At 41.4% G+C, this 144,179-nt stretch overlaps 2 protein-coding genes across 7 annotated transcripts; both read right to left on the reverse strand.

The window, feature by feature from the left end:
- Positions 1-26,866: 26,866 nt before the first annotated feature.
- NXNL2 (nucleoredoxin like 2) lies at positions 26,867-37,653 on the reverse strand. Its single transcript, XM_048932231.1, has 2 exons — positions 37,110-37,653; positions 26,867-27,711 (listed from the first exon to the last, which is right to left on the reverse strand). Exons 1-2 carry the CDS (start codon positions 37,409-37,411, stop codon positions 27,543-27,545), a joined length of 471 nt encoding a protein of 156 aa, XP_048788188.1. The 5' UTR covers positions 37,412-37,653; the 3' UTR covers positions 26,867-27,542.
- A 14,861-nt stretch (positions 37,654-52,514) lies between these two features.
- On the reverse strand, positions 52,515-117,769 carry SPIN1 (spindlin 1). 6 transcript variants are annotated; one of them, XM_048932218.1, is made up of 7 exons: positions 117,423-117,661; positions 86,495-86,658; positions 78,004-78,209; positions 64,847-64,895; positions 59,538-59,791; positions 58,354-58,587; positions 52,515-56,366 (listed from the first exon to the last, which is right to left on the reverse strand). In XM_048932218.1, the coding sequence occupies exons 3-7, from the start codon at positions 78,053-78,055 to the stop codon at positions 56,167-56,169; spliced, it is 789 nt and encodes a 262-aa protein (XP_048788175.1). In that variant the 5' UTR covers positions 78,056-78,209; positions 86,495-86,658; positions 117,423-117,661; the 3' UTR covers positions 52,515-56,166. The 6 variants fall into 6 exon arrangements, with proteins under 6 accessions (XP_048788175.1, XP_048788174.1, XP_048788173.1 ...); XM_048932217.1 differs by lacking the exon at positions 117,423-117,661 and adding an exon at positions 116,839-117,314; XM_048932216.1 differs by lacking the exons at positions 86,495-86,658; positions 117,423-117,661 and adding an exon at positions 117,668-117,769.
- Positions 117,770-144,179: the final 26,410 nt, after the last annotated feature.

Here is a 144,179-nt window from a genome sequence, read left to right on the forward strand (position 1 = left end):
TTTATTTAATAAGTGTCTTAAATGTTAGACACTCCAAAGAAAATATTAGTTCAGTTCCAACGTCTACATACTGATATGCTTTCCAGTCTTACAGTCATCTTCATTTCATTGCTCTACTTCAGGTTGCAGTGACCTGTGAATACCTCTTAGCAAGACCAAATACTGTATCTGTGGACTATCACATAGATTCTTGGATTTATAGTACCAGACATGTAAAATCTGTGTGCCTGAAATTCTTCTATTTTAAAGTTGCTAGTGCAAAACATATCATGTGTTTCTTCAGGGGCATATTTATGTCTCACTGCCAACCACCAATTGTAGAACTGCTTTGGAGACTGTTTTGTTTTGTTTTGTTTTGTTTCCTCTTTCTTGTCACAGTTATGTTTTAAAACTTAAAGTCTGTTCCCAGTAAATTTTCTTTCCATTTACTTTTATGGCTGCTTGAAATCAACCACTGAAAATTACAAACATTTTTTTATTTTGCTTTGAGGACTCGCAGTATCAATTGCACCACAATTTTTTATCCGAAGCATTAAAAATGCTCTAGTAGATAAGTGTGTTCATGCTTCTGGCTCCTGGCTATGAAGAGAGCTGTTTGAACAGCTATAGCCAGCCTCATTGTGTTCACAGTAAACTCTGAAGTTCCTTTCAGCTACATGTCACTTCCAGTTTATGCTAGTTGAAGTTTCAACAATGGTTGGTGCTAATCTCTTTTCAAAATTCTTGTTCAAGCAAGGGCTGATACCAACCCTGGTTGCACATCATGTTTTAAGTTTAACATGCAAATTTTTCTGGCGTATCTATGACATACAGAAACCTTTACCTTGGTTACACTGTTTATGACAACAAAATCAAACTTTTTTTCCATAAAATGGAAATGCATGTTTAACAGTCCAGCTTCAGGTCATTTTATTTACTGAATTTCTGCAAAGTCTCACTGCCAGCAAGGGCTCTGAGCGTACTTAATGAAAGTCATCTTTGAAGTTCTGGTCAGAGACCATACTAATCCCTTGCTAATGCTGTCAACATTGTTTCTAGTCATAGACAAGTACTGGTAGTATGAACAATTTGGAGGGCACATACTGCCTGAAAGCTTTGCAGGACTACAGATGCTCCAAAATTTTATACTGTCACTATAGCTACAAAATTTCATGTAAAAAACTTATCAATACTAAAAAATAGTTACAAAGCAGCTTGATCATGCTAATTTTGATCACCTCTCTGCTTCTTAACTAGTGATAAAAAATGTAACCTAATTATCTGATGGGTCTTTTGAGAATAAACTTTAGTTTTGTCTTCATTTCAGCTAAGTTTAAAATCTAAGTCACTTATTTGACTGACAGATTACCAAAGTGTGAAAAATTATATCAAGTTTCTGATGCCAGATTGTATCACACAAGCATGTCATATACATGGACACTGCATTTAGCCTAGCATGAAGAGGAAAAGGGATTCTCCAGTCAACTTTCCTCTTTGAGCAATGTTGATTGAGCAGTAGGCTAGATGTAGACAGAAGTGAGGTCATTTTAAGGCTTGGTAAATAGAAATTTCCCCACATGTAGCTGCTTGATCTTCTGAAAACTTCTCCTTTTTCCAATCATGAAGAAAATTTTGAAAGAGCTGTTCTTGCATTTTTCTTTTTCCTTAAGCTTACTTTTTCTGGCAGCTAAGGTAAGCTAAGCAGTTTCTATCCTCCTTTCAGGTGGGTTAATCTGAAATCCAGTTTTGGAGGCAGAGTACACAATACTGAATCCAGTGCTTTTTAACATCTTGTTAATGATCTAGATGAGGAGGCTGAGTGAACCCCTCAGTTAATTCATACATGACATAACCTGTGGGAGTGGCTAATACTGCAGAGGGTTATGAAGCCATTAGAGGAACACCAAAAGGCTGAAGAGGTAAGCAAGCAAGAATCTCATGAAGTTTAACAAGGAAAGGTGCAAGGTCCTGCACTTGGGGAAGTAGCAATACCAGGCACCAGTAGATACTGGTGGTCATTCAGCTGGAACAGAATTCTGCAGAGAAGAAGCTAGGGGTTCACAGAATCACAGAATCACCCGGGTTGGAAGGGACCTCAAGGATCATGTAGTTCCAACCCCCCTGCCTAGCAGGGCCACCAAACATACACATTTAGATCAGGTTGCCCAGGACCCCGTCCAACCTGGCCTTAAACACATCCAAGGACGGGGCATCCACAACCTCCCTGGGCAGCCCGTTCCAGGGCCTAACCACTCTCCTTGTAAAGAACTTCCCCCTAACATCCAACTAAATCTTCCCATCTTCTGATGGAGCCCAGGATCCCATTTGCCTTTTGAGCTGCCAGAGCGCACTGCTGGCTCATGTTCAGTCTCTCGTCCATCAGGACCCCCAGGTCCTTCTCTGCCAAGCTGCTCTCAAGGACCGCTCCTCCCAGCCTGTACAGGTGCCTGGGGTTCTTCCGGCCCAAATGCAAAACCCTGCACTTTGCCGTGTTGAACCTCATTAGGTTCACCCGAGCCCAGCCCTCCAGCCTGTCGAGGTCCCTCTGAATGGCATCCCTTCCTTCCACCATATCAACCACACCACTCAGCTTGGTGTCAGCAAACTTGCTGAGGGTGCACTCAATTCCCTCATTGATGTCATTAATAAAGATGTTAAAGAGCACCGGTCCCAAGACAGACCCTTGGGGGACACCACTTGTTACCGGCCTCCACCTGGACATAGAGCCATTGACCACCACCCTCTGTCTGCGGCCTTTCAACCAATTGCTTATCCATCGGGTCGTCCACCCATCAAATTCACTTCCCTCCAATTTGGAGATGAGGATGTGGTGGGGGACCATGTCAAAGGCCTTGCTCAGGTCCAGGTAAATGACATCGGTCGCCTTCCCTTCATCCACCAATGCCGTCACTCCATCATAGAAGGCCACAAGATTAGTTAGGCATGACCTTCCTTTGGTGAAGCCGTGCTGGCTGTCTCGGATCACATGCTCATTCTTTATGTGATTGAGCATGTTGTCCAGGAGGATCTGTTCCATGATCTTCCCAGGCACGGAGGTGAGACTCACCGGCCTGTAGTTCCCCGGGTCCTCCCTGCTCCCCTTCTTGTATATGGGAGTGACGTGACCCTTCCTCCAGTCATCCAGGACCTCACCTGACAGCCACGACTTCTCAAATATGATGGAGAGCGGCTCGGCAACCACCTCAGCCAGCTCCTTCAGGACCCTGGGATACACGCCATCCGGCCCCATAGACTTGTATTCATTCAGTCTAAGGAGGCACTCTCGGACTTGCTCTGCCCTTACAGTGGGGAGGGATTTACCTCCTTGGTCCCCACATAGAGGTTTGGGGATGCAGGGCTCAGGGACATGAAAAAGACTAGAATCCTGGCCACCAGTGAAGACCGAGGTGAAGAACTCATTCAGCACCTCAGCTTTCTCTTCATCTGTTGAAGCCAGATCTCCTTTTAAATTTAGCAAAGTAGGTACGCCCGTTTTGGCCTGTCTCTTCTGGCCAATGTAGCTGTAGAAGGTTTTCTTATTGTTTTTCACATGAACACCATGCTGAATACGAGACTGCAATGTGCCCTTGCTATTAAAACTAATGGCTATATTCAACAAAATTTGTTGGAAGGCTGAGGAAGACAATTTCTACCCAGCATTGGTGAGGCCACAGCAGGAGTGCTGTGTCTTGTTCTGATGCCATCAGTAAAACAGAGAACTGAACACACTACAGTGAGTCCAGCAGAGGGCTACCAAAATGATGAAGGACCTCCTATTAGGAGAGGCTGAGAGAGCTGAAACTTTTCAGACCAAAGAGCGGACTTCTTGGGGATCTCATTAGTGCGTATAAATATCTAAAAGAAGAGTGCAAAGAACACAGGTTCTTTTCAGTGGTGCCCAAGAGACAATGGGCACAAACTGAAAGACAAGAGATTCCATCTGAATGTAATGAAGGACTTCTTTAATGTGAGCACTGGCACAAGCTACCCAGAGAAGTGATGGAATCTCCCTCCATGGACCTTTCCTTGGATAGCTTCAAAAGTTACTTGGACATGGTCCTGGGCAACCTGCTCTGGATGTCTCTGCTTGAGCAGGGGATTTGGACCAGGTGACCTCTAGACATCCTTTCCAATATCAATCATTCTGTAATAATGTGATTATGCAATCTGAGGATGTCCTGGGATCTCTATAGGCTAGACTGTGTTTTTTGTTTAGTGGTGATTGTTCTTTATTGTTGTATTCTGTTTGATTGTTTTGACGTGATTATAGGGCATATATGAATGTCACATATATCAACCTCTCATGCCCTTTGTCAAGGAAAGAAAACAAGACTCTTTGCTTCTCTGATCTAACAGGTTTTTGTTTTCTCTAATTGCCTAAACTCATACTTCAAATTTTCCCTTAGAGATGTCTGTATTATCTATTAGATATGCACAGTTTTTAATTAATGTTTGAATATATGCATTTTTATACGTTTCTATATCTGTTAATATAATTTTCCTAACTAAATTTTCAATATATAACCTTCCCAAAATGTACAGCTTCTTGTAAATAAATTTGACCCATTACTTGCTGAAGTGACCTGAATGATTTTTCATAAATGGTAAAATTAAAAACTTTTTAATTCTTAATGTTTTATTAAAATTTTCAGCCTCTCTGTTGAAAATCTTTTGACTTTATTCCAAAAGCATCAGCCTTCTGGATACAAAGTCAACATTTTCCAGCAAAAACAAAAACAAATCTGATTTTTCCAAATTAACAAAAGTTTTCCTAAATTAGGACCTATTAGGCCAGTCACATTGTTTTAAACACTGCACTCACAATTAAACCAACAATTTACATTATTTTTCTGATTTCTACATTATTTTTATTTCTACATTATATTTCTGATTTCTTTTTCTGGATCATAAAACAAAAAAGTTATTGGAAGCTTCTTGAAGCTTCCAATACCCAACAGCAACATGATCTTACTGATGTCAGCAGAGTTAACCATAACCAGAAGAAACAGTAGAATTTTACACTGTCAAAGAAATTGTGTCATTTTTTCCACTGACAGTGACTGAATTTTAAAATAGTTTTTTTACAAGTTCTTCAGAATAACAAACACTGAAAGGAACTGAAGTGCAAATAACAACCTGTATCACCCTATTGAAGTGAAGCAGAATAGATAAAATTCAGTAACTTGTTAATTATTTTGGGTAGGAATAGAAAATAAGTGGTGAGTGTCTTCGCTGAAAATCTGTATGCAAGAATTCAGAAAACTGTGTGTATCTGAGCACGAGGAACCAAAACATTACAGCTTCCCCACTTGCCTGTCCAGATCCTAATCAGTCAACAACAAACCCCACTAGCTGTGTTGAGACCAGTGGCAAAATGCAGAGCTGACTTCAGGGAGTGGGATTTCACTTGATGACAACAGCTGGAGTAGTGCTGATGCATTAACTTCAAAACGAGTTGCATGGCTCAGAAATCATTTGCTCTTCACTTAAAAGACAGTGATGTGTATTCGGTAAAAAATCCATTAAAAGGAGGCAAATTATCTCTTTAATATTGTTTAGTTATTCATACAGCTATGTCATCAGAAACGTTTTAGTCGTAGAATCATAGAATCACAGAATCAAAGAATCATAGAATGGCAGGGTCACCAACCATAGACCAGGCTGCACAGAGCCACATCCAGCCTGGCCTTGAATGTCTCCAGGGATGGGGCATCCACAACCTATCTGAGCAACCTGTTCCAGTGCATCACCACACTCTGTGGTGCATCAGTGCATCATCACACATTTTCACTCAGAGTGAAAAACTTCCCCCGGTGTTTAACTTCAGTCTCCCCTGTCTCAGTTTAAAACCATTCCCCCTTGTCCTATCACTATTCACCCATGTAAACAGTCATACCCCCTCTTGTTTATACATTACCTTCAAGTACTGGAAGACCACAATCAGGTCTCTCTGGAGTCTTCTCTTGTCCAAGCTAAACAAGCCCTCAACCTTACTCCATAGGAGAGGTGCTCCAGCCCTCTGATCATCTTATTGGCCCTCCTCTGGACCCATTCCAAGAGCTCTGCATCTTTCTTGGGCTGGGGGCCCCAGGCCTGGACACAGTGTATCAGATGAGGCCCACAAGAGCTGGGTAGAGGGGGACAAGCACCTCCCTCTCCCTGCTGGCCACCCCTCTTTTAATGCAGCCTAGGATATAGTCGCGCTTCCAGACTGCACGCTGCTGGTTCATGTCCAGCTTCTCATCCACCAGGACCCCCAAGTCCTTCTCCATGGGCTGGCCTCAAGGAGTTCTTCCCCCTGTCTATATAGATCGCCCCAGCCTAAGCGCAACACCTTGCACTTGGCCTTGTTAAACCTCATGAGTTTCACACGGAGCACTTGATTCCATCGTTTGTGTCAATGATAAAGATGTTGAAGAGCACCAATTCCAAGACTGAACCCTGGGGACACCACTTGTGACTGGCCTCCACCCAGATACAGAACCATTGATTACAACCCTGTGACTGTGACCAGCCAACCAGTTCTTAATCCATCAAACAGTCCAGCTTTGAAATGTTTATTAGGCTTTTTCAATATATTGATTAAAATAAATCTCCAATTTATATTGACGCTGATAATTACTTGTAAGGTTAATCCATTGATTTGATTTAAAAAGAAATGTTTTCCCTTTGAAAAACAATAGCGAAAGTACCTTTTGTGATCCAAATTGATATAAAAGGATGAAATACCTAATTGTCTGATATAACAGAACGGTAAATCAAGACTCAATATATTTTGTTTTTATTCCACTTGATCTCATTCTACTAAAAAGAACTCTGCTAAGCAGAAAATGAAGATCTCTCTTATTTTATCTCCATCCTTCCTCCCCCTTCTTTATGATATCATGCAAACTATTCACTAGAAACATCATTTCACTTGTGATAAAAAAGCCTCCCAGATATTTTTCATCATAGCTTCCTAGATAACATTTTAAGTTCATCAGTTAGATAATTACATACTGTACAATGTGTCAGCAGTAGTCAGTGACAATATCAGGAAAAGGTACCATCTTTGAGCTGGGTTAGATCCGTGCATATCTTGAATCTTTTTCTCCTTTGTATTTCTCAGCACTGCAGACTGACACAGTTATTGTCTTTCTCCTCTCCCTGAATAGTAGTACACCAATGTAGAAAACATTTTTAAGTGTTTTATTGATGACTGTGCCACTTAATGTATATGAGTCAGCTATAATTGCTCATGAGTTTGATAAATGAAGCAAAAAGAGAAAAAAGAGAAAAAAAATATTTGCGAAAAAAGTTATTTGTAAGTATTTTTCAGGTTTTTTGGTTGTTTTTGTTTTTTGATTCAGAAATGTGGATAAAAATTGCTTGTAACTGAAAACAGAGAGAAATCTGGGTGTCCAGGTTAATACCACATTTCATAAATACAGTACAAGTGATTCAGGTCGCAGCTTCTGACTTGTACATGGTTAATGTTCTGAGCTCAGTGATATTGCCCTAGTTACCAGCCAAACTCCAGTTTGAAAGAAAACTCCTTAAGACCAATGTGTATTAAGAAGCAGGCATTCTTTATTGCAGTGCTAGATGCACAGGGAATCACTTCACCTAAATGCACACACCTGGCAGAAAAGATCTTCACTTTATATACATGACTTACGTTACACAAGTAAAGATTTTCCTGCACAGTACAAATACATTCAATACTACCCCCAAAATCATTAACATGGGGTTCTGCTTTCCATCTTTTTGTATTGGTGGTCCTCTTAGTGTATCCTTTAGTTAAACTCTCTAGTCTTTTCACCTTATTTAGGATAGAAAGTTCCCTTTGTGGGATGCTTTGCTGACTATCGAATCAAGGACTAGTTCTTACTGGTTATCACTAGCAGGCTTATGAAGCTTTTTAGGCAGAAATGTTCCTCAATCTGTTAAATAAAGAGTCACAGTGCTCCACAGCATCCTCTCCTGTGAACATGGAACTCAGGAACTAGTCAGGCCTACTCATAAATGTGTAAAGGCAAATTCAGTAGCTCTTTATGATGCTGAATGTCACAGTGTCGATCCAAAATGTGTTTTTTATCGTGACACAAAAAGCCACTGTTAAATCTGTCATTTCTTATAAAACTGACACATTCACCCAGTGGAGCCAGCACATTTGTTATTTGGTAATTCTCTTCCCTGTCACTTCCCCACCTCTCCAGCATGTCGTAAGTGGGCAAGTCTTGCATTACTTTTGTTTATTACTGAAGGTCCTTCACTTTGGAAGTCTCTGACACAACCTTTTAGCAAAGGGTCAGCTCCATCTTCCAGCTTTTAAAGTGGTATACTCCTTCTCCAGCCTAAAAATACATGACATCTGGGGAAAAAGGAGATGGCCTGGGTTAAGTGAGCTCATGCTCATCTCACAGTTTGAAAATCAGCAGGTCTTCTGTGCTTTAATTGCTGCTCTTATGAGACAAGATGAGCAAGGTGATTGCAAGAAATTCCAGAGATCATTACTTGGAAAGGTGTGGGGTTTCAGGGATGTACTGCATTTAGGAAGAGCATCATAAAATGGAGTGAAAACAGAAGAAAGCTTGCTTGAGTTATGGGAAGAAGAATGATGTTGCTTTGATTTTATTTGTGTACATACCCTGGGCAGAGCAGATGCTTTAGATGCTGAACTGGTTTTTGCTTTGTTTTGTTTTTAATGAGCATCACTTGTCAACTGAATGTTTCTGGTATAGCAAAGCACACCAGGTGTGGAACTTTCCACATGGCATGAAATCATTCGTAGAATTGCCTAAATCATTGGTGTCCAACTTTTTGGCCTGCCTACGTGAAGAGTGTGGGACAAACAAAGACATTAAGAACAAAAGACACTGCAAATGAATAAACAAGCTTGGCAGCTTCTTGTGTCATATGTAAAGATGCACAAGGTGCCTGGCTGGTACGCGTGACCAAAGGGTTCTTACAGGGGGGATAAAAAAGTTGGAAGCACCTATGTTTGTAAAAGGTCTTCATTTTGCACCAGCAATGGAGTCAATGCCTCACTTGCCACAAAGGTGGCAGTGTATGCAGCAGTCTTGAGCTGCATACACTTTTGCTTTGAAAGTAATGCCTCCTATTTATTTTCACAGAAACTACAACAGATAAAAGAGCACAGTAACACTATTTGATAGCGCAGATTTTCAGCTACAAAACACTTTTTCAACATAGTCACTACCATTACCTATACATTTTCACGCACAATGAACAAGAGCCTGCTTGTAAGAATCTGCACAAGTGGAGGAAACCCACTACTGCTGTCACCACTGCTGCAACACACTGCCACCGCCTCACTGTGCCCACATCCACTGTTTGGTCACCATTAATGTTCAACAAGTGTTAATGAATGCCAGTGGGTGCCATTTTATTCCACATGGAGGAAATCAATGACACACCTTTGCTTCATTTAGATTTCCAAGTCAGATTCCATTTTGCCAGACTGCCCCTCTGTTGCCATCCATCACACTGCAACAACATGTAATAGAGTATGTGTGGGAAGGTTCCACATCTACTGTCATACCATCTTTTGACATCGTGGACCAAGGTAATAAAATAGCAGACATTACTTTTGGAGCTCAGAAAATATATAGTTCATGCATATAAGTAATAAAACTTATTTTTATATTTTATATTTTTTATTAAACCAGAGTGCAGCAACAACTCTGAACCAGTGGGATATTTGACCTCGTTTTTCTGAAATTAACATATCACCCTGGTTCAATAGCAATGGCTGCAATTCTCAGTGAGGCCTTGAGGTGTTCATCAGAGATTTTTTTATGACATTTTACTTCTTCTGTACTTCATTTTTGAAAACAGTTGTTCACAAATGTACATACTGCCGAGCAGTGATGACATAAATAAGCTGTGATTATGAAAAGAGGGATATTTTTCTCTGATAAGAAAGAGCTTATAAAAGTAAAGAGACATGGTCAGATTTTTGAATTGAATGTCTGACTCCATACACTCCATTTGAAAATTCCCAGGTATTGTATTTATGTAAACTGAAAATGGATTTGCAAATATACAAACAGAAAAAAAATTTTTTTTTTTTCAATCTTGAAGCTTGTTCTCAAATTCCTTTTCACAACAAATATGTTCCAAGACACTTTGGAACACCAAGATCAAAGCCTTAACTATAAAACAGTCATAATGATGGTGGCCTAGTTTTTTCAACAGTATTTCAGAGAGCAATTTACTTCTAATGTCACAGACTCATGATCTCAGACATGAAAGAACCTATCAATTCCCTTAATTTAAATGGGTTTTGGACACAGCCCAATGGAAGGAGAAAAAAAGTGACAACAGGAAAATAGGTACAATTCTAGCCATGCAATGGAAAATAATCCACAAGCCTGCAGAGAAGTAGGGAGGAAAGATAAAGAGGATGGGCAAGGAGACACAAAGTAGCTCCCACCCCACTGAGGCAGCTGATGCCATCCTGCCAAGAGCTTTGCCATGGGGAGCCCATAACTGGTTCATGGGGTAGACACAGGGGCAGCTGTTTGCCTGCCTTGGATGCTTATGCTGGGAGTTTCTGCTTGCAGAGACTTGTTCTTCAAGTGAAATTCCATGTTTTCTAGTGGAAGGAAACTACAGTGCAAATAATGGGCAAAAGTTAATGCACTTCTTGTTTTGGCACCAAGATTTTCTGGAGCTGCTTTGTGCTTGGGGGAAGACAGTGTACACTCCCATCCTGCTTTATCTGAATGCAGCCTGGATGGATTCAGAACGCTTGTGTGTGGTTTAACTATTCCCACTCACAGTAGGGTACGCCCTTTTATTTTCCTTCCAGAGTACTGCTTCATTATTATGCCAAACTGTGGAAACATCACTAATGTTTTGTCATCATCCTCAACAGCTGTTTAGAAGTTTAGTGCCCCAGGACACTTTGAGATCCCCCTCTGCCATTCAGCAAAGACACGCTCAGCCCAGTGGTGGCACTGGACTAGTCAGAATTTAAAACCAGATCCTGCACGTCAATTAGTCAATTTTGTAGCTATCCTAACTCTTGCCTTTCTGTTATTCCTGAGATCAATCTGACTCAAAAGTCATGGTATGAAGAATATGCCCAGTATACAAACTACATATTTGACAAATTTACACTTATAAAGAAGAAATTTACCAACTTCTGATATTCCGTTGCTCTTTTTATTATCATGTGCTACTGCTATGAATAATCAGTTCATAACATAGAACACGCAGAAGTATACTCAATTTTCATTCAGATAAATCTTGGGCACATTGTTTATGATCATTTTTTAAACAGAGCAACAACACAAGGCTTGCCTATAATTGAAATGATACATTAATTATCCAGGAATACCTCATTCTCATGCCTACAGCTGCTGTCATCTTTTATGCTACAGTATAAAATTGTTATTTTTAAATGTTTATTTGTTATTTTTGGGTTATTTTTAACCCAAAGTATAAAAAAACCAATTCACTGTGTGAATAGCTGTATTCTTTCTAAGAGCTTATTCTTCTTTCTAATAGTTCCTTCTTTGTTGCTTACCCAATTATTTTTAGGTAATATTCATGAAAAATGAAATGACTGAATGAAGTCTTCTGACTTTGCCAAAAGCCTCAAGCATTCCAGCAGACTGTGGCTTGACATATATGCAGTACTATTTGTTGTCGAAACAACTTCCTTATGAATATGGCCCGTATTTTGACATCTAGCTATAGAAAATAGACATGCCACAAAAAATGAAAAAAAAGAAGAAAAGAAAAAAAAGAAAAAAAAGAAAAAAAGAAGAAAAAAAGGAAAAAAGAAAAAAAAAAAGAAAAAAAAAGAAAAAAGGAAAAAAAGAAAAAAAAGAAAAAGAAAAAAAAAAAAGAACAACCCCCACCCCCACCCCCCCAGAAAACAACTAGCATTCAATTAAAATGCCTTGACAAGAAAAGAATGATGGTTATGATATCAAGCATTGCAATTGAGGTTATTACTTAGTTCTTCCTTGAGAAACAGCAGTAAATAGCATCCTACCCACTCCCAACCTCTTTTTTGATGTCAGCAGCACCTGGCCTGCATTGGAGGTATGGGGACAGGCTGAAAATGCACTTTCAGCCAGAATGCTGTCTTTGCAGTCCTTCTGGCACTTTGCAGGGCAGGCTGTCCTCATGTTTCAGTCCCCACTGTCTCTTATAGTGCAGAGTAGGCTGCACTCTGCAGTGAGAGGCTGTCTGGGGAAAGAGGGTAAAGCAACCTGGAGGGAAAGAGCTGCTCATACAGAATTCCCAGCAAGGCAAAAGAACTTCCCACCCTTTGCCCAACTAGAGAGAGAGAATGTGTAAATGTAGACAGCACCTAACGTGAGCCACAGTTTTCTTTGTAAAGGGTAACTGGTGCACACTCATATCTTTGCTGAGATTAAGAAATGAAGGAAATACTAGTTTTGAACAAAAGTCACATGAATAGCAGTGACGATATCAGTGCTTTAAGCAGGCGGGGAGCCTTACAGATCTTATGAACAGAAACAAGTTAGGCCATGGCCATGCTGGAGGTGTCTGCATTATCTATCTTTCATTATCCAGAAAAATCAGGCTCCTCCATGTTAGCATCTTTTTGGTTCTTCAGCATGAGCAGGAGTGATAATTTGACTCCATTCTTTTTAGCAGCCTTTAGAGAATTTTCTGGGAGTTTGTGCAATTAATGCCCATTGAAATGCAATATTTTTGAGAGAATTTGAGTGATTTAGTTTTGTTTTCTGAAAAGACAATGATACTAGGTCTGTGAAAAGGATAACTGAATGAACATGGACACTGTTGTGGGAATGAAGTCAGAGAGTAAAAAGAGAGTGTGCAGCAGAGAAGGAAAAGAAAAACACCCCAGTCAGATTTTGACAAGACAGAAAATACAGAGGCAGTAGGAATGCTGAAAGATATAATGACCACATTTGTCTGTTGTGAAATTATCATGTCCATGCAGCCTTATTTCTGCAGATCATCCCTTTATCTCAAAGGTTACAATAACAAGAACTATCTACTGCCTGAAGTTTGGAAAATAAAAATTTTTTACTTCAGCAGAGTTGCAAACAATTTTGCTGCTGTATGTAAGAAAATAACTTATTTATTTTGCATCTATTAGAAGTAAATATATTTTTGTCTGTGTGCATCTTTGTAACGCATTGGTATGGGTATAAAAAATATCCAACAGTGCTATTAGTGGTTATAAAAAAAGCTTTCTTAAAAAAATGCCAAGTCCCAGGCAGTTCTGCAGCTTGCCTTGCTCACAGCCTTCAGTGTACCTTTTGTGAGATGGGAGGATGGAGAAGGCCAGTTTCTTTGTCCTTTCTCTGTGGGTACACAAATCATTGACTTCCTCCCAATAGAAAATACTTTACAATGGAGATGCCCCATTTTACAAGTGTTGAGGTCACACACGGTGGTGGTGGCTGGACTGAGAATCCTCCCCTGAGGAAAGCAGCTGCAGTGGATCCAAGCCCCTGTGTGGAATCACAGAGAAGTTTGCTTGCTGTCCAGAAAGAGTGCCACCACTCATTACTCCTCTACAGCCCATGGGTGGCTTGTTGCATGCATTTGGAAAAGGGTGGCTGTTTGGGGCTTCATTTCATTTTGTGGTTTTGCACTTTGCTTTTAAAGCCCGATGCTGTGCCAGTGCTATACCATAAGTTTTGAAAAAAGGTCTGAGTAGGATGAGAGGAAAAAAAAAAAAGATCAAAATCTGGGAAACAAAAGAAACTATAAAATGTTACTACTATTATATTAAGCAAAAAGTGAAGGACTATTTCTACTGTAACTTTCCTGGGCAGAGCAGGTCATCTTTGTTTCTAAGAAAAATTTTAGATTTTAGTGTCCTCTGATTTCAAATAACTTTCAAGGTGAAAAAAACAACATCCATTTATTTCACAGCAAACAGCAGCTGGAGCAAGATCATATAGGCAAATGAGTTTCAGAAACTGGAAAGAAAATAAATCAGCGTACCAGTTCGATTTTCAGCATCTTTCTCTGGTCACTAGCTCATACTCACACAGCTTTCCCTTGGGAGACAGCTGCTTTTGTTGCCTGTTCAGTCTCAAGACAGGCTCATTTCTACCTCTGCATCACAAAATAGGAGGTAGAAGAGTCTCTTGTCTGTGCCCCTCTTCAATCATGGCTTTTAACCTTCACCAACTTTACCCAAGACCAATCATTGTTCCCTGAGAGTGCCACACAGTCTGCAGAATGTACAATAGAATGAGCTCAATGCTTTCTCTCCCCAAGAAAGGACAAGCAGTTTATTACTATAATAAAGGTCATGACACTGCTTTCTTGTATTAATGCTGTATTTCTAGAAAGATCATGCAGCTCAGATGATAAAAATAACAATTCTCTGTGAGAACACTGAGACTTCATCTTTCAGGCAGTTTACATAATTAAGCTATTCTCAGTCACCTTAAGATTTTGAAGGCTTAAACAACTGATGAGTTTAATTAAGTATAATTCATCTATTCCAAAACCCATAGGCTAGTAATGAAATTAGGTGATTGTTTGCTTTGCATTAACCGCTACAAGCTCTATGCAGCAAACTCATCCTTAGTACACAAAGCAAGCAGCAAAAAACTATCATCCCCTCAACAGTGATAGCATTTAAGAATTGTTTGACCCCTTGCAGAATGGTACTCCAGCATGCTAACCCAACTGTACTACAACAAAAATCCACGTGCTCCCCAAAGCACTGCAAGAGCCCGTAACTCTTTTACCATGGCTAATTCTGCTGGGCCTTTCTGTCTCCAGGACCCAGCCTCAGTTGTTGGCTGCTGTCACCTGTGGCTTGTCCAGTACTTACTATATCTGTAAGGAAATTGTTGTGCTGCACTTCATTGAGAGGAATTTTCTCCAGGTGGGGAGTGGAAGAATTGCCTCTGTCCATAATAGAGGCAAGCCTCCAAAAAACAATGGAAACTCAGTCCCCAAAACAGAACTTGGGAAGATGTAAACATTTCCTTATTACTATAGGTAAGTGTTTGGACATTTCTTTTTAATTTACACTCATGCTTAACCTACTCCAGAACTGTGCTGTAGTTGACCACTGGAGGAGCACATCTTCCACCTCTTCTATCTCAGGAGCTCAGCAGAGAAGGAATATTTCCACTGCAGAGTCACAGATCTAGGGGAATTTGAAGTCTATTGCTCTGCTTTCACATAACTTCTGCATAAATCCAGAAGTAGTCACTGATCAGGATATGGCTGATAAAGAGCACCCTGAACATATACACCAGTGAAGAAACACCCACTGGTTATAATGAGGGGAAGTGGGTGGTGCATGAGAGAAATAGGAAGGTCGGTGGTACTCCAGGAGCTGCATCAGGAAACAGACAGGGCTTGTAGCTGGCAAGGAGCATACTTGTTTCTCTTTCAAGTCATGATTCTTCTGTTTATCAACATAGGAAAATAATGAGTTGTAGCACTAGAACAAGGCTTTAAACCATGGTTGTCAAACCTTTTGGCCTATCTGAGCTGCACTGAGTGAAGAGGAATTGTTTTGGGCTGCATATATGTAAGAAACTCCAAAAATATTGACTGCTGTTTATTTCTACAAGTTATTTCTATTGGTAACTATAATTCATACAAAGAGAACAATAACACTATTTGATAGAGTGAATTCTCAACTAGGAAACACTTTTTTTTAACACAGTAATCACCATTAGCCATTTTCAGTGGCCATTATGTAGAGCCTGCATGCTGCACTCCTAAAAATTTGCACCAGTGAAGGTGACTCACTGTTGCACAGCTGCTATGACAGTGTTGTTGCTGAGATGGTGTCACCCACCACCTCACTGTGTTCACATCCACTGTTTTGTCTCCATAAATGTTCAGCAAGTGTTGATGAACATTGACAAGTGCAATTTTTTCCACATGGAGGAATTCAGTTCCACGCCTTTTCTTCGCTCCATGTCAGATTCCATTCTGTCAGACTGCCCTTCTACTGTCATCTGTCACACAACAATAAAGTGTAGTGGAATATTTGTGGGAATGTTCAGCCTCTACTGCTGCTGCCTCTACTGCCATATCACCAATCTGCCTCTGACGTTGTGGGTTGATGTAATAAAACAGAAGGCATATATAATATCGTAGTAGTAGTTAATATATATAAATAAACATTGTAATTTTAACATTTTTTATGAAAACATAAAGAAGAGAACAGCCAGCACATAAAATTAGTTGGTTATTCAATGTCTTTTTTGTGAAACCAATGCATCAGACTGATTGGATGGCAGTGGTTGCAATTCTTATTGAGTTCTCAAGGTGTTCATCAGAGATTTCTGACAAAATTTTACTCATCCTGTGCTTCAATCTTGACAACAACTGTTCACAAATATGCATACTGCCAAAAGTTGATGACATTTATAAGGCATGACTATGAAGCAAAGAATATATCTCTGCTACGACAGGTCTTATAAAAGTGCAGTAGAGAGACGTTCACATTTTGGGGTCAAATATGTGACTGCAACTCTATACATTCAATTTGAAAATTTGCAGATCATGTATTTACGTCGACTGAAATTCCTTCATCACAGTGGAAAGCATGGTTGCTTATTTGTTGATGCTCACAGGACTGTGTTTAGCCACTGTATCAAAATGAACACAATTCTTTGCCATCACTTGAGTTAGCAGTGCACTGCTCCCTCCCCATGCCCTTGTTAAAGCCCAGATAGGGTTCATAATGCAGCAGTGCTCAGTTGTTGCTAAGTGATGGCTATGTGCCCAGGGTGGGAAAATCCTCTAGCTTTAGAATAAGAGGCAAGGACAGGCTGCACTACTTGTTTTAAAACATCTTGCATGCTTGTTTTGAATGATGCCACTTGGCAATGTTTGTAGGGACTACTGCATCAATGATAACCAGCAGCCTATCACTAAGCAGAATGGTCAGTAAAGCCCTTTTACCTCTTTTTTATCTTTCATTACAAATATGTTTAAGAAAAAAACCATCATCCATAGGATTCTTTCTATGCACAGGATTTTTGCTGCTTACCTTCAGACAAATAGTAATGTAACTAAAATATACAAATAAAATTCAAAGTATTTGGGAATGTGTAACCATAAAAATAGCACTGGGTTTGAAGATATTCTGTCAAAATCACTTGATTTTTTTATTCAATATTTACCTTTCCTGATTAACTTCTTTATAAATGATATAGATTATGAGATTTAGTGCACTCTTAGTAAATTTGCAGAAGACACCAAGCTGAATGGTGTGGTTGATACAGCAGAAAGAAGGAATGCCATCCAGAGGGATGTTGATAAACTCAACATGCGGGTCCTTATGCACCTAATGAAGTCCAACAATGCAAACTGCAAGGTTTTGCTCTTGGGTTGAGGTAATCCCAGATTACAAACTGGGAGAAGAATGCAACAGTACCCTACTGATAAGGACTTAGGGGTCCTGACAGATAGAAAACTTAACATGAGCCAGCAGTGTGCACCAGAGTTCAATGACATCCTGGGTTCCATCAGAGGAGGAGTGGTTAGCAGGGTCAGGGTGGTGATTGTTCTCCTCTGCTCTGCCCTCATGAGGCTCCAGCTGGAGTGAGGCTTCCAACACAGAAAAGATGTATAACTTCTAGAAAGAGAACATAGGAGGGCAATGAAGAAGATCTAAGGGCTGGAGCACCTCTCCTAGCCTGAAGGATTTGGGTTTGTTTAGCCTGGAAAAGAGAAGACGGCAGGGGGACCTCACTGTGGACCAATATTTAAAGGGAGTTTAGAAACATGAGGGAAATCAACTTTATCACAGGTAGATAGTGATAGAACAAGGAGAATGGTTTTAAACTAAAGGAAGAGAGGTTTAGCTCGTATTTAGCTTCTTCACTTTAAGCAAGGCTCTTCACTGTACTCATTGTACTACTACTTTCTTCTGTTTTTTTAAGTCTGTATCTATACAAAATATGAAACTGACATGAAACTGAGCTGCACTTAGGTGTGTTGGCAGTCAAATGATATTTGCATTTTTAATAAGCAGAACAGTCCAACAACTAGAAAAAAAAGGCTGTGTCAGAAGGGAGGACCTAGAGCCCTGCTGCCAAAGTCTGGATGTGACACAGACTCCCTTGGGTAAGCCATGTGTGTGGAAGATCTGTAGTGTGGATGTTGCGACACTGTACTTGCATTGATTACATGCCAAGCTGTGAAACAGCCAGCAGCGCTGGTGTGGATGCTGTTAGCTTGCCCTCTCTGCGTATAGAGTCTGAAACAAGGAAAACTGCCTGTGAAGGCTGCACCCTTGAGACAGGTGGACCTGCGCTGTAGAGAGAGAAGGCACTGACAGACTCATCAGTGTCCAGTGTTTGCTCACAGTGTCCAGTGTTTGCTCAGTTGAGCAAACACGTATTGTTAACTGTTACATAAGAAGAGCTCTCATTGCAGATTAAATAAGCTCAAGGCTGGCATAAAGGACAATTTACATAAGTGTGTGCCAATGCACTGGTGGCTGTCACCAGGACCCTGAACAGTCTAATCATTTTCCTCTGCTCCACCTTCCCACAATAGCCCCCACAAGTCTCAAATACTGACTGGAATGGCATTAATTTACCATGTTCTGATAATTAAAGATTGCAAGCCAGCACTAAAGTCTGAGGCTGCTAACCTCTAATACTAAGAAAGCATCTCACAAGATTTCAACAGGGCTCACACACACTCGAGGCTCAAGTAACATCAATGAACCTTTGCCGTATGCAACTACTGCCAGCTATCAGCAGCGATCAGTTGCTGGTGTGCCAGATCCATCATCGACAAATGGTCGATGATGGTCGATGATGATGGTCAAATTACTGATAGCTGACAAGGATGTTGTTAAGTCGATCTATTTAGGCAAGAAGAGCTCAGAGTGTGGAGTTGCCAGAGAAGGGGCAATACGCAAACTGTCCAATGCTCCATGTTTCCTTCTCCTCAGCAGTGGAATACAGGAATAACATTGCCCTCTCGTGGGTAATCGATGAAATGAAAAACGTCAGCTCCAGTCCTAGTGTGGGCGTGGCCCCGTTGGTTCTGCTAGTCTCTCCCTGCAGCCTCTCGAAATTTTCATTTTGTGTACTCAGATCGTTCAGAGTAGAGAACTGTATTTTGCAGAGCCAGGACTTCCTTTTGAGTGGAAATCTGTGTGTGCTGACAAGGAGTAACTCTATGAGGCTGTGCCAGAGCTCTGTAAGTGCCAGGTATTTCAGATCCAGATTCTTTTTATTGTTGGAAGGCAGGAAGAAGCATCAATCTCAGTAATTTAGCCTAGGAGCTAAGACACAGAACTAGGCTTGTGACAGTCAAGTAGGTCTGATTTGCTTTCAGAACACCCTTTGTTTCTGTTAATAATGCTCAGCCTGAGCAGTTCAGATCGCAGTTCGTGAGAGAGTTGATGCAGTGCATTGTGAAGAGATGCAGCATAACTGAGATTCTTCTGAGAAAACATGTGAACTGTTCAGTACTGTTCAGTACTTTAAGTACAACAGTACTGAAAGTCTATGGTATAGAGGTGGTGACTAGCCTGCCATGATGGCTGTGGAATTTAAAAAGAGTCTGTCCTGAGAAGGTACACACTATGAAGAGAACTGATTTTGGTTTTTGTCTAGATCTCAGAGAACCTGACTGAAGAAGAATGAGTCAGCTGGTAAAAAGGGGAGGGAGGAGGAGGGGTAAAATCAAGTAGCAGAGTGAATGGTAGGGTGTGCAGCACTTAGTAAAACCTTAGTCCATGAAAGTTCTTGTTCAGTCTGTCTCCATTTCAATGTACTTGGAAGGAAGAATAAATGGAGAAAGAGCAAGCATCATCTTGTCTAGAGAACAGGTGCTTTGAAGATCCAGCTGACTGCTGAAATAGTATGGTGGGAGATAAAAGGACTGTCAAAAAGTTCAATGCACAAAAAATAAGCCACATTTAGATGGCATGTCTTTCAGAGCACTGGAGTGGAGGATAAAGAAAGCGCTTCTAAACAATGGCTGCTTTTATTATTTTGGGTTTTGCAGGTACACAACATTTAAAGAGAGGTAAATCAAGGTTAATAAAGTCTCTAATTGTATAAAATGACTCTAATTGTATAAAATAGTAATGCCAATTCTGTAGAAGTTATGAGTAAAGGGAAATACAGAATCATAGAATCATAGAATCATTAGGTTGCAAAAGACCTCTTGGTTCATCTAGTCCTACTGTCAGCCCATCACCACTCCACCATGCTCACTAACCACATCACTCAGTGCCACATCTACATGTTTCTTAACATCTCTGGAGACAGGAACCCACCACCTCCCTGGGAAGCATTTTCCAATGCACCACCATTCTTTTAGAGAATAAATCTTTCCTAATATCCAACCTGAACCTTCCTGGCATCACTTGAGGCTATCACATCCCATCACATAGATTTATTTTACAAATAGCTACCTTCAGTTTTGGTTCAGCTAGCCTTCAAGCCCTCTGTGGAAGGAGGAGGAAGTGCCCCACTTCAACCCCACTGCTTCCATACCTCCATGTAAAACAAAGCCTCTGTTGCTGTGCTCTAACCTCTTGTGTTCTGACATTGCTGCTCTGTCCCAGATCAGAATTATATTGCTGCCAGACCAAAATTCAGTTTCTCCCAGGACAACCTTTGCAGTGTCACCCTAAATTTCTCACCATGAACTGTCTTCTCTATTCTACCCATTCCAATCAGACCCAATGTTCAGCAGCCAGGCCCCTGCTGCTCTATGAGACCCAACACTGCTGCTCCCAGTCCCACACAGCCACTCTGGCTGAAAGCAGGAGCTTTCAGCAAGACAAAGCTACAGACACAAGCTGCTCCTACCGAAATTCTAGCTAGTCAAGATTCAGAGCAGGAGCAGACAATGCATCCTGTAAAGTTGTTGCAGTAGCCCCAGCACAAGTACATGGAGCTGTGTCATCAAGGTGACTTGCTGGTGCTCCCATCTCTTTGGAACAGTCAGGTCTCTGACAGCAGGGTCTCTGCATCTTTCCAATGTCCATGTCTTCGTGCTGTCATGAGCGTGCTGCTGCAGCTACATTGCTTTACGTAGGTAAATATTCTCTCCCTCCTCACTTTTTCTTTTTTATAAAGCTATATAAAAGTCTGGTGTAATGCATGAAAATATGCTTAACATATCTTGCTATTATATTAGATTTTTGTTCATGCATCTCTTTAGAGAAAAATACAGACATATGAAGGCACAAACTTGTTTAGCAATTGCAGTTGTGGGTCTTTTGGCAATGTTGTATTTCAGATTCATAGCAAAAGGTGGTGCTTTCCAAATTTTCAGCCCAAGAGAACATGACTTTTCACACTCCTTTACTATTAATTTCTCTAATGGAAACCTATATAAGGGCAATGCCTTTATCATCTATAGATAATTTACTATAATGTTGCAGTGAGTACACAGCTGTACAACTGGTTTAGGAATCAAATTATATCACAACTTGTGTTCTGACCCTGACACTGCCAAGCATTTTGCAGGCAACATTTCTAGACACTTGTATTACATTGACTTATCCATATCAGTAAAATGAATACACATAGTATCAGCTGCTTCCCAAGACTGTTGGGTTGAGTGATGTTTCAATGCTGGTGAAATCTGGATGGACTAAACATGCACAAACTGGTAGAATGTTTTTACCATCAAATAAGCCCTTTAGTTTAGAGTTAAGTCTTCAGCAGACTTCAAGGAAAGCAACTTATGAAATAAAAAAGAAAATAGCCACAGATCAAATGGCAGAAAGTGCTCACTACCTCTTGGTTTAATTATGTGTTTGAGAAAAAAATGTCTTGGTTTAACAGATTCATCTACAACAGAAGAAAATCAAAACAAATATAAACAGTCACACAGAAAAAAAATAGTAGTTCTGCCTTTATCCAGAAACCTTGAAAGCTCGCTTGACCTTGATTTTCAGTATGAATACAGACCATGAAATTGGGGCCTCACAATCCTTCTGACTTTTTGGAATTTAAGCAGGAGGTGTCAGAAAAGCTTTGCTTTCCCTAAATATGGGTAGTGGCACAATTTGGCACAAAGCTTTAAGAAAACAGAATGCTTTAGCCACAAAATAATGCTCATTTTTCTATTGCTAAAGACAACTTTCAGACAACTATTTCCCTGACTTGTTTACGGTTTTGCAGCTTCCAATGTTTGAAAACAAAGACTTCTCTACTGGACTTAACTGAAAAAGCAGTGCTGCATTTTTTCTCGTAACAGAGATCTTTTTTTCTACCATACAGATCATGTTGTTGAACTGAAGGCCAAGGAAAGAACTTAAAAACCTGCCCCAACATCTGCTTTTTTCTTGCACTTCCTTGTTTCCATTCATGAATCCACTTGCTTCCATTTGTGAATCATTTTTGTGAATCCATAGTTAGAACAATGCTCTGCTATTCACTATGCAGTTATATAAAAAAATACTCTGCTTTTTACCATTGTTCCATCCACTGATTTTCTTTGGCTGTTACTACAGCCTACAGCAGCCCAGCTGAACATTTCTACTTAGTGCATAGCAATACAGAAGTGCAGGTTGTCCACATACACAATATGCAGGCACAGAATCACAGAATCAGAGAATCAGAGAATCACGGAATCACAGAACCCCCCAAGTTGGAAGGGACCTCAAGGACCATGAATCTGCAACTCCCCTACCACACGCAGGGCCACCAACTTCCCCATTTAAAACTAGGCCAGTTTGCTCAGGGCCCCATCCAATGTGGCCTTGAACACCTCCAGGGATGGGGCATCCACAACCTCTCTGGGCAGCCTGTTCCAGCACCTTACCACTCTCTCTGTAAAGAATTTCCCCCTGACATCCAACTAAATCTTCCCTCCCTCAACTTATAACCATTTTCCCTCATCCTGCAGTTATTCAACCCTTTCAAAGAGTTGATTCCCCTCCTGTTTGTAGGCTCCCTTTAGGTACCGAAAGGCTGCAATGAGGTCACCCCGCAGCTTTCTTTTCTCCAGGCTGAACAAGCCCAGCTCCCTCAGCCTGTCCTCATAGGGGAGGTGCTCCAGCCCCCTCATCATCTTTCTGGCTCTCCTCTGGACCCTCTCCAACAGCTCCCTGTCTTTCTTGTGCTGGGGACTCCACACCTGGACAGTACTCCAGGTGGGGCCTCACAAGAGCAGAGCAGAGCAGGACAATCACGTCCCTGTCCCTGCTGGCCACCCCTCTTCTGATGGGGCGCAGGATATCATCTGCTTTTCGAGCTGCAAGAGCACACTTTTGGCTCATGTTAAGCTTTTCATCTATCACGACCCCCAGGTCCTTCTCTGCAGGGCTGCTCTCAAGGACTGCTCCTTCCAATCTGCATGGATGCCTGGGATTCCTCTGGCCCAAGTGCAAAACCTTGCACTTTGCCGTGTCAAACCTCATCAGGTTCACCCAGGCCCACCTTTCAAGCCTGTTGAGATCCCTCTGAATGGCATCCCTTCCTTCCACCATGTCAACCGCACCACTCAGCTTGGTGTCATCAGAAAAGTTGCTGAGGGTGCACTCGATTCCATCATCGATGCCACTGATAATGATGTTAAGCAGCACCAGTCCCAAGACAGACGCCCTGCGGGATGCTGGCCTTCATCTGGACATAGAACCATTGATGACCTCCCTGTGTCTGCGGCCTGTTGAACAATTTCTTATCCATTGAGTGGCCCACCCATCAAACCCACATCCTTCCAATTCAGAGATAAGGATGTGGTGGAGGACCGTGTCAAAGGCCTTGCTCAAGTCCAGGTAAATGACACTGGTTGCCTCTCCTTGTCCACCAATGCTGTCACTCCATCACAGAAGGCCACTAGATTGGTTAAGCATGACCTTCCCCTGGTGAAGCTGTGCTGGCTCTTGGATCACATTCCTCATGTGATCAAGCATGTCGTGCAGGAGGATCTGCTCCATGATGTTCCCAGGTAAAGAAATGTGATTGTCAGCCATAGGAATTGCCTCTAGCTGCCAAAAAAATACAGGTCACATAGTAGGCACATTTGAACCCTATGTAAAGCATCATCAGTTGGAACTTAACAAAAAAAAACCAACACTTCCCTTTTAGTCAAGACATACAAACCCTGTCTTAAACATAAAATCCATAAGATCTGAAAATAAAATGCAATGTTTTGTGAAATAAAGTAAAATAAACACACCATTTATAATCTAATGGCTACTTTCTTTGTTATTTTCATTATTTTTTTAATAAATTGAATAGGTTAGTCAAGCTTTTAGTGTCTAGATCCAATGAGAAATTATTATTTGCATTAACAGCTAAATGATATATTACTTAACAAAAGTGAAAAGCTTGATCAATGAACTGCATTTTACTCTAGTGCACAGAAAAGGGTGAACTTGGCATTTTCTACTTGGTTCACTACTACTATTTCACACAAACTGAAAACAAGTAGTTGTTAGAACTTAAGTGGATTATACTCACAGGCAAGCATAACTAATTTGGTGGTCATAAAGAATTCAATTATAACCTTCAGGTATGCATGTGTGACTCTGTTTCTATATAGAGAATATGAATATATTCTGAATATAGATGTTAGACAAACTCAGTAGTTCTACCTTAGTTTGCATTGGAGATATTCAAGACCTGCGTGGACACCTACCTGTGCAGTCTGACCAAGGGAGCCTGCTTTGGCAGAGGGTTAGACTGGATGATCTCTAGGGATCCCTTCCACCCTCTACAACACTGACTCTTCTTCAAGCCAGCTAGCAGCGTGGCAGGAGAGATGCTGTCAAACGGCATTCAAGTAATAATATATCATCAACAACATTTTTTGTTTACTTAGTGCTTGCTTAGAGCAATTTTCTGCAAACCACATAAGCACATAGCTAAATTCACATGGCAGCAAGATGAATACAAATACAGTTGAGCATAGTGCTCCCTCATTTTCATTGTTTCAGTTTTTGTTTTGAGTGTCTCTATTAATGTACAGGAAACTGCCCACAGAGCATAGTTTTACATCTTCTATGTGTAAGATGTTGGTTGACATTTTAACCAACAGTATTTACAGTAACAACACTGCAAGAAAAAGATGAGATCAAGAAAAATTAATTTGGTACAGCATAAATCAGCTTTCTAATTTGAAGATGTATATATACGTATTATACCTCTGTGAAAGCCAAGTGTTCAGCATTTGCAATACAAAAACACCCCTAAAGTCAGTAAATAGGTAACTTTGGTGATTAAGGCTAAATTAATTGCTGTGATGCTAAGAAAGAAATTAAAACCCAGAAGAATTAAAAATGAATTCATGTCTATAATGCCAATAGAGAAAATGCTTGAAGACTAGTATTTGAGATTATTAGTGGAAAGAATTATGCGTGGGATGCTTAGACCTTGAGCAGATAAATATTCTATCACAATGCACAGCTCTGGTAAGCAATCTTTTAATATTTATTGAATGGGACCATAACTACACATATATTTGTAGATTTTTTTTTTAAGGTTGACAACAGCAGCTCTTCAGAAAGAACACCAAGCAGATAGTAAGGCTGTACAAGATGGAGAATTATAGAAATAGAATTAGAACAAAGACGTCAGTTTCATCTGCTGTGATAACGCCTATTATCATCCCTGACATTACGCTTTGCCTGAACACACCAAATGGTATAATCAGTGGTAATGTAAGAGACCACAGCATTTACCCACGGCTAGTCACTGCAGTCAATAAAAATCACTGTATGGATCAATTTACAAAGAACCAACTCACAATGCTTGCCATTTTCCCTAACAAAATGCTTCTCCATCAATTCAACATTGTGGGCTCAATCTCAACACGTAGTGTTTCATAAAATGATTTACTAATAGAAACCCATATCTTGCCAGTTCAATGAAGGATCAACAGAATTGTCATGGTTTTATCTCTAGATCTGCATCCATGACAGGGGATCAGCTCAAAAGGGCAAAGAAAGGAAAGGAATGAAAGAAAAAAAAAAAAAAAAAACCAGCAGCAACTTACTCTAGTAATTACAGTAACAAAATACAAGTCAATTGAGATTGAAGCTAATAAATATCAAGTAAAAGGGAGTAAGTTTCTGAAAACCCAAATTCTTACTCTCATTTGCCAAGGAGAAAAAAAAAAAAAAAAAAAAAAAAAGTCTCTCGACACTTCCAGTCAGTTTTATCCTTCCCTCCTCCCTGGGACAGAATGAAAAGGCAAAGTCTTCTGGGAATCATGGTTCATTCTTCTCTTCCAAGACAGCAGCATTAACTCTTTATCTCCCAGTGCACTACATGATGTTATGATACTGATAATGAACCACAAAACCATGACAAGTGTGCAGCTTCCATCAGTATGACCATGCTAAGTCTATTGATATACAGATACACATAACAGTAAGATACATGTTATCTCAACTTGTTGAGAAGAAGTGTTTGATATTCATTATATTTTGTCAGTAGCAGTGAATAGTAGATTGTTGAAAGCTGCTAATGAATTTTACAGAAGCTATGGGAACACTTCAATGAATTCAGGTGTCAATAAACTGATAAGCTTGGTTTCCAATTGACACAGTCAAAACAGTAACAATCTTTACTGTGTCTCAGTAAGATCTGTTCCTCCTAACTCACAAAGTGCTGACAATATGCAATTTTCTAATACTCTGATTTTCCTCTACATTGGACATAAATTAATTTAATGCCAGAGAATCATAATTCTGATATTGCAAATACTGATGTGCAAAACTATCAAAACTGAAACAATGAAGTACATACAGAACAGCTTTATGTGGAAAGTGTGTGTGCAATTACAGAGCTTGACCTCTTTGGGATTACAGCAATGTGGTGAACAGCTTACACAATTTGAGTGTTGCAACAGTGGACACAGGCTCTTAGGAAGCAAAGGGTGGGGAAGCAAAGAGGAAATATCACACTCCACATGAGAGCAGATGAAGTTCTGGAAGCTTTATACATTCAGGAACAGGTCAAGAGACTACAAACCCAAATAGCAGGCAGACTAACATAAGTGGCTTTGTAGTGTGTACTGCTACAGATTATGTTACCAAGAACTGCCAAATTTAAAATTCCAGAGATAAAGAAAACCCAACAACTTACATAACCACCCCCCACAAAAAGTATGTTATCAGTGCTTGAACACTGAACAGGTGTATTTTAATCATGTCATTTATAGATTAGACTGATTAAAACAGGTTAAGACACCAGATTTGTATACTTCAAATATTTATTAAAGCAAACAACTTTGTTGATAAAACGTGTTTATCATTAGAAAAGATTGACAACAAAAATAGCTTTGTGGATATATTTTTTTACAGATTTTGCAGAATAAGATAATTGCATAGATTTCACAGTGCTTCTTTACTGTCTAAAATAGCTTAACTTCCTGAAGTACTTCAGTGTTATTAGGAACGCTTAGGTTTGTACCAACTACAGTAGATAAAACAATACAAATAAAATAGACATCGTATTTTATGACTTAATGGAATAAATAATCTTCAAGTCAAAAAAAAATTCTTTTTTCAGACAAAATTAAATAATGCAGCCTTACTCTTCTTGTTCTGAAGATCACAAAAATTGTTCAAAAGTTCTACAAAATCTCCATGATGGCCTGTCTTGCTTGTCAACTTCTATTTAGCTAGAAAAATTCTGAAATATATCCGCGCCCTCAAGCCAGTTCCGAAAACAGGACAGCCCTTTGTCTCTGATCTGTTTTCTTCCTTTGTCAGTAATGACTTCTCCACTTTGTTTCACAATCACCAGTTTAGGAATTGCTGTTATGTTGTATTTCTTCTTCAGATCGCTGAAAGAAAAAAGTTAAAGACAACATTAGGGATCATTCTAGGAAAACACCTAATTTCTTGTGAAAGGTACGCTAGTTAATTACACATGTCAGAGCAGAAGCAATGACCGTCCAGACTCTTCAGAGTTTGAGGCATAGTACTGGGTAGTGTGGAGAGATGGAGAAGGCCCAACCAGAACTGAGCAATTACCTGGTGAAACTTTAGCTAAGGGAGCAAGGAAAGATGAAGCAACCTTCCCATTGCTGCTCTTCATCACTGTCTGTAGCCTCCAGAGAAGTTGAAATTGAATCTTATGGACTATAAAGAGGTCAATTATAGTGTGACATATCCTTCCACTCTATTTTTATTAGTCAGAACCAGTTGTCTCTTTTTGCTGGCTAGGATAAAATACCTTACCTAAATTAGCATTAGCTATTTACTCCAGAATAGAGATGTTGTAATAAATCAAATTTGTAAAGGAGCATGGTACATAATACTTGAAGCAGGAAAAAAAAAAAAAAAAAAAAAAAAAAAAAAAAAAAGGGAAAAACACATTAAATTCCTTCAATAACACAAGCTGAAATCTCAATAGAAGAAAAACTGGCAAGAAAGGCCACATATTACCAACAGTGATCATTTCCTGAGATCAGGATATGGAAAAATCTGGACAGATTACAAATAACTATCTTGCAGTCAACAAAACAGTTAAACTGCAGGTGAAAAAATTAAAAAGCCATACAGCAGCAATGCTCCATACTGATAGAGCAAATAACTCAAAAACTAGAGATGACTTCTGAAAGACAGAAAGACACACAATCACAGAATTGTAGGGGCTGGAAGGGACCTCAAGAGATCATCTAGTCCAACTCCCCTGTCAAAGCAGGCTTCCTAGACCAGGCTGCACAGACAGACATCCAGGTGAGTCTTGAAAATCTCCAGAGGAGACTCCACAACCTCTCTGGCCAGCCTGTTCCAGTGCTCTATCACCCTTACTGTGAAGAAGTTCTTACACACATTTGTGCAGAACTTCCTATACTCCACTTTGTGGCCACTTCCCCTTGTTCTATCACCACACACCACTGAAAAGAGTATGGCCTCATCCCTTTGCCTCTCACAACCTAGATATTTTTAGACACTGATCAAACCCCCCCCCCCCCCCCCCCAGTCTTCTTTTCTCATGGCTGAACTGACCCAGGATGCTCAGCCTTTCCACATAAGAGAGGTACTCCAGGCCCTTTATCTTTGTGGCTCTCTGCTGAACTCTTTACAGGACACCCCTGTCTGTTTTGTACCGAAGAGACCAGAACTGGACACAGTACTCCAGGTGAGGCCTCACCAAGGCAGAACAGAGAGGGAGAATCACTTCTGTAACTTCCGTTCACCTGCTGGCCATGCTTTTTTTTTTTTTAAATATATGTGGCTCATGGCCAACCTTTCATCCACCATTCATCCAGGTCCCTCTCTGCAGAGCTCCTCTCCAGCAAATCATCCTCCAACCTGTACAGATGCATGCTTTATTCCTCTACACTTGCTTTTGTTAAAGCTCATCTGGGCCCACCTTGCCCAGCTCTCCAGCCTTTCCAGATCTCGCTGAATGGCAGCACAGCTTCCTGGTGTGTCAGCCATTCCTCCCAGCTTCTTATCACAGCATTCCCTCATCAAGGTCACTGATGAAGATGCTGAACAAGACTGGAGCCAGAACCAGCCGTTGGGGAACACAGGCCTCCAACTGGACTCTGCACCACCAATCACAACCCTCTGAGCTTGGCCAGTCAGACAGTTCTCAATCCACCCCACCATCCACTCATCTATCCCACACTTCCTCAGCTTCATTATAAAGATGTTGTGGGAGACATTATCAAATGCCTTGCTGAAATGCAGGTAGACTGCATCCACTGCTTTCTCCCCATCCACCCAGCCAGTGATGACACTGTAGAAGACTACCACGTTGGTCAAGTATGACCTCCCATGCTGACTACTCCTGATAACCTTCTTCTCCTCCAACTGCTTTGAGCTGATGTCCAGAACAAGCTACACCATCATGTTTCCACAGACAGAGGTGAAGTTGACAGGCCTGTACTTTCCTGGATCCTCCTTCTTGCCCTTTTTGAAGACTGGAGTAACACTGGCTATCCTCCAGTCTTCAGGCACCTCTCACATTCTCTAAGACCTCTCAAAGATAGTTCAGCAGTCACCTCTGCCAGCTCGTTCAGGCCATGTGGATGCATACCATCAGTGCCCAGGGATTTACGTACATTGATGTTGCCTAGACACTCTGACACCATCTCCTCCCTCAGGAAAGGGAAGCCTTCCATTCCCTAGACTCTCACTTACCTCCAGGGTCCATGATTCCCATGGGGGAGTCTTTTCAGTCTGTTTGGTTTGCTTCTTCCACTCAAGATGCTGAACTCTATAATCTCTTAATCACTACATCCAAGGTGCCCCTGACCTTCACTTCCTTATCAAGCCCATCCTTATTAGTAAGAACAACGTCCTGTAACACCCCCACCTCTCGTCTGTTCCTCCACCACCTGCATCAGAAAGTTCTCTTCAACAGTGCAGGAACTGTCTGAACCAAATGTGCCTGGCCATGTTGCTTATCCAACAAATATCTGGATAACTGAAGTCTCCTATAAGAACTAGCGCCTGGGATCACGAGGCTACTTCCAGCTGCTTGTAGAAGACCTCATCAATTTCCTTCTTCTGATCAGGGGGCCTATAACACTCACACACAACAGTGTAACCCATACTAGCCTGCCCCTTAATTCTCAGCCGCAAGCTCTCCACTGCTACATAACCCACCCCCAGGTGGAGTTCAATACATTCTAGCTGCTCTCTCACATAAAGAGTAACTCCACCAGCTCACCTAGCCAGCCTGTCTTTCCTAAAAAGCGCATAGCCCTCCATGACAGCATTCCAGTCACGTGAGCTGTCCCAGCGCATCTCCATGACTGCAATGAGATCCATGGCCTTGCAACCACTCAAAGATTTCTAACTCTTCCTGTTTATTTCTCATGCTGTGTGCATTAGTATACAGAAACATTAGGGAAGCAGCAGGTCCAAGTATCCCTAAAGGGATGCAAGAAAATTTCAGGTGTGGAATTTGCAACATATTCTTCTGAGGAGTTCTCACAAGATCCTACATGACATTCCAGAGATTTTTCCCTGCAATATCCTAGAACAACATCCCCTAGCCTAGCCCTTCTCTTTCCCACTGACTTCCACCCTCCTGGAGCAGGATCCCCTTTCAACCTGAAGACACGTGAGACCAATCCACAGCCATCAGGCCAAGTGCCAAGTAAACCACCCCACAGTCAAAGATCCCAAAGCTTCTGATGCAGCACCAGTCTTTCAGTCACTTACTCTCAGTTTTCCTAGCCCACTCTATCTCTCACCACATCCCAGAAGGGAGAAAAAAATACTACTTGCACTCCCACTCCCTCAACCAATGGCCCTAATGTCTTCTGATAAATTGCAGGCATCCCTGAGCAACTTCATAACTGCCTGCCTGAACTATCAACAACTATCTGCTTTACAGAAAATGACTGTTTTGCACTCTTTTCCAAAGTGGGCCGAAACTGAGCACCAGAAAAGCCAGACAATGGCGACACAGCAAGCAACACTGGAAAACAATCACAGAACCCGTCCATCACCACAGAACCCGTCCATCACCACAGAACCCGTCCATCACCACAGAACCCGTCCATCACCACAGAACCCGTCCATCACCACAGAACCCCCCAAGTTGGAAGGGACCTCAAGGACCATGAATCTGCAACTCCCCTACCACACGCAGGGCCACCAACTTCCCCATTTAAAACTAGGCCAGTTTGCTCAGGGCCCCATCCAATGTGGCCTTGAACACCTCCAGGGATGGGGCATCCACAACCTCTCTGGGCAGCCTGTTCCAGCACCTTACCACTCTCTCTGTAAAGAACTTCCCCCTGACATCCAACTAAATCTTCCCTCCCTCAACTTATAACCATTTTCCCTCATCCTGCAGTTATTCAACCCTTTCAAAGAGTTGATTCCCCTCCTGTTTGTAGGCTCCCTTTAGGTACCGAAAGGCTGCAATGAGGTCACCCCGCAGCTTTCTTTTCTCCAGGCTGAACAAGCCCAGCTCCCTCAGCCTGTCCTCATAGGGGAGGTGCTCCAGCCCCCTCATCATCTTTCTGGCTCTCCTCTGGACCCTCTCCAACAGCTCCCTGTCTTTCTTGTGCTGGGGACTCCACACCTGGACAGTACTCCAGGTGGGGCCTCACAAGAGCAGAGCAGAGCAGGACAATCACGTCCCTGTCCCTGCTGGCCACCCCTCTTCTGATGGGGCGCAGGATATCATCTGCTTTTCGAGCTGCAAGAGCACACTTTTGGCTCATGTTAAGCTTTTCATCTATCACGACCCCCAGGTCCTTCTCTGCAGGGCTGCTCTCAAGGACTGCTCCTTCCAATCTGCATGGATGCCTGGGATTCCTCTGGCCCAAGTGCAAAACCTTGCACTTTGCCGTGTCAAACCTCATCAGGTTCACCCAGGCCCACCTTTCAAGCCTGTTGAGATCCCTCTGAATGGCATCCCTTCCTTCCACCATGTCAACCGCACCACTCAGCTTGGTGTCATCAGAAAAGTTGCTGAGGGTGCACTCGATTCCATCATCGATGCCACTGATAATGATGTTAAGCAGCACCAGTCCCAAGACAGACGCCCTGCGGGATGCTGGCCTTCATCTGGACATAGAACCATTGATGACCTCCCTGTGTCTGCGGCCTGTTGAACAATTTCTTATCCATTGAGTGGCCCACCCATCAAACCCACATCCTTCCAATTCAGAGATAAGGATGTGGTGGAGGACCGTGTCAAAGGCCTTGCTCAAGTCCAGGTAAATGACACTGGTTGCCTCTCCTTGTCCACCAATGCTGTCACTCCATCACAGAAGGCCACTAGATTGGTTAAGCATGACCTTCCCCTGGTGAAGCTGTGCTGGCTGTCTTGGATAACATGCTCATTAGCATAGGCATTAGCATATTAGACATCATCTGTTCTCACTGAAACAAGGAGAAGCCTTTAAAATCCTACATGAAATACAGGACCAGAGAAAGCATTCCTAAAGTATGTCTTTCCTTCTCTTTTTTTTTTTGCAAGAAAAACTTTAAACAGGTAACGGATGCTGCTTTGCCAGCTAATTAGCAGCAATTTTTAGCAGAGAAACAATAATAAGATCTAGCATCATAGGCTTGCTCAGACAACTCTGAATTAAAACCAGCTACCAAGGAAACCCAGAGACTGTTTTCAAGTCTCCTAAAATGTAGGAAAAAATGAAAAAAACAACGATCTAAAGCAAATTCATGTAAAGAGAATGTAAAATGTTATCATCTCATATCAGTGGTAAAGTAAACAAGATTGAAGATGCACTGTATTGCTTCAGCGGACAATCAAATAGTTTATGACGCCTAACACAATTGTAGCACAGGCAGAACTGTGGAAACTGAAGGTAATTTGCCACTGAGACTGGAAATAACAGTTTGCTTTCCTAAGAAATATGTACCCGTGTACAATATCTTGTTTATGCAGCCCTGGACAGAAGGTTGCTTGCATCAAACCAGACTGAAGCATGCACACAGATTCTGCTTAGATTTGTGTGTAGGTGGTTGTATGACTAGACTTGAAGAACGCTCAAGAATGGATCTGCAGATATCACTTCTTCATCACCATGGATGTGTTAGAGGTGTTTACAAAAGCATTTTAAAGCCTGTTAGATCACCTATGGGGATCTCAGACGCTGTGACTCAGCTGTACAAAGAACACAGCCACCACCAGATGAACTAACAATGACAGTTTAATCACTAGTTGTAAACATCCTGTGCCTCAAAGGAAAACTCCATTTTCTTGCAATACATTGAAGTGATAAGTAATGACATTTTTAAGTATCAGCTGAAAGAAGATATTCCCAGGTGAAGCCTACAAGTATGTACTGTTTCTCACTGAGAAGAGAAATCTAAAATCCAAATTGTCAACGCAGAGGAGAAAGCTATAAAAAAGGATAGCTGGGGAAGACTAGATGAGTAGCCTTTTCATAGTTAAAGAATATTTTAGCAAAATCTTTGAAAATGTTACTTTTTGGCCATGCAAGATGGCCAACATAACACAAGATGACAACCTTCATTCACATACAAAATACATGAGAAAGATTATTTAAGGATCCTGGAAGTCACTGAAATTTGTTAGGCCTTTGATTTTTAGGAGAATCTTATTGAGGAATGTTTCCGAGGGTACAAAGGTTTTACAGTATAACGTACTGATTTTAGACTATGGTAGAGCTTATTTCCTTCATAGAAACCCATACAGTGCTAAGATTTGCATCTGGGGCTAGAACAGTATTGGTAATAACACACCATTGTTTTACCTATTGCTAAGCAGTACTTACACAGTCAAGTCTGTGTCTGTCATACTGTCCTGCCAGTGAGGAAGCTGAGAGTGGGTGAGAGTTTCGTAAAAGATATGGCTGAGACAGTGAATCCTAACTAATCAGAGGAATCTCCCAAACCACATGACAGAGTCAGCAATAAAAGCTGGGAGAAAGAAGGAGAAAGTGGGGGGACATTTAGATTTCACTGGCACTGTCATCTTCTCATCACGTGTAATAAATTCTTGCTTCTCTACAAATGGTTCAACATCTGCCTGCTGATAGGATGTAGCAACTGAATTCCTTATTTTGCTTTGTTTGTGGATGCAGTTCTGCTTCATCTTTTAAGCTGTCCTTATTTCAACCCTACTTCAGCAAGTTCCTTCCTCTCAAATTAATCCCTCTAGCCTCCACTGTGGAGGTGGAAAGGCAGTTAAGCAAACAAGCAGCAAGTGGTGCTTGCCGCTTACCGGAGTTAACATAAGTGAATAATTTTATATGACAATTTAAGATCTATACATAAAAGGGTTCTTAACAGACAGACAACACATGACAAAGTTAATATCATAATGGAAACATATGCAAGACACTCATTCACTAGGTTAAAGGGATATTTAACAGCCCTTCAGTTTTAACAGCTTTCACTTGTCCAGTATTTTTCAAGCAAAAGTACTTCCATCTCGCTACGCTGCTTCTAGTAGTATATGCTATAACCCACAGCCACGTGTATTTTCTTTCAGCAGTGAAATTATGCACTAAAGTCACCAGCTGGAACACAAGAGAGAAATCAACTTGAATGGAATTCAACAATGGAATTTTTATAAGGTTAATGAGTAAAGCTTAATAAATACACAAAATGTTAAAATACCAACTTGATATAAGTTGAATTTAAAATTGTGTTCTTACTTAGAACAGAAATAAATGGCCAGAATAAGTCAGATGCACTTGTAAAATGTTTACAGTGATTCATAAATATCTCTGAAGCCGAACTGCCAGATAATTCAAAGCTTCTTAAGCATTTTCACACAACTCTTTATTGTAAGCAAGGAACAGCTTCAAAATCATTTTATTTTCCTATTTCTCCCTACCTTGTACTTCCATTATACATTTTGAACACTAGTCTCACAAACCCCCCCTGACTGCACAAACCACATTTCGCTACAGGTATCTGAAGGTCACTAGAGACTGGAAAGCTGATTAGGTTGCCTCCATACCTCCATTTCACATGACTTGGGCAAGTCATGACACAGTTCGAAATAGAACCCTAATCCACTGACTCTGAAGCTGTAAGCACATTCCAGTCACCCATGCCAAACAGCTTGCTGGATGGAGTGACTTCAGGTATTACATTTTCTTCAGGAAGTTGGCCCAAATTCTACCAGTGTTAGCAGTTACTGAATACAGTTACTGCCTGGAAAGCATTTGGAGAGCTATGAAAAAGTATTTTTAAATCTATTTCTGAGTTCATGGAAATTGCTATGAAAAAACAAAAACATAGCATTAAATAGATTTTTTTATAGCATTGACACCCAGGAATGATCCAAGGAAGGATGATCTAATCCCTGGGATCAGGCTGTTTACTCTTGAGCTTGTCAAAGTACACTGAAGAAGCAACTTATTATTTCCTGACTTCACTGACTGAAACATCGCTGTTCTTATAGGACAAGATATGGACCACCTGTACCTTTACTTTCATTATTTAATACATTTTTATGAATATGCAACTTTACACAAATAAGCTAAAATCTACTGCTTTACCTAATACAAAGCTAAAGAAACATTTTCAGCCTTCAGAAATTTCAGTGCCCTCCCCCCCCCTCTCCAGTACCTTCTGTGTGCCCCCTTAATCTATAATTCTTCAGAGGAACCAAATCATATTTCTGGGTAGTCAAAACATATATATATGTTTTATATGTATATCTTTATATCTATATCTATATCTATATCTATCTATATATATATATATATATATATATCTTTAATTTCTATCACCATAACAATCCTTGTTATTGTCCCTCACCCTACTCTTCAAACATGTTCATGTCTCCTCCTTTTGTTGTTCTGCTGAGCAAACTGCCTACAGCAATGCCCACTTAAAAATATATTACCACAGGAATTTTTTGTCCCTTTTTTATCAGATGAATTTGTTTTTTACCAACCTGCATATCTCAAGTTGTTTATAAACATGCCTTAACCCTGCAGGCAACTCAGCACCACACAGCCACTTGCTCACTACCTTCTGGTGGGGTGGGGCAGAGAATCATAAAGATAAGCAATACAGTAACTCATAGGTTGAGAAAAAGACAGTTTTCTATGGAAAGCAAAAGCCATGCACACCAGCAAAGCAAGACAAGGAATTCATCTGCTGCATCCCATCAGCAGGCAGGAGAACAGGGTCATCACAGGTAACCGCTTCCTGGGAAGGCAAACGCCATCACTTTGAATGCCCTGCCTTCTTACCTCACCCCAGTTTTCACTACCACACACGGTATGTGAAACCCATTTGGCTATCATGGGTCAGCTCTCCTGGCTCCTTGTGCATTCCTGCTGTCAGGGCAGAAGTAGAAAAGCATAAGCACTGCCCTGTAACAACTTAAAACATCTGTGTCCTATCACCGTTTCCATCAAAAATCCAAAGTACATTATCATGCAAACCTCTATGAAGAAAATTAACTCCATCCCAGCCAAAACTACGGCAACAGTCTGCTCTCCTTACAGTTCATCGGCAACGAGTTTTGCTACTCCTTCACTCTTACTTCTTTCCAGAGCACGACCATATCGGGCAACCCAGAACTATAGCTGTGCTGGAAATGCCCTGGACAGAGAGACAGCAGCAGCCTCGCCCAGAGGACAGGACGATGGAAGCAGCAGAGGGCTGACGCGGCCAAAACTCCCGCAGGACAGGAAGCACGACCTGGAGCTGCCATGGCACCAATCAGGGCTGCACAGGGGCCAGCCAGAGGTATGGGAATGTCCTTATGCCGAAGAGGGGGATGCGAGCCGGCCCCCGCTGTACTCACTGCTTGTAGGGGTCGTGGAAGGGCAGAGCCAGCCAATCGCCGTGCATGGAGTGCATGTAGCCCACCATTTCCTCGGCGCTGTGGTCAGAGGAGATGAAGACGACCTCGAATGGCGCGGGCGACTGGCTTTCCTCCAGCAGCTCCGTATAGAAGTCGCAGAGCACGGGGGTGAAGTCGCGACATGGCGAGCACCAGCCGGCCGAGAAGTAGAGTCCTACCACCTTGTTCTGCAGTGCCTCCTCAGGGTCCACGCTGCGGCCGTCCTTGCTGACCAGCAGCCGCCCGCTGAACACGTCCACCATGCTGCCTCTGGGGGGGGACACAGCGGAGCAAGGTGCGGCACAGGGGCGGTGAACGCGTACACTCCGGGGGCGGCACTGGGCTTGGGTACTCAGGGCGTCTGGAGAAGCATCTCGACACACATGTAAAGCTCCCCCCACACGCACAACTTCGCCGTCAGCATCAGCTTTACGACCACAGAGTCCATCCCTTACGTCTGCGCTCTTTATACCCACCCCGCCCCTGACAGACAGCAGAACTGGCCAATGGCCGCGGCAGGAGGGCGTGGCCGTGCCCCTCCCCCGTAGGTGCTGAGGGATGGCGGACGCCAGGGGGCCGGGTGACGGAGGGCAGTGCCTGTGCCGCAGGGCGGGGGAATCGTCCCCAAGAGCTGAAAGCAACCTTTCACCGGGGGGGAAGTCGCATCCCCATCAGCTTTAGAAAACTTCTAAAGTTTGATTAAAGGGACATGGTTGGGGGCGGTAACCACACGTGGCACACTGTGTCATGTTCAGTAATTGCACCGCATTCTGTTGGAAGAGAATATACCTTAAGCCAAAACTGACCAATACAAGTGCTGCTATTTCTTTTGGATACTTTGAGCTCAAATTACGGAGCTACTACTACAGAAAACATTACACATTAAAACTGGCCTTCACAGTTGCTGGTCCTACTTTTTCAGCTGCAGAGCCTCAAAAATGTATTCTTTTTTGGGAAAAGACAGAGTTGTGATCAAAGTACATCATGACTGAAGTACCGAAAACCAGTACTAATCATAATAAGTATGTAGTTTGGCAACAAAGTCCTCGGGGAGGGACTTACACAGATGTCTCCCAACCATCTGCCATAAAACTGCAATACCAGAAGTCAAATCATAGAATCATAGAATCATAGAATGGCCTGGGTTGAAAAGGACCACAGTGATCATCAAGTTTCAACTCCCCTGCTATGTGCAGCATAAATGTTCAGATCTAATCTGTTACAGAAGAAACTGAAGACAGGCCCCTCAACCCTTCCTTCTGAGGTTTCTTTGAAGTGCTTTTTTCCCCCCTTGACTTGGTCAGTTACTCTCACTTTTTGTCTTGAGACAATGAGAGAAGGAATCTCTTAAAAAAATGAGCAGAAATAGCACTGCAATATTATTTCTATGTGTGTTTTTATAACTGTTTAGATGGATCAGTTTGATTTGAGGCATGCATCCACATGTTAGTTTTTACTGCTTTTTTTCTATTATTGCAGGAGTCAAGGATAATACCAATTAAATGCTAATGAAAAGATGGCTTGTTCTTGTGCAGAACTTAATGCACCTTTAAAAAAGCATAATTGGGAGGTTAGAATTGTTATTCTTTTACAAATTATTTATGTATATTTAAATTAATCCTTCAGAATCAGGACCTTTTTACTTATGATCTCATATCTGACTAACTTGTAATCACTGTTCTGTTATTTCACTGAATGAAAAAAAGGAATTATTGCATGGGCATTTGGAAAATGTTTTTTATTCAAATACAGCTTTCATCCATTTTCACGGACTGCTTTTGGTTTCAAATCCAAGTGTCTTTTCAAAATAGAAGTAGCATTTGAAACAAAGTAATCCCCATATCTCTTATAAATCATTTCTCCAAGTTTTGAATTCAGTTTTGTGATGTCCTCCTTCAGGCTTCCATTGGATATTCAAGGGAGAAGATTAAAGTAGCTGTGGAAAGTTGCTTTTTAAAATGACACAGAAAGTAAGTTTAACTAAACTGACCCTTCAGCTAAAGCTTTTGCTCTACTGTCTGCTTTTCTGAGACTACCTGTGAAAAAGGACAGAGAGAGAGGGCCTTGGGAGAACTGGGGAATCACAGGAAAACATAAAAATATTCCCATAAAAGTTCAGGCTATCACAGGATCACTATTAACATTCCCACCAATATGTCCTACCAGTAAAAGACCTTCCCCTCCTCTCCCCTCCCCTCAATTAATTATGAACTGAGGCAATAATCCAAGGAACATGCAACTACCTTACACTGTGCACTAGAAAGCTGGTTAGCCAGATACTGCAGTATTCCATAAAGAAAGGTCATTATCAAGACTGTCTTCTGGTCCTCTTGGCAAGCAGTAACTCAGGGAGTTAGTAACTACTGACTACTACTGTAGTCAGTAACTACAGCTCCACAGGGAGAAATCTAGGGGCACAGGTTGCAGCTGCCTGTATTGAAGTTAACAAGAATAAAAGGTAGTCCAAGCTGATAGGGAATATTGCTATAAATAATGCAGTTCATTGCTTCTCCCTGTGTTTTTAACTTGAAAGCCTGTCTGCAAGCAAAACAACCAATTTTTTTTTCTTCTGGTAATTCTTATAGCTACAACAATCTTGTATCTGAGAAGTAAACTGTACTACCTTCCAAGGTAATTTTCGTTGGATATATTTCCTTTTATGTAAGCATACAAACAATGAAAGTCAGGAGAAACTTTAAAGCTTGTGTAGATAAGGCTTCATGGATAGAGTTGCACCCTGTCTGTACAGAAGACAGGTATAGACATGCATGTTAGCACATAAAAAAATTATTAGTTGATGTGATCCAGGTTATAATGTTGATGTTAGTTTTAATAAATCTATTGAATATAATAGCTACAGAGCATTAAAAACAACAACAACAAAAACAACAAAACCAACAAATACTTTCCCCAAGAAGCTTAATGTGTTCGTCTCTGTCAGGACATCAAGATTCACTGAAAATGCAGCATATTGCAGAAAGTCTTATCTTGCATCTGCTTGTCTTTGGACCATAAAGAAAATTCTCTGTGACATTAGCAAGGACCAATGTAAAAAGTCTCATTTTATGACCTATCTAAGCAGGCTAGAACCTGTTTTGTCTAGAAATGTTTTCCAGGAGTATTCTCATTAGAGATGTTAAAATTACTGTGATTACTCCATTTCCTCATCTCCTGACAGTAACAGAGCTCTTGATGCAGAACATGTGATCTTTTCTCAAGGGAAGTGTCATTAGCTCTTAAGATGACACTATCAGAAAGGTTGCAAACAGTATTTATTCAGTAGAAGTTCCTGGAAAAACCGAGAATAAAGTAATTAAAATAAAAATTAAATTTCCCACCATATAACATTGCATTTCTAATTTTGCTGAAAAAAGGCTTTTAAATACTGAATTTACTATAATATTCTAGTGTAACATTGTTTAGTTCTGTCTTTTAATCTGAAAGCAAGACTTTCAAGTTATTTTTACTTAGATTGCAAGGAAAATCCTACTTCCCACTCATATTTAGCCTCAGTTAACTATGAATGAATTAATTATAAATCCAAATTTTGACAAGCCTATGAGAATTAACAAGAATATCAAGATCAGTCACATAAATCTAATTATGTTTTCAATGACTGAGGGCATTATTCTGAGAAAGAGACATGGAAGAAATGAAAAACAAGCAATAATTGATCAAACTTGCTAACTCCTACATATTGTGATTACCCTCAAGGCAGTATAATTCCATACCCTTCTGACTGCAAATCTAACATCTGCATTATTTTATATATTATTTTATATATAGCTCTGTAAACTATACGCAAGTTAAAATACAAGAAGATTCCAGAAGGTTCAAGTGTTTTCTTGATACAAGTACATTCTTATTACACTTCACTCTCTCCGTTGTCTCTATTAGTTGGGAATACTCTGCTTAATATAATATATTTATTATATTATATATAAACATATATATAAAATATATTTATATATATAAAATATATATATTATATTATATATAAAAATATATATATTTTTATAAGCAAAGGATATCTGATTCAGTTAGCATTTCCAATATGTAGTCTTTTAAGAGTCCAGATAGCACTTGCAGTATATATATGATGCTCAATATTTAATTGAAAAGGTGTTAGACTCAAGGATTCAATGTGCTTTTATTTCTTGAGCATTCTGTAGGAAATGTGTACCTATATTGCACAACTAACATTGACAAGCCACGTAATCAGAGAATGGAGCCACAAGGCACAAGCTGACTGACTGTACTAAGAGGAGAGTTCTAAGAGGTTGGAGGCTTGTTGGATCTGTGTTGAATTTAATCATTACCACACTGCATATGCAGTACATGTATTTCATTACACCCTAATTAAAAATTGAAAGAGAGAAACATAATCAGTGTGGACTTTGCTTGAGCAAAACTAAATGTAGTCCCTGAAGAAGTCAGATTAAAACTAACCCTCAAGCATCCTCCTATGTTTTGACACCGGCTAGGAAGAATGGCAGCCTGTAAAATGACATAATCAGAAGGAATGTATAGATTAAAGATAAGTACCATTTGGATACACAATGGACTGTTAAAGACTACATTTAGTGCAATAGTGCTGGAACATTCAAACCTCTGGATGTAGATTTAGCAAAAGCTATTCGATTAGTCAGAACTCAGGTGTCTGCCGATCAAGCTGGTCCTGCCAAATCAAACCTTCTGCATACCGCATAAGGGGATAAAGTCCCAGAGGTACACATAAAGAATATGCTGGGGAAGACAGACAGGGTCATTCCTGCCTCAGGCAAAGGCATGGGATTGCTTTTGCGCAAGGACCTGGGTGTATGTGGTAAGTAATGTGGAAGGATGGGAATGCCCCTTTTGTATCTCAAGGTGATTTGGTATGGGGTGATACATGTTGGAAATATCCAAATAATTTTTGTCAGGATAGTATCTCTGATAAAAGCAGATTCTATTTGCAATTGCAATGGCGGGAGTGCCCGTAGGACTAGGACACAGTGACAGCTTTTGTACCTTGTTTCTCCCTGTGCCCATCCCCATCCCCCTCCCGTTTCCTCATTGGCTGGGTACTCCTAGTTCACAATCTTATCAAAGTTTACATTTGTTAATTGGGGTGTTATCTGGTGTCAGTCAGTAGCCTTCCTGCTGTTTCCAAGATGTCTCAGTGCTCTTGTATTGATAAGGTGGTTTTCTTCAAAGTCTTCATTAAACAAAAAGAGCCAGGGCATGGGAGGCTGCCAGGCCTTCCAGATGCTTCTTCAGGCGCTTCCTTGGGCATGCCATGACTTGTTTTCTGGTTTGATCAATCTCATGCAGGATATTCTCGCCTTGTGTATGATAAAATATACATACATACACCTATATACTGAGCATGCATTCTGGGGGAAGGCTCATGTACAGGAAAAGTGATGCAGCCTATCAGAGACCATCATCAAGTAAAGCAGAAAGACTCCCCAAAAGAACAATGGCAGTGGAGACCATGAAATAAAAAAAAAATTGTCCAATTCTAATGCAGAAATAACACTTGATTCCAACAACACTAACCTGTGAGCACATGAGACCAGCACATGAAGAGATTACTGAACCAAAAAGATCCAATGTTACCTGATACTGTCTGTCAACTAAAATACATACTGGATATTCATATAGATCCTTAGGCCTGTGAAATTTGCTGCGCTGCTTCATTAGCTGAGACCAGAAAACACAAACAAATGGGTCACAGTTTTAGTTCCAGTTGAGATGGAATTGTTTCCTTCAGAATGTCTGGTATGATGATATATTTTTGTTCTAGGAGAAAAACAATTTTGATAACATATTGTGGGAATCAAATGTTGTTTCTGCAAACAAAAATACCCAAACTCAGATCTCCCTCCCTAGCAGCAGCTGGTTACATGAAATTGCACTGATACAACTTGAACTAAAGTGTACTTTAAGTTGTGTGTATTTTGGAACATTCTTAAGAAAAAATGAGGCAACTCCACAAATAAGATGGAAAAAGTTGATCTTTGTGCAAAAAGTTAATATTTGTTATTATTAAGGAAAAAATAGTGTAACGGCTATTTTCTTAACCCCATTCTTACATCTCTTTTGAGTCCTTAATTATCTTAAATCACAGCAAACCAAACTCCTCCAAAACAGTCTTATAAAAGCTTATTCCTTCCTAAAAACAATGCAGTCTGCCTGCACTGAAAACAGTAGCTCATTTGTTTAGAGCATGAATATTAACATATATGTATATATGTATCTTATCATAGATTCATAGAATGGCCTGGGTTAAAAAGGACCATAATGATAATCGAATTTCAACCCTCCTGTTATGTGCAGTGTTGCCAACCACCAGACCAGGCTGCCCAGAGCCACATCCAACCTGGCCTTGAATGCCTTCAGAGATGGGGCATCCACAACCTCTCTGAGCAACCTGTTCCAGTGCGCCACCACCCTCTGTGTGAAAAACTTCCTCCTAATATCTAACAAAAATCTCCTGCCTCAGTTTTAAACCACTCCCCCTCAGCCTATCACAATCCACCCTCATAAACAGCCGTTCCCCATCCCGTTTATATAATCTCTTTAATTATGGGATGGCCACAAAGAAGTCTCCCCAGAGCCTTCTCCTCTACGAGCTAAACAATCGCAGTTCCCTCAGCCATTCCTCATAGAAGAGGTGCTCCAGTCCTCTGGTCATCTTAGTGACCCTCCTCTGGACTCACTCCAAGAGCCCTACACCCTTGCTGTGCTGGGAGCCCCAGGCTTGGATGCTGTGCTCCAGATGGGGCCTCACAAGAGCCAAGTAGAAGGGGACAATCGCCTCCCTCTCCCTGCTGGCCACCCCTTTTTTAATGCAGCCCAGAATACAGTTGGCCTTCTGGGCTGCAAGCACACATTGCCAGCTCACGTCCAGCTTCTCATCTACTAGCAACCCCAAGTCCTTCTCCTCAGTGCTGCTCTCAAGGAGATCTTCCCCCAGTTTGAAAAAATACCTGGGATTGTCCTGACCCAAGGGCAGTACACTGTACTTGGCCTTATTGAACCTCATTAGGTTTTCATGGGCCCACTACCCCAACCTGTCCAGGTCCCTCTGGATGGCTTCCCTTCCCTCAACAGCACCACTCAACGTGGTGTCATCTCCAAACTTGCTGAGGGTGCTCCCAATGCCATTGTCCATGTCATTGAAGAAAGTGGTGAAGAGCACCGGTTCCAGGACTGACCCTTGTGGGACACCGCTTGTGACCAGCCTCCACCCTAACACAGAACCACTGATCACAACCCTTTGGCTGCGTCCAGCCAGCCAATTCGTTATCCATCAAATAGTCCATCCCTCAACTCAACACCTCTTCAATTTAGAGAAAAGGATGTGATAAGGGACCACAGCAAAGACTTTGCAGAAGCCCAGGTACATCCATCGCCCCTCCCCCATCTACTGAAGCCATCACTCCATCATAGAAGGCCACCTGATTGGTCAGGCACAATCTGTCCTTAATGAAGCCATGCTGGCTGTCTCGAATCACCTGTTTGCCTCGTGTTGCCTTTACATAGCTTCTAGGAGGATCTGCTCCATGATGTCCCCAGGCACAGAGGTGAGGCTCACAGGCCTGTAGTTCCCCGGGTCTTCCTTTCTCCCTTTCTTAAAAAGAGGAGTAATCACAGAATCACAGAATCACAGAATTGTAGGGGTTGGAAGGGACCTCCAGAGATCATCGAGTCCAACCCCCCTGCCAAAGCAGGTTCCCTACACCAGGTAGCACAGGTAGGCATCCAGGCAGGTCTTGAACATCTCCAGAGAAGGAGACTCCACCACCTCCTTGGGCAGCCTGTTCCAGTGCTCTGTCACCCTCACTGTAAAGAAGTTCTTGCGCATGTTTGTGCGGAACTTCCTATGCTGCAGTTTCCAGCCGTTTCCCCTTGTCCTGTCTCCACTCACCACTGAAAAGAGTCCGGCCTCGCCATTCTGCCCCCCACACCTTAGATATTTATAGACCTGGATCAGGTCCCCTCTCAGTCTCCTTTTCTCAAGGCTGAACAGACCCAGTTCACTCAGCCTTTCTTCATAGGGGAGATGCTCCAGGCCCTTCACCATCTTCGTGGCCCTCCGCTGGACTCTTTCCAAGAGATCCCTGTCTTTTTTGTACTGGGGAGCCCAGAACTGGACGCAGTACTCCAGATGAAGCCTTACCAGGGCAGAGTAGAGGGGGAGGATCACCTCCTTTGACCTGCTGGCCACGCTCTTTTTAATGCACCCCAGTAAGCCATTGGCCTTTTTGGCCACAAAGGCACACTGCTGGCTCATGGCCAACCTGTCGTCCACCAGGACACCCAGGTCCCTTTCCGTAATGTCTCCCTTCTTCCAGTCACTGGGGACTTCACCAGACAGCCATGATTTTTCAAATATGACAGAGAGCGGATCGGCAACCACATCAGCCACCTCTTTCAGAACCCTAGGATGGATATCATCCTGCCCCATGGACTTATACACATTCAATTTCAAGAGGAGGACTCGGACTTTTCCCCCATTACAGTGGGACAGAAACCATTCCCCGCACCCTCACGTAAAGGCTCAGGGCCCTGGCAGAAATGGGAAGCCTGACCACCCGTGAAGACTGAGGCAAAGTACTCATCCAGTACCTCTGCTTTCTCTATGTCTGAGGAAGCCAGCTCCCCATTACCTTTCATCAGAGGGTGAACACTCTCCTTGGCCTGTCTCCTCCTGCCTACGTACCTGTAGAACCCCTTCTTGTTATCTTTCACATCCCTCACCAAGTTCAGCTCCATCTGCGCCTTGGCTTTCCTAATCCTATCTCTACACACATGGACAACAGCCCTGTATTCCTCTCAGGATACATAACCCTGCTTCTACTTTCTGTACATTTGCCTCTTTTCTCTCAGTTTAAGCTGCGGGTCCTTGCACAGCCATGATGGTTGCCTGCCTCCCCTGTTTGGCTTTTTCTGCTGGGAGACGGAGAGCCATTGCACTCTCAGAAGGCTGTCCTTAAAGAGCTGCCAACTTTGTTCTGTGCCCATGCCCTTAAGGACAGTTTCCCAGGGGATCCCACTCAGCAGTTCCTTGAGCAGCCAGAAGTTTGCTCTACTAAAGCATGGGGTCCTAGCTCTGCTTGTTCTCATGCCCTCATTCTTCAAGATCACAAACTCCACCAGGGCATGGTCACTACAGCCCAGGCTGCCTCCAATCTTAACCTCTCTAATGCTCTCCTCTGCATTGGTGAGCACCTGGTCCAGTAAGGTTTCACCTCAGGTTGGTCCATCTATTACCTGGACCAGGAAGTTGTCCTCGACAGATTCCAGGAATCTCCTGGATTGTCTGCCACCTGCTATTCCACTATCCCAGCAGATATCCAGGTGGTTGAAATCCTCCATCAGGACAAGAGCCTGTGAGCACAACACCTCCTCCAGCTGAAGCAAGAAGGCATCGTCAACAGCCTCCTCCTGATCAGGTGGCCTGTAGCAGGTTCCAATCACTAGCTGCCCCTTACTGGATTGATCTTTGATTTTTACCCACAAGCTCCCGACCTGATCATGGCCATTCCTCAGACACAGCTCTTCGCAATCTGTCCACATGGAGGATACCTATCTATCCCTTCCGAGAAGCCTGCAGTCCTCAATCGAGGTATTCCAATCATGAGATTCATCCCACCATGTTTCTGTGACAGCAAGCAATTAGGTCATACTTTCCCAATTATGCCACAGTTTCTGTTTATTTCCCATGCTGTGCGCATTGGTATAGAGGCATTTCTTGAGGCTTTTCGGACCCCTCCTTACTACTTCCAGGACAAGTCTGGGGTTTTTCCCTACTGCCTCCCAAGGTGATAGCATTCCCAGGCGCTTGTTTGTCCTCCAGTACATCTCCTTGCCCCATCATATCTAGTTTAAAGCCCTTCTAACCAACCTAGCCAGCTTGCTCCCAAGAATATTTGTGGCCCTTTTAGTTAGTTGGTTCCTGTCTGCTGTCACCATTGTCCCTTTCTCAAGCCTGCGTCCAAAGCCATAGTACCCAAAGCCCTGACTGCGACACCATTCACAAAGCCATTTATTTAGCATGTCCTCCCACCTTCTTTTGTGCAGATCCCAGTCACCAACTGAGAGGTCAGAGGAAAACACAACTTGTGCTCCTGATCCTTTCAGCCATTTCCACCAATAATCTCCTTCCCACGATCCCGGATGCTCCTCAGGCTTTCTACTTCCTCCTTTAGCTCTACCACCAGGCTGAGCAGATCATCCACCTGCGCACACCGCACTCAGCTGGTATCTCGGCTGCCCTCCTGTAGCAGTGACAGGTCAGGCATTCTCTGCAGCCTGAGACCTGAACTGCGGCATGACCGTTCACGCTTTCAGTCTGGGTCTCCGCGTACCCTTTAGCAGCAGCTCGCCGCCGTGCGGTGACCACGGTTCCGCCTCGGTGTGTCCAGCGACCTGTTAAGTGACCTGTTACGTGCTAAGTGCTAAGCCGCCTCCTACATGGCAAGATGCCCCGCCCTGCCTACTCGCTGATCCGCTCTTTGCCCTGAAAATCACCTTCTTCACAGCGAGTTAACAGCCCGCCTCCCTGTGTAGTCGAGTGAATAGATGGCTTATCGTTTCATCTCGTCTGAACCGCCCACGTGATCCACATGCTCCGTCACTGCGCCCCAAGTCTTTTTCTAGGCAGAGGGCGTGGATGCAGAACCGGTGCCCTGACAACGCCCACTTCAAGTCAGCCGCTCTCTGCTGCTATCTCGGGGTTCCCTGGATGAAGGAACTGACCGAAACCTCCCCATACCTCGCAATCAGTCACTGCAGTTCTGGCTGGGACTGCGCCGAAGCAGCAATCCAGCAGCTAACCTTGACGATCTCACCAAGCAAGGAGTAATTTCTTTCCAAAAATATAGCCTGCTCATACAGACAAGGAACCAGCATACAGCAGTATTACATCTGCAAGTGTACAGCAGTATTACATCTGCAGCTCCAGCTAGGATTCCTACCTACCTCCATATTGATGATGAGCCTTTGGGGAGGAATACCTGTGTGGATGGAAAGGGAACTAGACTCCCAGAAAAGAAGAATCTAAATTTTGTGAAAGAAGGGATTGGCAACTCAACTTGGGGAGAGTACGAAGAAGTTGTTAGCATGTGCAGGGAGAGAATTAAAAAGACAAAAGACCAGCTTGAATTCGACCTGGTCACTGTAGTAAAAAAGAACAAAACACTTTATTTACAAATACATTAGCAGTAAGTGGAGGGCTATGGAGAATGTCCAGCCTTCACTGGATGTGGCAGGGAATAAAAATCAGGAAAAGGCTGATGTTTTCAGAGCCTTCTTTACATCTGTCTTTAAAAATCAGATATCCTTGGGGTAAAAGTCAAATACTCCGTCACCTGAAAGTTTGGATAAGGAACAGAATAAACCCCCTACAATTCAGGTTGAGACAGAGTCCTGCTAGTCCACCTAGCAGGCAGCCAGATGGGGCCAAATCAGATCCACCTGAGGGTGCTGAGGAAGCTTGCAGAGGTCATTGCAAAGCCACCTTCCAACATCAATCAATTCTGGTTCTGGTCAATCTAAGAGGTGTGAGAGGACTGGAGACTTGCCAACATGACCTCCAACTACATGAAGTTTTGTGAGGGTTTGGGAAACCACAGGCTTATCAGCCTGACCTTGGTGCCAGGAAGGTTACAGATCAGATCATCTTGAGTGAGATCATACAGTATGTGTGGGACAGCTGGGGTATGAGGTCTAGCCAGAATGAGCTCGTGAAAGGCAGGTTCTGTTTGACCAACCTGATCTCCTTCTATGATTGAGTGACCTACCTGGTAGATAAGGGAAAGGTTGTTGACGTAGTCTTCCTAGATTTCAGCAAAGACTTAGACACCATCTCCCAGAGTATTTTCCTGGAGAAGCTGGCAGCCCACGTCTTGGACAGGTACACTCTTTGCTGGGTAAAGAACTAGTTGGAGGACCAGGATCAGAGTGGTGCTCCCCAGGGGTTGGTGCTGGGGCCTGTTTTGTTCAGTATGTTTATTGAGGATCTGGATGAGAGGATAGAGTGCACACTCAGTAAGTTTGCAGGTGACACCAAGTTGGCTGGAAGTCTCAATATGTCTGAGGGAAGGAATGCTCTACAGAAGGATCTGGACAGGCTGGATCACTGGGCTGAGGCCAGTGGGATAAAGTTCAACAAAACCAAATGCCTGGTCCTGCACTATTGTTGCAAGAACCCCAGACAATTCTACATGCTTGGGGCAGAGCGGCAGGAAGACTTTGTAGAAGAAACCAGCCTGGGTCGATTGGGTATTGGTCGATGTTCAACTGAGCATGAACCAGCAGTGTGCCCAAGCAGCCAAGGCCAATGGCATCTGGGCTTGTATCGGAAATAGTGTTGCCAGCAGGAGCAGGGCATTCATTCCCCTGTACTTAGCTCTGCTGAGGCATCAGCTGGGATTCTGTGTTCAGTTTTGGGCCTCTCACTACAAGCAAGACATTGAGGCCCTGGAGTGTGTCCAGGGAGGAGCAACAAAGCTGGTGAGGGTTCTAGAGCGCAAGTCTCATGAGGAGCATCTGAAGGAACTGTTCAGTTTGGAGGATGCCCATGGGAGACAGGAAAGTCGGAGCTCTCTACAACTATGTGAAAGGAGGTTGTGGTGAGATGTAAGTTGGCCTTTTCTCCCACCTACCTAACAACAGATTTAGAGGGTGTCATGATTTTGTGATTTTTGGTTTTTGGTATTCCACATCCTAACATCATGTAATACACTGGGAGTTTAACTGTTAATGGTCCGGTTCCGGGTACCAGTCTGGAAGAGACGAAGAACTAAATTGCCAGGGGGCTTTGCGGTCAGAGAGGAGATATAACTCCTGGCAAGGTCAACTGATGTGCTCTTCTTTGTCTGCTCTTTTTCATCTCCCTGCTGCTCAGCTGGACTGTGCATCTCACCTCAGCACTATGGTGAGGCCTATCCACCTTTCAGACATTCTCTCATTATAGCTTCAATTCTAATTATATTGTATTACAGTGTGTTATCTTGCATTCCGGTACTATATTTAGTAAATTAGTTTGTTTCTTCTCCGATTGTTGCCGCTGTTTCTAGTTATTTTGGGGTCCCCTGTTCCCTTTTTTCCTGGAGGCGCAGATTTTGTGAAATCCCTCCGCCCCACCAGTCACAGAACTGGGCCGAGCCAGCCTGTAAACTGTTGACAGAGGGCTCAAGTTGCATCAGGAGAGGTTAAGGTCGGATATAAGAAAAAACTTCAATAGAAGAGTGGCTGTGGACCATAATGAGCTACGCAGAATGGTGATTGAACTCATTGCTCCTCCAGGTGTTCAAGGAATGTGTAGGCATGGTGCTATGGGACATTGTTTAGTGGGCAATGTTGGTGGTAGACGTATAGTTGGAGTAGATGATCTTAGAGGTCTTCTGCAACCTTAATGATTCTGTTGTCATTACAATTTTCAAGGCACTCACATTGGAATTGCTTGTGTGAGAATCAAATGTTGTTTCTGAATTAGAACAAGTCTCTGCAGTTCTTTTCAGGGCTCTCTGGTAGTTTTCGTCACTTATCCTTTAGATGAACCTTCCCCAGGAATGCATGCTCAGTATGTAGGTGAAGTAATTTATAATCATAGAAGTTAGGTAGATGGAGTAGGTTATAGGCACAAAGACTGCAGCTCCTGCCTGTCCAGCCTTCTGAAATACCTCTGAGCCTAACTAATATTTGGTGCTGGACAGACAAGACCCAAGCAATAGAAAATTTAAGGAGGAGTAGTTAAATAATAAGCAATATACTTGTATAGCTAGCAACAATTTATGTCCAGTCAGCATGAATATATGTAATATTTTGTCATACACAAGGCGAGAATATCCTGATGAGATTGATCAAGCCAGAGAACAAGTCATGGCATGCCCAAGGAAGCGCCTGAAGAGGCATCCAGAAGGCCTGGCATCACCCCCTCGATGCTCTTTGTTTAACATAGGAAGCATCCTCTGCACAGAATGGAAGAAGCCTTGGAGAGAATCAGCGTATCAACATGATAAGAAAGTACTGAGACATCTTGTAAAAAGCAGGATGGTGACTGACTGGCACAGGACAGCACATGGATCAGCAAGTGTCAGAATGTAATTAACAACTGTAAATCTTTGTATGAGTGGAATACCCAGCCAATGGGAAAACAGGGGAGGGGGAAGGCGTGAGGGAGACAAGGTACAAGAGCTGCACTACTGCCTCCATAGAGGCACTCCTGCATGCGGGATGCTCACCATTGCAATTGTGAATAAAATCTGCTTTTATCAGAGATACTGTCCTGACAAAATTATTTGGATATTTCCAACACTTGTAAGTAGCCTCCTAATCATGCAAAATTTAAGGGGAATTTTCATTACTATAGCATGGAGAATTTAAATGTCTTTGTTTAAAAAAGATTTTGTTTAAATTCTCCTCAATGAAAACATACTTCAAAACTGAGGTTGGTTCAGCAGCTGCAATACAAAACAAGTTCAGGCGATGGTCAAAGTATTTATATATTTTATACCACAATGTAATGTAGGCAGCTCATGCAGATTCATACTTAGTCCATGAATGTGATGCTTCTGCTAAGCAGTCTTAGATCCTCCTAACTGGCAGAGGTATACATTGGATGGACCAGTCTTTCATGCAACAGCATATAATAAAAAGGAGAAAACTAAGTGAATAGAAGAGGCTTGGGTATTCATCTGAACTGCATGCTAGTATGCTACACACAGATCTTCAGCCTACATTTAATGAGCTTTCTAAATTTGGTGACAAAACATGTATTTCAAGGTATCTGTTCAATACTTTCCACTCAGAGGGATGAATAAAGTAAAGATACAACATGGATGGTCTGCTTTGGTAATTTATCTTTACTAACATAAAAGAATGAAGTCTTCATATAGTAGTGTGAAAAGCTCCTATAGCTTAAGAAAATTTGCAGCATCATGATGTTATTTACTAATTGACTGATCTGCTTTGGATCTTCTTAGTAATTAAAAAACAAAACCAACGACAACAAAAATTAAACAAAGTAAGTCAAAGTACACAAACTTATCACCTAACAATTACCAAATGCTTCTCCATTTTCCCACCACTGAATTACTCCTTTGTGTGCTCTGGAAATAAATGCCTCTTCACAAGAGCACTGTGTGATCCCCTTCTGAAAGGGAATTTTTCTGTGTTTGGTGGAATATGATTTAAACACTACGCTTCACCTTTGTCAAATAAAGATTTAGCTTTGCAAGTAATCCTATTTTGTAAGGTATTATATCAGCATACATTGCTCAGTACTGATTAGAAAACTTTAAAAAACTACTTTTTCACAATCTGAAAACACATCGCTACGTTTTGTTCATGAGAACAGAGTTTACAGTCATATGTTGCACATAAAGGGTTTATTTTAAATGTTTTAAGGATAGAGTTACATCATAATTATAAAAATTACTTACAGAATTAAGTAACAGATTTAAAGTGTTTATACTTCTAAATGCAGAGAACAGAGAACTGTCTACATTGTTCAAAATAAAATAAAAATAATGAAACCAAGCTCTAAAGATGAAGTCATTATCTAGTTTTAAAATGTGAACACGAAGACCTTTGAACTATACACATACCAAGAACCATCCAAATTGCACTAATGATGTAAAATACAAAAAACACAGCATTTTCAAGGAACCAGAAACTGTTTTTACTGTCATTCTTTTCCCATAAGTAACTAATTAATTTTCTGAAGACAAAGACTTCATTTTTAATTCTTTTTAAAAATTAAATTATCTACCTGTTTCAATAAAAAGGAGTTTTCCCCTACTTCATTTCAACTTAGTTTAAGGTTTGGCACTCAAAAGAAAAATGCAGTGTTTTACTGATTAGGTGTGACTTTATTTATTTGTTAACAGAATACACGGTCCTTTTAAATGCTGTATGACACATACAACTGGAAAAATTACCTTCTGTTGGCACTATGCTTGTCTCACCGGTGCATTTAATCCTACTAACAACCATTAAAACAGCACAATAAGCAAACTCACAAAAACTGAACACAAAATAAAAACAGAACAAAACCAAAACCTAAACATTTTTAACATGCAACTTTAGTTTGTTACATTGAACGTTCTAACCCTCTAAGCATGCAAAAAATGATGGTCTGCATTTAACTTTTTTTCCTTTTAAAAAGTTCTACATGGCAGCCTGACATCACACACGCACACACACACAATATACAACAGTACTACAGCAGGTAAATGTGAAAGGCCAATAACTTTTATACAAAGATCCATAGCCTGTGCCATCACAGGCCCTATGTAATTTTGGAAAGTAATGTTGAACCCCTAGAACAAGGAACCAACATTTAGTTACCAGGGTAATGCAAGCACTGCATGCAGATCTGAAACATGAGCCTAAAACAAAGCCCAAAGAAGATGGGCAGGGAGTGGAATTAGTCTCAAGTCCCGAAAAGGTGGTTTAAGCTACTGGAAAAAAAAACAAAGAAAGAAAAAGGAAAGAAGAAAAAATGAAAAGAAATACCCACACAATAGCCAATGGGGACATCTAAAAACAACCATAAAATTTACAGTTTATAGATTGTACTCTAATTGGCAGAATATGTGGTGTATTAAAGTGGCTTGCAGACAACCCACAAATGCAAGCCTAATGCTAGAAGTTTTCTCGTAGATCTAAACCTCAGATCTTTCAAAACAAACACATTCCTCAGATGTATAGCCCCAAAATCAGTGTACTAAGTTATTTGTGTGTCATAAATACACTCACTCATTCTTGTGCCAGAAATATCAACTTGGGCTCATGGAGCCAGGCTCAGCTTTGAGATTTACATGCAGGACTCTTAAGAGTCAATAGAAAACACATATAACAGATCTGCAGGATGAAAACGCTGTATTGCAAATCTGCTCACTTTGTTCAAAACACAAGGAACATTTACTCAGGTACCTAGTGCTTAAGGACTGCATTGAGAAGCTATTCACTATAGGACAATAGCCTGCCTTTGGTTGCCCATGGTGAAATAACCGGACATAATGCAATATAATAGCAATGGACAAAGAATTAAGGTATCATATTTATATGGTAAGTATTTATTACAATTCAACAGCATAATGAGGCACGAGCCTTAAGGCTAAAATATGAAATCAAGCAAAAAAATGGACAGAAAGGGGCTTAAACCACCGAGTCTTCGGTATACCCAAATCTGAGATCACACAGACTTCTGATCTCTGATTAACAGCATATCTCCTGCATCCTTCCACTAATCGCATGAGGGTGGATTTCAGAGTGCATGTTCCATCAACAGCGCTGTCTTCACAAAACTGCACTTTCATGAAGCAGTTCTTTGAAACTTGCAGAGCTCCGCCTTTGTGTAACATGACAATTTTGTTGCTGTGCTGGTCGTTGTTGCCATTCCTATGCTTTCAAAAGCTGCCACACTTACAAGAACAAAAACAAAACAAAACAAAAAAACCTAAACAAACAAACAAAACAAAACAAAAAAACCAAACACCCCACCAACAACCCTAATCTTCATTTGCAACTATCCTGCAAGATTACCACTGTGAAAGGATTTTGCTGCTGTGGGCTGCTAGGTACTTCCACAATCTAATGCAGACGGCTGAACCACTGAGACTGCCTATAGCTTCCATGAGACAGCACACCACTGGCATGCAGAACTGTAGTGTTCACAGAATGAAATTCAAGTAACAGCGTATCTCAAAGTAAGTACAATCTACACCACAAAAGGCAACAACAGATTTAAGCTGTAGATTTGTCTGGACACTCCTGATGTAGAAAAGCCAGAAAAAGATTACGTTGGGAAGGTGCCTTTTTGAATCAAAATGGTTAGAAACAAACAAAAAAAAATCAAAGAGGAAAGCAAAACAACAACAACAACAAAATCAAGCAAATGACAGAATGCAACAGACTGAGCAGAAGGCAACAAATGCCTTTCCTTCTCTACAATTGTCTTCATAAAAAATGATTCCTGTACCCTCCCCCTTGAGACTGTATTTACCACGTAAAAATATGGCCATTGTTAGGCATCTAATCCACACATTCAGGTTGCTAGATTTTGGTATTAGATGAGAGACTACTGATTGCCAATGCGTAGTCTAAAGTCTTCTGAAGTAGCATATATATATATATATATATATATATATATATATATATATACTGTTAAACTTGTGGCACCAAGAACTTGTGTTTTGCTAAGAGAGTGTAATGAACAAATAAAAAAGTACAACATTTAGGACTGAAGGCAGCCTTGTTGCTTGTATGTTACTGGTTCCTACAACTTGTAAATACGGGCTATTAACCTTGCATTTTCTAGTTAACTGGTTATACAGATTAAATATATTTTGTAGTTTTAAGACTTTTCACTGAAAGGTGCGCAAGTCAAACACTTGATATTCTACAGCCATATGACTACTAAAAATGCACAAGTATTTCCATGTACTGCAAATTCTTAAGAAGCTATATTTAAAATAAAGTGTAGAAACACAGCAGATTGGTGTTACTTGGGTTAGGCACTCCTTAATGCAGAACAAATCATTCAAACCATTCAGTTTTGAATGAACACCAATTCTGTCCCAACCCTGAAAACAAGGACTGCCAGTAGCCAAGAAATTAAATTTAATGTTATAAAAGAAGGTATATCAAAATATCAAACTACACTTGCATGAGGTGAGTGCAAAGTTGAAGAAAGTTAAAATCTATGAAAAAAATTTAGATTAAGGACTACAATACTGGATCAAATTTACACAGCCTGAATTTGCAGCTGTTTTTTGCTCTTAACTTCCTCCTGTTGAGATATACTGACTTCCTCCAAGAAAAGGAGTTCTCTTACACAAAATGTATCATGTTCACATAATTTTTTTCCTATTATTCAGAACAAAACAGTTTTGCTGGCAGAGATTGTGGGTTCGCAGGGACATTTAAGCTTTCATTAAACTGGAAAGCAGTCAAGTCTTTGTGTCTACAAATTTTACATTTAATAGTTCCACAAATTTGGCAGAGTTCACAATGATGTCTAGGATGTCTTCACCAAATCGTAGACATAAATATGGAAATCATCATCAAACTTGATGAAATAGACAGATGGTTTGGCTTCAACTTGATGAATGACCATGCCAGTCCGTTTTGAGCCATCTTCTTTGGCATATTCCACTTGTTTGCCTACCAGGCTGTCCACAACTTCACCTGGTTCCCGTTCTGCAGGAGGTGAATCATCTGTAACAAAAAACCAGTATACTTTGGTAGGCATGGATGGAATTTCAGTATGGAAAATAACATCAAACTCATCTGCAAAACCAGTAAGAAACTATCAGAACTTTTAAATACATAGTATGCTGTTTTGTTTACACAAACATTTAATAATCAGTGTACTTCTGAAATGTACAGTTGCATATTTTTTTAGCCCACCAATAATACAACAGTTCAATTTTACAAAGTCAAAAACAGCACTTTTGATTGTTTAATCTTTAATCAAAAACGTTTACATACATGTTATCAAAAATGTTTGTGGATTACCGAATTTAATCTACCAGCAGGAATAAGACTGGATCTCATCAGCAGCCCCATCTACCCCCTATACACACATTATGCGATGTTTGAGTATATGCAACAAGCACACCTCCAAGATGTCTACTACAAGTAACCTCTTTGTTAGAGCTTTTGATTTGATGTTGCAATAGGTATCATTACTGAAGTCTAACCATATTATTTGCTTGGCTAGCAAAATCTACCCAGAAGTAGCCTTGTATTTTTTGACAGTGTCTATGCCACGCGTTGATGCAAAAAAACAAGTAAATTACAGAACAAATACAATAAGCAGTAATAGCAGTGTACTGGAGAACGGGAAGCTAGCCTCACCAAAAAACCCACATTCTTTCTCTATTTCTTTTATGAAGTTTCTCTGCAAATGTATAGTTCCTCCATAAATGCATCATCACAAATAGTTATCATTCTCTCAAAATCAGTTTTATGTGAAGTACTTGTTGACAAAACATAAGCTTTTAATTAGAAAGAATTGTGCAGTACTTACACAGTTTTAGTATCAAAACCGGTAAAGTATTTTTCCCTTACAAAAATAAAAGCTTAAAAGAAGTTACATTTTTGTGTCCTCACATACACAAAGACAAGTAACAACCTAAGCTTGAGAAAATAAAAAGAATCGTCCCGGTAAGTTTTAGCTTTAACACTAGCGCAAATTCTACTCTATTCTATATTCCTGAACAATATTTATTCTGTGAAAATTCTTCATGTTAGTAGGAAAAGCCACAAAACTTTCACTTCAAGAAACAAGAAAAATATATTCCCCTAATCTACCATTTTTTTCTTCATTCTGCAACATGTGAAAGAAAATGAATTTTCAATAGCTTAAGTGCTTCTTTTCCCCAATAAAATACTCAAAGGTTTTCCACTTTGAAGACCTACCACAGCTAAATTAAACTGCTTCAGAAACACAAATCAGAAACAACCTCTGTGAGCTATGATACCTCTTTCCATATAAGAACAATAGTGGAAAGCGTCTGGTTTGTCGAGTTTCTAATAAAAACTCCAGACAGAACCTCTTCTGTAGTAGCAAGAACATATCTTCAGCAAAGTTAAGAATAATCATGGAAAACAGCTTTCCACTACTTACTGCATACTCCTCTGCTGATTAAAAATGAAATTTTTCAATAGTTATAAGAATTATTTTAACATCACCTGCAAACTTAGTATGCTTTTTTGACTGTGTCCATATCACTTATAAAAACACTGAACAGAACTGGCCCTAAAATTGACCCTTGGGAACCCCAACAGTCTAATGTAACCCCTTACAACCTTTACTACAACTTCTTGACCCCAACACATCAGCCAACTGTTCATCCACAAATTTACTTTACTCCTTAAGCAGGGGATCTCAACTGTGTCATTGCCAAATGCAAGCTCCGTACAACCCAAATCCTCCATAATCAAATCTGGAATTGCATCCATAGTCAGTTCTAGCCCAGTCTACAAATATGTCCAGAATGTATCTAGAGTGAGTGAGCAGATTTTAAGCAGATGAATAATCAAACCACCCCCAGAATTTCTCAGATTAACAGAACTGCATTCATAAAAGGTCATGTCCATGAAAACAAACTCCCATGCCCATTAATAAACCACAGGCAAATACTTATGTAAAAAGATGACACTTTCCAGAGGAAAAAAAAATGTTAATGGGCCTACTTACTTGAATCAGGCATAATGCGAAGGTCACCCTCTTTATAATCATCTAAGAGTTGGTACATGTACAAGACAGGATCTTTCTCATAGGTAATATAAAACCACGTGTTCATAATAGGAGCTCGAGCCAAGACCATCCCCCTCCATTCATCTTTTGAGCCATCTTCTGTCTCAAACATATGTTCCACAGCTTTGCCAATCATTGTGTCTGCCAGGTGGGCATCACTAATTCGAGATGAAGCTGCAATGACAGCATTCCATGAGTTCATTCAACAGCACAATTATATGTCACTGTGAAAAGCAGGTTTTTTTTCATGATTCACGAACAGATTTTATTTGAAGTTAGTCAATTCATATACAAAGCAAACACTGTCCATTCCAGAGAGTTTACTTAGTGAAGAAATGCGGAATTTTACTAGTGTTGTTAAAACAATAAATCATTTTATTGCTCTTATCATAGAATCATAGAATCACAGCATCACAGAATAGCCTGGGTTGAAAAGGACCACAATGATCATCTAGTTTCAACTCCCCTGCTACGTGCAGGTCGCCAACTACTAGACCAGGCTGCCCAGAACCACATCAAGCCTGGCCTTGAATGCCTTGCTCAAGATCAAATACTCATAATGCACTGTAATGCAATACCAGCATAGGCCACAGCAATGAAAACTATTTGTATTTTAGCTAGATATTGGGCAGTGAGTAGGTCAGGAAAGCTAGAAAAAGAAGTCAAACAGAGAGCAGTTTAAGGAAGTTGAAGTCATTGAAAATGTTTCCTGCTGTTATTAGAAATACTTATGTAAAGTACAGAAGGAAAAATATCACTTCCAGACATACTACACACAACATAACCAAGATCACCTAGAGTTTAAATTTTAGTGGAAAAAGCAAAGTTAACTTTTCATAATCTTGCTATGGTGAGACTCTAACCACAGAATGTACTATATGCTATTTAAAGACAAGACAAAACAAAACAAAAAAAAAACCTACTGGATTCTCTGGTACTGTCAGATCTTTGTGAAATCAGAAAATTTAAACAGAATGTTTAAGATTACCTGCCATATGACAAAAAATAATTAATAAAATATAAGTAATCAGATTTCATCTTTTCATTCCTGGGATGCCAGGAAACATTCAAAAATAAGTGTCAAATTATATGTGTGTATTTAGGAAAAAAAACCAAACACTTACCAACTCTGTCTGGAAGGACTTCAAGTGCAGAAACTCTTTCATCCTTGTGCAGCTCTAGTCCATATACACAATCAAATCCATCATACTTTATAAGATAAAGAGAGGGATTTACAGGAACTTGGTCAAGAACTGTGCCCTTCCACTGTGTTACAGGTCCACTCCCTTCTTTCCATCCATGCTGTATTCTGCAGCCTACAATGTTTCTTCGTGGCTGAGAAATAGGTTTGCTTGGTCCCACATTGTTTCTGTGCTTTCTGTACACAGATACAAACACAATATTAAATAAGCACATATTCAAAATTCTACTCTGGATAAGAAGTGTATACTTTGTCTGCAGCTCAGTGTATCTTAGCGAAATAAAAGTATAAGGCTTATTACGCTATGCTGGAAAAAAAAAAAAAGAAAAAACAACCAACAAAAACATACTGAAGAGTAGTGGATTACTCCCAACAACATTTTAATGAGAGCTTTGTAATTGTATACCTAAAACTAGTTTGCTTAAGAACTATGCTGACTATCAACTCACCTGATCACATCTCAAAGCACAGTTACCTCACAGAACTTTACTATCTTGTTTCTCTCCCTTGTGAATAGTAAACATAAGTCCCTTACACCAGAATGAAGAAATGAGTGGAAGTATTACTGGCAGGTGACTAAAATTCTTCTAAGGAATTTTTTCTCCTATAACGTGTGTTTTCATCTGAAAGATATTTTGCTTCCTTCTTCACTTATTTTGGAGTTAAAGTATTTTTAAAGGTATGTCAGCAATAATATTCTTCTAGCATTCCTTTTTATTGCAACACCATTAAAATTGTATGTAATGGTAACGGCAATAGAAGGCATACTTCTTAGTGCACTAACATTTTTCTGCCCTTCTTGTTTTCATGGAAGTTGCATGAAAATTCCTTCTGGTCTGAGCAGTTGTTCTGATCAGCAATCACGTAAGCTGTCTGACAAAGCACTGAATGCTTCATGCAAGTTATTAAAATCACCAACTGACCATTTGAATACAAATAGAAGAAACAAACAAACATTATGACAGTATATTGGGGATGGGAAATTAGTACTATGTATATTTTAGCATTTTACAATATACATTTTAATTCTTAAAATGTTTATTTAGAGGGGTGACACATCAAAATAATGGTGAATCTCAACTAAAACAAAAATAATTGTTTTGATTAATTACTACCTGTTATATACTTCATTTATATGGCAAACATGAAATAATATTCTTAAAAGTAACATCTAAAGAATGAAAATAGGTTGCAAACAAAACATATTTTTTTTCTTAAAGACAGCAGTAACTGTAGAGAAAGCTGATGAGAGCTCACAGAGCAGTGTATGTATGATAAAGATACAAAGAAGACAACAGTGAAATCTCCGTCCTACAGAATAAGGCATTCACTATATGAAACTAGAATGCGTAATGCTGAAGATGTAATCAAAATTCTATAAAAAACGAGACGTATGATTATTTCATCAACTTACTATTTCATCAGCTTGTTCCACCTTCAGAAAAAGATCTTAGCAGATACTTCAATAGTTGAATTTAACAAAATTCCCCTTCTGTGATTTGACTTTTTCAGCAAAATAAGGCTACAGTGTTTGCAGTCTTAACTTCTGAGAGTATAAATTATTATAAACTATCAGCTACAAGGCTCTTTCTTGCAGTTGGTTTTAATTTTATGCTGACACTAGAACGCATTTTCAAACTCTTGGTCAAGTGTTTCTTTTTTTTTTAAATTACAATGGTTTCAGTAATACTTTATTATGACTCAGATGAGACAACAGAAATGAGTTTTACGTTTACTTAGTTCTAATGAATCTTAGTTCTATTTAAGACAGAATAAAACAAAGTTAAAAAAAAACCCTGAAAGTTACAATAGCATCAGTTTTTAATGTTTGTATATGCTGCTAGTTATCTGATTCTTGAAAAGTTTAAAGATACTTTTCAATATCAATTTTTCTACCTGTAAAGCACCCTGAAACGTTTAAAGTGAAACAATTAAGTGAAAAGCTTCACAGTCATTCTAAATAATATGATGAAAAAATACTGGAAAAGTGAGTTCAAACTAGTAACTACCTTTTAAAATGCCTTGGAGAGGGCAAAAAACATTACAAATGTAGTCAAACACCATCCAGATCAAGCTGTTTTTGAAGGCTGTTCTACCACTGAACTGCCATTCACTCTCATTTGCAGTATTCTTAATGTAAAAAATGAGATCTTTAAATTAGTAAATTTCCAAGGAAAATTTATATTTTCTTACATATGAATGTGTGGTAAGAACAAATGTATAGCTTTTTAAGCAACAGCTACCAATTTATTTTCATCCAAGACAAAAAGTAATGAACCCAAGTAATACCTTAATAGTATGCTGTTTCTGTAATACACCAAGTAATAAAAATATACATAACCTCTGAGATGCTATATCCAGAAGACCCAAAGTGTTTACCTCTATTAGAATTCTCTTCTAAAATTTCACTCAGATTCTCAGATTAAGAAAATTAATTAATTCTCAATCAATTTTCTAGATACATACAACACATGGAGTCAAACAAACAAAAAACCAGCAAGTCCTAGAAATAGTTCTCAACACATCAGACATATCCTCAGTGTGTTTCAGATCCTCTTCCGTACCTTGAAGGCATTAAGCTGGTAGAGAAAACCTAGTTATGAAAAGGCTTCATTATCAAAATGAAGCTTTGTGAGACTACACACGCAGAAAGAAATCTTCCTACTTCTTCAAATTATGCTTAGATGGTCCTCATACAAACTTTCATTTTGCATGTGCTGTCAGGAAAAACAGTGTACTGCATAACTACTTACAACTGGCAGCTAAGAACCATTATTTCAGGACTGTGCTTACAAGACAAACTGGTATTTATAAAAGGAGCATAGCAATTTCCAATAGTGTATGTAGTTGCCCATTTAATTAAGTTTTGAGAAAAAATAATTTTTTTCCAGCTCTCAGAGAAACGAGTTAGAACTAGGGAAAGAAACAGCAAAGGATGAAAGAAAGCCACGCCCCTAACATTCGGAGGGGAAAAAAAAAAAAAAGCACAGCTGCAAAAGAACTGGCAAGAAAACTCTGCAATTGTGTAAGTGGTGTAAGTGCAGCACAACAGTGGTCCAAATAATTTTAGGCTTTCACAGTATGAAGAAGTATTAAAAATAGGACCCCAAACTTATTACAATCTTATTACAGACTACCACCAATAGCAGAATGACAATGAAACTCTTATTAACTACTATTCACAATATTCAGACTATGAGGCACGTTAGACGAAGAGCTTTCTGCACTCACTCAAAACTCACTATTCAGTTGCAAAATCTTATGATGCTGCAGAAGCCAAGATTACAAGTTGGTTTAAAGAGGGATCAGAAATTCAAAAGGCTAGGTTCACTGATAGTTAAACTGCAGGTACAGCCAGCACCTTGAGATCCTCAAATTGCAAACTACAAGAAATGCGGGGAGAAGAAAGGATTGATACGTACATCATTTCTTGTACTCTTTTCTTAAGTACCAAGAGTGGAGAAAGAATGAGATCTGAGAGGCTACTGACTGATCTGATGCTAATGAGGTCAGATTCATATTCACAGCAATGGTCACTACCCACTGACATCATCTGGAAGATCTGCCTTTATGCTGAACTATAATCATGGCTGAATCCTTTCCAAAAGGCTCAACAGTTGACTACCACTTAGTGATGACTTCAGAAGAGTAATCCGCACTGCTCATATGATCACTTCCTTGACTCATGCTCTCTTACATACTCTTGGCTCTGCCCTCTGCCACAAAAATTCTATAGCATGTATGAAGTCTCCCCTATGGCCTTAACATACCAAGGCTGGTTCCTCTTGTTTTATATTAAATGAGGAATATAAAAGTCATGATAACTACATCAACAACAAAGTATGCATTACTAACTTACTGTCTACTATAACAGCTCAGAGTATTATAAGCACACATTGTTACAGAATCATCCATATCTCATCTTCTTACTGTAAATTATACGTGTAAACAATTCTCCGCTAGTCTCTCTTACTCTCAGATAAGTCAGTGAACAGCACGTATCTTCGTTTGGTACATAAAACCTTCACTAAATGATCAAGAAACAATTGAACTAGGCTAACTTAACATAAAACTAAGCTGGATAGTTAAATTCCTCAAAATTGTATTATATAGCCTTTATGCTAACAAATGCACAACCTATTTAGGTATTTAAAAACTGTATATCAACACAACAGTAAAGACAAATCTAGCCACCCTCAAGTACAAAAGGCAACCCACCTCTGATAGTCTTCCCATCATACACTCCTTTCTCTGAGCGGTTGAAAAAGAACAAGAGAAATTAAGTTTTAACCAACTCTACCTGCCTCTAGACAAATAAACTTATGTCTTTGCCTTCTATGAAGATAGATAAGAATGGATAATGATGAGTTGGTGGAAGGGATTAGAGTAATTTTACATAAAATTTTGTCTCTGGGAAACAATTATTATTCATTCAAAAAAGTTAAGTCACTGAAAACACACTTGGTAGGCAAACTGCTTTGGATTGGTGCATGTCATAAACCACTATAATAGGACTTTAGACTTAAAATGGAACTAGTAACTTTTTAATAAATTTCAGGCTAAAGCAGCCTAGATTTCTCCATCAGAGATGCAGTCAGATACATCTCACCGATCAATAATGACCAGAGTATTAACTGTTTTCTCACAGCTACTCAGCAACATTCAGTAGCTAATTAAAGATCTTGTACAGGAAATAATGCATGTCATGAGAATGCATAAGAAGATATCCTACACATATGAACAGCAGCCTTCTAACAGACATACTTCAGATGTCCTTTATTTCAGAAAAGTGAAAAATCCTTTTCAAAAATACAGTTCTAGTGAATGGAAGATAAAATATTTCTAAGGTTATTTCCATACTTGTCTACCAGTAAGTATGCTTTAGAATTGTTAGCAACAGATGAACATTTTGCCAGATTAACAGAGGTCCCTGAGTACATGCGACTGGTTTCTGGCTTGCAACTGCTTCTCTCTGAATCCCAGAGAAATTGTAAATTGTAGTCATAAGATAATTTCAGAATAACATTCAAAAATGATGCTTAAAACTCCCTTAGTGGCTTATTCTTTCCTACCACCCTCCAGAAAGAACTGAAGTCTGACTCTAATCAAAAAACGGAATGCTATTTCCTAAATTTTACAGAAGCTAAGTGATTGGAACAATGCAGATATATTTCTAAAACAATCCTTCCAGTTACAGACAGCTGCATTTTTGTAAAAATATTAACAACTTACTTGTGGGAAGTTCTTTTCTTCATCATGCTGGCAGAGACTCCTGCATGACCTACAATATAAATGATGATGGAATTACTGAAAAATAAAGACTGTGTACAACGTCACAAAAATCTATGTTAAAAAAACTTATACATAAAAATTTCTCTTATGAGCACTAAAATGTACACAATCCAAAAACGTCATGTTGTGAATTATCAATGTACTCCTGCAATGGGAGAAGGCTTTACAGAAATAAGAAATAAGCTTGAAGTGTGATATGGCTACAATAGTTAAAGAGAAAGCTGAACTTCACTTAACTGGGACCTGGTCTATGTTCTAGAAAAATGGCCACAACAGTTGAGATGACCAGCTAGCTACAACGGTTAAGTGAATCAACTAACTGTTTAACTGTCTGTTCTTATGCAAATAAAAAAAATGCAAATGAATGTCTTGCTGAATTAATCAGACCAACATGGAGGTAGTATAGATGTGATTCAGCCTGAAGAATATAAGAAAAAAAAGCAATAAAAAAAAGGAGGCATGAAGAGAGCAGGTCTCCTAAGCCGGCTTCAACTCATATATTCCTTCTGAATAAATAAAAATGTCTAATACTATGATGAGGAGTTCACAGTTCACAGTTCACAGTTTAGTATTAGAAAAAAGTATGCTCTTATAAAGCCTAACGCTGAAACAGACCTCATCCTGTCTTCTGGGCCAGACAACTGCTTATCAGCTATGGTTAAGGGTAGTGGAAGAGAGCATGGGGGATGAGAAATATCAGATGGTTAATGGTGGTTGGGAATGCTCAAAAGTTGCAAACTGCCCTGATAAAATCTGCTATCTCAGACAGGTTTGACAGACCCAAGTCTATAGAGTCATGCCAGGGAGCCCTCAAATTTCCTTGGCAGTACAGTGTCAAGAAGCTTTTGGCCTGCCACAGGGAGAGCTTTATAGAGCTGATAACAAAAGGCAGTGAGGTGACTAATTGCCAGGAGAAACGTACCATCGCAGCCACCATCACAGTGCAACTGCCATATTATGATTGTGCTGTTATTTCAGCATACCAATGTACTGCTCTGCTAAATGAAAATCCCATCTAACATCAAATACATTCAGAGGGATAAAGCGGGCATTAAAACAAAACCTTGTTGAGGGCAGTACTCAAAAGAACCTTGTCAGAGCAATGAACTAATGTGTAACTAATTGGACATGTTTTACTAGCATCTGTAAACAGCCATGTGTATAAACATGCTCAGAATTTTGACTATTAATGCTTAAATAAACACCTATAGAAAGACATTTAATTAAGTTTCTTTACAAGTCTAAACAAACCAATTTTTCTATATTTAACAGTATGTACATGTTCCAAGCATAGCTTTGGGTATGGTAAGTCATGCTAAGTCATAGCAGTATCATACAAGAGAGTCAAGCACTAAAAGTACTCCTAACCATCAGTCTCCATAATATTCTTATTTTTGCTTTTTCAAGTGGAAAAATAAAGAGGATATATAAAGTAACAAATGGCAGAATTAATACTGCATCTTATGTTTATAGCATTCAGGCTTGAATCAAATCCTCAGATTTGTGTTTCCAGTTCTAATGACATCTAAAAGGTTTGGGTTACAAAAACAAGCTTTATGGGTAAATACTAAAGTAAATATAGCAATATAGACTTTTAGGAGATTATACAATTAGAACTGTACTTTAAGCACGTTTGTATGAACACTTAATGAGAAAATAACAATTTCAAAAGATAACCAAAAGTTTGATTACAAACGCTGAAGAACTTGGGAACTGACTGCAACTAAAGTTGCTTCTGTATGTGAGATGACTATGTTTAATTTATACTTAATTAAACAAAATTTATTTTATTAGAAGTATGGGGGTGTTTTACTAAAATTATAAATCCTAAAAAAAATAAAAGTTTTCTCATAAAGTAAAAGATCTGCATCATCAGAACATTAACATGTTTCATGTTTTAAATTACTGATTGATAATGGTTTTGGCTAAAACAGCTCAGCAGAATCACCATGAGTTGGAAGGAGTCTATAAGAATCATGAAGTCCAAATCCTGGCTTGACACCTAAAAATCAGACCATATGTCTGAGAGTACTGTCCAGATGCTTCCTGAACTCTGGTGAGCGTGGTCCACTTCCCCAGGGAGCCTGTTCTTGTGCATGATCACCCTTGTCTGAGATTAAGGAGGAATTTGTTGACTAGAGAACTATTGTTGCGCTACCCAGTTCGAGCTTTCAGAATTATCATGGTATAGGAATGAACCTCTTTACTGTGCTCAACATACTTCTTATATATTCTTCATTAGAAAGCAGTAATTTACCAATAACAGCTCATTGGCTTAAGATTCTACCAAGCAACAGCAGTAAGACAATAGGCTTCTCAATTTCCCTAAATATGACATTAACTGTACATATCAGCAGAAGAGCATAAAGAGAACATCCTGTTATTCTTTAATCACAGTTTGTTCTTTGTTCTAGTTTGCTGACTCCCAGGGTTTCATACCTACAAGGCCTACCATGGAGTTTATCAAGCCCAATGGTAATTCACCCTTAGTTACATCCTCACCCAGAGAGAATATAGAATAGGGTCTAAATGACTAGAGTCAAAATCTTTAAAGATTTATGGACCCTCATTCTGCAAAGACAGTGATAGAGGGGTTATCCTTACTTCTGCTTAAGGCTGAAGACCATCAGCTGAGGGAAAAACATCAATATTAACAGGCGGGAGTGCATGAACTCCAGAGACCCTTGTTGAAAATTCCTGAATCCTCTAGACTCAAGTGAGTTGCCACTCCAAAGGCAGTCTAACTAATGCAGTATATAACGTTGAATGTGCACATTTACCTTTGATCCACCACTCACAGATCAAGACTCAAGACAATCCTGGGTCCATGTTAAGTGGTGAAATTTCTCCCTGTCTGTTGGTCTTTCCCTTTATCTCCTCTTAGTCATTTTTCTTCAGTAACTGTTGCCTACTACTGTAGAAAATTACCTAATTTTGCCTCAAAGTAGTTGTTAGAAAGCTCAGTAATTTGTCTGGTATGGTTCCGTTGAGTCACTACCTGACTAGGTTGCTCTGGCAACCCTTGTCAAACATACAGTATCACTATTTGAGGAATTTCAAACATTCATCTTCTTCACAACTCACTGAGTGGGAATAAAACAACTTTGTCTGCAAAGAAGTTTTTCTTGATATCCAGCCTGAACTTTCCCTGTGGCAGCTCCATGCCTTTCCCTTCTACTGCTGGCCACCAGAGAACACTGCCCCTCCACACCTCTCATGAGAAAGCTGTAGGCTGCAGTGAGGTTTCCCGTCAGCCTCCTCTTCCCTGGACTTAACATACCCAGGGATGGGGGGCTGGGTCCCCACACATGTAGAAGACAACTTACTTTAACAACTGCAGTATTGTTAATAGTTAAAATTTACAAATTTCCTTGCCTGATTATCTTTCAGCTACAGGAAGGCAAGGATACACCTAGGTAAAACAGTAGTAAGACAAAAACTCTATAATAGGAAGTGGATAGATTGTGAAGAGCTGTGTCTGAGTAACAGCCATGACAAGGTTGAGAGCTTATCAGTTAAAATCAGGGATTAGTCCAAGAAAGGACATCTGGCGTTTGGGGTCTACTACAGGCCACCTGATCAGGAGGAGCATGCTGACAAGGCCTTCTTGCTTCAACTGCAGCAAGCGTCACACTCACAGGCTCTTGTCCTGACGGGGGATATCAAACACCTGGATATCAGCTGGGATGGCAGCACAGTGGCAGACAATCCAAGAGATTCCCAGAGTTTGCTGAGGACAACTTCCTGGTCCAGGTATTAGACAGACCAACCTGAGGTGAAGCCTTACTGGACCAGGTGCTCACCAATGCAGAGGAGAGCATTAGAGAGATTAAGATTGGAGGCAGCCTGGGCTGTAGTGACCATGCCCTGGTGGAGTTTGTGATCTTGAGGAATGCAGGCCTGGCAAAAAGCAGAGTCAGGACCCTGAACTTCAGGAGAGCAAACTTCTGGCTGCTCAAGGAACTGCTGGATGGGATCCCTTGGGAAACTGTCTTTAAGGGTGTAGGAATAGAACAGAACTGGCAGCTCTTTAAGGACACCCTTCTGCAAGCACAACAGCTCACCATCCCCCAGCAGAAGAAAACAAGTAGAGACGGTGGGCCACCGACATGGCTGTGCAAGGACATGCAGCTTAAACTGAAGGAAAAGTGAGAAATGTACAGGAAGTGGAAGCAGGGTTGTGTAGCTTGGGAAGAATACACAGATGTTGTCTGCATGTGTAGAGATAGGATTAGGAAAGCCAAGTAGAATTTGGCAGAGGAGGTGAAAAATAACAAGAATGGGTTTTACAGGTAAGTAGGCAGGAGGAGACAGGTCAAGGAGACTGCACCCCCCTCTGATAAATGAGAACAAAGAACTGGCTTCCTTAGACCTGGGAAAAGCTGAGGTCCTCAATCTTGCCTCAGTCTTCACTGGTGGTTATCATGGGGCAGATCCTCCTTGTTACCATATTAAGGCACACATGAGACAAAAAGGTAATTTGAGACAGCCAGTATGATTTCACTAAGGACAGATCTTGCCTGACCAATCTGGTGGCCTTCTATGTTGGAATGACAGAATCAATGGATAGGAGAAGGGCGATGGATGCCGTCTACCTGGACTTCTACAATGCCCTTGACATGGTCCATCATCACATCCTTCTCTCTAAATTGGAGAGGTAAGGATTTGAAAGATGGACTGTTTGATGGATTAAGAACTTGGCTGGTCACAGCCACAGGGTTGTAATCAGTCATTCTGGGTGGAGCCCAGTCACAAGTGTTGTCCCCCAAGGGCTGGTCTTGGGACCAGTGCTCTTCAGCATCTTCATCAATGACATAAGGCGATGGAATTGAGCGCACTCTCAGCAAATCTGCAGACAATACTAAGCTGAGTGGTGTGGTCAATACACTGGAGGGAAGGAAAGCCATCCAGAGGGACCTGGACAGGCTGGACAAGTGGGTCCATGAAAACCTAATGAGGTTCAACAAGGCCAAGTGTAAGGTGTTGTGCTTGAGCTGTGCCATCTCAGTTATTTACATAGAAGAACTCCTTGAGAATAGCTCTGTAGAGAAGCACTTGGGGGTCCTGGTGGATAAGAAACTGGACATGAGCCAGCAGTGTGCATTTGCAGCCCAGAAGGTCAGCAGTATTCCGGGCTGCATTAGAAAAGGGGTGGCCAGCAGGGAGAGGGATGTGATTGTCCCTCTCTACTCGGCTCTTTTAAGGCCCCATCTAGATACTGTATCCAGGCCTGGACCCCCCAGCCCAAGAAAGACGCAAAGTTTTTGGAATGGGTCCAGAGGAGGGCCACTAAGATGATCAGAGGGCTGGAACACCTCTCCTATAAAGAAAGGTTGAGGGAACTGGGCTTGTTTAGCTCCGGGAAGACCTCATTGTGGCCTTCCAGTACTTGAAGGGAGCATATAAACAGGAGGGGGAACTACTGCTTACATGGGTTGATAGTAATAGGACAAGAAGAGTAGTTTTACACTAAGATAGGGGAGGCATAGGTTAAGCATTAGGAGGAAGTTTTTCACACAGATTGTGGTGGCGCACTGGAACAGGTTGCTCAAGGATGTTGTGGATGCCCCATCCCTGGAGGCATTCAATACCAGGCTGGATGTGGCTCTGGGCAGCCTGGTCTGGTGGCTGGTGATCCTGCCCACGACAGGGGGGTTGAAACTAGATGATTATTAAGGTCCTTTTCAACCCAGGCCATTCAATGATTCTATGAAAAATTCTCAGACTGCTGTTTTTCCTGTTAAGAAAGGTTTTTGAAACTACTTACTTTTAAAAAATAATAGCTAAAATAAATAGATGTTATTTAATGAAGTAAATGAAGCTTGTAACCTTCAAAAATAAGTTACTCAGCTAAAGACTATGTAAACTACACTAGACCATACAACCATTAACACTGCTTGAACAAGATATACACATTCCTATCTGCGTAACAGCATCGTGTGGAAGAATATTTCTTTATTTGGTACTTGTACAAAAGGTCAGAGATGGCACAAAAAGCCAGTATGTTCCACAAACAATTGCTGGTGCCAGTACCTATCAGCTCTGAGATCTTGGCACGCAGCTGAGGTTCCACATGGAGCACGTCACCCCGTGCCACCTTGCAAACATGTGGTAGGGGAGAACTGGCAGGCAGATGGTGTTCCTGCTGCAGTGAACCCCCGGTCCTCTCCTCCACCTAGCCCCCTGTCCTTCCCCCCTAGTGAAGAACTGGAGGGTGTGGGGCACAGGCAAAAGCAGCATAACTCTCTCCCAAAAAGGCACCAGGGTGATATTCACCAGACAGGTGGATCTGCTGCCCTGCCATCAAGGCAATTTATGAGAGGAGGAGGGGTGGAAACAGATACTGGCTCAGCGAAGTGGACATCCCCCATCCTTGGCTCCCCATGTGTCACTGCGCAATAGGTTTGAGGCCCTGGAACTTGAGGGAGAAGTGAGTGAGGGTGTGGAGGGAGGTCCACCCATGAGGTTGCCGCGCGTGAAGTGGCTGACCCCACACCTCAAGACTGCTTCCACCCGGAAGGACAGAAGGGTGCTTGTTGTAGGCGACTCCCTGCTGAGAGGAAGGCCCCATATGTCGGCCTGATCCTACCCACAGGGAGACGTGCTGTCTCCCTGGGGTCAGGGAGATTTCTAGGAAACTTCCTGAACTGATTCACCTTTCTGATTATTCCCTTTATTGATAGTTCAGGCTGGCAGTGAAGAAGTCACCGAGAAAAGCCTGAAAACTCTCAAGCGAGACTTCATGGGACTGGGGTGGGTAGCTAAAGGAACAGGCATGCAGGTGGCTTTTTCTTCTATACCTTCAGTAGCACGGAAGGATAATGAGAGGATCCAAAAAAACCACCTCATGAATAAATGGCTTAGAAGTTGATGCAAACACAAGAATTTTGGTTCTTTTTTGACCATGAGGCAATTTTCTCAGCACCTGGCATGATGGCTGCAGATGGAAGTGGCCTGTCTCTGAGGGGTAAGAGGATCCTCACTGAGGAAATGGCAGAACTCACTGAAAGGCCTTTAAACTACGTATGAAGGGGGAAGGGGACAAAACGAGGGCCACTGGGGTTGAACTGGTAGTTCAAGGGCTCATACCAAACTTGATGGGAAAAGAGGGTGGAGTACAAAGGGATGGACGAGGGCAGAGGGATGCTGGGGATGCTGTTGTTCTAGGGGATCCTGGATCCACTATAAAGGCGGTAGATGGAAAGCCCAGCTGAAGTACCTTTATACTAACACACACAGCCTGGAAAATAAGCAGGACAAGTTGGAAACCGTGATGCATTTGGAAAGTTATGACCTTATTGCTATCACAGAAACATGGTGAGATGCCTCCTGTAACTGGAATGTCACCACTGAGGGATATCGGCTCTTTAGAAGGGATAGACAAGGTAGGAAGGGTCGGGGAGTTGCCCTCTATATCAAAGAGTGGATAGACTGTGAGGAGCTCCCTCTGAGAAAGTCAGGAACAGGTTCTTAGCCTCCAGATTAGAATTAGGGACAGGACTAATAAATGCCAGCTGGTGATAGGAGTATACTACAGGCCACCCAATCAAGGGGAAACTGCTGATGAGGCTTTCTTCCTTCAGATGCAGGAGGCATCATGCCCACAGGCTCTTGTCCTGGTGGAGGACTTCAACCATCCAGATATCTCCTGGAAAGACCACACAACGAGCTACAAGACATCCAGCAGGCTTCTGGAATGCACTAATGATAACTTTCGGGTCCAGGTATTGGACAAACTGACCCAGAGGTGCAGTGTTGCTGGACTTGGTGCTCACCAATGCAGAGGAGACCATTAAAGACATTAAGGTTGGAGGCAGCCTGGGCTGCAGTGAATTCGTGATCTCGATGAATGCGGGCCTGGCAAAGTGTGGCGTCAGGACCCTGAACTTTGGAAGAGCGAACAATAAGTTGTTCAAGGAATTGTTGGCCAAGATTCCCTGGGATGCTGTCCTTAGAGACAAAGATGTTGAGAAGAGCTGGCTACTCTTCAAGAATGCCTTCTGAGTGCACAAGAGCTCTCCATCCCTCTGAATAAGAAAGCAGGCAGAGGAGGTAGGAAACCAGCATGGCTCAGCAAGGACCTGCTGGGCACGCTGAGGGCAAAGAAAGCTCTGCAAACAAGGGTTTGTCACCTGGGAAGAATACACGGATGCCATCCGGACTTGCAGAAGTGGGATCAGGAAAGCCAAGGTGCAGGTGGAACTGAACTTGGTGAGTGATGTGAAAAACAATAGGAAGACATTCTACAGGTACACTGGCCAGAAGAGACAAGTCAAAACAAGTGTACCTCCTTTGGTAAATGTAAAAGGAGAACTGGCTTCAATGGACTAAGAGAAGGCTGAGGTACTGAATGAGCTCTGCCTCGGTCTTCACTGGCAGCCAGGATTCTAGTATTTCTCACGTCTCTGAACCCTGCATTCCTAAAACTCTAGGTGGGACTGGGGTGGTAAATCCCCTCCCACTGTAAGGGCAGAGCAAGTTCCGAGACTGCCTCATGAGCCTGAATGTGTACAAATCTATGGGGCCAGATGGCGTGCATCCCAGGGTTCTGAAGGAGCTGGCTGAGGTGATTGCCAAGCTGCTCTCCATCATATTTGGAAGGTCGTGGCTGTCAGGTAAGGCCCTGGATGACTGGAGGAAGGGTCACATCACTCCCATTAACAAGAAAGGGAGCAAGGAGGACCCAGAGAACTACAGGCTGGTCAGTCTCACCTCTGAGCCTGGGAAGATTATGGAACAGATCCTCCTGGATGACATGCTTGATCACATGAGGAATGAGCGTATGATCTGAGACAGCCAGCACGGCTTCACCAGGGGAAGGCCATGCTTAACCAATCTAGTGGCCATCTATGATGGAAAGGAGACTGATATCATTTACCTGGACTTGAGCAAGTCCTTCGACACGGTCCCCACCACATTCTTATCTCCAAATTGGAGGGACATGGATTTCATGGGTGGACACTCGATGGATGAGAAATCAGTTGAAAGGCTGCAGACACAGGGAGGTCATCAATGGTTCTATGTCCAGGTGAAGGCCAGCATTCCCCAGGGCGTCTGTCTTGGGACCGGTGCTCTTTAACATCTTTATCAATGACATCGATGATGGAATTGAGTGCACCCTCAACAACCTTTCTGATGACACCAAGCTGAGTGGTGCGGTTGATATGGTGGAAGGAATGTGGTGGCCATTCAGAAGGATCTCAACAGGCTTGAAAGGTGGGCCCGGGTGAACCTGATGAGGTTCAACACAGCAAAGTGCAAGGTTTTGCACCTGGGCCAGAGGAATCCTAGGCATCCGTACAGACTGGAAGGAGCAGTCCTTGAGAGAGGTCCTGCAGAGAAGGACATGGGGGTCCTGATGGATGAAAAACAAAACATGAGCCAGCAGTGTGCAGCTCAGAAAGCAAATGGTATCCTGGGCTCCATCAGAAGAGGGGTGGCCAGCAGAGACAGGGAAGTGATTGTCCTCTCTACTCTCCTCTTGTGAGGCCCCATCTGGAGTATTGTGTCCAGGTCTGGAGCCCCTAGTACAGGAAAGACAGAGAGCTGTTGGAGAGGGTCCAGAGGAGGGCCACAAAGATAAGATGATCAGAGGATTGGAGAAACCCCCCTGCGAAGACAGACTGAGGGAGCTGGGCTTGTTTAGCCTGGAGAAAAGAAGGCTGCGGATTGACCTCATTGCAGCCTTTTAGTACCTAAAGGGAGTCAACGAACAGGACGGGAGCCAACTCTTTGAAAGGGTGGGTATCAGCAGGACAAGGGAAATGGTTTTAAGTCAAGGGAAGGAAGATTTAGATTGGATGTCAGGAGGAAGTTCTTTACAGAGAGTGGTGAGTCTGCCCAGAAAGGTTGTGGATGCTCCGTCTCTGGACACATTAAAGGCCAGACTGGATGGAGCTGGGGCAGCCTGGTCTAGTGTTAAATGGGGAGGTTGATGGCCTTGCCTATGGCAAGGAAGGCTGCAGACTCAATGATCCTTGAGGTCCCTTCCAACCTGGACCATTCTGTGATTATGTGAAACAAGCACCATTAATAAAAATAGGAAAATATACACTGAACAACCCCTGTCACACACAAGATTGGTGATGCACCAACAAGTGCCTGTATGTTGTGTTCTTTCTATTTTTGTTGTTGGTATATCACATCATAACATCATGTAAAACAGTGACAGTTACAGAGTTAATTGTTCTGATTCTGTGGATTGCCTTTTTGGGGGCATTTTTGGTTCTCGCAAGGGAAAGGAGGAGCAGCGCGGCATTCTTGGAAGACTTCTCACACAGAGGAAGGAAGGTGGAGCTCCTGGCAGTACACCAGCCACCTCTTGCTCACTCAGCTTGCTGGGAAGAAAAGCACGTGCTTCCCCTGCAGTCTACTAGCATAAGACCTCGTATTTGGACACTCTTTTCTCTCTCATTTCCTTTGATTTTGTTGGACTTAGTAAATTACTGTTCCTCCTCAGATTGTTGCTGTTGCTTTTTTTTTTTTAGACTTATCTGCTATGTTCCTACCCTCCCCCTCTCCTCCTCTCCCAGAGTGCACAGCCCTCAGATGCCTCGCCTCATTAATCACAGGGCCTCGTCCCACCCCAAAAAGTTAATACTTTTTTTTCCCCTCTCTCTTTTGTCTCCTTCCAGGCTTGTGCCATCATGGACACAGATCTAGGGATAACTCTGTGACACTGTGTTGCCCATCCCTTACTCAAAAAATACCATCACACCCTTGTCAAGATAAAACTTTTTCAAGAAACTAAAATGAGAGAGTCTTTGAAGGGTTACAAACATTACTCCTTTGAAGTGGTAAAATCCATTAGAACAAATTACATTTTGAAATGCTGTTCCAGTTTTCTTTTCCCGAGAGGAATTAAAAAAATTAATTCAAACTACTAAAATACTTCTGTTTTTTTTTTTACATACTAAGTTCTGTGCATTTCACTTTCTCCCCAAGATCAAAGGAAAAAATTAAACTACATAAAACTATTGTAAAGTAAGACAGAGAAAACTTCAGTGGTAAGAAACATGATTCTTATTTCCTACTCAAAACTGCAAAAAGCCTGACAAGTTTTGTTGTAAGTACAGTTTCTCATTTGTAAATGAATGTGATTTTGATTACATCTATACTGTCATATTGCTACCAATATAGGTTGGTTTGGTTAGCAATAGGAATTAGTACACTAATTTAAGAACCAATGTATTAGTGAAAGGAATCCATAAGTGATAGTTCTAAAATTTTCCATTTCAGCTTTCATGATGAATAGTCTTGTTTTCCTCAATAACTCTGCAGTAAGAAAATAATAGAATAATTTCATCTTTTGCCTCAGTGATTTTGCCTTGCACGAAGCAATGGAGTTACAATAGAATACTTGATATCATCTGTCTCAAAACATGCAAGGACATTTTCCTCAGGCTCCACATGTATTGCTTTTAAAAAGTGGCTCATCATGGCCTAACAAGCAATGGAAATCTTCCGAAGTGGGGAAAAGTGGACGAAAGTAAGTCAAAGATTTAGTGATGAAGTGAAAAATGGGAAGAAGTGGGTGAGCATTCGACCACTTGAGATACCACTGAGCATACTCTAAGGGACATTAGCATATTATGAGTCCTTGAAAAAGAGTGAATATGTATGCCAGTGTACTGCATATGTATGTCTCAACTGTTCAAATGCAGAGCTTGAGAAGTTGTGCTTGCGTATCATAAGAAATAAAGGAATGCCACTTTCTAACACTGCGCTGGAGTTGGAGAGTTTTCTTCCTGGATTTTGGATGACAGTATGTCTTTAAACTTAAAATGCTGATGCAAATAAGGAGTACTTTATATACACAAACATATATATATATATACAATATATATTGCCTTTGCAATTGATCATTCCTATGAAAAGCAACATTCCTTTGAGATGATTTATTAAAACTACTTGCAGAAGTCACATTTGAAATTAGTATATGTTTCAAATGATAGACAGCAAATTAACATTAGTGGAAGCTAGTGACATGTAAAAACAATAAGTTACCAAAAGGTTTCAAAGGAATTTTCCTTCATTGGGTGCTTCAGTTCTGAATGAATTCGGCAAGTACTTGAAAGCAGCAAAATGGGTATTTTTAAAGATGACTCCCTTTCCCAATTTTACCCAATTGTATTCATTTGATTTATTGACATTTTCAGAAAAGCAGTGATTCAGAATGGTTGATTTTAGGTAATGTCCTACATCATGCATCTACAAAGTTTTTTACTGTGCTGGCCAGTCATGAGTTTAATTTCACTACACAATAAAAATGGCAATTCTACTTCTCTCTGAAAACATTAAGTAATTTCACGGAAAAAAAAAAAAAAAAAAAAGGTCTAATTATATAGAATGATTTGCATTACTTAAATAGTAAAAAAAAAAAAAAAAAAAAAAAACTGAACTGGTTTTGTTTCTAAAGGGCCACATAGAAAAACACAGAACAACTCTTCACCACTTCATGCTTTTACTGCATCACTGCTGATAATCCTCACTTCCGAGTACGCTAGACTGCAATTGATTGCAGTCTATCAAACTGCAAAACTTCAAATAAGCCCAAATGGTCATAAAGCATGCTTACTCACATTTTGCACTTACGTGATTATAAAATACTTATGACTAATTTTCAGTTTAGATAAGACAGTAGCAGCAGTCTATAGAGAAACTTTTTTGTAGTGCTTAACAGAGGCTCTTCTACAATTTCTGATGAAGTTACATCAAACTATAAATACAAGGGGTATACATTTCTTTCTATTTGTTTCAGCACTTCAGGGATAAACAGAAGAAAATGTCTCCTGTGAAAACATCAGTGAAGGTCTACAACAAACTCATTTTTTTCCTCCTTTTAAGGAGGTGTTTAATTTACAGCTCCATTAATATTTTTTACATTATAAACTTCTTATATGCACGTCTGTATTGTTAAATTAAATCTGCTCGAGTCTTTTTGTCAGCTTCTGTAACATGAGTAAACACTCTTTTAAGACACAAGTAGTAAAGTAAAGACACTGAGACATAAAAACTACTTATAAAAGCAAGAATATTTTTTACCTACTGAAAGCAAACAAGCAAACAAAATCCATAAAACTGAAAAGGAGGCTTACCCGCATCAGCTCTGGATCGCTGACCTGGTGATTTTCCAAATGGGGTCTTCATTCATCTGTGTTTAAGTGAGCAGCAAAGCTGCTGGACTAGGGTGAAAATCCAGTTCTTCCCAGCTTTCAGGAGATCTCACTCTTCAAAGAGAAACTGCTACTTAATCCACTATTCAATCATGAATTTGTTCTTCTTCAAAAGCAGAAGACACACTCTGAAAAACAGAATAGGCAAAGCACTAAGTTGTTTGATTTGAAACTTAACTTGAAATAAGCATTCATGGCTGAATGAGTCACTGGTTAGTAAAGACCTGCAAAAGTTCTTGGTGATTTTCTATACCTAAATTCATCTGATTCCTAAAGTATTTAGTCATCACATTCATCTAGATAATCAAGGAGATAAATAAGGACTTCTAGAAGTTCCATTTAGAAGTTAAATTAAAGAAATCTTTTTATTACCTAGAAATTTGAAGAACTGTTGGTCAAAAAGGCAACATTATTCCAATTTAGAAGAAGGGCACAGCAAAAAGCCTTGAAATTACTGGCCTGTTACTATAAATTCACTGCCTGAAAAAAACTGCACTTAAAGGATACAGCAATCACCAGACACGGGTTCTTGAAAGGAAAAGCCTGTCTCGCTAATTTGATGACTGTCCTAGTTTCAACTACGACAGAGCATAGTATAATGCTGTGCTCTGGCTTCAGAAGTAAAACAATATTGATAACACACAGATATTTTACAGTTTTTTAACTGTTACTGAGTAATGCTACACAGAGCCAAGGACATTTCATCTTCACATACTGTCACATGTACAAGGGAACTGCTGAATCACGGCCTGAACCTCTAATTGATCACCTGAGGCAAGCAATGATTCAGCCCTGGGAGCAGAGGTGAAGGCAATTCACCTGTGCTGCAGGAAGGGGTGGAGCCTGGCTCTACATCTCCTAGACCCATTTAAGAGATGACAACCGTAGGAAAGGATCTCTTTCTGGAGATTTGTCCTTTGGAGTTTTACAGTGAGCCTAGGACAAGGGTAAGCACTCCTATTTATTCTCTTTTTTGCTATAATAACTGCTTAGCAAAACTCTCTTGTTTATTTCATAATTATAACATCTATATATTCACTGATTATATACACATATCAGTGAGGGGGCTGATAGGGCACAGAAAGATTGGAGGGGTCAGAACCAGGATAACTGACCTTAGCAGGCCAAAAGTATATTCCATACCATATGGCATCATGTGGAAAAACTATAAAACTGTGGAGGCTTTTGCAAGGAGGGGCAGCTGCTGCTTAGAATGGCTGGGCAGGTGGTGAGCAGCTATACCTTGCATCATTTGTTCTGCAATACACATAAATATTACTCGTATATGTATTACTTCTGCACATATTATCATTGCTGTTATTTCTCTTTTCCTAGTAAACAGTTTTATCTCAACCGATGAGCCCTACTTCCCCACCACTGCCCTGGTTCATTCAACCATCCCACAAGACTGAGCAAACAGCTGAGAGGGTGCTTAGCTATCTGCTGAGTTAAACAAACAATAAGATAACCCAGTTAGTAGGTGAAAGCAAGGTGGTAGATGCAGTTTTCCTCGACTTTATCTTAGACTAGGCTTTCAACACTGTTTTCCACAGTATCCTTTTGGACAAAATGTGATGAATTGCCTGTAAGGCTTGCTGTCAATGGGGCTACAAGTGGCTGACAAACAGTTGCTAGCATCGTTCCCCCATGCACAACTTTGGAGCTATTTTCAACACTCCTATCAGTTATCCAAAAAGAAAAGTTGAAGACAGCCTTATGAAAAATTGCCTGACAATACTATACTGGCAGGCAGTATTGACTTCCTGGAATAACAAGAGGCTCTGAAGAGGGATCTAAGTAGATGGGAACACTGATCAATCAGCAACAAAATGAAGTTCAATGCAGGAAAATGCTGAGTTCTGCACCTAGGATGGGATTATGCCAAAGACAGACTGAAATGAGTGGTAGGAAGAGCAGCTCAGCAGAAAGGGACCTGTGGGTGCTGGTGACAGGCAGGCTCACCATGAGCCAGGAGTGTGCCCAGGCAGCCAAAGGACAAACCACGTTTTGGGATACATTAAACACAGCACACCCATTAGTCAAAAGAGGTGAGTTTCCCACTACAGTCAGCATTGGTGCAGCCTCACCTTGAATACTGTGCGTGCAGTTCTGAACTCTATAAAATAACAAGGATGATAAAGTACTTGTAAGTTTCCAGAGGAGGGTTGATAAAAGGGCTGGAAGGCACATCCTACAGGGAGATTCTGAGGACACTTGGGTTACCCAATCTGGAAAGGGGAGGCTCAGAGGCATCCTCCTTGTCCTTTGTAAGGAAGGGAAGCCTAGAGGGAAGCAATCATCTCTTCTACTTGTCATTGATGGCAGGATGCAGTATGGCATAAAGTTCTACCAGGTTCAGACTAGAAATCAGGAAAAACTTGGTGTTTTAAAAACTATTTTTCTGTGTAAGTGTGGTGAAACACTGGAACAGGGTTCCTAAGGTTGTTGACTCCTTGTGTTGGTGTTTAGGAGGCACCTGGTTAACACTTAGGTTAGGATGAACCATCACAGAATCCTTAGAGTTGGAAGGGGCTTCTGAGGGTCATCTAGTCCAACTCCCCTGCAATAGACACGGACACCACAGTGAGATCAGGTTGCCCAGGGCCTAATACACCCTCACCGTGAAAATCTCCAGGGAAAGGCACCAACATCACCACTGGGCAACCTGTTCCAATGCCTCACCACCTCATTGTAAAATATTTTTTCCTTAAAAAAATCTAACCTAAACCTACAGTCCTTGAATTCGAAACCATTTCCCCTTGTTCTGTCACTACAGATACTGCTCAAGAGTCTGTCCCTTTCTTTCTGTAGCTCCTCGCTCAGCACTGAAAGGCTGCTACCACCTTGCACATTGCAGCTTTCTCAGTCTATTCTCATAGAAGTGTTCCATTCCATGGCCCATTTTTGCGGCTCTTCACACGTTTCAACAACTCTATGTCCCTCCCACACCGAGAACTTCGCATTTGGATGTAGAACTACAGCTGATTTCTAACCAGCACATAGCAGAGAGGCAAGATCATCTCCTCTGGCCTGTTGGCCATGCTTCTTTTGATGTAGCCAGGATACAGTTGGCTTTCTGGGCTGCAAGGGCACACTGCTGACACATGGTTAGCTTTCATCCACCAGTACTCCAAAGTCTTTTTCTACAAGGCTGCACTCAATCCTTTCATCTCCCAGCTTGTATTGATTGGGGTTGCCTTAAACCTGGTGCAAGACTTTACGCTTAGATTTGTTGAACCTCATGAGATTGACCTGGGCCTGGACTGCTCAAGCCTGTCTAGGTCCCTCTGGATGACATCCAATTCCTCTAGTGTTTCAACTGCATCCCACAGCTTGGGGTCATCAGCAAATTTGCTCAGGCTGCACCTGACCCCACTGCACATGTCACTGATGAATATATTAGAGTGTATTGGCCCCAGCATCAAGGTGTCCCTGGGGGACACACTCATCACTGATCTCCACCCAGACATTGAGCCATTGATCACCATTCTCTGGACTCAATCCTGCAACCAGTTGTTTATCCATTGAAAAGACCACCCATCAAATCCATATTGCTCCTATTTGGAGAGAAGGATGTTGTGGGGTACAGTGTCAAAGACCTTACTGAAATTGAGATAGATGACATCAGTGCATTAGTGCATCACTGCATTAGTAGACAAGGACTGTTCCCTTGTCCACTAATGCAGCAACACCATCATAGAAGGCCAGTAGGTTGGTCAAACAGCTCTTAGTGAGGCCATGCTGGTTCTCATGTATCATTTCCCTGCCTTCCACATGCCTTAGCATAGTTTCCAAAATGATCTGTTCCATAATTTTGCCTGACACAAATGTGAGACTGACAGGTCTGGGTAGTTCCTGGAGTAATATTTTTCACCCTTTTTAATGATGGCTATTGTCATGGTTTTATGATTTTTGGCTATCAGTATTCACACCATAACATCATGTAATGCACTGGGGGGGGGGGGGGGGGTTGACTTCTGCCAAATGTTCGTCCGATGGAGAAGAACTGCCAAATGTTCGTCCGATGGAGAAGAACTACATTTCCCCAGGAGGCTTTGCGGTCAGTAAGGAGATATAACTTTGTGCAAGGTCACCTGACTCGCTTTGCCGCCTGCTTTTCTTCAGTCACTCCACTGGACTGCACTTCTTACCTCAGCACTGTGGTGAGGTCTATCTACCATTCAGACAGACTCTCTCTCTCTCTCTCATTGTATTTTTTTGCTAATACTGTATTTAGTAAATGATTTGTTCCACCTCAGATTATTGCTGTTGTTTTCAAGTATTTTGGAGTCCCCTGTTTCCCCTTTCCTGGAGGTGTGGATCCGCAGATCCCTCTGCCCTGCTGGTCACAGAACCGGGCCGAACCAGCCTGTAAACCGCTGACAGGTATGATGTTACCTTTTTTCTAGTCACCAGGGACTTCACCTGATTGCCACATCTGGCCAAATATCATTGAGAGCAGCTTGGCAACTACATCAGCCAGGTTCCCTCAGGACTCTGGGATACATCTCATCATAACTCACACAGTTGTGGATGTTCAGGTTCCTCAGGTGGTCACAAACCTGATTTTCCCTTACAGTGGGAGGGATCTTCTTTCCCCAGTCCCCTCCTACAGAACCAAATGTTTGAGGGCTATGCAGTGAGCACTTATCGGAGAAGACTAAGGCAAAAAAAGTTGCAAAGTACATCAGCTTTCTCCTTCTCTGCCATTACCAGTCTGCCTGTGTTACTCACTAACGTAAGCATGACCTACTGGACCTTCCTTTTCTGGCTGAGGTACCTGTAGAAGCCCTTCTTACTCTTTTTGGCATCTCCTGCAAAGTTTATTTCAAGCTGGGCCTTGGCTTTTCTGACCCCATCCCCTACACAGCTTAGCAGCTTCTTTATACTGTTTGCTGTGGAGGATTGGCTCAAAGACAGTGGTCATATTTTCCTGTCCTTGGACTGTTGCGAGCAAAACAGCGCGTGGGCTCAGGGATGGTACCCCTGATTAAGCCAAGTTGAGGGAGTTGGTAACAAGGGCAGGAACATGATAATGTCCGTTCTGGAATGGCATCTAGAACTGAAACTTTCTGTAAGTGTAACCATGGAAACGCAATTACAAGCACTGCTAATACTAGCATGTATAAAAATACACTGATCTAAACAATAAATGAGTCATTCCACATCTTAACCATACTGGTGTATGGTGTTATGGTATGATTTCCAAGTGCACTGGGAAACTCCAGAGGAACTCTCTACAGTTCCCCAAGAACCTGTCCTTGTCATTACAGCCAGTGCATTTTCTTCTTGCTCTTCAGTTTGATCAGCAGGTCCTGGTTAAGCTGGTCTCCTGCCTTTCTATACCAGAGGATGAGAGCTCTTGTGCCCTGAGGAAAGCTTCCTTTAAGGTAGGCCAGCTCTGCATTTAGCTTCCTAATTTTACACTTCATCTCATATCCCTCTGGAGTGTGAACTCATGTTCACTACAGCCCAGACAACCTCCAACTGATGTCGCCAATTAGTCCTTTTAAATTGGTGAGCAACAGGTCCAGTATTACATCTCTCCTGGTGGGGCTATTACTTGACTTAGGAAGTTATCCTCAATATGTTCCAGGAGCCCCCTGGATTACCTGCAGCTTGCCATGCTACTTTTCCAGCAGATATCTGGGGTGGGTGAAGTCCTGCGCTTGCGACTGCAATGCCTCATAGAATCATAGAATCATAGAATCACCAAGGTTGGAAAAGACCTTCAAGATCATCCAGTCCAACCGTTCACCTATTCCCAGTAGCTCCCACTAAACCATGTCCCTCAACACAACATCCAGCCTTTCCTTGAACACCCCCAGGCTCGGTGACTCCACCACCTCCCTGGGCAGTCCATTCCAGTGCCTGACCACCCTTTCTGAAAAGTAATACTTCCTAATGTCCAGCCTGAATCTCCCCTGCTGTAGCTTGAACCTCCTGCAGTTGGGAGGTAGAAGGTCTTATCAATAGGCCCTGCTGATCACAAGGCTCCCTTTGCTGTCTTGGACTCTCACTCTTAGGCTTTTGACTTGCTTTCAATTGTTCTTTAGGGACAGCTCTTCACATACTAGTCCCTTCCTGATGTAGATAGCAACACCCCCTCTTCTCCTTCCCCATCCATCCATTCTAAAAGCTTGTAGCCTTTGACAGCCACGCTCCAGTCACGGGAACCACTCCACCAGGTTTTGGCGATGACAAATATATTGTGGTTTTCTGGTAGCATGGTAGCTTCCAGTTTCTCCTGTTAGCTTCCCAAGCTGCATGCATTGGTATAGAGGCACTCCAGGTGGGCAGCTGGTCTTGTCACTGCCCAAGAGGATAACTCCATAACTCCTTTTAGGCATTTCCCTTGATATTTCCCAGTGTCTTCTCCTGTTGTCCCAGCAGTCACTGCCTCATCATGACAGAGTTTTGTATGTGCTGCAGTGTTGCCAGCACCTCTTATGGCAGCAGGTCCTCCAAGGCCCCTGCCAGCACTCTCTCCCACACCTTATAATGGGAAGGCTCACTATCCTTTCCCATCTCCTTCACACCTAGTTTAAAGCCCTCCTAATGAGTCTCACTACCTTTTCCCTTAGGTTCCTTCTTCCTCTCTGAGAAAGGCAAACCCCATCTGCTGCCTACAAACCTGGTACCATGTAGACTAACTGGTTGTCAAAAGAAACCCAAATTCTAGCAATGGCACCAGCCAAGAAGCCAGGTATTTAAAGACAAGATCCTCTGGTTTCTTTCTGGGTCCTTACCCAATACCCATCCTTTTAGCTCCATTTTCTTAAGAAACATCATTGCTGTAACACTCTCTATTATCTGTTCATCAGAAGCTGGCCTTTTCCCTTTTACTTCAATTTTGGAATTTGCTATGAATTCTGACACACTGGTTAAAAATAGAGTACCAGTGACCAGAAAACCAGTGACCTATCTAAGAGGCAATGTGTATCTTGTTTATGTCTTACTAAAAAACAAGAGAACAGACATGCCTCGAGGTATGATACAAGTGTTACACAGAAAGATCCACCTGTATCTAACAGCATTTGCCAGTTCTTCCATGACTAACATTCCTTAAATTCTAGGCATGTTAGAACAATACAGGGGGTGCTCCCTGGAATAATGAACAAGACAGAGATAAGACTACATGCTCATTTTTGGTGTTCTTAGTTTGTCAACTCGCAGTTTTTGGAAAAATCTGCGTTTGGAAGAAAAGAACTACAGCAGACATTCAGTCGTGAACCTGTACAAATTTCTGAAGTTAAAACTCAAAATTCTTTAAAGGACTGTCTTTTTTCCACATTTCATCTCTTCTGCAATCTACCACTGTATACACAACAATGCCAAAGAATACAAAGCAATTATTTAATTGCTTTTCTAAAATGCAGTATAATTTTTCCTTACTACACTAAAAAACCACTGTATTGGAGATTAAAATATGTTAGAACAGAAGCATTCCTGATCATGAAAACAAATTCTGAATTCACAGACATGCTCAGATATATTACCAAACTGACATCACAAGCACTGCATGTAAACTTTTACATGTAAACACCTTTTTACATACTGTACATATAGAATCAATCTACTGTTCTACTAAAATGTATTACATATTGTGCTTATTTTTCCCCCAGATTCTTAGTCAATGGCAAAAATATTATGTACAACATATTTTAATTTAATCAGTTGTTAAGAGGCTATATTTACAAAGGTAACTAAAGCACCAGAAAACCTTTGACATGTTAATGAAAAGACTTAGCCCCAGTCACCACCACATCATACATATTAATTTTCTTTTAAAAAGAAAAGGAATTCCTAATCCTCTTATAGTCAAAATCCATTTATTAGCATTATTTCAGTCCACTCTGCTAAACTAAAGGCTCAAGACTACTGAAGTACTGAGTAGTGAAGAGCTGATTCAGCAGTACAACAAGTTTTCTAAAATCAGAGTAACTTTCACTTAGACTTATGTAAGATTTCTGCTGGAAAACACGGAAACAAGTTTTTCTAGAGTTACTATTCTGAATTCAATTTACATTTCAGTTTCAATGTCTTCACCACAGGAGGGATAAAGTCAGGCTTTCTTAGGACAAACAAATGCACTTTGAGAACATCTTGAATTCTAAAGCATATGAAACTTCTCAGTCTCATCTGATTTAAAAAAAAAAAAAAAATGCATTTTTAGATTGTTAATATGATGAATGGCAAAACATAGTTAATACCATCATCTAAATATTTAAGGCCATTAATATGGAAAATCAAGGAGAAGAAAAATTTCATAAAATGAAAAGCCCTTTATTACAACCACATAGCAAGGAAAGACAAATAGCTCTACTGAATGCAGACTTCTACATCTAAAACAAACTATACTACACTTTTACACATTGCTGGTAACTTTTATCAGAGAAGTGTCGCTGCCTACCTATTAAATACTGCTTTCCCCAAACACCTGACAGCAAAGGTCACCAACAATTCAGCTGCAGATTAAAAAAAAAAAAGCATTCTTCTGACTTGTAATCAGCTGCAACTCATTTTTTGCTTCCCTCTGATCCCATCCACTCCTGACTTTCCTAGATAAGAGCATACCTGTAAAAAACAATATGGAAATTAGATACGTTGTCTGATACTGCTTTAGTTATTGCAGTATATTTCACACAAGAAATGTTAAGCGTTAGGATTAAAACCAGGAAGCCCCACAAACTATACAAGTCACGCAGTTTTAAAAGGACAGTAAAATCATCCTATCAGAGTGGGGAAGAAGATGAATCAACTTTAAAAACAGAATTATGTTAAAAGTAGTACTTTTCCAGCAAAAAAGTGAAAGGAGGAAAAAACAGGATGCACTTAGACTATGCTTGCAGGCATTTAACAGCCCTCTATAAATACTTACTTACTTATAGAAATGAAAACATTACGAGTTTTCAGCTCTGTAAAAATAAATACTTTAAATAATTTTCTAGCTAACTTTCAGTTGATGTTCATCTTAGCTTTTCCACCAAATGACACACACTTCACTGCAATACACAGCACAAAACCTGTTTATTGCATTCTTGTGAAAGCAAGACTATGCTACCACCACAGAAGAGGGGTACTGTGCAGCACCAAAATATTGCAGTGATAATTAATGCTAATAAATGCAACTTTGAAAGCTTCAGCCCTGAGCAGTATTACCTAACCTTTAATCACCATGAACACAGAAGGAAACAGCATCAGTAAATTTGCTGATGCACCTATTCAGTCAAAGGGGAAATGCTTAAAAAGAGACAGGGAGCGATACAAGATGATCCTTCTTTAACTCAGGATACACAATTGTAGATTCAGAACATACTTCTCTCATATCAACTAAAGTCTTCTGGCTTCCAGAGTCTGCTCCAGCTCTAAGGGCTGTAAGGGAGAAGGCCTTCTGGTACCACCTAGTGGACTCTTAACATTTCAGTTGCATTCAGTTAACATTCCTCTTGCTTGCAGCTCCCCATCGGTTTGCACTGATAGTCTGCTCAGCAGTGGCAGCAACATGTCAGAAGACATGTAGGGACAAGGACTCACTCTAAAATGGCACATGTTGGTTGAAGGAATTTCTTGGTTCCATAACATTTTAATCTCTGTAATTCAACTCTGAGCTGCTAGTATATACCACATGTGAACTAAACATGACTTCAGCACTAATTAGTTGGATGAGGCAGGTATCTTACTTAGACTTGAACTCTAGCATTGGAGCAGGAACGATTAATCCCATGCAATCTTCCCTCTCCAAAAGAGGATATTAATGTTAAAATATCCCCTGTATAATTGGGGGGATAAAAACACACGCCTACTTCTAGTCTGTGTTACTTTCAAAAACACAAAAACTAATAACATCATAACTTTTCTGTGTTGTGAGAATTTAGCCATGCAAATTCTAAGGCTTTCTTGAAGTAATCTGCAGGCTCATCAGCCTCTCTCTTGTTAGGAACTTTACTCCCTTATCACTAGGATTCTGGAGGAGTGATAACATCTAACAGGAAAGATAATAGGTACATAAACCTGGTGAACACAAAGGTGATTTTCAGCTTACAGTCATGAAGAGCAATACATTTCAATAATGGATTTTTTTTTTAATCAGTTCACAAACTAAATCAAGTATTACTTTTTGACAGCAGCGTCTACAGTTTTTCCTATATTCGTAGGTGCATTGTTATTTGTCTAGAATTGTACAGAAACAAATAATACTGGCATACACCTGCACATTCACATATATAAAAACAAAATACACATTTAAAAAATAAATTTTCTGTCTACAATGCTATACTGACGTAGCTGATGATTCAATAGAAGACTGAAAGAACATGAAATGTAAACAACCACTTCTTGCCAATAGGAATGGCTTTTGTTAAGAACGGGGCTGTAAATACTGCACTTTCTGTACAAAGGGAAAGAAACACTGCTTTTTTCTTTGCTTTAGGAAAGATGCTTCAAGAAAGCAATGTACAGCTTTCTTGAAAGCAAGACAAAGAAAGCAAAGACAACTTTCTTAAAAGCTAACATAATAAAATACACTCTACTATCAACACAGACAAAAAATCTGTAATTATTCTGGAGCTAAGTACAGGTGTTTTTACCTTTCAGCAAAGTTCTGCACTTCAAGTTTGTGGACAATGCAGAATGCAGGAGACAGCACAATATAGTTTCTATTTATTAATTCTTTTAAAAATTTTAGCATAAGCAACTGGATAAAGATTAGCCATAATCATAGAAACATAGAATCAGCAAGGTTGGAAAAGATCACTGAGATCATCTTGCTCAGCTGTCCACCTACCATCACTGCTGTCTATTCCTTGATACTGCACCTGCACACTTCTTGAACACCACCAGGGATGATGACTCCACCAGCTGGGCAGCACCTGATCACTCTGAGAAGTTTTTCCTAATACTCAGCCAGAATCTCCCAGGCACAACTTGAAACCATTCCCTCTTGTCCTATTGCTAGAAGAAGAGGCCTACTCCCACCTCACCACAATCTCCTTTCAGGCAATTGTAGAGGGCAGTAAGGTCTCTCCTGAGCTTCCTCTTCCCCAGACTAAACAGTCCTGGCTCCCTCATGCCATTCCATGTCACTGTCCTGTCACTGTCACCAGAGAGCAGAGAGCTCCTGTCCCTCTGCTCCTGAGTGAGTTCAAGTACAAGGTAATTTGGCAGAAAACAAATGCCTTTGCATTCCAGCTTGTCCTCAGGTACAGGAAGGGCTAGGGATTCTAGACTTTCATTCTGAATGATGCCCAATTCAGAGTTAACAGTCTGGTTGTATTCAATATATTGGCTACCACAATTACAGGTGTACTAACAATACATTTTCAGATTACTAGCGTTCACCGAACTCCCACAGCCATACTTAAGGAATTTGGTCACATTCAATAAAAACTGTCATGCCTAGATTAATGAATAGTATCTATCTGTTGCTTAAATAAACTACAGATTTGTTGGCTTACCAGTTCACTGTCTGCAAAGCACATGCAAAGACATGAGAAAAATACATCCTGGACACAAGCACATGAAGTTATAGAACAATACAGAGATTTCCAAGTTTTCCAGGGAAACTCTCGATATAACCAAGTGTTTGAATCTTTGTCTTTGAATCCAAGGTGTTCCTATAGGGGTGAAAGAGGATCAGCCTGTCAACTGATCTCATAAGTTAAAGGTAGACTGTGCCTGACATCCAATGGTATTTCCCTGCCATCTACTCTCTCAAGCAATTTTTTTTTTACTATTTCTAATATTTCAGGTGGAGCTTGAGTGACTGTATTGATACACACCTTTGTTACGACTACTGCAAAATTTTCTTGCTTTGCTTCAAAGGTATAGACAGAAGACCTCAGGGCACAACTTAAATGAGAAGTGGTCAAACGATATTAACAGGTAGCTTTTTGGGATGGAGGTGTGTTTTAGTTGTATGAGATTGTAGTGAACAGAGTTCACCCAAAAGATGGTATTCTGTCAAAAAATAACAGTCTATCAGTACAAAGTGACAAGGTGGTGTCACAGAGACTGGCTGCAATGCCTTCACTCCACCCTCCTGCTGTTTCTCTTACAGTTAGCACATCAAGCTCTGTGATGCTGCCAACATCTAAGGTTGCCTAGGGAACTTCTGCAAGGAATGGATTCCTTGCATACCACCTGCATTATGTTTTTGTACCTTTCCTTGATGAATGAATATAGCTATACCTTCAACTTAAGTTTAAATTCCAAGTCACCTCTAGCAATCATCCCACAAGAAGCTCCAGGTTGCTGCAAGGCCTCCACTCCTCTGTAATGAATAAACCAAGAAACCTCAGCTGCTTTTCATATCTCTTGCTCTCCAGATCCATTGTCATCTTTACTGCCCTCTCTAATAGTTTCATGTTCTGATACTGTGAGACCACCATCTGAACTCAGCACTCAAGGTGAGATCACAAAGCACAGAGCAGAGCAAGACAACCATTTTCCTTGCTAAGGAGCACTGTTGGACCTGACGTACCTCAGGGTATGCTTGGACATTTTGGCTGCCAAGGCACAATGCTGATTCAGATTCAACTTGCTATCAAGAAAACCTCCAGATTCCATTCTGTAGCTGCTCTCTGGCCTCTCACCCTCAATGTGTACACATAACCAGCTCTGCCAAATAAGACATAGAATCTGACACTCTTGTAGGTGTTAATGTGGCCCTCTGATTTGTTCAGTTCTCTCTAAGGCCTCCATGCCCTAAAGTGAGTGAACAGCTCCTCCAAATACACTACTGTACACTTTCAGTAGTATTTGAGCATTCAAGTCTTACATTCAAATCATTTATAAAAATATAAAAGGAGACAGGCCCTAAAATGGAGCCTGCAGAACCCCACCAGTGACTAGTTACATCTGCCTAATAAAACTCCTGCAACACACTAAGCCCAACTTGCCAGGTAATTACAAACTCTAGTCCAATATAAAAAAAAAAAAAAAAACACTAAGACTTGCCATGTTCTCTAGAGCTCTGCTCTTCTCAGTTCCCACAATTTTCAGTACATGGACAATGGCAGAATGGCCTGGGTTAAAAAGGACCATAATGACCATTGAGTTTCAACCCTCCTGCTATGCACAGGGTCATCAACCACCAGACCAGGCTGCCCAGAGCCACATCCAGCCTAGCTTTGAATGCCTCCAGGGATGGGGCATCCACAACCTCCTTAGGCAACCTGTTCCAGTGCGTCACCAACCTCTGTGTGAAAAACATCCTCCTAATATCTAACAAAAATCTGTCGTCTCAATTTAAAACCATTCCCCCATGTCCTATCACTATCCACCCTGGTAAACAGCTGTTCCTCCTATTTATATGCTCCCTTCAAGTATTGGAAGGCTGCAATGAAGTCTCCCCAGAGCCTTCTCTTCGACAATCTAAACAATCACAGTTCTCTCGACCTTTTCTCATGTGACAGATGCTCCAGCCCTCTAATCATCTTAGTGGCCCTCCTCTGGACCCAGTCCAAGAGCTCTGTGTCCCTCCTGTACTGGGGGCCCCAGGCCTGGACGCAGTACTCCAGGTGGGGCCTCACAAGAGCTGAGTAGAAGGGGACAATCACATTCCTCTCCCTGCCAGCCAGTCCTTTTTTAATGCAGCCCAGAACACAGATGGTCTTCTGGGCTGCAAATGCACATTGCTGGCTCATGTCCAGCTACTAATCCACCAGGACCCCCAAGTCCTCCGCCTCAGTGCTGCTCTCAAGGAGATGTTCCCCCAGTTCGTATAAAACCTGGGATTGCCCTGACTCAAATGCAATACCTCGCACTTGGCCTTGTTGTACCTCATTAGGTTCTCATGGATCCACTTCTCCAGCTGTCCAGGTCCCTCTGGATGGCTTCCCTTCCCTCAAATGTATCGACTGCACCACGCAGCGTGGTGTCATCTCCAAACTTGCTGAGGGTGCACTCGAAGGTGCAGACCGACCCTATAGGACACAGCTTGTGACCAGCCTCCACCCTAACACAGAACCACTGATCACAACCGTTTGGCTGCGTCCAGCCAGCCAATTGCCATCAAACAGTCCATCCTTCAAATCCACGACTCTCCAATTTAGAGAGAAGGATGTGATGAGGAACCATGCCAAAGGCTTTGCATAAGTCCAGGTAGATAATGGTAGATGACTTCCACCATCCTTCCACCATCCACCAAAGCCATCACTCCATCATAGAAGGCCACCTGACTGGTCAGGCACAATCTGTCCTTAATGAAGCCATGCTGGCTGTCTCGAATCACCTGTTTGTCTCGTGTTGCCTTAACATAGCTTCTAGGAGGATCTGCTCCATGATGTCCCCAGGCACAGAGGTGAGGCTCACAGGCCTGTAGTTCCCCGGGTCTTCCTTTCTCCCTTTCTTAAAAAGAGGAGTAATGTCTCCCTTTTTCCAGTCACTGGGGACTTCACCAGACAGCCATGATTTTTCAAATATGACAGAGATCCTTTCAGCCATTTCCACCAATAATCTCCTTCCCACGATCCCGGATGCTCTACCACCAGGCTGAGCAGATCATCCACCTGCTCACACCGCACTCAGCTGGTATCTCGGCTGCCCTCTTGTAGCAGTGACAGGTCAGGCATTCTCTGCAGCCTGAGACCTGAACTGCGGCATGGCCGTTCACGCTTTCAGTCTGGGTCTCCACGTCCCCTTTAGCAGCAGCTCGCCGCCGTGCGGTGACCACGGTTCCGCCTCGGTGTGTCCAGCGACCTGTTAAGTGACCTGTTACGTGCTAAGTGCTAAATGTTAAGACCCCTCTAATATGGCAAGGTGCCCTGCCCTGCCTGTGCAAACTGCCGTGCAAACTGCCCTGCCGTGCCGTATTTGCCCGTCCTGTTCGCCACATTCCCAGCTCGCTGAGCTCGCTAGACACCGCCTTTACTCGCACAGGGAGGGATTGCTACCAACACTCCTCACCCCGCCCACATACGTCAGAGCCGCCGCGCTGCCGAGGGTGGAGGGTGCATCACTCTCCCTCAGCTTCTTGGAGCTTAGATGCATTTTTTTCTGCTGCGATTTGGACCTTCTACGAACGGTCTCTCATCACGAGGCTCTGCTATAAGAATGATCTGCTCAGGGTTTGCTCTGAAATGGCGTCTACAGGCACTTTTAAGATTGCCGCCGACACTCCTCGTTCCACCCACATTAACACATAATGACTGTGTTAAATGTGAAATAAACCTTAAGGGTGCACTTCAGGAATCCTTCCACCTGACTAGTCACAGAACCGGGCAGACAAGCCCATAAACCATTGACACTGTTAATACTGTATACATAAATTAAAGCACTTTTATCGAGATATATGGGTTAAGTAATCTCTGCCATTGTCACCACCTAGTTTATCTGGCTTCGCACATGTTTCAGTACACATCAGTTACACTTCTAGACTGGGTTGGACTCTTTACTGGTCAAAACAATTTTTTTTTATCAGTTTCTAAAGCTATCTGTCACTCCCAGCATACTGGATGCAAGTGAAACAAGTTTTCCACTCCTTTCCAAATGTGGTTTTAGACATGTTAGTGCACTAGCAACTGCCTTAGATTCGTCCATTACTCTTCCCCTCATAGCTTCCAGTCTTCCTTACATTTACTCAAGTTCTCACTGACTATAGAAAAATTCCAGTGGACAATGAGCAGTCCACTCAGCCGCCCTTCTTTTTTTTTTTTTTTTTTTTTTTTTTTAACATCATTCCCTGTACCAATAACCTATTGAAATTACAGCAGTCCTTTCTCTAAGACAACCTGCAAAACTAGCTGCAACATTCGCTTCCCTGTGGTTTCTGTTTCCTGAGGGCTACTTGTCACAAATACCTTCTAGCCATCACCACTAAGAAACTCACAATTTCAGTCAGTAATAAAACCATAAATAAGTTAAAAAAAGAAAAAGAAAAAAAAAAAAAAGCATAAAGCAGAGAACAGAACAGACAAAGTCTCTCTGGTCTTCAGAAGTAAAACAAATACCACACTCCCAGATTATGGTTGCAATCATACTCACCCCACACAGTGCTGGATAGAAAGAAAACATACGCAAGGACTTAGAAAGTCCTCTGATAAACCCTAGCAGGTCAACTGCTAAATACGCATGAACAGGAATTACCTGTTCATGTACTTAATTGCTCAGAGTTAACGTTTTTCATTAGCAGCTCACTAATTTTTCCACTAGTAAAAAACACACATCTTTATCAAACTTTGTACATTAAATACACTCACGTATACTTGTTTCAAAAGTTAAAAAGCAGTCTACAGGTTTTTAAGAAAAATAATCAACACCCTTGTACCCAGCGTGTGGCACAACACTGAAATAAAAACTTATCTGCTCTTATAACCTTACGTGGGTTAGAGAGTTTGATTCCACAAATCAATTTGGCACCCCAGATGGGACAATCTCTATTCGGCTGCAGGACTGGTTGAGAGGGGGCCTCTGGTGTGTGGCCTGAGAATTCTTGGAGGGACTCCCCCTCCTCATCTAATCACTGCGGGGACAGACAAGGACCATCTGCAAGCGGACCAGGTATGTTTGAAACGAACGCTCCATAAGGCGTATGCAGCAGCAGAAGGGGACTCCGTAAGATGTGAATGGGCCAACCCACGTAGGAGGGTTTACCCTGAGACTGGACTAGTCCAGAGGGACAGGATAGGAAGGTAATTAGCGGGGACAGGCATTTTATAGCACTGTATCTGATTCCAGGGATCGTGGGTTTGAGTCCCACCTCTGGCTTGCAATTGTAAGCTAGGCTAGCATTTGGGCACTAGTAATCATGGGTTTGTAGTAATCTAGAACTCATGTTGATTCCAAGGATTGTGGGTTTAAGTCCCACCCCAGGTTAGCGAGGTATAGTGCTGACACCTGTCAAATGATAACCTGTATCACTGTAGTCGCAGTAGCAGGAATAGTAATCCACACTGTTATTACCATCTGCTGCAAACATTCAGTACTGTGTGTTTGAATAACTGTTACTGATACATTCACGATATCCTTTTAAACATCTGAGCTAAGATGTTACCTGAGCTGGCAAACCTAAGTGTCGGAGTGAATGTGGTGTGACTGAGGTATAGCTAAGCTACAGAGCGAAAGTTGGGTCCTAATCTGTGGTTCCATCCTCCCGCGAGGGAAATGGCAAAGTGGAAGTTGTTAATTGTTTTGTTCATCTATACAACTCCCCTGTATGTATTATTTTTGATAAACTGGGAAAAAGGGGATCTGAGTGGTTTTAGTGTAAATGTAAATGAACTTCTTGGAGCGGGATGAATATGGGAACTTATATGTCATAAATTACAGTAACGGACCAGAAGAAAGGTGTATATTTCACAGAACAAATGTATGCTGTCCAGTTTATGTTATACTCTGTTCAGACTTGTAAAGAGATATATCGAGGGTATTGGTGTTAACTCGTGCCTAGAGTGTGGACAAGAGTGCTGGAACAAGTTCCGGGAACTGTTTTGGGGAAACTTCAGGATAGAAGGAGTAATTTGTGGAAACGTTAGTAAACTAATAAAACAACAAAATAGTGCTATGGGAGGGTCACAAGGGGAAGAAAGACCTAAAAAGACACCTCTCGGGCCTACACTGGCACATCGGAAGGATGCTGCAGGAGGGCCAGGGGATACTTTGAATAAGAAAACCCTGATAAAATACTGCAACCAATGGTGGATGCTATACAAGTTAAAAGATGGGGAAAAGTGGCCCCTAAATGGGACTTTAAATTATATATTATTTTGCAACTAATGCTATTTCTAAGAAGGGAAGGCAAATGGGACAAGGTCGCATATGCAGACATGTTCTTTACCCTCTGAAATCACCCAGAAAGGCAAAAAGGATAGGGGCCCTGCAGGATCCTTTAGTGTTAGCATTATGAAAAGAGCAACAAACAGGAAAATGAAGCGTTGCTGCTCAGCACGTAGCTTAGGGCAGCAGTGCACCAGACTAACAAAAATTAGAACCCCTGACAAATTGTTTGATCAGTATCAGGCTCCAGGGGTAAGGTGTTGGTATTGGAACGGAGAGAATATTCAGAGGAAGAAGAGGATTCTTCCCTCCCTGGAACTCCACCAGATTCCCCTATTGCTTCAAGAACTGGAAAGTAGCAAAGTGCTTTCTTGACTCCCTTAAGGGAAGCAGTAGGACCAGACGGGACACAGATTTTAGTCAAGGTCCCATTTTCTTCATTTGATCTGGAGAACTGGAAAAAGATTGCTAAAGATTATCGAAATGACTGGGGGAGGGGAGGGGGCGGTAACACGGCATTTTCAATACAAGATCAGACAGCATAACCCAGATTGGAATGATATTCAGCTGTTACTGGATTCTATGACAGAAACAGAGGAAGATTTGATCCTAAAAACAGCCCAGAATCTGGCAGAGGACAGTTTGTGAAGAGGGCATAATGATATAAAAGACAATTTTCCAAGACAAGATCCTCACTGGGATTTGGACAGGGCACCTGAGCGAGACCACCTAATAGCATACTGAGAGTGGGTATAAAAGGAATGGAGAGAGCCATCTCCAAAGCTATCGATTGGTTCGCCCTACACGCTATAAAGCAAGGACCAAGAGAGACTTCTTCGGAGTTTCTGGATAGGCTAAGAGATACCATGAGAAAACACACATCCTTAGATCCAGGATCAGAAATAGATATCCAGCAACTTACATCATTGTTTATAGGACAATTAACAGGGGACGTACGACGGAAGCTGCAGAAAATGAAGGGTCTTGATGCATGAAACTTAGAAAGTCTGTTAGAGGAAGCATGGACGGTATTTACCAATTGGGAAGAGGAAAGTAGGAGGCACGACAAGCGAATATTAATGGCAGCATTAGGAGAGATAGGTAAATCAGGGATGAATAAGGGGAGACCGGGGAAGAAAACACTGGACAAGGATCAGTGTGCAATATGCAAGAAAAAAGGACATTGGAAAAGGGACTGTCCTCAATGGAACCAGAGGGGTAAAGGGCCGTGGACAAGATTCCAAGCCCCATTAGAACAATGATGGGGACTGGGGAATTCCACCCTACTGGTTAAAATCAAGCTAGGGAATAAACAGCAGAGTATGGAATTTGTAACGGGGGCTTCTTATTCAGCCTTGAATGAATCCTCAACACCACTCAGTCAAGAATATACCGTGGTAACAGGGGCCACGGATCATCCAGAAAAGGCGTATTTTCTCAAACCTTTAAGTTAGGAAAACAGGTGGGAATACACAGATTTTTGTATATGCCAAATTCACCAAAATCTTTTCTGGGACGAGAGTTACTGAAACAATTGGATGCAGAAATAAAATTTGAGGCAGAGGAAATTAAGTTCAGAGTAAAGGACAGGTCCATTGTAGAATTACTTAGCTTGGCCTTAATAACTACCCCAGTAGACACAGAGATCCCAGAGGATATAAAATATCAGGTTTTTCCAGGAGTATGGGAAGTTGAAACCCTGGGGTGAGCTAGGAATGCATCTCCTTTGGTCATAAAGGTTAAATTAGGAAGCCAACCCCCAAGGATTACACAGTACCCATTAGGGATGAAAGACAGGGAAGGAATACAACCAATAATTGACTGATTTATGAAATACGGCATATTGGTGAAGTGTGAATCAAAATACAGTACACCAATATTACCAGTAAGAAAACCTGACGGTAGTTATTGAATAGTACAGGACTTGAGGGCAGTTAGCAAAATAATAGAGGATCTGTATCCTTTAGTGGCAAACCCTTATACCCTGCTTCCCATACTGTTCACTGAACTAGCATATTTTACTGTCCTGGATTTAAAGGATGCCTTCTTCTGCCTGCCACTTCCAGCCGAGAGTCAGCTGCTGTTCACATTTGAATGGGAAAACCCCAGTACAGGACAAAAATCACAACTGACTTGGACTGTACTCCCACAAGGATTTAAAAACAGCTCCACAATATTTGGGAATCAATTGGCCAAGGATTTGGAGCTATGGGAACATCCACCTGACAAAGGGGTACTATTACAGTACATAGATGATCTTGTAATTGCTACCAAGACAAAAGAGGCATGCTTGAGATGGACAGTAAGCTTACTAAACTTCCTGGGGCTTAATGGCTATCGAGTCTCTCCACAGAAAACACAAGTGGCCCTACAACAGGTAACACACCTGGGATATGGAATTGCTGTAGGGACACAGACATTGGGAACTGCCCGGAAGGAGGCTATTTGCTAGACCCCCGAGCATGTACATCTAAGGAGCTTCGAACATTCCTCAGAATGGCTGGATGGTGCCATCTATGGATACCCAACTATGGAATACTGGTAAAACCGCTCTACGTGCTGATAAAATCCCAACCCAAAGACATAACATGAAACAGGGAGGCTAAAAAGGCATTGTGACAGTTAAAATGAGAGGTAATGAGAGCCCCAGCCTTGGGGCTCCCAGATGTCACAAAGTCCTTTTTGCTATTCTCCTATGAGAAACAGGGAATAGCTTTGGGGGTGTCAGCTCAGAACCTTTGGCTATATCAAAGAGTGGTAGCTTATATCTCTAAACAGCTTGATGAAGTAAGCAAACGCTGGCCGGGATGCCTAAGGGCTGTAGCTGCCCTAGTAATCAACATCCAAGAAGCCTGAAAGCTTACAATGGGGCAAAAGATGACTGTACTAGTATCCCACACAGTCTCCATGGTGTTGGAAGTGAAAGGGGCACATTGGCTTTCCCCTCAGCGATTTCTGAAATATCAAGCTATTGTAGTGGAGCAGGACAATATAGAAATACTAGTAACAAACATCATTAATCCAGCCTCATTTCTTAGTGGAGTTACAGAGGAACTTGTATCCCATGACAGTTTAGGGACTATTGAAGCTATATGTTCTAGCTGTTTGGACTTGAAAGAGGAACCCTGAAAGGATGCAGAAGACATCTGGTACACGGATGGGAGCAGTTTTGTTCAACAAGGAACTTGTAAAGCAGGATATGTGGTAACAACTGTTGAAAAGGCAATAGAGGCTAAAGCCCTACTTCCAAATACTTTGGCGCAAAAGACTGAAGTAATAGCTTTGACAAGGGCTCTAGAATTGGCCAAAGGGAAAAAGATAAACATGTGGACAGACTCAAAATATGCTTTTAGTGTTGTGCACGCTCATGGGGCAATATATAAGGGGAGGTGCCTATTATCTGCCCAAGGGAAAAGCATCAAACATGTCCAGGAAATGCCCAGACTTCTGGAGGCAGTACAGCAACCAGAGAAAGTGGCTATTATGCATTGCTGCTCCCATCGAAGAGGAAATAATGCTGAAGAGATGGGAAATGCCTTAGCTGATCGGGAAGTGAAACGAGCAGCTGAGAATGCGGTGACAGAGGGGTCCTTGATTCCAGATAGTAAAATTCAAGTGGACAGTGAGCCAAAATATTCAAAAGGAGACTGCAACTTGATAAATGATCTAGGGAACAGAAAAGAGAAGGATGGGCTTTTACGACACAAAGGAAATTAATTATCCTATCAGCCACATTATGGGCTATACTAAAGGCAAAACATAGAAAAACCCATTGGAGTACAGAAGCCTTGTATAAGAGTTTAATGGGCAGATACAGACAGAAATTTATATACCACAATGAAATAGATGACTCAGCAATATGAGATTTGTTTGCAGAAGAATCCAAAGACAGGTCAAAGGACCCAAATAGAGTAGATAGGAAGGAGAAATTTCCCTGGGCAACAGTGGCAGGTGGATTTCACGGAATTCCCGAGAAAAGGGGGGTATAGGTACCTGTTGGTCCTACCTGATACCTTTTCAGGATGGCCCGAGGCATATCCATGCCAAACTAATAAGGCAAGAGAAGTAACTAAAGCATTGTTGCATGAAATCATTCCAAGTTTCAGGGTGCTGGCAGTGCTATCCTGAGATAGAGGACCTCACTTTGTTGCTAAAATAGTGCAGCAAATGAGAATCCTTATTGGGGATCAACTGGCAACTACATACTCCCTCCAGGCCTCAATCCACTGGTCAAGTGGAGAAAATGAACCACCTAATAAAATTACAGCTAGTAAAGCTGGGACAAGAGGCTAGAATACCATGGCCCCAAGCACTGCCCTTGGCTTTATTAAGAATCTGGACTAAATCTTGAACCAAGGAAGGGTTGAGCCCTTGTGAGATTCCTTATGGAAGGCCTTATGCTGCACAAAAGGGAATTTCTATGCAGGTGGGGAACAAAGTGTTGAGTGAATAAATGATAAGCTTGGCAAAGCAACTAAGGAGAATGAAGAAAACAGCATTTGGTACCAGAGCATGAGGCCTGGATGGCCCAAAAACATAATATCTCACCAGGCAACTATGTTTATGTTAAATCCCTCTCTCATTCACCCTTGGAGCCAACGTGGAAAGGGCCTTACCAAGTACTCTTGACCACTCACACAGCAGCTAAAGTAGAGGGACTAACTCTGTGGATACACCATACTCGCCTGAAGAAGGTGATTCAACCACTTTGGACTACAGAGACCAGAGGACCTCCCCGAGTAGTACTCCAAAGAAAGCAACAAAATGAAGAACTCTGAAGGACTAATAATGGTGATATTAAAACTATTACTAGGAGGGGGTGGAGAAGCAATTCATAACATAGATGTTAGAACTAACATGTGGATTACTTGGGCTAATCAAACTAATCAGGAGTCTTTCTGCCTTGCGTTACAATCAGCCTTGGACCCCTTCCAAACATGTCTTATTGGGGTACTATGGGGTTTTCAGTGGTCTATATTCATAAACTATGTGAGTAACACTGTGGGCTTGTCTGCAAACCTCACAACCCTATGTAAAACACTGGGGGTAAGCTCAAGATGGACTATGTCCTGCTCAAGGTACAGAGCAAACACGGGGGCAGAAGACGCCCTTCGTATGAGCACAACAGTTAATAGTCTAAAGTCTAGATAGAAGATCTGCTGGGAGCGGTAGTACGTAACAAATCTAGACACGACCCAAATAGAACTCGATGCTTTCACTCTGGAGGTAGAAAAGCGTCAAGTGCAGCCTGAATGGCTCGGCACTGGGGTAAGAGTGAGTTAGAACTTTGGAGGCCCATGAATCATGATTCCACCTTTACCCATCTGTCTGAGGTGGCCTCCCCCGCAAAGACGAAACAAATAATGTGTGGAATAACAGTACGCAAGCAAAATAACTACCACCTGGGATATTCTTGGTATGTGGGGATCAAGCATGGCCTAGTATACCAGCAAGGCCAGTAGGTGGGCCCTGCTATCTTGGTAAATTAACCTTGTTTGCTCCTAGAATGAAGGACCTTTTGAACAACATGATTTGGAATAATAATAGATCACATAGGGGCGGCAGGAGTATACATCAACTATCAGAAACACACAATAGTCAGATTACATTCTGGAATTCTCCTACTAGAATAATAGCCACCCTTTTAACTCCAATACTTCCTGCAAAAAATGATGTGGATTTGGAGAGGTTGGCGTTTTTCATGGCAAAAGAAATAAATCTCACCTCGGCAGTAATACTGGATCCAGTATACGATTTGTGGATAATGTACGCCACGCAGTACTCCCGAACCAAGCCACTATAGATTTCCTGTTACTTGCTCAGGGGCATGGTTGTGAGGATCTTAGTGGGATGTGTTGCTTTAATCTTTCGGACCACTCAGAATCGATGCATAGGATGCCCACAAAAATAAAAGATAACATACAGGAAATACAAATTGAGACTAACCCAGTTACGGAGAGACTAAAGGGGATATGAGAAACACTTACTAGTTGGCTACTTGACTTTGCTTGGCTCAAGAAGCTTTTTGTATCCGGTGTTATCATTATCTTTCTGCTCACACTGATGTGCATTGCAATGAGGTGTGTACTATGGCTCTGCAAAACATCTGGACCGGGGAACAGTGATGAAGAATGGAAAAAGCATAAACTAAGGCAAAAAGTGGGAAGTTTAAGGGAGTCCTTTAAGGTCCTTCCTTTCCCAAAATGGGGCAATTTAGCAAAAGAATTCACTAAGTCACAATGAAAAGGGAGGAACTGAGACAGCAAGCTGAAGAATACAAGATGTACGGGGTCCATAACACCGCTTGGTATTGCTAACTCAAAAGGAATTCGCAAATAGCATCGCTTAGTTTAACTTTTGCTAACTCAGAAGGAGTTGCTTAGTTTAATTTTTGCTAGCCGAAAGGGGCCAATGAGAGAACAATGGAAAGGGGAGAAAACAGGATAAGAAATTGCAAAGGCACACAGGGTGGGAGAAGAGCTCAAAACTCAAACAAAGGTCAGAAGGACATAGCGAGGAAGACTACCAACTTCATCCAGGGACGACCGTCAGGTAGGGAGGAAGACGTCGAGCCTTCATCCAATGACCACCAGAGGAAGCTACTGCGCATGCACTAGGGGGAGGGACAGCATGTAAATGAATTCCTGGAAAAGTAATGAATGTGTCAGTAGGTCTTGAGAAATACTGCAGAATATGTATGGGCTTGGCTTATAAATGTATCGAGAGCCCATCCTCTGGTGTGGCAGCTAGGAGGAGCGATCCCCCTTGTACCCAGCGTGTGGCACAACACTGAAATAAAAACTTATCTGCTCTTATAACCTTACGTGGGTTAGAGAGTTTGATTCCACAAATCGATTCAAACTTTTGAAATGAGTCTACTTGCACCTTCCAACCAATCAAGTAACATTTATAACTCACAAGGTTATCTACATTCTTAAACAGTCTATAAGCAAAATTAGGTAAGCCAGCTACTGCTTTAATGAAAATTCTCTAGCAGGTCTTAATCCACACACACTGTAAGAGTCCAGTACTGACTCTTAATTAAGGAACCATATTTGTCCAAAAACTTAACCTGATGCTTGACAGGTCAAGTTACAAATCACTTTCAGTTAAGTATTTAATTGGTTTAAGCCATGCACAATATAGGACATGCAAAAATAGTTTCATATATCTAAGACAATGGTTTCAAAATATTATTTGTAAGAAAAAATGTTCAGTCATCCCAGCAAATGTTTCGTTACAATATATAAAATTCAGTGACTCATAGTTTTCACCTTAAGCCACTAGTCACAACTTTAAAAACAAAAGAAAAGGTTTAGGAAGCATTTTTCAAAATTCCCTATTGTTTGAATAGTTTTACCAAATTCTTCAAAATGGACTAAAAGTAATTTTGTTAAGAGGCAGAATTCTTTCAGGCAACACTTCATTAGCCCTAACCACAATAGCCTTTTTCTTTTATGAGTATGAACTGAAAAGCTTTCATTTTCCTCATTATTAACTGCACTCAGGATGGGAGCTAGTGAAAACAAGAACTGGTATTTTAAGTATATGCACTCATGCATATGTAACTGCTCATGAGAAAAAACTACACTAGTGACTTAGTTGACATCACTACCTCACAGGTTTGAAAGGTGGAACAGCTCTACAACCATGAAAGCCTTTAACAAAACAGACAAAGTTAAAATTTGATTATCCCATAGGGCAGATAGACAGTTTGCATACACTAAGCTAATGACAGTCTTCAGGTATACAGAATGAGAACATCAACATTCTCAGCGTAACAGTTAAAAGTTATTTTACAATTAAAAATTAGTGAACTAATTAAGACTGCCAACAGCAGACAGAAAATCCATTCCTGTTACCACCTCAGAGAGCAGGAATCCCACATATGTACACAGACCAGGCGAAGAACTCTCAGTCTTTTGAGAGAGCTCTTCTCCCAGTCTTGAGAGCAGCTCTGTTGAGAAGGACTTAAGGGTTCTGGTAGATTAAAGTTGTAACATGAGCCAGCAGTGTCTGCTTGCAGCCAGGGGAGCCAGCAGGGAGAGGAAGGTGATTGTCCTTGTCCAACAACCCAAGACCATAATGCTGAGGAACACTCCTAATGCGATACAAAAGGCAAACTGCAATTCAATATCATTTTATTTCTGCAAGAAGTATTAAATAAGTACTTAATTATTCTTTCTGCTAGTAGTGTTGGAGCAAATGTTTCTGCTTTAGTAACTTAAAAAAAAAAAAAAAAAAAGAAAAAAAAAAACCCAAACCACTTAGAAAACAATTATCTTTCTTATTCCTTTAATTTCCCAGCACACAAGAAATTATGACTTAACTAACAAGTTTGTGAATTTTATTGCTTCCGCTATAAGTCTTAATGATTAATTCTACTAATATGTAAGAAGTTCAGTCCTGACAGAATACAATAATTGCAGCCTTCTAAGCAAGTCAAATTTACATCTTGTCAAATTCTGTTCAAACAGCTTAAGAAAAATAATTTCTCTGAACTCAAGAGAATTTGCATGGTATGCAGACTCTGTCAAACACGGATATATTTATTCATGTACACTAAAATTTTGCAGTTGCAATGGAAGTACAGATACACAATACCTGATATATCTCTAGATGTATCAGAAAGAACAGGCTAAAGTCAAATGAGCTTGCAACAGCATAAATAAAAAATGTATTCATTAACATAAACTTTTAATTTCCATGTGAATCCATGCACAGATTTTTAAATTAAAAAAAAAACTTACTATTAATCTATTTCCCCCTCAACAGGTGGGAAGAAAAATCATAACATTTACTTATATGCATTTTTTGGCACAACTAAACTAATTTTCAAAAAAATCATTTTGCTCATTACTGCAATACTATGCACACTTGCAATACTCTGAAGATATAAGTATAGACTCTGAAGATATAAGTATAGAACACCATTTTTAAAGAGTTATTTTAGAGCTCTTCACTCTTTCCTCAAGCAGTTTGACTCAGAAAAACTTCTGTTGCTCTGGAATAGTATGATTTACTAACAAAAGTAGAATTATGAGGACAGAAATTCAACAGCTCTATTTCAGCACTCTTCTACTCCAAAAACTGCTAGTTTAGTCACCTTGCTTTAAGAATAGTAAAATGTATCCCTCCCTCGTATATCTCCCAGTAATACTAAGATACAACTTCTCTGTGCATCCCACTGCTACAATTTTTCCTGAAGCTTTACACAACATGCCTCTGAAGCACAACAGAGTCCTTAGACCAGAAAGTCCTTAGTTACTCTGAACAGCAACGTGAACTTACTTGCTGACAGAACCTCACATGTATGTTCCAGTGACTGATGACTTAATAAATGCAAGGTCCTAGAAGATAATTCTTTTACAAATATTTTGAAAGGAGGTAGTTTTATTATTAGAATTTATTAAAAGGAATTTATTAAATTTTTAATTTAATAAATTAAATTTATTTATAAATTTATTTTTATTTTATTAATTTATTAATTTATTATATATTTATAAATTAAATAAAATTTTTAAATAGAATTTATTAAAATTATTAAGGAGGTATTTATTATTAGAATTTATTAAAATTCCAGAGTATCTTCCTTGCATACCTTTATTCAAAGGCAAATCCTGAATCCAAAATCCAGTGGTAATCTTAAATAACTCATAAGCGTTCAGCCTACTTCAAATTGTCTTGTGTTCAACCATAGGGAAAGAACATGTACAGACATCAGGGTTACAAGTTGTTACAGGTCACTGTAATTGCCTGCAGTTGCAAACTTCTGCACTGTAGCAAATATGAACTGTGTTAGATTCCCATCTCTAATAGGCAGCCATTCTTCTCCTCCCTGAAACCAGCACACACACAAAACAACTACTGCTTGGGATACTTTGTCATAACATAGTGATGCGAATCATTGTGTTTGCTACCATTCTAAGGTAAATGCAGCTTTAAGTACTACTGCAAGTGTTTTGTTCTTACTCATTCTTTTAAAGATGTAGTCAACATAGCTCAGTTAATATATTCATAAGACAGTTTAATGCTTTATTAATAGTTACAAAGACAGATCTCTGAAAATTAGGCAAGGAAACATCAACCAGATAAGTGAGAAACTTCTCTGTTTTCTGCTTAAATGCCTCCTTTTAGGTGATGAGGAGGCACAAAACAAAGGCTGCTGACGTAAGTTTTAATTGCTGTTGTGTGAGAAATGAAGGCACAAGGATGCCCAAAAATTCTGAAGAGCAAGACCAAGGCACATGAATCCGCCTGTTAGGAGGTAACGGAGAAGTAAAACTGAATTAAGGGTAGCAAAGTATGTAAATCAAATTCTTGAGTTGACATCTCTTCAGGATGCTGTTTGATCTTTCAATGACGTTTTTCAGGGTCCAGCAGCCAGTGCTCTCTACACATCAAACTAGCAGATGCTGCTACATACAGCTGCTATTGAAGAAACGCAAGTTCGATATTTTTACAGAAAGAGGAAGGAAAAAAATAATAGACTTGCATTTCACAGACCATTTTCATCAGTACTCTGTAGACTATAAGTGAATTTTCTTGAGCAAAGAATTCAGAGCTTACAAATCCAGTATGCCTGAATTCTCAAAGATGTACTTGACTAAGAAAAGCCACTACGACACCGAGCTGAAAGTAAACCTAATTTTTCTGAGCAAATCTTCAGAATTTTTTACATTAGTCACCTAGAGTAATTATTTTCATGACATACTTGGAGCACTATTTCCTAAGGCTTCAACAACTTTATTCATGAACTTCCACAATCAAGAACATACTTTGTTTCCAGCCCTCAGACACAACAGTCTTCAGGAATTGTTGATTACTACGAATTCACATTCAACTTCTGCAGCGGTTTTGTAACTCACAAAGAACTAAAAAAACTTTTATTTAACTCACAAAGAAATCACTCTTTGTCTAAGACAAGCAGTGGCACATTATCAGTCTAGGGAATTCAATGCCAGAACAACCCAAAAACACCATGAAGTATAATAAGCCAAGTAATTATACATCATAGAGAATCACAGAATGCTTTCATTTGAGAGGGACCTTAAAAATTACCTAGCTGCCAAACACTGGGATCAAGCACCATATCAGGCTGCCCACATTCCCATCCAACCAGTCTTTCTCAGCAGAGCTCTCAAGATGTTTTTTTCCTGGAGAGCAGGGTTGGTTCTCTTCCCGGTGATGACAGGACAAGGGGAAATGGCCTCAAGTTGCGCCCAGGTAAGTTCAGGTTGGATATCCAGAAAAACTTCTTTTCAGAAAGGGTTGTTAAACACTGGAATAGGCTCCCCACAGAGATGGTTGAGTCACCATCCCTGGATGTGTTTAAAAACCTTTTGGATGTGGTGCTCAGGGACATGATTTAGCAGACAGTTGTTAAGAGTTAGGGTAGTATGGTTAGGTTGCTGTTGGACTTGATGATCTTTAAGTTCTTTTCCAACCTGAGCAATTCTATGATTCTACTTATAGAAGAGCTGCAAGGCTGTAGAGAAAAAAAATACTGTTTACATACTCCATCAACACTGGATTAATGTGAAAGGGAATGGTAAGAACTTAATTCACCTGCAGGTTATACTGCTTTGTTTAAGTAAAAGAGGAGCACCCTGAGATCTCAGCATTATATGGTATTTTGCTTACATACAGGTCTTTCTGATTTTTTGGTGGAAAATAAAAACACACCCTCCACATGTAGAAGTTGAGAGGGAAAAGAGAAAAAAAATGAGGGCAAAAAGTCAAGCCTCTAAGGATGAAAGCTACTTTGAAATCAGTGGTGTTTTCTCACAGATAACATGTATTCATTGGAATAAGATAGTAAGCTCTGGTCAAAAATCTTGTGTTCAAATTATTTTATTACACACGAAAATAACGTATTGCAAAAATGAAAAAGAAATAAGAAAGTGCATTCAACACGACAGGACTCCAGGGTAAGAACTTTTAGCAACAACAACAGTTAGATAAAGGTTTTCTCTCCCTTCTAGTTTTGCTATCTCTGCAGAAAGCTGTTCCAGGTCAGATAGAAAGATCAACTAGCAAACATTTAACTAAGACTTATTTCTTGGGATTTTTAATCACTACAGTTAATGATAACAATAACAACAAAAAGCACACTCTTCTTTCTTTTGGAAGTACAGATGCAGAGAGAGAAACTAATTTTTTTTTTTAGTATTTAATCAAGGTTGAGTCTACTCATAGAGAAGGTATCTCGCTCCAATTAGTGGAGGGAGAGGAGATTCTTTGATATCTGTATATCTGACGGTGAGATTAAGACACTACAGGTCAAACATTGGCCCAATCAGTTTACTGCAAATCCTAGTTGCTTAGGGAAACATGAGAAGGGAAGACAGGCTGAAAGAGATAGGAAATAAAAGCCAGGTGTCTTTGCAGGATGCAAGAGAGAGTCACCACCGTGGATCCAGCACTGCTCATAGTGCATCCATTGGTCCAGTCACCACAGGGAATGGGAGAAAGCCCAAAAGCTTCACAGCACAGTAGCAAGCAGGCCCTGGGGGATTCCTTCTCAGAAGTTTTTTTTTTTTTTTCCCTAAGGGAATTTCCCCAACTACTTAATTTAGTTGGGGCCTCTTATCCCTCCAATCTCAGTGGGTTTTTTTGTTGTTGTTGGTTTGGTTTTCCTTCTTGTTAGCTGTACACTCTTGGCCATCCAGATAAGCGAGCAGGGAGTGGTCCTCCATTTACCAGAGCTCAAGCATTACTGCCTTTTGCAGTGGTCAGCTCCTTCAAGCAGCGCCCCCCAAAAGACCGCTTGTCTCCCTTCTGCTTATCTTTAGAATCATAAGCAGAAGTATTGTGGCACACTGACGCTCACCACTCGCCTCCTAGATAAGTCCCAGCTGCCAGTTCAAGCCTTATCATCAAAAGGCCTCACAAAGCAAGTTTTGTGCCAAGAAAAAAAAAAAAGGGGAGGGGAGGGGGTTCACAAACCATCTCTCACATACAGGGAGAAAGAAATTCGGAAAGGGAAAAAGATAACGCATCTTACAATGAAAATAGCACCTCAGAAGGCAGAGTATCCATTCCCATAAAAGCATGCTAATCTTCTATCAATAGATTTCTATTTGTCCATCTATAAACAGAGTGCACACAAGATCACTCCTGCCTTTCATGTTGATGCTCTGTATCTAACCTTGTGCAAGCTCCACCCAAATATCCTGACATGTGTTCAGAGGCCTAATTATGACTGAAAACTATGTTTATATGCAGCAGTCTCTCTCCCTACTTTCCCTCCTTCAACTAAGCTTTATCCATAAGGGGAAAAATAAAACATTAAAAACCCTTCAAATTAATCCACATACATTCAGCAATGCATGTATTATTTGTTGACATAACCACACGTCTCAGCTGCGTGAAACAAAACTGTCTCATCATCCTTTCCATACAAGCCAATACTCACTTAAGTCAGGACTTGAGCTATAAGGACAGCATATAAAACTGAAGTTTTTTTCACTCGCTTCATTATGGCTAGCATCCCAAATAACATGCTTTTATTTTTAGAAGTAAAAAAAGTTTAAAATGAAGGTATAGAAGGTGGAGTCCAGGTGTCCAACAGTCAAGAAACCAAGAGATTTCTCCAAGTGAAGCTTTTTCCTCCTCCCTTCAGCAGGAGAGACAATGACTCAGACTTTTGTGAATGCTACACTTAATGGTATCAAGCAGGAGCATCTAACATTGGTTCTTGTTATATCAAGTACTGATGAATCCTTTAACTCTAAAAGCACTCAAAAGTCAGATTCTTACGAAGTAATCAAGACACATGACAGACAGAATTTTCTGCTATTTTTTATAAATACTCTTGTCATAGTAATGTCTTTTAACTGATCAGATCTCTCAAAACTGCAGTTCCACTGATGGAACTGATCATTAACAAAATTTTGGGTCATCTTTCAAGAGGAAGACAAAAACCTTCCAAAAGCAGTTACAGAACAAAAAATTGCAAAGTCCATTAATAAAGCCTTCCGCAGTCAAAAAGGTTTTGAAAAGGAAGAGTAGTAAATTTATCTCTGTATTTGCCCCAACTCTTATTCCACTTTGCAATTCACATCATTGCTCAAAACATAAAAAATACAGGAACATGATGGGCAAGTAAACATCCAGAGTCATCCAGACTGAACTGTCTCCTGAGAATGAGCTACACCCTCTTAGATATAGCTCTGTAGTTTGTTAGTACCATTCATGGGAAGAAAAAGAAAGAGAAGAAAAAAAAAGATCACATACTCTTAAACACTTTTCTGAAGACCAGCGCATATAAGCTAAAGACCAATGACCGTAAGATACCGGAACAGATACAGTACTCATCAGTGGTAGCTGAAGAGTGCATACTGTTGAATATTGGAGACCAAAGCAATTAAAGCAGGTGCTATGTCTGTCAAGGTATTTGACAATGCTTATCTCAAACTCAGGGAAACATCACCACGGAAGTATTCCAGAACATTCTCTCTTCTACCTCAGCTCACAACATTCAATTTAAGTCTAGAAAGCTAGAAACTTCCATATTTAATTGTTTCAACTGCAAATATAATATAGCACTTCAGCTAACTTTCTTCAGTGCTATTAGGGAAGAATTTTGCATGGGGGAAACATACACAAAGTTAGCAGAATAAGAATCAGAAATAAATAATTTGAAATACCAGACAAATATGATACATCTTTCAGATTTTACCCAGTGAGGGTATGAGATCATGACCTAACCAAATCTATTTTTACATGTAAATTAGTACAAAAAGTTCAAGGAGAAAAAAGTAATTTGATTTTTTCTTTAAGCACGTCAAATTAAATGCAAATAGGTATATTCCCTAGATTGCATCATCATTTCTAGTAATTCCTGGATTACAGATTGAGAACAACTGAGCTAACTTGACTGGATATTAGGTCAAATTTCAGAACCAGTGGTGACGCACTGTAACAAGCTGCCCAGTCACTGTCGTACAGTCACTGTTCCTGGAGGGTTTTAATAAAGGTTTAGTGGGCATGGTGGTAACGTGTTGAAAGTTGGACTAGATTATCTTAGCGGTCTTTTCCAAGCTTGTGAATTATGAAATCATATCTTAACCTGATAGTTATCACTTATGAGCAAAATACGGCATATGAAGTAACTTTATGGATTTTAGACACCACTAGAGAGGACACACTCAGACTGTAAATTCCACTCCCATCCTGAAAGTACATTCCTAATCACTTTACAGAAAGCTTTTTTGTGAATAATTCCTGACAGTAGCTTTTAAGAATGCATTGCTTAAGTGAAATTTCCCTTTGGGAAGAACACTGCAGTGTTCCAGATCAACACAAAAAGCTCCCACTCAGAACATAATATGATGGTTGGTCTGAGCTCCTCTAAAGAAATGTTTCTATATGTATCTTGTTTGGATATCATTAAGAATTTCTTCACTGAATGGTTGGTTATCAACCAGGCATCAAACACGCTGCCCAGGAATGTAATGGAGTTGCCAGTACCAGAGGTATTAAAGAGAAGTATGAATGTAGCACTTAAATACACAGTTCAACGGTGCACTTGTAGAATTTGGTATGAGGGTCAAATTTTGCAGACTTCAGCACTGTTAGATCAGCTAGAACAGTTTCCCATGCTTCAGAACAAGTCAGTGAATGCTACAAAAAAGGCCCTACATTACTACTTTCTACAATAATCAACCACACCTGAACAGAGCAGCATCAATTTAAAGAGCATCACCAGTGTTAGATGTGAAATTGCCAATGTTATACTTTACAAACCAATTAGCAGAGTGATCTTAAAACAGATTTAAATTACAAACATTCCCTGTATTCATTCATTGTTCTAACAGGAAACTAGGAGGAGGAAAAAAAAAAAAAAAAAAAAAAAAAGGACAAGCAATGTAAAGGATTGAAAAATAAAAAAAAAACAATTAAAAGCCCTGATGAAAGGTACTGTTATGATTCAACCCAACAAGCAGCTTAACACCACACAGCCTTTTGCTCACTTTCCTCCATCTCAGTGGGATCAAGAATTGGGAAAATAAAATGAAGTAGAATTTGTAGATTTAGAGAAAAAGTTAAGAAAGTTAAGGAAGACATACATATATAAATTATTGTCATTACTATTATTTATATGTGCCTATGTGTATGTGTACATTCATATATAAAAATACAAAAATGTCTGCATCTACATATAGAGTTCTGTCCCCTTGCTGCTCCTTGTGCCCCCTAGGCCCCTAGCTTGGACGGGGAGTACAAGAAGCTCAGAAATTAGCATGTACTTGACTCTGCACAGCCCTGCTCAGCAACAAGTAAAACTTCAGTGTATCAACATTGTTTTCCTCCAAAAGCCAAAAATCAGCACAATACCAGACACTATGAAGATTTACTCTGTCCCAGCTGAAACCAGGTCAGGTACACATTCAGAGGGGAACTGTCACTTTGTGTAAGTTGGAAACTTACGATGCAAAGACTAGCTCTGAAGCACTAGGAAGACTGATAAACAAAAGAAAAATTCACTGTTCACCTTACATACATTTTATATATTTTAGCAAAACATTTTATCAGAGCACTTTAATTTGCAATCATTTTCAAATTTACAGATACAAGCAGTCTTAGATTTACTAAACTAGTTCCCCAATGGAATGGCACAAAGCTAAACAAAAAATCTGGGAAGTAAGCATGTTAGTACCTTTTTTTTTTTTTTTTTTGGCTTTGTTACCACATGCCATCAAAGATGGCAAGGGATTTAACCAAATCAATAATCGTGAGGTATTAATCAATATAGTGACAAAAAAAAAAGTTACCATAAGTCAGCTACATAACAGCAAATGCAGAATTGAAAACACAACACAGGAACAAGTGAAATGACACAAATTTGTTGTTCAAACCACCATATAAAATTAAAGATCTAAAGCTCAACTGTCATTCTAAATCACTGAAATCCATACAACTACTTCTAAAACGCACACTACTCTCACCAGAATTTGTAAATGTGTAACTTGAATAAGCTCAGAGCATTCAAAAATAATGGGAACAACAACAAAAATCACAATAACCAAATGGTTAGGAAAATCCCAGGAACTAACCTTTACCAAAAAGCCATAAATATCTGCCTGTAATTGTTTACAGTACTTTCAGTAACTCTTATATTGAAGACAGATCTCAAAAATTAAATGTATATATAACATACATAATATACCTCAACATCATCTCCAATACTTTTCAATAATTGCAAATATTAGAATATATAAGCAAGTAGTATTTATTCACCATAGTTAATGACTATAATTTATAACAACATCTTGTGGAATTACAATACAGTTTGCAAATATGTAGGTCAAACAAGACCTCACATAACTTGGATTTAGCAGTTCTACAAAATCAAAGCAAAAAAGATGTTAGTGCATCTGCAGAAGCATACACAGCAATTCAACATATTCACCTCCTAGATCCTTCAGCAAATTCACATTTTACAGTATAAGGGGAAGTTAATTACTACCATATCATGAAAGAATTGTTTGAATTAAATAACTTTACCCTCATTTGAAAAGTATTCTAATTATATGAGGCCTCTTTGCCAATAGAATCAACGGTACACACATAAATACAAATTAGTTAACTACACTGCTTCAAGGAACTAAACACTTATCCATGTTATAAAGATGTGGATGAGGGGGAATGGGAAGTAGCGTAAAGCCTGATGGAAGTAAAGTCAGATTTCCCACTCTTTTAAGTCATGCAGTATGCCAATACATAAATAGCATCTGCAGAGCAAGCATCCTGCCATGCACAAAGTATTTGCCCGGTGTATGAGAACTGCTGAATCATGGCTTGAACCTCTGATTGACCATCTGAGGTGAGCAAAGAGTCAGCCCTGGGAGGTGAAGGAATTGCCTTCACCTGTGCTACCCGAAGGGGCTGGAGCCTTGCTCCACCTCTCCCAGACCCCATTTAAGAGTTAACTGGCAACTAGGGAAGGATCTCTTTTGGGAGGTCGCTTCTCTTGGAGTTTTCTTGGCAAGCTCAGGACAAGGGTAAGCTTTCCATCCGCTCTTCTTTAGCATGATAACCTGTTTATCCTTTCTTGTATATTTCTTAATTATAACATCCATACATTCATTGATTATACATCAGAAAAAAACAATAAAGATCAGCATCTGCCCCCCATAATGAAACTATGAAATTCTGAAGAGTAGCCAGACAAGGAAAATGAGAAAAACTAATAAAAACCTCTCATACCTCTTACAAAAAAGAAGCTGTCTGATTGTAGAAAATAACTTTCCATTACAATGATTCTATCCTTTAGTTAACTCAGTAAACAAACACTTAAAAAAAAACCAAAAAAAAAACAAAAAAAACCCACCAACAAACTATTTGTCACATCAGTTCTGGAGTAACTTATAAAAACATATTCATATGCCCATATGATCCATATGATTAGCAAGTCAAGTCTGACCTGAAAGTAAGTTGGGCAAAACAAAATGAAGGCATGTCACCAAGACTGGTCTTTTCTTCAGAGCACAGTTTGGCAACTGTAAGCAATGAAGGTAAAGGACAAGAAGTCAACATAAGAATGCTACATAAATCAAAATAATACACTGAAAATATTGAAGCATGAGATAAACTAAAGGTACGTGTTACCTTCAGAAACTGCAATTTAACTGGTAATTTCAGATATTCAGAACTACCTTGAGTCATGACTTAAAACAATTCACTGAGAAATGCTACTTTGCAAAAATAAATCAATTTATTTCCAACATAACCAACAAACTGATCACAAAGGCTTCTCTCTCAGGCTTATTTCCTAATATGAGAAAGAGAACAGTTTCAGAAAAGAAGATTTTACTAAGATTTAGCATCTATGTGTCAAACAACCAATTTCAACAAAGTGGAAATGAAGTTCACGGAATAATTTCTAGAAACAAAACTAAAACATCACAGAGTAATACACACTTTTCAGACTAACCATTGTCTTAACAGATGCGTTGTATGCAGTGCATTTTTATTGTGCACATTTTGACCATTTTGTTCGGTCCCCTAAGGACCAGCTTAAGTAGCCAAAAACCTATTCTAGGGGCAGGAGCTGCATATCTCAAATGTTTTAGAAACATTTCACACATTAGCAGAACAGCGTGACTGCAAAATTTAGTGGCTATAATAAAGAAAGACGTATTACCTACAAGTAAACTATTCTAGTGGCATTACCAGCATTGCCTTCTTGGACAGGTTGCTGAATGTAAACAAATTGTAATTGCTGCGGAACCTAGTGATATACAATGTTACAAGCTTTTGCTCAGGCTTTTCCATCTGAGTAGCACAGTTGGCTCAGGAGCCATGAAGTAGACACACATTCTGAAATTGTCTTCTAACCTGGATGACTCCAGCCAAGTTTTACATTGCTGTAAACTCACTACCATCATTTATTTTCTCCTTGTGCCCAGTTAACACTTGTTCATGAGCACAGAAAAAAAAAAAAATGAAAACAATGTTACAAAATTAGGAAGAATTTATAGGTGATACTACACTTCAGTACTAAAATTAAGTAACTACTTACGTATCATATGACTATGCTTTCCCAGTGCTCATCTACTTAGAAACTTCCAAAGCAAAGTAGACAAAGATTACAGACCTATGGCATTTGTTACTTAAAGCAATGCTCACGTATTAAGAGAAGCTGTGGCTATCCATGCCTGTAGGCTTGGAATAAAGCCCAGGTCTTTAAATATTATATTTAAAGAATTAAATGTTTACTATGAGTTACAGTAACACACCTTCAAAGCAGAGGCAAGTATCCCTGCACCTTCAGCATTCATACCTACAATTAAAATTGACATATAAATCGGTTCTGCAGCAGGTCATTTTGGACAAGTCCAACAAATAACTTTGTTTTTGTTTTACCCTGCAAGAAAGCAATAAAATAAGCAATTTTCAACGAAGCCAGAAGGAGGTGCTCTCAATAACTCAGGTCAGGGGTACTAAACTGAACGCTCCTCTGGTGGTAGATGAGGTCAGAAATATGCTGTCTCGTTTTAGTTGAGGAGCTCCTTAAGCCACACCTTTTCAACAAAAAAGGAAGCTGGAAAGCAGTGTTTCTTTCAACAAGGACAAAGTACTTCAGTTTGCCATCATCCTCAGAAGGGAAAATTAATCTGTGACATAAAACTACCAACACAAAGGCCTGGTAAGTGTTAATTCTTGTTTGTATTCCAAGATTTGCCAGCTGTTTGAGAAACTGACAAGATGAAACACAGAATGCAATACCACAAAAAGCTTGTGGTACTGCTTTTACCTACACAGTGCCTGTTCTGACTCAACTAGTTCAGGTCTTTCAAACGTGACTGTGCCAAGTTGTTCATTAAACTGAACTACACCCTGAAATTAAGAGCCCCTGATCATTCTACAAGAGTAACACAGTATTCCATCTCTGCCAGCAATGTGGTGCATCAGCCTCCCCCCACCCAAAAAAAAGAGAAAACGATACGCACATTCCAAACAAGCCTCTCTGCAGGACTCATCCAGCTTTCCCCTTTCCTCCTGCCCTCCCCCAGCCTTGCCAGGTTCCCAAACCCGCTCTGATTTTAGGTTTCATTTTGTTGTAAACTGCAAAACGAACGGAGAAAGCACCCAAAGCAAGGATCCTTACCCTTGAAATCCCACCATGCGTGTAACCAAGGAGGGTGAACTGTTTTTCCTTTTTTTTTTTTTTTTTTTTTTTTTTTTGGAAGGGCGCTGAGGAGGGAGGGGGAAGAAACAAAGCCTACATGGAGGAGAGGCTTAAGCGGCGGAGGCAGAGGGAGAAGGCGGAGAGCCCGGCGGAGGAGCAGGGCGAACGTCAGCCATGTTGTATGTGTGTGTGTTGGTCGAGTATTTACAAACCTGCAGCTGCGGCAGCGCTTGGAGTCTGGGAGAGGGGGCAAAGCAGGGATGAAGAGAGAGGGGAGGAGGAAGGGGAGAAGCGCACAGGAGAGCGAGAGAAGAGTGGGTGGGAGGAGGGGGAAGCGGCGGCAGCGGCAAGAGACAAAGGACCGCGCACCGCCGGGCGCAGTGCACACCCTTGCGCTCACGCACACGTCCAGGTGTCTCACGGTGGCCGCCAGCCCAGAGCACACCAAAGCGCCGGCGCGCCGCCTCCCGCAACCACAGCCTCCAGTCCGCCGCTGCCAGTCCGGTCCCAACGAGCGCACACCCCTCGCCCCGGCGGCGCTGCTCCCCGCCCCCGCTAGCCGCTGGGTGCCCCAGAGCGGGCCCCAGCCCGCGATACAACAGCCACAGAGGGAAGGGGGGTACTGAAACCGCGGCGGGGAAAACGGCTGTTCCCCGGAGCCAGGAAGGGTGGGGGCCGCCGGGAGCCGGCAGGGCGCTACAGGGCTATAGCCCAGGGCAAGCAGCCGCCCACTCCCCTTGGCTTCCGGGCAGGCGGAGCGGAAGGGGTGCCGGGCGCGCGTTGGGGGCAGGGTGTGGGTGCCCCGGGCGCGCACGTAGCGCTGGCCCGGGGGAGGGAGGGTAGGAAGGCAATGCAAGGCTGGAAGCGGTGGCGGCGGTACCCCCACAGCGACTCCCTCCGGCGCTGCCCGGTACTGGGCCGGGCCCGGCCAAGGGCGGCGCGACGGGCCGCGTTCCCCCCCACCCCCCCTTCCCTCCCGCTCGCTCACCTGCCGCCGGGACGGGCGCCCGGGGGTGCCAGGCGGGCGGCCCAGGGATGCCAGCGCTACCGCCGCAGCGCTCCCTGCTTCGCCGGGCCGCTCAGCTCCTCCGCGGCGGCAGCGTGGACGGCCGCTCCCCTTGTCTTGTTTGCACCCCTCCACCGTCGCCACCGCTGCCTCCTGCTCGCCTCTGCCACATTTGGATCCCCCCTCTCCCTACGCAAGCTCAGCCGCCAGTAAAGAGGCCTCCTCACCTTCCTGCCAAATAGTGAGCCAACCGCATAGAGTCGTTCAAAACACAGGGCCTAGCCCCGCCCTCCGCCGCCGTGCCCTCCCCCGCTCCCTCCACGCTGTCGCACAGGCGCACTGTGGTGCCTGAACTGCGACAGCAACGCAGGAAGTGCGCTCCCGCCCGCTAGGGCTGCCGTTCGTAGTGCGCATGCGTAGGCTCTAGCCGTCTGTAACATGTTTTTGTTTTGTAAGACGAAGTTTTATGAATGACCAGAGCTACTAAAAATTAACACGTGTAGAACATGACTGGGAGATACAGGTATAGGTAGTGTACAAAAACTAAAATTGATCTGTAAAAATTATTTCAAGTACACGTTTGGGTTCTCTAAGTTTGGCATTGGTAAGTGTGATGGATGAGGTCCGAATTCCCAACCATTGTCATTTGAGAGAAAATACTGCAATATGAATGTGAAAGCATGTACATCTTGCTTGAAAATGGGAAAACAAGAAAGAAGCATTCATAACTTTAGTCATGTCTGTATTAATTTCACAGTTCATAATTTCGTCAAATATTGGCTGTATCTCTTGAAGTTTCTTAGGGGGTCTCTGAGCAGACCCTGGGATGCAGGCTACAATTTAAGGATATTTTTTCTGCAAAGGTGACTAAAGAATTTTGCAAGAGCATTAGGACAAAGTATGTGTATGAAAGAAAAAACACAGTAAGGAGAATTATACAAAACAAACAAAAAAAGCAACAACACACACATACACAAAAAAAAAAAAAAAAAACAAAAAACCCACAGTAAGGAGAAGTTTTGTTGTCCAAGTATCTGGTCTGGATCTTTACACTTTTCTTTCATGTTGCATTTATCTCTTGCTATATACAGACCCTATACTTACATGCAAAACCTGCAATCTTTTAATATTTTCATGTACCAAGATAAAGAGCCCTTAGCTTAAAAAGTGGTTGGAGTAGTTGAGGGAGAGAATAAAAGATTGCTTCTGATCCTGGGCTGAGTCATGGCAATTCTTAATGGTTGACTTCCAGGAACAAAAGAGAGATGCCTTGAAGGCATTACTTTGGAAATCCATCCAGATCAGGCTCATCCCGAGCTAGCAGAACATGCTTTTGATCCCTGAGTGGTAGGCATTGTCCACCAAAGAATGCTGTTACATTGCACAGAAAGAGAATTACATCATGCTTTCCCATCCTAGACTCATCAGCAGTGGCTGATCCCTGAGCCGGCTGGAAAGAATGTCCAGTCCAGTGAGAAAATTGGAGACAGACTGCCCATCAAGGTCATTTACTCATTCTTCTGTATTGCAAACAACTATCGTCTTACCTTTAGGCAAGGTGAAATCTTTCTCTTTAACCCTTGAAGTTTTGGGTGTGACTTTCTGCTTCAGTTCAACCAGATACAGACAGTGATTTAGCACTGTCTGGGTACAAGCTTGGAGCCCTGTGTTATGCTCCAAATGATGTTTCAGTTTCTGAGAAATGATGAGTAGTTGTGCTTGTACAGCGAAGACCAAGTTGGGGCAGGCTCCTTGCATATCACGTGGCTAGACAAGGTGTGTAAGTAATAGAGGCCAACTCAGAAGAAATTCAGGAAATAGTGTCATATTTTTGTTTTGACAGTAGAGTGATATCAGAAAGACAAAATAGAGGACTACATTTTGTGCTAGCTGACTTCCTGTTGGAGGAGAAGCAGTGTAATGTGTAACTGTAATAGGGTAGTTTCAAATAGGATTCCTTTCAAGATTGTTCTTGTTATCCATGGAACAGTGAAACAAACAAGAAAGAGTCGTGTGTCTGCATGTGAGCGACAGTACTTGACAAGCCTGATCTCTTTCTGTGATCAAGTGATCTGCCACACAACGGTAGATGAGGAAAAGGTTGTTGATGTAGCCTACCTAGACTTTAGCAAAGTCTTTGGCAGTGTATTCTCCTGAGGAAGCTGGCAGCTTGTTACCTGAGAAGGTACAGGAGTGGGAATCGAATGTTGTTTCTGCATTAGAACAAGATAAGAATTTTTATTTTATGGTCTCTGCTACCATAGTTCTTTTCGAGAGTGTCCAATAATTTTCATCACTTCTCCTCTAGGTGAACCTTCCCCAGGAATGCGTGCTCAATATATAGGAGAAGTAATATATAATCATTGGGGTTAGATAGACGGAGTAGGTTTACAGGCACAAAAACTGAAGCTCCTGTCTGTCCAGCCTTCTGAAATGCCTCTGAGCCATACTAATATTTGGTGCTGGACAGACAAGACCCTAGTAATAAAGAATTTGAGAAGTTAATTAACAACATACGTATATAAGCTAGCAATAACTAATGTATATCCAGCATGAAAGTATATGTTACACACAGTGCAAGAATGTCCTGCACAAATTAAAAGGACAAGACATGACACGCCTTAGGGAGTGCCTGATGAAGGTATTGAGGAAGGCCTGGCACCCCCCCTCCTCCCCTCGGTGCTCTTTGTTTAACAAAGTCTTCGAAGAAAATCACCCTATCAGCACAACAAGAAGAGCACTGAGACATCTTGGAAACAAGCAGAGTGTTACTGACTGACACCAGATAACACACGGATTAACGAGTAATTAACAGATGTAAACCTTGAATAAGATTGTGAACCTGGAGTTCCCAGCCAATAGGGAAATGGGAGGGGGAGAGGTAAGGGGAGGAAACAAGGTACAAAAAGCTGTCATTGTGTCCATAAGCGCGCTCTCTGGCTTGCTGGACGCCTGCCATTGCAATCGTGAATAAAATCTGTTTTTATCAGAGATACCATCCTGAAAAAATTATTTGGAAATTTTCAACACAGGTAAAGAATTTGCTGGAGGGCTGGACTCAGAGAATGGTGTCACAGTGGAGTTAAATCCAGCTGGTGCTCATGAAGGAGTGATATTCCCCAGGGGTTGGTACTGGGGCCCATCTTATTTAATGTCCTTATTGATGACCTGGATGAGGGGATTGAGTGCACCCTCAGTAAGTTTGCAGATGATACCCAGCTGGGAGGAACTGTCAATCTCTATGAGGGTAGGAAGTTCAACAAGATCAAGTGTCAGATACTGGACTTTGGCCACAACAACCCCAGGCAATGCTAAAGGCTTGGGGCAGAGGACTGAAAGACTGTGTGGAAGAAATGGATCCAGGAGTGTTGGTCAGCACTCAGGTGAACATAAGCCAGCAGTTTGCCAAACTGGACAAGAAAACCAATGGCATCCTGTCTTGTATTACAAGTAGTGTTGCCAGCAGAAGCAGGGTGGTGTTCATCCCCCTCAGTTGGAGTTCAGTTTTGGGCCTATCTCCACAAGACAGATATTAAGGTCCTGGAATGTATCTCCTGGATGAAATTGAAGCTGATAAGGGATCTGGCACACATGTCTTATGAGGAGCAGCAGAGGGAAGTGGGATTGTTTAATTTGGAGAAGAGGAGTCTCAGGGCTATAGCTTATAGCTGTCTACAGCCTTATAGCTGTCTACAACTCCCTGAAAGGAAGTTGTGATATGGTGGGTGTCAACTTCTTCTGCCATGTAACTAGCAATAGGGCTAGATGACATGGCCTCAAGTTGCACCAGGAGAGGTTGAGGTTGGATAACAGGAAAAACAACTTCTCCAAAAGAATGATCAGGCACTGGAACAGGTTGCTTAGAGAGGTGGTTGAATCACAGTCACTGGAGGTGTTCAGGAAACGTTTAGACATTGTAGTAAGGGACATGGGTTAAGTGAGGAAAGATTGGTCGTAGGTGAACAGTTGAAATAGATGTTCTTGAAGTTTTTTTCCAACCTTGGTGATTCTATGATTCTAACATCCCAGATATTAGAATGAACAAGCTAGTTACAAGTTCCTTGTACGGTCTAGATGGACTATTCAGGGTGCTCCCACCTTTTGGCTTCCATATGGCTGAAGGAAGATATCTGAGGTGTCAGCTGGGGGAAAGCTGGGTCAAGATAGTTGTTTAGCAGTTGCCTGATGACAGATGATTGTAATCTGTTGGACTGTTAGAGTTAAGTTCAGGGATTTTTAGATGAGGGGCAGCAGTCCAAAGAGTGTTAAACACAAATATAACACAAGTGAATGGAAAATGTGTTGTACATGATACAATTTTTTTTTTTATGAAGCAATTTTATTTAGCTGGCTCTCCAGTTAGTTTGTCTTTTCGAAGTAAGTTGCTTGAATAAGAGAGGTCTTATTTAAATCAAGAGAACTATAGGCCTTCTTCCAAGAAGTTTGCTTTATCAGATGGTTTCAGCATTGATGCAATGTGTCATGCTTGCAGGAATCAACCATTTAGTTTTTAATAACTTCAGTACAATAGCAATAAGTTTCAAATGTATGTGATCTACCATAAAAATTGCCTCACGTGAATGCTTGCAAATATCAGGAAGTGCTGAATAAAGTAAGCCTTTTAAGAGAAATGCTCCAATGTCTACTGAAATAAAACTCATACTGGATCAGATATTTCTACTTTTTTTCTGTCAGAGACAGTGACTTCTGCTCAACATGTTTTGCTTACAGTGTCAGGCTTTCAGTGTGTCTGCTTTATTTAAAATTGAAAAATGTGTGAAAATTACGTGAGATATCATGTTTAAAAGAAATTAAAATGATAGTAGTCAATTGTAGTAAAACCTGAAATCTCTCTGGGGTTGGAGAGGTTTTTTTTAGTTCGGCCTTAGGTTTGTTGGGTTCAGTGAGTTCAATTCAGTAAAAGACTTTCAAAAATGAACCATTTACAGTAAAGAGCTGATGGGTTTACTATAAAAACCTGTAAATAAGACAAGATTCTAATTTCCAGTATTTGGTTAATATGGAGAAGTTGCAAACTTGCTTTTTTCATAGTTTATTCTCAATCCGTGGTTAGATTTTTCATCCAATCAGCAAAATTCTTAATTTGTTACTATTATAGTTACATCTATTTGGTAAGTAAGTGATCCCTTACTATGTGTCAAGGAATGATAAACTAGTAAATGTGCCTGAAAAGAAATCACTGACATTACTCAGACATCCTGTTGAAACAGGTATGGCTTTCTGTTATATAAGATGAGACCTTTATTCACAGACATTTTTGGTCACAGCAAGAGAGAATACTAAATGGATTATACTAGTATTGCAGAAATTTAAACCCTTCTCCTCTCACCCTTTTATCTTCCTTTCTCTCTTTCAATTATACATAGAAGTAACAGTCATCAGGCTTTTGGTTTACAAAGTATAGCAGGGTTGTTTTTTTTTTTTTGTTTTCGTGTGGATTTTTTTTGTAGGTAGGAAAAAAACAGACAAGGAAAATAGTACTCCAAAATATATCTTTCCTTCATTTTTGTTTTCAGATGGACTGTGAAACATGAGAAGCCTGGTGAGCAACTTAATTTGCAAATACTTGATGCTCATTTTCATCCTGAAAATTTTTATTTTAAAGCAGGTTTGGAAATATTTGAGATAAGTGTACTGTCACACACAGTACTCTGTGATATGTACTTTAGTGCTTTTCGAGGGAACTTAGAAATAATAATAAAATAATACTAAAAAAGTTGACTTGAAGAAATGTATGCAGAGAAACTTAACAGCAAAAGTTTTATCCACAAATAAGGCACATATTCTTATTGGCAGTACTGGGGTAGCATTGGGATAACTCTTCAGAAATGCTCTCCCAATTGATCATTTGTGCACTATAATCTGTCACATGTATTACATATTCATTATGTTTCCCAAATCATTGTCCTATTCACTCCCAATGATTGCCCAACAGATACAGCCTTATGTGGCCATCTTCCATGTCATCTAGGGTCCTTCTAGTATTGTGATGGTCCACTGTTAGTCCTTGGGGTAGCCTCCCTTATTTCCTCCAACAGTGTTTATCTTTTAAAAACACTCAAACTTTGGTTTGTTTCAACCAAAAATTGCTGTGGAATGCAAGAGCAACAAGAGGAGATTCTGCAGAGCCAGATAAGAAATACTAAGCGGAATATCTTGATACTTGTCCGTCGCATTTTAGGCTAATTGAGCCTGTTGTGGGAGTCCTGGCTCCTTTTGAAATTGATAAGAACTCCACAAAACAGGCACAGTTTTTCCATTGTTGTGTTTTCTTTTGCCTTGTAAAACAGAACAGTGTTACAACATGCTTCTACATCTTCAATGTTACGTCACAGTTATCCTCCACAACATCTAAAGGCTACTGTGGTGTTGTAAGCAAGCATTAATCATATTATAAAATTCACTGGTATCATGAGGATATATTAACAGAATCTTTTGTATAATTAATTCTCAAAACAAAGTACATAATGTCAGTCGAGTAAGAACTAACCTACAAAAATTACAAATCTTTGTATGTTTATCATTTAATACAACAAATGCATTTTATCTAGGTCAGGTTGACCATCCTTGAAAGTGCTAATGTGATTAAGGAGAAGAACTCTCAATCAAACTGTGATGACTAAACTTAGTTTGAGATAGGAGCATCTTGAAAAAATTAGCCTTCATGTAGGGAGATTAGCCCTATCTTTAACTAAACAATTTTAGGCTGGAGGCTGTATGAGGTGTTGGAAATATCCAAATAATTTATCAGGATGGTATCTCTGATTAAAGCGGATTTTGTTCCCAATTGCAATGGCGGGCATCCGGCAAGCAGAAGCACACCTGCAGAGACACTGCTACATCTTTTATGCCCTATTATATGATGCTTATCTTTTACTCCCCTGGTTCCTCATTGGCTGAGTACTTCAGGTTCTCAGATCTTCCCAATGCTTTACTGAACATATGGATATTCACTAAACATAAATTATTGCTATCTAAACATGTATATTGCTAATTTTAATTTTCCTCCTTACATTTTCTATCACTACGGTCTTGTCTGTCCAGCACCAAATGTCCAAAACCATATGTTTCTCAGCATAACAAGCCTGTTGAAATCCTTGTCACACAGTTTAGGAGTGGGATGTCTAACTTGTACTTAACTCAAGGTTCAGAGGTATTCCAGATGGCTGGACAGACAAGAGCTGCAGTCTTTGTAGCCATAAATTACTCCATCTACCTAATCTCTGTGACTATAAATTACTTCATCTATCTGCTGAGCACGTGTGAAGACGATTAGTAACTGATGAAGTAAAAAGACTATGCCCCTCCCTCCATCCCTCCCCTTTCCCTCTCCACCCTGCCCCCGAAAGAAAGAACTATTAGTAAAAATATTTATCTTGTTAGTTCTAATGCAGAAACAACATTCCATTCCTACACAGGGTAGTGGTCAAGGGATAAAAAGTATGGAAAATAAAACAGCATTGCAAAAATCCTGGACTGTGCTAGTTTTGCAGTTTTTTGTCACCTAGCACCCAGATTTGAACAACCTTGCAATAAATCAATACAATGTCTGTGTATGAGATTAGATTACTGCACACCAGGTAATGAATCCCACCTTTCGGACAACAATTTTCTGATGACTTAGATGGGACAGTTGTGTGGCCTTGCCTGAATCACTGCAGCCAGCTGGAAGTGGGAGAGTGATTGGACTCCAACACACACTGATCTTTGTATGAAAACTTAGTTGGATTCTCACCCTGCTGATGCATTAAATGACGCTGAAGTGCAATGCTTAAATCAAGATACTGAATTCATGATGTTGGGGGAAATAAGAGGCTAAGATTTGTTGTGAAAAAGTTTTAATTTGCAATTGCAATGGCGAGTGTCCTGCAAGCAACAGCACACAACCAAAATCACATCATAGCTTTTGCTCCCCTGATGCTAAGAATTCCTCCCATTTCCTTGTTGATTGAGTACTCCATGTTCACAACCAATCTGACACTTGCTACTAGGTAGATGACAAGTCTATTTGTTTCCCCCAGTAGGCAGAATCCATAAAGCAGTTGCCAGCCATTATCTCCCACCACGTCTGCTAGATAAGTTTGTTTCTTAGTTCACCCTCTTCCCTGTGATCTCCCCAGGGGACAGAAGTGTAGTTAACTGAATGGGCTGGGGCAGTCACCAGGGTCGACAGGGGCCCCTTGGCCCCTGGGAAACCATGGCAACAAATGACCTGAAGATAAGGGAGAAGTACAGGTTAGACCAAATAAGGAGGAAACAATAGATGCCACATGTCCATTGGTCAGAGATAATGGTAGTAGCCCTAAGGCATGGGGAAAGTTTTAAGAAGGATGTGCTCCTTGCAATTAACCCCATTTTGCCGCTCACCATATTGGTGTCATGAAAAGCGTGCGAAACTGGCCGGGGCTGTCGGAACACTTTCACAAGGAGACTTCAGTCAGGGTCGCCGAAACAAAGGCGACAAATGGTGCCCCGTGTGAGGAAGTCTCACTTGTGGAAGTGTGACAGCCGGCTGCGGGACGGACGCAGGAGCCTGCCGTGGTAAGGCGGCGGAAGAGCTGGAGGGGCTGATCCCCTGGGGCTAAGAGCAGCGCTGGTAGCTGGTGGAAGGTCGCGGAGGGTTTGAATTCCCTGGGCGACGATGGAATCCGTCATTAAGGTATTATATCAAGTTTGTAAAACGTACTGCGGGAAAACCGCCCCTTCTAAGAAGGAGGTGGGTACCGTTCTTTCTTTTCTTGTAAAGGAGGGACTTCTTTCTTTTCCTTATGAGATTTATGACTCCAGCAAGTGGGACTCTTTGACATTAGCGCTCGCTCAGAGAGCTATGTCGTCCCAAGGGGCGTCGGTGCTTAAATTTTGGGGTCTGATTCGGGGGGCTTTGAAGGCAGCGAGAGAAGAAAAGACAGCCAAAAACCTTGCCAGAGATCTGTTGGGTTTGGATCCGGGCGGGGGGGGGTCACCGCGGTTGGGAGACTCTAACCCCTTCAAGGATCTGCCCCAAGACAAGATGGCACCGGAGGCACCGACCACGCCAGAAACTTCAACACCGGAAAAGAAGGAGGAAGAGTCGCCATCATCGCCGATGGCTCCGCCCCCGTATCCTCTCCAGTACCCCTCTTTGCATGGCTTTCGTCAGGGGGAGGATCCTACACGGGTAGGGGTAGGGGTAGGGGCAGGGGCCGAGGTATTGCTGGCTGTGGCTCCGCCCTCAGGGGCCGAGCGATTGATGGTTGCGGCTCTGCCCCCGCCACCTGTTCCGCCCTCCCAAACGGCCAGGGTCCCAGCTAACTTGGGGAAAGGGGCCTTATTTATCGATTGGGGCCGGGTAAGGGAGGAGATGAGAGCAGCGGAGCTCTTGGATGATTATAAGGCATTCCCTGTAGAGATCAGGGGACAGGGACCTGTTTGGGTTCCTTTAGACCCAAGGGCAGTAACTCGCCTCGCTGAGACAATAGGGAAGAAGGGTTTACGATCGCCCGCTACACTCTCTGCACTGGAGGCAATTATGGTGCCGGGACCTTTGCTTCCATACGATATAGAGGGCCTCATGCAGGTGATACTTGAGCCAGCGCAGTATATGTTATGGAAGGAAGAGTGGTTGGCACAGCTCAGGGCTGTAGTTGCAGCAGCGACATGTAACCCACAACACCCAGCAAATGGCAGGGAACAGGGAGAGATAACTAATCTGACACGGTTGTTAGGGTATGGGGAAGGGATGATAGGTTCCCCTGAAGGCCAGTTCAGACGCCTTCGCCCAGGAGAGCTGATGGCGGCCACAGAAGCAGCTCTGACAGCCTTCAGAAGGTTCTCCAGGACAGCTGAACCTTCTGCACCCTGGGCAGAGGTAGCCCAGGGTCCATCTGAGTCATTCTCAGATTTTGTCAATCGCTTGATTCGGGCAGTAGAAGGCTCAGATCTGCCAAAGATTGCCCATAATGCAGTAATCATGGATTGTCTTAAACAGAAATCACACAAAAATGTTAAGGATCTTATTCGAGCTGCTCCCGACGACCTCAATACTCCAGGAGATATCATTAGGTATGTAGTAGAGAAACAGAGAACAACGCCCCTCACCAATGAGGGATTAGCAGCAGCGTTAGTAGTGGTGATGGCCATGAGGGAGGATCAGAGTAGGGGACCGTGTTTTAAGTGTGGACAGTTTGGTCACTTCAGGGCCCAATGCCGAGCCCCTGGGAGACAGAAAGGGGAAGCAGGGCCAGACCAGACCTGCCAAGCCTGCGGGAGATCAGGGCACTCCGCACGCCAATGTCGGAAGTTTGTCATAGTGCCGCAGGGAAACGAGGATGGGAGGGTGCCTTAGGCCCAGGGCCCCTCCCCCGGAACACCAAATGGGCCAGACAATGCAACTCTGCCTACCCAAGGTCGGGGTCCCGTACCCCAGTGAGCCCCTTGCCCACGGTGGCGTTAACCATGGGAATGGGAGAGCGCCCCTTGGGCAGGATCATGCTTACTTGTGCGGGGAGCGTACTTTCTTGCAGGTCCCCTGAGGAAGAGAACACCGTAAATATGCCCTCAGCTATAGCGACTAACATCTCATCCGCACCTTCAGCATCCCACTTCACCCCCCACTCGGCTTCAGCTTCGCATGAACAAGTAGAAGAAGGCGTTCAACTGTCTGCGCTTTTGTCTTGCAAAACGGCTAAAGGGCAGGAATGCAAGGTCGTTGAAACCCCTCCGCTGTATCCACAACAACCGCTGTCTCTGTGTAATCTGCCCCCTGCAGGGGCAGGGGGAGAAGAGAGCTGGGATGGGACACTTGCTGTCTCCTCTCAGGAGGTGGAATGCAGTAACACCCAGGGGGGTGGGAACTGCGGGCACGGCTTGGGTACGGATTGGTCAAAAGTTAAGGAGGTGGTAGAAGAAAAAACAGCAGAGAGAAAGGGAAGCGATGTAACTTACAGATGCTCGGATGATAGTGTCCGGCCAGCACTGTCCACCCTGACTGCACTTGAAGGTGTAGGTGGCGTCCGGCCGGCACCCTCTGCTCAGGCTACACCCGATGGAGAAAGAAATAACGATAGTCTCCGGACTCACTCTTTGCCACAGTGTTCAGACCCATTGACTCGACCCACACATCCTTTTACAAGATTGAGTGCACATGCAACCAATCAGAAGCCTCTACAACAGTCAGTGCATGATCAAAGGGAGATGGGCACAGTGGGGAAGGTGCGGAGCCCTCAGGTTCCAGCTGTGTCTGAAAAGGATAGCAAAAGGAGAGAGGTGAATTCGCATTTGGGAGTTAAGAGAGATGCACTAACAGATTGTGGGAAGTTTAGATCTAGCCTGATAAAGGAAGGAAGAGCACTAGAGACCTTCCTAATAGTAGGGAATGATAACAGAGGCCCGGAAGGGGTACTCCTTGATCCGAAAGGCATCACACACCTGATAGATTGTGCAGAGAAACGGGAATTGAAATCACTCCTCGCTTTAAATGCATTAGTAATCCTGACAGCATTAGGCCTTCTCTTTCCGCATGTAACAAATCTGATGTGCATGGTGCTTAAGCCAGTGCAGTATACATTGTGGGTATCAGAATGGGTTCCCTTCACGGACAGGTGGCCAGATTGAGGCCTGGAGAACAAGTAATTCCATATGGTTGGTTTGTGAGAGCAATGCTCTCAAGGCTTGAGACATCTGCCTTGATATTGAACAGACGTTTGTTATTCTTGAGGTACATTCCAACAGGAACCTGAGACAATGTTGGTATATATTGGGCATAGATAGTGCCACTAGAGCTATCAGCAATCACTCTAATCTCTCTGTCTATAACTTTACTAGTATTGTAGGATGTGGCTTTAATTATTAAGTGTTGGCGACATCACATCAGTTCTTTCAGGATAATTACACGGTGATTAAAGACCTATCACCTGCTCCAAGTGGGATGAATCTCGCTTTGGCTTACCAAGGAAGGAACTTGGTAAGGAAGTTTTTGCAACATGACGACCTGCACCAATTGCTGAAACGCGTCAGAGACAATGGACAGAAAACCTTGATCACCGTTCACCATGACACAGAAGAGATACATCACGTCCTAGAGAGAGTAAAGAAGGACGGAGAACACCACTTGTGGGAAGTACTTCTTGGATGATCCCCCACAGCGACAGGGATATTTAACTCTGTACTACATCTGGTCGTAGTTGCGTTAGGTTTAGCATTATTCTAGGCTGTTAGGGTAGAACTATCAGGCGCTTTGCGATATAACAGAGCAGGGTTTCACTGAGCATGGGAGAGATTTTGTGGTAGGCGAAGAAGGCGAGTACTCGGGATGTGACGGGATAGGACCTCCCCCTGCTCAGTGGTGTGAAACTTGCGTCTAATTTGTCAACTGTCTGCAATAACGTTTAAGCAATCAACACTTGAAGTACCATAGGCTTCTCGAAAGATTGTAACCGGGTTCGCGTACACGCTGTAACGGATGTTTAACTATATTTAACCATATTTAACTCTATTCAGTTATAGTTGTATTAGGTCTAACATTATTATGCATTACGCTTATAGTCACATTATATTAGTTATATAGGTATGTAGGTATATTACATAGATAAGTATAATGTATGCTGAGACGAATGGCTCATATGCAAATGCTAAGACGAACGAATAAGCATCATCTAAGAATGCAGTATATAGGTTTGTGTAGAACTCACGCTTAAGACATTAGGATTATTTGGCGCATTGTGATGTAACGGGGCAACACTTAACTGAGAGGACAATGGCATGTATAGGCGCATTGCGGGGATTTTGGGGTGTACGTGATTAGGGTCCTCTCAGGTTGTAGTAGATTGACCTGTGCTTAGGGAGGGGGAAATGTAGTTAACTGAATGGGCTGGGGCAGTCACCAGGGTCGACAGGGGCCCCTTGGCCCCTGGGAAACCATGGCAACAAATGACCTGAAGATAAGGGAGAAGTACAGGTTAGACCAAATAAGGAGGAAACAATAGATGCCACATGTCCATTGGTCAGAGATAATGGTAGTAGCCCTAAGGCATGGGGAAAGTTTTAAGAAGGATGTGCTCCTTGCAATTAACCCCATTTTGCCGCTCACCATATTGGTATCGTGAAAAGCGTGCGAAACTGGCCGGGGCTGTCGGAACACTTTCACAAGGAGACTTCAGTCAGGGTCGCCGAAACAAAGGCGACACAGAAGTACACAAATTAACATGCCAGTCAGAGTCTCCTCTTATGTCTCAAGAATATGCGTTCTCTTTTCTTTAACCAGAGATAAAAATTTATCTTGTATCAAGGGTCCTGAGGTATATCCCTTTGGTCCAACATTTTATTACTTACGGAAAAACAATATGTCATTTCCCACATGTGGGTATAACATGGGGTACCCATACCAAATAATATATCCAAATTATATCAGATTACACAGAGCCTGACTCAGGATCCATCAGCATTTTATGAGAGGTATGTGAGACATCTAGAAGGATTTGGACCGAGAAGGGGAAGAGAGTGAAACTATGATTCAGATGTCCGTTGGATAGTTGGTCCTTTATATCTGAAAGAAGTTGCAGAAAGTTGATGGGGTTTCAGGGATGTCTGTTTAGCAGTTTGTTGAAATCAATTATGAGATATACAACATCAGGGAGGAAGTAGAAAAGAGAAAGAAACAGAAGGATAAGAAAAAGAAAAATAAAATACAGGCAAGCTTTTTGGCAACAGTTATAGCCTAAGCCACAAATCAAAAAGGAAGAGGAACACTGAGAGGAAGATCTTGGGAATGATTCACAGTGGCCAGAATGGATGACAAGTATTTACCCCATGAGCTGCAGTAATGATCCTGTCAAGATCAATGTGTGAAACTTGTGTTTGTATATGCCACTTACATCTCATGAGATGGAATTTGTTGAACAAGCTAGAAGCTCATGGAAGTTTTGATAAGGACAAGATTTGGGTACACATTCCTCAAGATAGTGCCTAGCAAGCATGTTTGATTTTTACAGGAACCTGTTAAGAGAAGAAAGTGAGGAAAGATAAGTAAATCTGAAATTATGGATTCGGTATTCCTCTTCATATGGGCAACAGAAAAGCCTGGGAGAATCAAATCTGCCAAACTGGTAAAAGTAGAATTGAAGTCAAGAGCTAAACAGGTAATGTGGGAATCAAGTGTTGTTTCTGCATTAGAATTGTATAATATTATTTTTATTTTATGATCTCCGCTATCATAGTTCCCAGGAACACACTCTGTATATATGTGTATATATGTACATTTTGTCATACACACTGCAAGAATATCCTGCACGAGAGCAAACCAGAGAACAAGTCATGGCAGCCCGAGGAAGCGCCTGACATTGGGAAGGCCTGACATCATCCCCCAGTGCTCTTTGTTTAACGATGATGACTTTAAAGAAAATCACCATATCAATAGGACAAGGAGAGCACCGAGACATCTTGGAAACAACAGGATGACTACTGACTGGCACCAGATAACAAGTAAATAACAAATGTAAACCTTCTGATAAGATTGTGAACCTGGAGTACCCAGCCATTGGGGAAACAGGGGAGGGGGGAGGCAAGGGGGAGAAAACAGGGTATAAAGGCTGTCATGTTGTGTCCATAGGCGCGCTCCTACATGTGGGACGCCCGCCATTGCAATCGCGAATAAATTCTGCTTTTATCAGAGATACCGTCCTGACAAAATTACTTGGGTTATTTCCAACAGTAAGATGAAAGCAGTATCCTGAAACTGGAGGCTCATACTGGGCTTGAACCTGTAACTGAGAATTTTCTAAAGTATGGATTATTATGAGAATGCCAGTCTAAATATAATACTCCAGTCTTATCAGTTATGAAGCCACATCCTCAGGAGCATCAATTTGTGCAAGATTTAAGAGCCTTAAATCAAATAGTTACTGATGTGCATCTTGTAGTACCAAAACACTGAAGGCTCCAGTTGACTCTAATGTCTATTTTATAGTTTCAGATTTTGTGGGAAACCACATACTGTTTCTGCATCATATAATGTTGTACCAAAGGGACTTACCTCAGAATTCTTGATACAAAATAAGTTTTTATCTTTGGTTAAAGAATAGAGAATGCACATTCTTGAGAGATAAAAGGGGAGGCTGGTTCCCCTGGGGAGATCGCTGGGGGGAGGGTGGGCAGCCAAAGGTAAAGGCCATAAGACATACATTTGTACACAGAGCTGCATGAGAAGAAACAAAACTATCTGGCAGATACATGGAAGGGACATAATGGCTTGATGACTATCTTGTGGATTCTGCTTACTTGGATAAACAAAGAGGGATGAACTTTGTCAAGTAGGTAGAGGATGTGCATGGGAATCGGCTGGGGATGTACTCTGCAAAAACAAGAGCTTGTTTTTGTTACAGCAGATGCTTCTGCTTGCAGAATGCCCATCCTTACAAAAGCGAAATAAAATACTGTTTGCTGGGATCCTTGCCTAGGTAAGCCTAAGTTACTGCCTTGTGAGCGTTTCTCACATTTTAAAAGATGCTTTTGCATGTTTGGAAGAAGAGAGCCAAAATTTGATTGCTTCTGGATGATAAAATCCAACAACAAAACACTTAGCTATGTTATGTTTTCCCAAGGGTTCAAGAAGGGTTCTTCACTGTTTGGTACTGTACTGGATAAACATGGCAAAGTAGGCCCTCATCAGTAATTTACTACAGTATATAGATGGTACTCTGCTGGGAGCAGATATCACTGGTCAATGTAATTAAAGAACTTCTGATTTGTTTAATTTTTGGGACTAGAGGGATACAGAGTGTACCAATTTGCAATTTACAAAAATGCAGATTATGGTGTGACTGAAAATGTCTTAAATCCTGCATTCCTTTTACATGTAGATGAGAGAGAAGAGGCGTTTAATGATTGTTTGCAAGCAATTGAACAAGTGTATTCCAAGTGTATTTCTTGGTTATACCTAAGAGGTACCCCTCTGCAAATCCCTGACTGGATGTTATTCACTGATGGAAATAGCTTTGTAGTTAAGGGGAAACAGAAAGTCTGGACATGAAATTTAACCCTGGAATTAAAAATAGAGGTAAGACCATGCCAGCTTTGTCATCATCTTGGAGAGCTGACCTAATCATTCTCACTCAAGCATTAGAGCTGTCAAATGTTAGTAATCTAACATTTTTACTGACTTGAGATATACCTTTGCAGTGATACATATGCCCATGGAGCTATTTGGAGGGAAAGAGAGTTGCTATCATCTCAAGGGAATCCTGTCAAGAAAAATTAGAAATTAGGAGATTGTTTGATGCAGTTATTAAACCAAAAGAATTGGCAGTAAGTCACTGCAAGGCCTACCGGTCTGGACATATTGATGTCATCAAAAGGAATAGAACAGCAGATGAAGCTACCAAGAAAATATTGTCAGTAACTATAGGAAATTTACTTTCTGAGAAGTTCTTATATTAAGACTCCTGTTTATACAAAAAAATGAGGACAATTTAGTGGAGATGTGAAATTGTACTGAAGGATGATGGGTAACACTTCATAGACAGTGAATTTACCCCTGCAATAATGAAATAGTTTATGGAAAAAGCACACAGGACTAGTCATACGGTAACAGAATTGTTGAAAGTGGAAGAAGGTAATCAATGGAAATTAGTGGGTTGCTAAAGTACTGTCCAGAAGTGCAGGATTTGTCTTAAAAATAATTGTAACATGCAAAGGAGACCTCAGTTAAAAAGAGATCCTGTACCCAGGGAATCCTGGCAAATCAATTTTTCTGAATTACTGAAGTGTAAGTGGTATAAATATCTATGGGTATTTATTGGCACCCTTTTCAGGGTGACCTGAGGCATTCCTATGCCAAACCAACAAAGCAAGAGATGCAAACAAATTTTATTAAAATAAATAATTGCAATATTTAGTTTTCCAGGAGAACTCTTGTCAGATAGAGGGCCTCATTTGGTAGTAAAAGTAACCCAAGGAATATTTAAGTTTCTGCAAATTAAATGTGATATATACCCCATGGAGACCAAGTGTGGGTCAGGCAGGGGGAATGAATCAAACATTAAAAAAACAGGTTGAGAGCTGTACCACGAAACACTTTTGAAACAGATAGTAGTTCTCATTTTGGCATTGTTGAGAACTTGAATAACCCCTGGAGTTAGGGAAGTAGTTAGTCCTTTTTAAATCTTGTATGGAAGACAGTATACTGTAAATTTGGCTAGAAAAAGTGATCAGATGCATGGAGCTGGTGATCAAATACTTACTGAGTATCTCTTGTCTTTGGCAAGAGTTCTTCATACTTAAGAACTCCAGTGACCTAGAAAGTGCCTGTGCATTCCTTCAAACCAGCCAACCAAGTGAATTTACAAATTTGGATAGTTGAATGTTTGGCCAAGAAGTGGAAAGGACCTTTTCTGATACTCCTAACAACACGTACTATGGTAAAAGTAAAAAGGATTAATTCTTGGGTTTAAAGAGAACGGTTTTTCTATATTGTGAGAACAGTTTCACATAACTTGAGCAGATATAAGCAGAAAGACAGGATGTTTGTGTAAATGTAAGCTCAAGAACAGAAGGCAGAGGAGGCAACAGAACTTGTCTAGTAAAGATGAGAAAGTAGAATCGATGTCCTGTTGTTGAAGATAAGATGGCAAAACAGATGCCTCAGTTCAGTGTAACATCAATTTAGGAGTGGGATGTCTAACTTTTAAGCCTTGTATTTAACTCAAGGCTCAGAGGTATTCCAGATGGCTGGACAGACAAGAGCTGCAGTATTTGTAGCTATAAATTACTCCATCTACCTTATCTCTGTGACTATAAATTACTTCACCTATCTGTTGAGCATATGAAGACTATCAGAGACCCCGATGAAGTAAGAAGACCCCTCTCCCTCCCACAAGAAGGAATGATTAGTAGAATATTTATCTTACTACTTCTAATGCAGAAACAACATTCCATTCCTACAGTTCCCCCCTCTTCTTCTTTATATGTTGTTGATTTCTGCAGTTCTTTTCTAAAGCATGATTTTATAGACACCTTCCTCTTCTTTACTTTCTTCATTCCTCATCTCCTTTAATGCCATCATTTTATCTGAAAGTGATGGTGGTGGCTCCACTGGTATTTCTTCAGTAGAACTGTCTCAATCAATTGCTGTACTGGTCCTTTCACACAGGGGATTACACAGCAACTGATTGCTGTCAGGGCTCATGCTACTATAATCAAAGAAGTAAATATGGACACAACCTCCCCTTTCCTTTACCAAACCAGGACTCCAACTATGCAGTGATGGAAGTATCTATTCCTGAATTTTCTGCCAATTCATCAGCAAGGTTGGTAAGCCTTGCAATGCCTTTGTTATTGTGCCATCCAGAGCTGTGTTACTGGGGATGAAGGTGCACCAGCAGGTACCCACTATTACACACACACACCCTTTTTCAGCTAGCATATAGCATATATTTTTCAGCTAGAATATAGGACAGCCCTTTCATCTAGGGCTGTCCTATATTCCCAGGCCATCTATTTGTGGCATCTAACTGTTCTGCAATTCCCTTTATTGCACCCTTTGTATAATTTATAGATCTGTAGATTATAATAAATGTAGTTAATCCAATCTAAATTCTTGTTGATTGTAACCCACCAAAACAGAGACCCAAACCCTGCAATAGTTTGATTTTTCGCCTTAAATTCATCAGGAATTCCAAGAATTGGAGAGCTAAAATAGTTAGCTTGCCCATATACCAAACAACCACTAATATTAATACACTTAGCAGTGTTTTTCACAAGAGATACATGAGCATTTGCATCAAAAGACTCACTAATCAAATTAACATGTCTAACAATTACAAAAGTCCATATTACACTCTTTGGATTCACACTTTTAAAGGTCCAACTGATTTCAGTTCCCATTGTTTTTGAGGGACCTTCTTGATTACAGTGTGATGTATCCACAATGCTTGCTCTTTAATTTTGGCTGTTGTGTGGCACATTAGCAGCACCTGGAATGGACATACCCACCTTGGTACCATGGAAGAATCTGAAAGAGATCTAATATACACATGCTTTCCTGGTAAAATATTATGTATCAGGCCATCAAGGCCTTGGGCTGTAGTTCCTAGAACCAGTTTCTCTATTTTCCAAAGTTGTTCCTTAGACCTAACAAATATTCAGTTAGTATGTCAGTTAGTATCCCCTACGTGGGTAGAGATCCCCATTTGTACAACATAAAGCCTTCCATAAAGTATTTCTAGAGGACTTAACCCTTCTTTGGCTCTAGGTTTCATTCTGATCCTCAGGAGAGCCGAAGGCAGTGACTGTGACCAAGATAGATCAGTCTTCTGGCTCAGTTTTACAGTCTGTGATCTAATTAGGTGGTTTATCTTTTCCACCTGACCACTTGCCTGTGGTCTGTGTGGTGTGTGCAATTGCCAGTCTATTCCCAATAGCTTGCTGTCCTGTTGAATAATCTTTGCAATGAAGTAAGATTCCTGGTTGGAGGATATTGTTGCAGTAACCCCAAACCTTGGAATAATCACCTGCAACAATACCTTGGTTACTTCTTTAGCTGTATTGGTGTGGCAAGGGAATGCTTCTGACCACCCTGAAAAGGTACTGATTTGAACTAACATATAGTGAAACTCCTCTTTTTCCTGGCAGTTCTGAAAAAATCAATTTGCCATTGTTGCCCTGGAAGGTTCCCTTTCCCAACTAGACCCACTTGTACCCTGTTCCTGGTACTAGGATTATACAGCTACTTTCTGGTGTCTGTAGCCCCCCATATGTTTTATTATGTTTCCTTAGAACCAATTTCTGTAAGATACTAAAGGGCACAGCAATGTATCCATCTGGGTATGCACCATTCTGTCAGCTTGCTATCTTCCCTTCTAAATTAGGTTCTGACTCAGGTTCAGAACTTTTACGTTTACTGTCTGGAATTAAAGCCAGTTCACCAATCTCTTTTCCTTCAGCTGCCTGTTTTGTCACCTGATGTACCATCAAATTTCCAATTTCCTTTGTGATGTCCTTCACAATGTATAATAGCCACACTCTTTGGTAGATTTCTGAATTTGTTTTCCTCATGTGTGAGCGATCCTTGCTCTTTCCAGATGGTACTGTGAGCGTGTACTACCCCAAACACTTATTTAGAATCCGTCCATATATTTAAGGCTCTTGTCAGGGTCTTTAGGCCCATATAATAATAGCCCAAGGCTATTATTATAGCCTTCTGAGCGGAAGTCCCCACAGGTAATGGTTTTCCTTCAATGATCTGGTCAGTAGTAGTTACTGCATATTCTGCCTTATGGTCTCACAAAACTGAGAATTTGGCATTCACTGATGAGTCCAGGAATCCTCAGCATCATTAAATGGATCCTCCTTTAGGTTTGGCAAATTGGCATAGATAGTCTTTAAGCAGTCACACACTTCCAGCTTTGAGGCAGCTCTGCATTGGTGTTCTGGGTGTTTGGCAAATTGTTTCCTTCCATTTGATCAGTTGAGCTGTCTGTTGAGAAACTCAATAACCATTCAAATCAAGAAAATCAGCAAACAGTCCATTGTATACAGTCATCTTTTGTTACTGTGGCATCCATGTATTTCATTGAAGTTCCACCTTTGGATCGAGGAACCCAAGTCTTGAGCTCACAAGCTGGCCAGTTCTCAAAAATCATTGGGCTGCCTGACCAACACTGTCCAGGTTAACTGAATATCTTGTCCCCGTATGGGGGTTTTCCTATTCAAAGGCAAGTAACTTTAGACTTTCTTTGGCAAAAACCAGTAGAAAAGGCATCCTTCAAATCCAGAATGGTAAACCCCACCTATTCATTCCTTAACTTGGTTAAGAAAGTGTATGCCAGCACCAGGTGTATATCTTCAATAATTCTATTAATGGCCCTCAAATCTTGTACCAAACTACAGCTCTTGCCATGTGATTTTTCAACTTCAAGATTGGGGTGTTGTATTTGGGTTCACGTTCAATTAATAATCCAAACTCCAAAAAGTTACCTATTATTTCTTCTATCCTTCTACGGTCTTGTATCCTCAAAGGGCACTGCTTTACCCTGACTGTACTGGCTCCCACTCGTAACTTCTATTGAGGCTGCATTTTTGGCTCTGCCAGGCATCCCTCACTCCTGGGTATACCTGATTTTAGATTTCTGTAACTTTTAGGGGTACAGCATTATTTTTCCCAGTCTGTGTTTAAGCCAGATTTAAAAATTTCAGTCTATTCATCTTGCTCTATCCTTAGCTCAGATTTCCCTGTATTGAAATGACAAGCTTTTTTCTTGTTGGCCAGTAGCTCCTACTACATCTACAGATATGTTATCATTTTATGATTTTTGTTATTGGTATTCCACATCATAATATCATGTAAAGAACTGGGAGTTAAAAAGTTAATGCCCCACTTCCATGGACTGCTGATTTTCTGAATACCTGGCTCTCAGAAGAGAAGAACTACATACCCCAGAGGATTTTGCATTCAGGAAGAAAGATGTAACTCCTGACAAGTCATGGGACTCTCTTTTTCACTGCCTGTCGGTGTGTGTGCTCCCCAGCTGTCTTGCCTTCAATTTTAGAGTAAGGCCTTCAGTTCCAGACATTCTCTCTTTCATGTTATCTGATTTATTATTCCAACTATATATTGTACTATGTTGTGTTATCTTGCATTCTGATATCATATTTTATAAATTAACTTTCCTCCTCAGGTCGTTGCCACTGTTCTGTTCTTAGGCCCATAATACACTGTATTGGACTGTGTGGATTCGTTGGCCTGGCCTGTCAGACCCACGGAAATATAAAGCACTGGTGGACAGTGGTGCACAGTGCACTCTAATGCCCTCGAGTCATGAAGGAACATAATCAATTTATATTTCTGGAGTGACTGTGGGCTCACAATAGTTGACTGTGTTGAAGGCCAAAATAAGCCTCACTGATAAAGACTGGCAAAAGCATCCTATTGTGACTGGCCAGGGGGCTTTGTGCACACTTGGTGTAGAGCAAACAAAGGTGATGACAGAGCATCTATTTGAGAAATAGGTGCTGTATAGAAAAGATATTAAAGCGAAATTAACTCACCCCTCTCAATAACAGTTTGGAGAAAGGGGTGAGCTGAGGAATGCAGCCTGTGTACTCGCGCTGCTGGAGGAGAAGGTGGGGGGGAAGGGGACCCGCTCGGGCTCAGATTGCACATGCGCTCCCAGAAGCATTGCTGAGATAGAAAGGGTGGTTCTGCCCACCCTCTCCCCGCCCCCTCCAGGCAGTCTCATGCTCATGTATTGGTTTAGGCTGTGACCTTGGAATTCCACTACACTTGGTATCAATTAACTCAGAAGGGAGCATTTCAAGGATTCCAAGGGGTATCGATGGGCCTTTAGAATAGCTGCTATAGACACAGCATTAAGCAGCTGTTTAGCCTGGCCTGTCAGAATATCCGTCTGTTGTGAGGTTGCTAGAAGAGTGTTGTGGTTTTGTGGTTTTTTTTGTTGTCAGAATTCCACATCAGAACATCATGTGAAACAGTGGGAGTTAAAGAGTTGATGTTCTGGTTCCGTTTACTGCCTTTTATGGGCATTTTGAATATTCAGGGGAGGGAAGGGGCAGCATTCCAGGAGGACTTGGAGGAAGATAGGTGGAGCTTCGGATAGGATCCTGGCCATCTCTCTGCCCCCTCTCAGCTGGCTATCTCGCGGCTCGCTGCAGAGAAAAGCATGTGTTTCTCTTGCAGTCTACTAGAGTAAGACTACTTTGTCTACTATCTCGTACTTTGGATGCTCTTGTCTCTCTCATTTTGTTTGACTTGATTAAGTTTAGTAAATGACCTTTCCTCCTCAGATTGTTGCTGTTGGCTTTTTTTCTTATACCTATCTGGTATCTTTCTACCAATCTCCCTCTTCCCCTTTCCTGGAGCTCAGGGCCTGCCTCGGCGCTAATCAGCTAAGCTGAAAGAGAAGAGAGAATGTATTTTTCCTCTCTCTCCATTTTTAATTTTTAATTTTACTTTTATTTTATTTTTATTTCTTCTTCTCCTGGGCTTTTTGCCCCTTGTCATGGGCTCAGATAACTCCATGACAAAATGGAAAAGCAACAGGTACTAATTACCACAAAAACGGTGCACAGACGGCAGTACCTCACCAACAGGGATTCCTTGCTCCCCACTCACAAGTTGATTCATCAGCTAGAGAGACAGGGAGTGATAAGCAAAACTTATCTTTTAACAGTCCCATATGGCTAGTGCATCAAGCCAGTGGAGAGTGAAGGTTGAAAGTAGACTACTGTGGCCTGAATGAAGTCATATACCCCACTGAGTGCTGCTGTACCAAACATGCTAGAACTTCAGTATGAAAAGCAGCCAAGTGGTATACCATCACTGACACTGCTAATGCATTCTTTTCAATTCCTTTGGCCACAATTTGCTTTCACCTGGAGGGGTATTCAGCATACCTCTAACCGTTTCCCATGAGGTGGAAACACAGCCCAGCCATATGCCAGGGGTTGATCCAAGCTACATTGGAACGTGGTGGTGCTCCTGAGCACCTACTATATATTAATAATATTGTTGTATGGGTCAACACAACAGAGGAAGTTTTCAAGAAAGAATAGAGAATAACCCAAATCCTTCTGCAAACTGATTTTGCTATTAAGCAAATCAAAGTGAAAGGTCCTGCACAGGAAATTCAGTTCCTAGGAATTAAGCAGCAGTATGGATGTCATCACATCCTGGTTGACATCGTGGCCAACAAAATCACTGCTATGTCTCCATCCACTAGCAAGAGAGAGACACAATCTTTTCTGGGCGTAGTGGGCTTTTGGAAAATGCATGTTCCAAACTATAACCTCAGTGTAAGCTCCCTTTATCAGATGATGTGAAAGCAGAGTAATTTTACATGGGGCCCTGAGCAGTAGCAGGCTTTTGAGCAAATTGAATGGGAAATAGCCTGTGCCACAGCCCTGGGGCCAGTACAGTTGGGATAGGATATAAAGAACATCCTCTATAACGCTGCTGGAGAGAAAGATCCCACTTGGAGTCTGTGGCAAAATCTCAGGAGAGACTCGAGGCGAACCCCTGGGATTCTGAAGTTGAGCATACAGGGAGTCCAAAGAGTGCTACATTCCAGCTTGAAAAGGAGATCTTAGCTGCGTATGAGGGGTTCAAGCTTCTTCCAAAGTAGTCGGTACTGAAATGCAGCTCCTTCTAATACTTCAGCTGCCAGTGCTGAACTGGATGTTTAAAGTAAAGGTTCCCCTCACCCTTCATGCTGCTGATGCCATTTGGAGTAAGTTTTACCATTAAAGCCATTTAAGTTTACCATTTGGATTGCGACACAGTGAGGTCAGATGGGGGACCTCAGCCATCCAGGAATCCTAGAGGTGATCATGGACTGGCCTGAAGGTAAACAGTTTTGAATGTCATCAGCAGAAGAGGTAATCGTATGCTAAAGAGGCCCCACCATACAGCGAACTATCAGAAAATGAAATTTGCTTTGTTCACAGATGGATATCATATTACGGAGAAGCATTGCAGATGGAAATCTCCTGTGTGGAGCTCTACACGACAAGTCGCACAGACCACTGAAGGAAGGGGAGAATCAAGCCAATTTGCAGAGGTGAAGGCTGTCCCACTGGCCTTAGATGTTGCTGAATGGGAGAGGTGGCTAATGCTTTATCTTTACGCTGTCTCATGGATGGTGGCATATGCCTTATGGGGGTGGTTACAGCAGTGAGAACAAAACAAAAACAAATAAGGGTAAACCTATTTGGGCTGCTGAGCTGTGAAAAGACATTGCTGCCCTAATATAGAATGTGGTTGTAAAGGTGCACCATGGAGATGTGCATGTGCCTACAGGTTGGGCTACTGAAGAACAACAAAATAACCATGAGGTGAATCAAGTTGCTAAAATTGAGATGGCTCAAATAGACTTGGACTGGCAAAACAAGGGTGAATTACTTCTAGTTTGATAGGCCCATGAGACTTCAGTGAAGTGAGAGATGCAACATGTAAGTGGGCTAGAGGGGTGGACTTAACTATGGACACTATTGCACAAGTTATTCACGACTGTGACACATGAACCACAATTAAACAAGCCAAGAAGATGAAAACTCTCTGGGGGGAAGGGCAATGGCAGAAGTATAAATATACTTTTGAAGGCACAGATGGTTGATTATATCACTTTGCCATGAACTCAGAATGGTAAGTGTTATGTGCTTACCATGGTGGAGGCAACCACCGGGTGGCTTGAAACATATACAGTACCCCATGCTACTGCCTGAAACATCATATTAGGTCTTGAGAAACAAGTCCAGTAGTGACATGGCATTCCAGAAGGAACTGAGTCAGATAATGGGACTCATTTCAAAAATTCTCTTCTAAATACTTGGGCCAAAGATCATGGTATTGAGTGGATTTATCATATCCCCTGTTATGTACCAGCTTCTGGTAAAACTGAACAACACAATGGCTTTTTAAAAACTATGTTGAAAGCATTGGCTGATGGAACATTTAAGCATTTTGAGAATAATTTGGCAGAAGCTATGTGGTTGGTCCATGCTCAAGGATTAGTCTCAAAATGGTTCTACCTAATCTAGTTCTCTACATACTGTAGAGGGAGATAAGATCCCTGTATTACATGTAAAGAGCATGTTGGGAAAAGTAGTTTGGGTCCTTGCAGCTTCCAGAAAGGGCAAACCTCTCTGTGGAACTATTTTTGCTCAGGGGACCTGGGTCCACTTGGTGGGTGATGTAGAAAGGTGGGGATGTTCAGGCTGTACCACAAGGGAACTTGCTGTTGGAAGAGTGCAGTCAGTAATTCCATCTATCTATAAATATATGTGTTTGTGTGCTTGTGTGTGTAATGCATGTTATTGTTTGTTTGCATATATGTATGTGTATGTACATATACATTTGTATTAAGCATGATGTAGTGATTTGAAATAAGAGTAGAATGTCATGGTTTTATGATTTTTGTTATTGGTATTCCACATCATAATATCATGTAAAGAACTGGGAGTTAAAAAGTTAATGCCCCACTTCCATGGACTGCTGATTTTCTGAATACCTGGCTCTCAGAAGAGAAGAACTACATACCCCAGAGGACTTTGCATTCAGGAAGAAAGATGTAACTCCTGACAAGTCATGGGACTCTCTTTTTCACTGCCTGTCGGTGTGTGTGCTCCCCAGCTGTCTTGCCTTCAATTTTAGAGTAAGGCCTTCAGTTCCAGACATTCTCTCTTTCATGTTATCTGATTTATTATTCCAACTATATATTGTACTATGTTGTGTTATCTTGCATTCTGATATCATATTTTATAAATTAACTTTCCTCCTCAGGTCGTTGCCACTGTTCTGTTTTTAGGCCCATCTCCCATCTCCTTAACCTTCCCTTTTCCCCTTTTTCTCTTTTCCCCTTTCCCAGGGCATGGGTCCATGGGTTCCCCTGCCTCATTAGTCACAGAACAGGGCCAAACTGGCCCATAAACAATTGACTCGCCCTCCCCTTTTTGGGACAGTGGGCCTGTGAGCCTGCTGTCCCCCTGTCACATGCACAGATAGAACTAGAAATAACTCGTGACAGGGTAATAATTCTTGATGTCACACAGAATAAGAGGGAACTGCATCCACCAGAAAATAAACCTATTTACGCTGCTCCACTCACTGCAATTTAACCAGTTTAACCCTGTTAAACTGTGGGTCTGCTGTGATGAAACTTCCCAGGTTCTGTCATTCAGCTTTTCACAGAATCAGAGTCACAGAATTGTAGGGGTTGGAAGGGAGCTCTAGAG

Source organism: Lagopus muta, chromosome Z (assembly GCF_023343835.1).
Source record: "Lagopus muta isolate bLagMut1 chromosome Z, bLagMut1 primary, whole genome shotgun sequence".
Classification (NCBI taxonomy): Eukaryota; Metazoa; Chordata; class Aves; order Galliformes; family Phasianidae; genus Lagopus; species Lagopus muta.

Coding starts and splice junctions, on each gene's coding strand:
- SPIN1 (XM_048932216.1), bottom strand. CDS start 78,055: ATGAAGACCCCATTTGGAAAATCACCAGGTCAGCGATCCAGAGCTGAT. Junction 64,896..78,003: donor GCGATCCAGAGCTGATGCGG/GTAAGCCTCCTT, acceptor TTTATATTGTAG/GTCATGCAGGAGTCTCTGCC. Junction 58,588..59,537: donor AGTCCTTCCAGACAGAGTTG/GTAAGTGTTTGG, acceptor CTGTCATTGCAG/CTTCATCTCGAATTAGTGAT.
- NXNL2 (XM_048932231.1), bottom strand. CDS start 37,411: ATGGTGGACGTGTTCAGCGGGCGGCTGCTGGTCAGCAAGGACGGCCGC. Junction 27,712..37,109: donor TTCCACGACCCCTACAAGCA/GTGAGTACAGCG, acceptor TTTTTCTTTCAG/CGATCTGAAGAAGAAATACA.